General features: G+C 44.7%; 1 protein-coding gene and 2 pseudogenes across 1 annotated transcript; all 3 read right to left on the reverse strand.

The window, feature by feature from the left end:
* Positions 1-59,926: 59,926 nt before the first annotated feature.
* On the reverse strand, positions 59,927-65,324 carry LOC116901005 (annotated as a pseudogene).
* A 19,701-nt stretch (positions 65,325-85,025) lies between these two features.
* Positions 85,026-85,734, reverse strand: LOC116900642 (proteasome subunit beta type-3-like). The gene has a single exon (XM_032902352.1). The coding sequence runs from the start codon at positions 85,732-85,734 to the stop codon at positions 85,117-85,119; it is 618 nt and encodes a 205-aa protein (XP_032758243.1). The 3' UTR covers positions 85,026-85,116.
* A 3,814-nt stretch (positions 85,735-89,548) lies between these two features.
* LOC116900643 lies at positions 89,549-90,355 on the reverse strand (annotated as a pseudogene).
* Between the last annotated feature and the right edge of the window lie 29,518 nt (positions 90,356-119,873).

Here is a 119,873-nt window from a genome sequence, read left to right on the forward strand (position 1 = left end):
AAACTCCAAACTCTGCACCTCCATTCTGATGTCAAAGCAGTCTTCATATTTACAACTCCCTTCATCTTTGTTGACTGAAACAACTTCTTTCTCTTGGGCTGGTTCCACTTCCAGCAGATAGCCCAATCTTTTTTTTTTTTTTTTTTTTTCCCAGCAGACCCAGGGCCCATGGCTCTGGTCACCATCTTTTTTTTTTTTTTTTTTAAAAGATTTGTTTATTATATATAAGTACACTGTAGCTGTCTTCACACACACCAGAAGAGGGATCAGATCTCATTACAGATGGCTGTGAGCCACCATGTGGTTGCTGGGAATTGAACTCAGGACCTCTGGAAGAGCAGTCAGTGCTCTTAACCACTGAGCCATCTCTCCAGCCTGGCTCTGATATCTTGAACATTTTGGGGTCTCCAAGTCAACTTCAACTTTAGCTTCTTTTTTTTTTTTTTTTTTTTTTTTTCAGAGCTGGGGACCGAACCCAGGGCCTTGTGCTTGCTAGGCAAGTGCTCTACCACTGAGCTAAATCCCCAACCCCCAACTTTAGCTTCTTGTTCCACTGTCTAGGAATGATCTTCTGTGCTCCTCCAAAGGGCTTAGGTCACTTCTCCAGCCCTGCCCTCTGTAGCACTCTAGGCTCTGACTCCACTCTGCTGCTGCTGCTGTTCTTGGTGGTCATCCCATGGTACTGGCATCTCCAATATGCTGGGGCCTTCTGCTGCAACTAGGCTCTTTTCATGGTGCCAAGCCTCTTGGCCTGACCCCTTCAGTCCTGAGCCATCAACTGCAACTGAGGCTGCACCTTTACCAGTGGTCTTTCCTGACCTCTCCATGACCCCTTCATACCTTCAAAACCAGTACACATGAGTGATTCTTACACATCACTAAGCCTGGTGACAGCACGTGATCCCAGAAAAACAGTTTCTTTGTGCTCTTAGAAAACACTTCTTAGAAAAGTATACCTTGATCCCGCTGGTCTCTTCTTAATCGCCACTAATTTCTTAGCTCCAGTTAACCAGCATCAATTGTCCCAGTAACCCCTTCTGTTCTTGACTCAAAAGTCAAAACCATACAGCTGAAGCTGCTGAGTTCTGCTGCTTACTGGGGCTAAAACATGGCCCCCTTGTTCTATTACATTATCACCAGCTTTCTGTTTTCCAACTCCTTCACTACCTATGCTTGCTGTCCTGGAACTTGCTTTGTAGACGGACCTTGAACTCAGAGATCTTCATGGCTCTGTCTCCTGATTAAAGGTGAGTAGCACCATGCTTGGACCTAAGCTTTTATTGGTGACTATGCCTCAAGATCCAGATCAAAAGTTTGTGTCATCCCATGACAATTTGACACATAATCATATCTCCTTGTGTTAAATGAAAGCAAAAACCAGGTCATAATAATATAACTATGTGTTGTTCAACTGCAAACACATAAACAATAAGCTTAGCTGGGTGGGATCTTGCCCCAAAGTCACCACCCCCTTAATCTGTTTATTTCCTTGAATACAATAGTTAGCTTCATTGTGCTTCTTGGTGCCTTTTAATAACTGAACCATACATTTTGCATTTTTCCTTTTTAAGCTTGCTACATTTGATTAAAACACTTCATGGGAGTAAACCAGAGGACAAAGTCTATGCTGGAATTTTTCAAGACTTCCTTTGTTAGTGCAGTTAATGTGAATCTCTTCACCTTAACCTCAGGTAGACTCTTCAGAAAACGGCAAAAGAGCAGCCACATTCTTCACCAGAACATCATAAGAATGATCTCCAGGCAACATACTAAAATTCCTCCCCTCTGAAACCTCTAGAGCAAGGGCTACACAGTTCAAACCACCCTTAGCACCAATGTCTTTCCTATGTCTACCAGGATGGTCCACTAAGCCCCATGTAAAGCATTCTGCTGCTTTCCAAATCCACATTCCTCCAAACAAAAACATGGTCAGGCATACAGCAATACCCTAGTCCCTGGTACCAATCTCTGACTTAGTTAGGATTTCCATTGCTGTGAAGAAACGCCATGACCAAGGCAACTTTTATAGAGGACATCATTTAACAGTTTCAGAGGTTTAGCCCAGTATCGTCATGGTGGGGAGCATGGCAGCTTTCAGGCAGACAGGTGCTGGAGAAGGAGCTGCGAGTTCTTCATCTTGATCCTAAGGCAGGCAGAAGGTGACTGTTCTCCAGGCAGCTAGGAGAAGGGTCTCAAAGCCCACCCCTACAATGACACTCTTATTCCAACAAGGCCACACCTCCTAATAGTGCCACCTCTGGGCCAAGCATGTTCCAACCATCACATGGGGTTTGGGAGAAAGCCTCCTGTGAGACAGGGCAACCTCACAGTTCCCACAACATATGTTAGGGTCGTACTTTTTTGTGTGCAGTAATGAGTGGTCTTTTATTTATCTTGGAGGAGAATTGGAGATTTTGGCCTCCTTGCATGTCTGCTGAGAAAGTCACTTGCTCATTTGTGATTCTCTTTGCACAGTGTTACTACATAGGATCTTCTTATTTACCCACCAGTCCCAAGTGTCCCCACTCATTGAGGCTATCTGGCTTTCTTGGTCCACAGGGGAGAGGTAGGGAAGACTTTACTGTTTAGGGCTACAGCGATTTCTATTGCTTGTTATGGTTTAAATATGTCTCCTGAAGTTCCCAAGCTGGCTGTAGTAGCTAATACAGCAGTTTGGAGATGGTGTTGCTGGAGGTAGTAGGTCACTGTGTGTGTTTTTAGAGTGTAGAGTCTCACCCCATTTCCAGTTTGCTCTCTGTGCTTTGTGCTTGAAGTAAGCATTGTGATCTCTCAGCTCCCTTCTCCCACTGTTATACCTCCCTGCCATAGTGGACTCTCAGCCCTCTGGAACTCTACACCTCAATACACACTTCTGTCTCTCAATTGCCTAGTCATGGTCACTTGACCACATAATTATCCAGAGCTCTTAATGATCCCTTCAAGGGTCAATTATGCAATGCTTTAACCTCTTAGACTGCACCAGCTAAATGAACCCATCCTTTCAGTGAGAGCCAGGTAGTATCTTTCTGGATTCCCCAAGTCCTTACATTCTAAGAATTCAAAACAATAAATCCCTCCTGAGGGTGCTCCTCTTCTTGAAGGCCATGTGGACTTCTTGCTGGTTGTGACTCTTGTGTCTAGAGAGATTAATTGCTTCTCAGTGTAAGGTATGTGTACATGACTGAGGCGTTAGCACTGGGGAGGAATCCTAGGCACACATGTGCATGATGTCTTTGGTCCAGGCTATGCACCGCACCACCACCACTACTACCACCACCACCACCACTACCTTACCACCACCAACACCACCATTTCTTCCTCCCTGATTTTTCCACCCAACTGCCATGGCCTTTTCTTCCTACTTGGTTGTTGGGTTGAGTTCAAATGGAAGAGGAGGACAGAGACAGGAAGTCTGTTTTCCCAGCCATCAACAAGCCACCTTGCTTTCTTGGTATACACACAGATCCAATCATCTAAAAAGCACTCATAATTCCTGAATCATAACATGGTCAGGGTCATATTTGGGAGCTTCCTAATTCAGACTAGCTATAAATGCAGAAAACTGATGAGATAATCTTCCAAGAGTGTCTTACTTGGTATTTTACTGCTGTAAACAGACACCATGACCAAGGCAAGTCTTATAAAGGACAACATTTAATTAATTGAAACTGGCTTACAGGTTTAGCGATCCAGTCCCTTATCATCAAGGCAGGAACATGGCGGCATCCAGGCAGGCCTGGTGCAGGAGGAGCTAAGAATTCTACATCTTCATCTGATGGCTGCTAGGAGAATACTGACTTCCAGGCAGCTAGGGTGAGGGTCTTAAGCCCATGCCCACAGTGACACACCCACTCCAACAAGGCCACACCTCCTAATAGTGCCACTCCCTGGGCCAAGCATAGACAAACCATCACAAGGAATGACACAACTGCTTAGATTCACCTTTGAAATAGACACTTGTCTTCTCATGGATTCTCCAAAGAACTGACCCTGAAATGGGGACATAGATGCAGAGAATTTATTTGGTAAATGATCTCAGGATACAGGCATGAAGAAACCAGGAGAGGGAGATATGGAAGGGAATAAAGACAGTAAAGAAAGAGTACAGTCATGGTCCAGTTACTGTGGGGACCAACTGGGACTCAGTCCTTCTGGGAACTTACTAAGTAACTTTGTGGAACAGCCCTCAGCATCATTTTCCAGGATGATGATGAGGCAAAGTGTAGCCTCTGTTGACTTCTATCTCTCCTTTGAGTGCCAATGACTACCCGTGGAAGCCAAGCAAGCTGTCTACCTCAACTCTTCGAGCCATGCTGCTCCTCCAACTGACATCACCCTTATACCACTATCGCCACCATTTCTTCCTCCCTGATTTTCCTACCCAACTGTCATGCCTTTTCTTCTTATTTGGTTCTTGTGTGGAGTTCAAATGGAAGGAAATGGAGTGGGAGGTACCTATCACCCACAGCTTACGCCAGGAAAAGGAACTATGTGGTAGGTTTCTTCTTCCTCCAATTCAGTCTGTCTAACCTGCTCACGTAACTCCCAGTCACTGCAGCTCATTCGAAAGCAAGGGAAAGGAGAAACAGGAAGAAAGCAGACAGCTATCTGACCATTCTCCAACCTTTGCAGGTTGCCATCATTCCTGGATGTTAGCTCTTCCATCGCATATAATTGAAATTGAAAGGTAGCCCTCTCTGTCTTCAGGAGTTGACTTACACAATGACCAAGAGAAAGAAGACTGGAAGGGAACAGGATCTCCAGGAAGACACAGCTCTCATGTCAAGTCTTAGGCTTTAATGCTAGGCATTTCTTACTTGCCTGCTTGTCATCCCAAGAGCTCACGAGAAGGGAGGTCCTGAGCATTTATGTCTTTGAAATAGCACTGAGTTTTGTCCCCTCCCCAGTATCCCAGGCTAAGGTAATAAAATAGTCCAGGTATCTACTTTTTGTTCCCTCCTTGATCTTACACAACTGCTAGAATGGGTTTGGAATTAGAAGTGGAGGGGAATGTGAGCTCAAGAGGACAGAGAAAACAGGAGGGCCAGTTGAGAAGCATTTTAGAGGCTGGGATACAGGAATCGGTGATAATTAACTTAGAAACGCCAAGAAAGCTGAGACCCAAGGAAAATTCAGAACAGCCTCGTGTGCATGGAAAAAGGAGTGAGGTGGGGATAGAAGATTTGAATTAAGTTTTAGATGCCTTTGGAATTGAGCAAACTGAAATCAGGAGAATTAGGGAGAGGTGACTGAGGCATGGTTAAAGTATTATTTATCATGGTAGTTTGAAGGAGGCAACCCTACACCCCGCCCCGGCCGCCTTAGTCTCTGGCTTTTGAACATTTGTTCCCCAGTTGGTGGCACTATTTGGGAAGCTTAAAAGATGTGGCCTTGTTGAAGGAGGTCTGTCTCTGGAGGTGGATTTCGAGAGTTCCAAGAGGTACAGTCTTCTCTGCTTCATGCTTACCATGAAGGGAGTGAGCGCTCAGCATCCCACTCCCGCTTCAGTACCTGCTGCGTGTTGAGCACTCTTCCCTCCTGTGATGGACTCTTGTCCTCTGAAAGCCTAAGCCAAATCAAAATCTCCATTTAGTTGCCTTGATCGTGGTGCTTTATCACAGCAACAGAACAGAAACTAAGACAATGACATGTCCTCCACCTAACACTGCACACCCTTCCCCACACTCCTACCATTCTACCCTCCAGCCCAGGGCAGAGCTGAACGTTTAGCCCCTGCAAAGGATAAAGTCTAAAGGATTCCTGGACTAGGGCACCAAGCACAGTTTAGGATGAAGGTGCTCTGTTGAGAATAGGGACATGAAATAGAATGGTTTCTCATTGCTTCCCAAGTGGGGCTCCTCCACCTCTGCACTCTAGAAATTCTGATCAGCCAAGTAAAAACTAATGATATGATCAAAATGCTATATATATATACATGTATATATATATACATGTATGTATATATATCAAAGATTGACTAAAAGTTTTTTTTTTTTGAGACAAGGTTTTGTGTAGCCCAGGCTGGCCCAGCGCTCCCTATGAAGACAGAGGATGGCCTTGAACTTTGGATCCTTCAGTCTCTGCCTCCCAAGTGCTGGCATGGCAGGCCTACAGCACTAGGCCTGTTTTACACAGTGCTGGGGATTGAACTCAGGGCTTCTTGCATCTAGGCAAATGCTCTACCCACTGAGCTACATCTTCATCCAAGAGTAAAAGTTTTTCTTAAAGAACTAGTGATATAAATATTAGAGATCTCAATAAGCAACCCCTGTCTTCTCCATGACATTCAGCATGGAGGAATTTAACTCTTGTTTTCAAAACTTTTCAAGATGTTACCCACCCAGTCCTGTCTTCCTTCCTTCCATTCCTCTCCTTCCTTTCTTCCTTTTTATTTACTTTAGTAGAGCTTGGGTCAAATGCTACCATTGATCTACATCCCTACTCTTGGCCTGTCCATTTATTTTTAAGCAGGATCTTACTAGGTAGCCCAGACTGGCCTCAAATTTATGATTGTGTCTCTGCCTCCCAAGTGCTATGATTGTATGTGTATAGAGTGTGCCCCGACAGACTCATGCTCTTAATCAAAAGGAGACTGCCAAAGATGGTTATATTACTTTTCTGATTGATGTAATAAAATTCTTTCCAAGTGCTACTTTTTTAAAATTTATTTATTATGTATACAGAGTTCTGCCTGCATGTATGCCTACAGCCAGAAGAGGACAACAGATCTCATTACAGATGGTTGTGAGCCACCATGTGCTTGCTGGGATTTGAACTCAGGACCTCTGGAAGAGCAGCCAGTGCTCTTAACCACTGAGCCATCTCTCCAGCCCCCAAGTGCCACCTTAATGGAAGGACTTATTTCGACTCAGCTAAATGAAATATAGTCCATTTCCAAACTCAGTCATATGAGAGTGAATGGACATGTTTGCCCCTTTGGCATTCCAAGCCCAGTTATATTGGGGGTTTTAAGTGAATGGTGGCCCAGTCATATGGGAGAAAGACAGTTAAGGATACTTTGGCCCCATACTTTTCAGAGTCTGATCATATCAGGAGTGTATGTTAGCCACTATGATCTTTCTGAGCCCTTCTGTCCACCACCCCCATGCCATTTCCAAGTATGGAATAGGGTGATGTGGGAGGATTGTGTGGGCACATTGGCTCCTATGTCATATGCCAGTCATTTGGGAGGGTATATGCACATGTTGACTCCATAGTGTTCCAAAGCCCTGTCATGTTAAAGGGTATTAGTTCACTTGTGATTTATGAACACAAGGACCATTATATGAGATGGCTAGTCTTGGTTGTCAATTTGATTCCATCTGGAATTAACTAAAACCCGTGAGGGATTTTTCTTAATTAAGTCACTTGAAGCAGGTAGATCCATCTTTAAGCCAGATCTTTTGAGGAGGGAAGATCCATCTGTAATCTGGACTGCACTTTCTGCTGGCAACCTATAAAAAGGACATGGAAGACAGAAGATTCTTCTCTTTGCCTATTTGTCCTCATTCTTGCTGGCAAGTCCATTCCTTCATTGGCATTAGCACCTACTTCTTTGGGATTCCAGTACATGCTGAAGACCAGCCGAGACATGTAGTGTCGTAGGCTGAACAACGGCCAGATTCTCGCACGCTCTGTTGGTAGATAGCCATTGTTGGACTAGCTGCACCACAGCCTGTAAGGCTCTCTGTAAGTTCTGTTCCTCCTGAGAATCTTAACCAATACACACATGTTGGCCTGTATGTCATTTCTGAACTCAGTTAGACAGAGGTGTCTGGCCTGTTGTCCCCCAGGCCATTCCCAAGCCTGGTCATATAAAGAGGTGTCTTAGAGTTCGTATTGCTGTGATGAAACACCATGACCGAAAGCAATTTTGAGAGGAAAGGGTTTATTTGGTTTACAGTTCTGCAATGTAGTGCATCATTGAAGGAATTCAGGACAGGAACTCAAAGAGGGCAGGAATGTGAGGCAGGAGCTAATATAGAGGCCATGGAGGAGTGCTGCTTACTAGTTTTCTCATCAGGCTTACTCAGCCTGCTTTCTTATACCTCCTAGTACCACAAGCCCAGGGATAGCACTGCCCACAATGGACCGGTCTACCCCCCATTAATCACTAATTAAGAATATACCCTACAGCCAGGTTTTATGAGGATGTTTCCTCAGTTAAGGTTCCCTCCTCACTGATGACTCTAGCCTGTGTCAAATTGACATAAAACGATCCATCACAGAAAGTGTATGATCAGCTTGACCCCATTTCTCAGCCTAGTCATACTGAGGGGTGCATGTTGACCCACAAGCCATTTTTGAGTGTGGTCATATGGGGAAAGGTTATGGCTCTGTTGGCCCCTATGCTATTTGTGTTCTCAGTTTTATGGGGATACAGTGTATGGGCATTTTGTCCCCTGTGCCATTTCCAAGCCTGATCATACGGGCTGGGGGACACTTGCCATATGGGGGACTGTTGAGTACTTTGTCCCCTATGCCATTTCCACACCTGGTCATGTATGTGTGGTAGGAGGCATGTTTGCCCCATGCTATTTCCAAGCAAAGACATAGGGAGGTGTATGGTCCTGTGGGTTCCCATGCCATTTCCAAACCTGATATGGGGGCGAGGATAAATGGGTATATCGGCCCCGTTAGCCTTTCTGAGCACAGTCCTTTAAATGTATGTTTACCCCCATTAGGTTTCCAGGAGTGGTCCTATGTGGGAGTGAAGGGCATGTTTACCCACTTGGCACTCCTGCCCAGTCATATTGTGTGTGTGTGTGGGTGGGGGTGTTATATGTGTGTTGACCCCCTTGCCATTTACCCATCTTGCCATCAACTTCAGACTTGCTCACACTCCTTTCCCTTCCAAGCTGCCCTCCCAGCCCCACCCCACCCCCCGCTACCACTATCTTTCTGCTTTCAATCCTCACTGTGAACTGTGAATAAGTGCATGCATCAGTAACAGTGCATCTGGCTTCTCACATAGCCTGACTGTTTGTCCTCTTAAGATTTCCTCTGCCAAATAACTTAGTTCAGGGGCAACAGATATTGGTTAAGAGCACTGGCCACTCTTCCAAAGGACCCAGGTTCAATTCCCAGCACCCACATAACAGCTCACAACCATTTGTAACTCCAGTTCCAGGACTTCTGAGGACACCAGGCACATATGTACTGCACAGACATACATGAAGACAAAACACACATTCATATTTTTTTAAACAATAGCTTAGTCCATTACTTCTTAACTCATGCTCACTCCTGTTTTTGGGATAGGGAAGAATACAGTCAGATTCTTTGTCACAACGTAACAGTAATGCTCTCTAGTTCAGGTCCCAATGGGATCCCCAAATTAAAACAAATTTGAGATTTTTATCACACAGTTCCCTCTGTGACCTCCTGAACTGAGACTTTACTTTGCCTTTCTATCTGCATTCTGCTCTGCCTCAGAGTACACTACAGCTTTTCTAGTTAATAGGTCTAAATTCATTTTTTCTTTTTTTTTTTTTTTGGAGCTGGGGACTGAACCCAGGGCCTTGCGCTTGCTAGGCAAGAGCTCTACCACTGACCTAAATCCCCAACCCCCTAAATTCATTTTTAATTAAAATTTTAAATTAAAATACAACTACATTACTTCCTCTCTTACTCTGTCCAATCCCTCGTTTCCCCCTCATTCCTTCCCAAATTAATGGCCTCTTTTTGATTATTGTTAACACACACACATGTACACACACATAAATTAATCAGTTTAGTGTTGTTTGTGTGTATATGACTTCAGGACTGACCCCTTTGGGTTGGATTACCAATTAGGGGCCTCATCCCATACAGGCTACTTCTTTTCTCAGCATTCATTAGCTGTAGTCTTTGTCTAGAGATGGGATTCCAGGATACTTCCCCCTTCTACATTAGCATGTCTTGTAGATATTATCATTGTTCCTGTCTTCTTTAGGCCACTGTATTGTTAAGGTATCTCGAAAAAAATTCTCTGTCAGTTACAGAAAACACAATCTCCCAGAAGACTGCCTGGTCCTCTTTCTGCCCTCTCTTCCATGATGTTCCCTGAACCTTCGGTGTGAATGTTGCACTGTAGGATTACCCACTGGGGTTGGGCTCCACAGTATCCATCGATCTCTGCATCATGACCTGCTGTGGTTTTCTGCAATGCTATAAAGTGAAGCTTCTTTGATGAAGAAGAAAAGCTACCTTTATCTATGAATATAAGCACATATTTTAGAATGTAGTTAGTTCAAATCTCTGAAGAAAGACATCTAGGAAGAAAAAAATGAAAAAAAAAAAAAAAACATGGTCAAGGATCAGTAGAATTAATATTGTAAAAAGAACTATTCTACCAAAATCTGTCAATGGCATGGATTTTTGAAACCTTAGAGTTTACTCCCCGTGGCACACCTCCTCCAGCCAGGGCACACTTCCTTCCCAAATTCTTTTCCAAGTGGGAGCCAAGTGTTCAAATTTATGAGCCTTTGAGGGTCATTCTCATTCAAACTTCCACAGGACTTCATAAAACTGAAAAGTTTCTGAACAGCTAAGGAAACAATCAGTTGAATGAATAAGATACCCAAAGAGAATCTTTGCCAGATTACATCTATACGTACATCTGCATCTATATATCTATATGTCATCTGTATATGGCAGAAGATTAAATCCAGAATATATAAAGAACTCAAAAATCAAGTCAAAACAAATGAACCAATTAAAGGGGAAGGGCCGTGAATCTAAATAGAGAATTCTCAATAGAAGAAATAAAAATGGCTAAGAACATATCAGAAAGTGTTCATTATCCTTATCAATTAGGGAATGCAAATTAAAACAAATTTGAGATTTTTATCACACTCCGGAGAGAAAGACCAAGATAAACAGAGCAACTGACAACAGATGCTGGAAGGGTGTGGGGAAAGGGAGGATTTCAAACAGGTATAGTGGCTCTGGAAATCAATATGGAGAATGTTCAAAAGTTAAAAAACAAATCAACCGTATGACCTAGTTATTCTCCTTGGCAAATGCCCAAGCAAGTTGACATCATACTTCAGACACTCGCTCAGCCGTGTTCATTGCTGCTCTATTCACAATAGTTAGGAAATGGAAAAAACCTAAATGTAACTCTAGCCTATGAACGGGTAATGAAAATGTGGCACACACACACAATTGAATACTAGTCACCTCTAAAGAAAAAAGGAAATCATGAAACTTCCAGGTAAATGGGTATATTAACTGACATAACCCAGACCCAGAAAGCCAAATGCCACATGCTCTTTCTCTCATCTGTATTTCCTAGAGATTTTGAGATGCAAATGTACAACATGGAGTAACCGCAAACCAGGAAGGTAAGAAGGGACCATAGAGTCTGGTGGAGAAGGTAGTAGCAGGATACAGGTAGTATGAGTTATGAAACATAAAAACAAGGAGGAATTTCTATCTGGGGAGCCGGAGGGGGACAATAAAGTAAGAGAGAGTTGGAGGAGGGACACATAACACCGATGATGTTTGACATTCTCAAGAAATGATATTATTTTATATTAATTTACTTAATATACTATACATATATTTTATGTGCGTGCGTGCACATACACACACACACACACACACACACACACACACACACACACACACACACACACACCATAAAGTCTCTTGGGCTTACAATGTTCACCACAAGAAAAGAGCCATCAACTGAAAGCCACAGTACCAAGCATGAGAAGGCTCTGTTCAAGTTGTTTGTCAGGGGAGCCCAAGTGACTGTCTCTCAGAAGTCGAAAAATAAGTTCCTTTTGCTGAAGACAGCACACACTTTGGACACAGGACTCAGAGAATTCATGCTAGTTCTAACGTGAAAGCCTTTTTCTGTGGTCCAATTTTCATAGTGCCAGAAAATATCACATAAACTGCCAAGGGAGGAAAACTACCAAGCTGTGATGGCAAGACATCTCTAAAGGTGCAGTAGTGGCACTCACATCTTGGAGGTAACCAACAGCCGTCTAGTAGAACGTAAGGCCCTCTCAGTAGGAGGGAAGTCATACCTGGCACCAGAAACCTGAGAAACTGCTTGGGTCTAATGAGGTCCTGGATCTTAGGAGACAACCCATTACCACCCCTTTACTAGACCCGCATAATTCCTGTTTCCAAATTCTTACAAATTCCTTCTGCAAATCAGTCAAAGGCCTATAAACTATATGCTAAGTTATTACAACAGTGTTTGGAATCAATTTTCTTTATCACTTGCTTTTATTGTTTCTTTGAGAAAATACCTGATGAGGACTAATATAATATGTGACCAATTCATTTTGGCTCACAGTCGAAGAGGATAAAGTCCACCATGTAGGGAGAGCAGGGAAGTGGGAGTGGAAGGCAACTAACTAACTAGTTACACTGTGTTCACAGTCAGAGAGCAGCAAGAAATGAATGACAGTGCTCAGTGTATTTTCTTTCACTTTTTACTTAGCCTGAGACCCAGCCATGGAATGGTGCTGTCCATGTTCAAGGCGAATTTTTCTTGGAAGTGCCCTCCCAAACATGTGGGAATGAGCCCCGTAATTCCAAAACCAATCATGGCAGCGGTGAAGATGAATCACATGAGGTGCCCTGTGCAAGTGATTCACAGAGGGCAGGGACTCAGAAGAAGCTCTCCATTTTCACTGTCAGAAGCCCTAGAGACAAGAGACTGAGGAGGTAGCCTTGGCTGAAATTTGGACTCAGACTGACCCACAGGGAATTCTGAAATGGAAATTATATCAAAGTTGATCTCATCTTGGAGCAACAGAATGACGGATTTCTTTTCTTTTCTTTTTTAAGATTTATTTATTTAATGTGAGTACACTGTAGCTGTCTTCAGACACAACAGAAGTGGTTATCAGATCCCATTACAGATGGTTGTGAGCCACCATGTGGTTGCTGGGAATTGAACTCAGGACCTCTGGAAGAGCAGCCAGTGCTCTTAACCATTGAGCCATTTCTCCAGCCGGAGGACTGATTGCTTATATACAGATGTTAATAGACCATTGGCCACTGACTGTAAAGAGAGAGTTCACAAAGTAGGAAAAACAGTTTCTGGTCAAGGATAACTCTCTATAGAAAGGAGAACAGCATCCAGACACACACGGCAGTTGGGCATGGGTAGGCACCGATAATATCTAGTATAGATTATTAGATTACCAGATATCTAAGGAAATCTGGTAGCATAGAAGAGAACAAGGAACAATAAAACAAATTATAGTAATAGAAAAGAAGCAACTTAGAAAACATCAAGATGTATTTCATGGATGATCAACTGTAACCATAAAACAGGAATAAGACACTATCTTAAGACAGGAAATAAAGGCAGCGTTACAATAAATGTACATTCATGCTCAGTACCAGAAATGGAAAAGTCAATAGAAAATGTGTAGGCAAAGTCAGAGATACTTCATAGGAAGCAAATGCAAAACACACGTGGGAGGAATAGTCCAAAATCGTAGGCCTTCCAGAAGGGGAGAGAAGGTAATAATGAATGAGATAATTCAAGACAGATTTCTCAAAGTGGGAAATAAATGTTAGCCAGTGGTGAGGCGTCAATAGATAAAACAGCCTCAACTAAGACATAGGAACTGTGAAATTTCAGACCCTGGCACAAAAAGATTCCACAGATTTTAATGGAGAAAATTAAGTCATATAGCAATTCTCAAGAATCAGAACAGCTCCAGACTTCTTTCCACCAGACAGCTGGCAAAAGCTGGAAACTCCTGGCGTTTCTCAGTGTACTGAGGAGTCCCATTCAGGGTCTTGGGGGACCTTGACTCAGTTGTACCTCGATCCTTGATATCCACCACAGGAGAGATCTTCAGGACAAGTCAGAGTAAAGCAAAGTGGGCAGACCTACTAATTAAGCAAGAAGACAAGACACATTTGAAGGGAGTCTGTGTGAACACTAAGAGAGAAACACAGAAGTGCCTCAGTAGAAGCAACATTTGTGACTTTGGAACTCTGAACTAATTTTAAATCTGTCAGGGAAAGTAGTGTGCTGTACTTTCTCATTCACAGAATTTTGTCCTTCAAGAAGAGTGTTTTCAGGTGCAGCGTTTTCTCCCTGCAGCCTGAGGGAGAAGGGCTGGAAAACTAGAATACCAAGTAGACTTTGACACATGTCCAGGTCCCCAAAGGTCGCTCAAAAGGCCTCAATCGTTAGCATCTTTAGCCACCTCATTTGCAATGTTTCTCACAGAAGGCAGTACATTGCTCTCTGCAAGTGGTCTGGCCAGTCAAACATGAAAACAAAACAAAATGAGGACAGGAAGCCCTCCTAGGGTAGTAATGGCTCCTGGTGACAATTGGTCTGGCGACAATTGATTGCTACTCTTTCATGAGGGCTAGAGTCTAGATCCAAGTCTAGATCCAAGGGATCTGTTCCAAGGGACCTGACACCCTCATTTGGCCTCTGCACAGACACCTGTGGTATCCCCCCCCCCCTCACACACACACACACACACACACACACACACACACACACACACACACACACACACATTTTAGAAAAATCTCTTAAAAACAATTATAGTGCAAAGGACTGAAAGTAATGTGGCTATTAGCCAGTGGGAAAGAGGAAAAAAGAACAAAGTTGGAACCAGGAGAATTAGGGATAGGGGATGCATTCCTCTCCCATGGCCTATTTCCTAACAAGCTATTATGCCTCCGAACTATTTTAGCAACACTGGAAGAATATTAGAGAATATCTGCAGAGTTCTAAAGGGAAATTGTTTTAATCTGGAATTCTTTACCTAGTAAAACTACCAGTCAAGTATTGCATAGCATGAAGGTGATTTCAAATATGTACAAACTCCTGTTTCCTTTTCTAGAAGTAATTGAAAGTTGTACTTGCCGAAGCAAAAACAAAAAACCAAACAAACAAAACAGAGCAAGACTGAAGACATAGGAATTGGGATATCCAGCATGGGGGAAAGTACAGGGAGTCTCCATGAGGCTCTCTAGGGTCAGCCCAGGAAGACTTCAGAAACTAGTTAAATATTTGCATGGAGCCCCCAGGAAGTTTAGAGGTCTGGTGGGGTCATCCTTGCGGAGACTGGGGGTTGGGGGTATGAGGTATAGAACAGTCGGGGGTGGGGTGTGAACCAGGAGGGGAATAAAATCTGGAGTGTAAAAATAAACAAATAAAAAAATTAGCAAAAAATTGCATCACCAAGAGTACTACTATATTTAGACCATTGTCATAAACATACTTTTAAAAACAGATTTATTTTTATTTTAAAATTATGCGGATATGTCTGTGTGCCCATAGATGTCAATAGAGAGCATCAGATTCCCTGGAGTTGGCGTTACAGGCGGTTAAGGATTGTGGGCTGCCATGTGAATGCTGGGAACTGAACCTGGTTCCTCTGAAAAAGGAACAAGAGCTCCTAACTGATGCCCCACCTTTCCAGCCCCATAATCAGGCGTTCGTAGAGGCACAGACCTTCAAGCACTACTTTGTCTAAGAGAAAAAGTGGTCCTCGGTGGGTGTTGGAAAGAGCTCTATATTGTACGACTGAGGCTTGGTTCCAGTTTTAACTCTGTCTTGAAATAGATGTCAGGCTTGGCTAGGCCACTTGCTTTCAGGACCGTCTCTGTAAATGTTCAGATGGGTTTAGTGACTGCACATGTCCTTAAGGCTGTCTGTTCCTCTTTAAAATTTACTCAATATGGTATTCAGTTCTATGAGTTTTGATGTGATGTTTTTGTCTATCCTGCTCCTAAACTTTTGTTTATATCCACCATATATTATTGGTTTTGTTGGCCTTGGAAAATTCTTTCTGCCCTAGTTGGTGTTTACTGCAGATTCATAACTGGTCACAATAATGACAGTAAGTGGTATCACTGTGATATAGTGGCCCAATGATCAACCCTAAATGGGAGAAAAACAATCATACACATATATTGTCCCCTCCAAGGCGCAATAAAATTGCAGAAAATAGGGGGAAGGGCATGTAAAAAGCAGAGGAAGTGGTGGAAAGCAGGGAACTGAATCTTTCAGGCAAGTGTGCACGTCACCATCTTGAAGTCACAGCAGTTTAGGTGACCTGCATGAGACTTTTAGAAGACCAGCCATATTGATTCGAGGGGCTGAGGTTATAGCTTCTCCATTCATCCTGCTTTCTCGTAGCTAACCATGGCCTCAGGGGGTGCTAGAGTATAGTGGGGTTGAAGGTTAACTGCCCTGGAGGGAGGACTTCACCAATCAGCCTTTGAGAAGCTGTCATTCACAGTGGGTGGGACTTTTCAGTGTACAGCTATTTGGGGATTATCCACAATCCTGTAAGTGAGCCCAGTAAAGTGGTTGGTTCACCAAGCTGGAGGTGGGGGCAATAATTTCTTTGGTCTTCCTTTGATGTCCTATCTGGGGTGAATGGTATTTATCTGTGTCTCCCCAGGAAGTCATGCAAAGGCCTGGTTGAATGTTTGCTCTGAGGTACTTTCCCTCAAACCATCCATCCACACCTATACTCCATTAGCTTTCTTTCTAATGAAGTTCCTTTGAACCACTGTTTTAATTTTGAGATAGATTCACCTGAAGTTGTAAGAGATAAAACAATTCTGTATATTCTTCATCTAATTTCTCCCAGGTATGGTAACATATAGTATGATATTACAGCCAGGAAACTGACACTGCCACAGTGTACACATGTTATCTAATGGTCCCCTACGTGTGCACTTAGCTCTCTGCAGCTTCTCAGTAGTGTAGGTCTATGTAATCACATCACAGTGGAGTTACGGAATACGGGGTGCACATGCTGCCCTTTATCCTGACTCTTGTTTCCTTTCTTCTCAGCTCCAAGTCCTAATGTCCTGGCAGCTACCTAATAGGTTCTTTTTTTTTTTTAATTGGATATTTTTTTATTTACATTTCAAATGTTAGCCCCTTTCCAGGTTTCCCATCTATAAACCCCCTATCCCGTCCCCCATCCCCCTGCTTCTATGAAGGTGTTCTGGCACCTAACCACCCACCCCTTCCTGCCTCCCTGTCCTAATATTCCCCTACACCAGGGCATTGAGCCTTCACAGGATCAAGGGCTTCTCCTCCCATTGGTGCCAAACAAGGCCATCGTCTGCTACATATGCAACTGGAGCCATGGATCTGTTACCCAACAAGCTCTTAATGAGTATAATTGTATCATTTCAAAGTGGTCCTATGAATGAAACCGCCCAGTGTGTAACCTATGACTAGCTTTATTTTCTCACTATACTTTCCTGAAGCTTTGTCTGTACTGTGGCATGAGTCAATGGTTTGTTTCTTTTTATTGCTGAGTTGTGTGCCATTGTGTGAATGTTACATTTTTTTCTTAAGCGTTTATTTACCTGATGAAGGACATCTGACTTGTTTTCAATTTGAACATTATAGTCTGTGTACTATAAGAGAAACATCTCTATATAGGGTTTTTATGTGTTTATAATTTCTCTTGGGTAAATGCCCAGGAGTTCAATTGATGATTGACATGAAAATTTGCATATTTAGTTTCATAAGAAATTGCCAATTGTTTTCTAGAATAGCTGTACCACTGCCCACAGGTGATGTGATCTGGTTTTTCCAACTTCTCATTTTGTGTTCTTAGGAAGTGTCTTAATTGGTTTTCTGTAACAACACACCGTGATCAAGGAAACGAGGGGGAGAATGCATTTAATGGAGGCTCACAATTTCAGAGGGTGAGTCCGTGAGCATCATAGCGAGGAACTTGGCTGCAGACAGGCAGGCAGGACTCAGGAGCAGTAGCTTAGAGCCTCTAGCTGATCCTCCAGCATGAGGCAGAGAGAAGAGAGAGCTGACTGCTGGTGTAGACACCTACATGCTCTTTCAGAGTATGATTTCTGGGAACAGTTGCTCTCATCTGAGTGTTTCCCTGTTATTCCCAAAGCCTGTTGTAGATAAGTATAGAATTCTAGGTTGAAATTCTCTTATCACTTAAAAATGTCATGCTACTTCCTTCCAGTGACTGGAAGCATATGATGGGGAACTTGCTGTGACCCCAGTGGTTTCTCCCATATAGATGGTGCATCATTCTCTGTGTCTGCTTTAAAAATGTTTACATTTTTAGTGTTTGGGCCCTTATCTGTGACATCTTGATGTCCATTACTTTGGATTTAGTAATCTTGGAAATTGTTTAGCTTTTTGAATATGAAGGTTTATAGGGCTTTCATTGCTAATTTGAATACTCTTTTCTTTTAAATTAAAATATAATTGTATTGGGGTTGGGGATTTAGCTCAGTGGTAGAGCGCTTGCCTAGCAACCGCAAGGCCCTGGGTTCGGTCCCCAGCTCCGAAAAAAAAAAATTGTATTAATTTCCCCTTTCCTTTTCTTCTTTGTTATAATCTCATGAAAACAGCATGTCTGTCCTCTCCTCCCTCCTTCTCTCTCCTAAATACATAAACACATTTTCACCATGATTCTTGATTTTTTTGCTTCCCTATTTGTGTGTGTGTGTGTGTGTGTGTGTGCTTGCTGTAGTGTAAATAAAGATTTCCTCAAATGCTAAAATGTTAAAGGCTTGTTGTTTGCCAGCATGTGGAACCTTTAAGAGGTGGGCCTGATGGTGCACATCTTTGATCCTAGGGATAGCCAGGCAGAACTCTGTGAGTTCAAAACCAGTCTGGTCTACATAACAAGTTCCAGGCTAGCCAGGACTGAATAGTGAGACCCTGTATTTAAAAAAATAAAAGGTAGACATAATGGAACAAATTTATGTCCCCCTGAAGGGTATATTAGGACTTTCTGTCTCTCTCTTTCCTGGATGCCATGAAGTAAGTAGCCGCCTTCCATCACATGCCATCTCATGATACACTGTGTCATCAACCTTCCTCCAACCAATAACAATGCCAAGTGATCAGTGACTGAAGCCACCAAACTAGTAAACCAAAAAAAGCATTTTCAATATAAATTTATTATCTTTTATATTTCATCACACTAACAGAAACCCCATTAATACATGGGTATAAACCCCTATAATACAAGATAAACTTCTAAAGATCTTCAATCTCATCATGTTACCAAGTTTCACAAGGAAGCCATGAAAGGTAGTATATCTACAGGTTCTAGGGATATGGATAGGATGTCTTGAGGGGTCATTATTCTATTTCCCTCAGAGAAAGGGAGAATGGTGGCATAGCGGAGGTAGAATACGAAACAGAGAAATACACAGAAGAAGAAAAATATAAAATTCATTGGTTATTCGGTGTGTAGGCATGTGGATGAAGAGACCATAGGTCTGGAAGGAAGGAGACACAAGAAGTGAGAAGTCTTACTTTCTGTTGCTGTGAAGAGACACCATGACCAAGGCAACTTATAAAAGAAAGAGTCTGTTGGGGGTTTGTTTACATGACCACCATGACAGGAAGCAGGGCATCAGGTAAGCAGGCCTGGCCACAGAGAAGTCGATGAGAGCTTATATCCGATCAATAAGCCTCAGGCAGAGAGGAGAGAGAGCTAACTGAGGAAAGGCATGGGCTTTGAAACCTCAAGACCTAGCCCCAGTGACACATCTCTTTCAAAGCCATAACTCTTGATTCTTCTCAAAAAGTTCATCAACTGAGGGCTAAGTATTCAAATATATGTGCCTATAGGAGCCATTCTCATTCAAACCAAATGAGGATTGAGCCTGGGAAGAACATAGGTCCTGATGTAGTGGCCCTACTTCTGAAGAAGTGACCCCAGATGGACAGAAGAAGGCACAGGTGTAGTCCATGATGCTTTTGTTTTTAGACCAGGTTTCACGTATCCTAGTTTGGCCTTGAAGCATGGCCTTGAACTTCTGATCCTCCTGTCGCATTGCTAGGATATTAGGGACACGTCGCCACCCCCAGTGTATGTAGCACTGGAAATTGAACCCAGGGCTCTGTGAATGCTAAAGAAACACTCTGTCAACTGAGCTACATTCCCAGGCCCCACAGAGAAGAGTCTCAAAGGTTGCTAAGAGTGTGTTCACAAAGTAAAGCGAGAAAGGAATTCAGCCTAGACTGGAGAGTGGGCAGTACCAGCCTACAGTGTGATCAATGCAGAAACAGAGGACCAGCCAGGGCTCTGAGTCAGGAGGGAAAGAGAGAGGAAGGAGATTTGTCCTAGAAATGTGAATCTGGTTTTACACTTGGCATCGTGTATGGTGTGTGATAGGCCGGAGAGGAATCGGTAAACAGTCCTCTTAAAGTCTCCTGTGTCTTTTAAGTTTTTAATAAAATTAAATTTATTATTATTATTAGTGTGTGTGTGTGTGTGTGTGTGTGTGTGTGTGAGAGAGAGAGAGAGAGAGAGAGAGAGAGAGAGAGAGAGAGAGAGAGAGAGAGAGAGAGAGAGTAATGTATTTGGGCATTAATGTGGTGGTCAGAGGAAAACTTTTAATGTTGATTGATCCTCCTTCCCTGTGGGTTCTGGGGACCAAACTCAGGATGTCAGGTTTGCTTGTCAAGCTTTCCCCACTGAGTCATTTTCATTGGCTCCCTTTTGTCTTATTTATAAAAATGTTGTGTATATAAATGAGATTCATGGATTAACTTAATAAATAATAAGTTGATATTATACATTGGACAGTGTTCTTTGCACAGGGACACATTTAACCACATGTGTTTAAGTGTGCGACTACAACTGGGAATTAGACAAGAGAAAAATAGACAAAGCTATGAAGGACCCAGTTGGTGGGCGGATGCTGGAAGCAGAGGGAGTTTTCCCAGCAGGGGAACATTCAAGCTGTTCAATATTCTTCTCACATAGAGAGAGAGACTGGCCTGGCTTCCACCCTCTAGAAAGCTTTCCCTGGAGAGAAGCTTTGAGGTAAATCTTTCTTTCCTTCCTTCCTCTTCTTCCTCCCTCCAAATCTCTCTTTGCACATAAGTTTAGTGGGGTCAAGGCTAAAGAAGGTGGCTTCCACAAGGACTGTGACTTCTTGACTTTGCCTTCATCTTTTTCTTTCTAGCATTTGGAACCAAGACAAAATATCAATGATGAACAGAGACCTATGTAAGCCTGGACTCATGGATGGAGCAGGACCGCCTCACTGGGGGCTGAGGGTAGTCCACCTTTAGTAAGACAGGGTTTGGGAACATTAGCAACCAATACACATAGCAACTGGGCCAGACTGTACCGGCTTGGAAGGTTTGTATGAGGCATTGACATCATTCACTATAGCAAGGATATCAACTAGCAAATAACCTCATATCCTGCTGGTAATTTTCCATACCTTGCTGGTTAATCACACACCCTGTCTTCAAATCTCAGGGCTCTGTTACACAAAGAAGCCATGTCTTGAAAACAACTATAAAAAAAATCTCATACCCAGATGCAAATTGGTATAAAATTCTGTAAAGGAGCTAAGGATACAGCTCAGTGGTAGAAAACCTGTTTATCATGTCTGAGTTGAATTCCCAGCACCCAAAAGAAAAAGATAGAGGCTTTAGAAAGCAACGTCATAATACAGAGTGGAAGTTATGCATGTCCTATTATCCAGCAATTCTACTTTCATATATATTCCCTAGAGAAACTTGATATCCAAGAGGAGACAAGCACAGGAACACTCACTCTTGCCATTTGTGATGGCGAACAGTGGAAAAAGCTGGAGTGTTCATCCTGTTGGAATGTAGACACATTTACCAGGTAAAAGAAATCAAGGTTGATTTATCAGACACATCTGTCTCCGTTCGGCATCTATTGCTGTGATAAACACCGTGAGCACAAGCAACTTGGGAAGGAAAGGATTTCAGCTTACAGCTTGTACTTCATGAAGGGAAGTCAGGGCAGGACCTGGAAGAAGGAACTGAAACAGAGGCTATGGAAGAGTGATGCTTATTGGCTTGCCACTCCCTACAGAGTAAGTTCCAGGGCAGCCAGGGCTACACAAAGAACCCTCCTTGTCTCAAAAAACAAAAACAAAAACAAAACAAAAAACCCAAAAAAACAAAAGAACCCCACCAAGCTCCAACAACAATGACAACCATGTACTTGAGCTCAGAGGTAGCACGTTGGGCACATTGTTCTCACACACACAGTCCATGGCGGAGCAAGTCAGCAGGGCTGGGGAAGAATCCCCACCAATGGTGAAGCAGGATAAGAGCAAGAGGAGAAAGGAGAACCTTGAGGAGACAGCAGTGTGGTAATGTCCACCTTCTAGTGCTGCTGGAGAGAGTCAGCCGATGAATGTGTGTCAGGACTTAGAGCAGATCCCGGCGTATGGCAGGTTCTGCGTTGCTGTTCGGGAGCACGATGAACTCCAACAGGAAGTTAGAAGATCGATCTCATGTGCTAAGCTTCCCCTTCCCCCTTAAAAGTCATAAAAAGAAACATCGGGAAGACAATGTATTTGTTTTCAGGAGATGACGTTTGCAATAGGTAGGAACTGGGTTATCGCAGAGGCAGTGGGGTGCTGGGGGAGAAGCAGACACAACATCTTAGAAACATGGAACTATGGTGGGAGAACTGGAGGTGCAGCTACGTGTCAGAGCACTTGTCTGTCCAGAGCTGGGGGGGGGGGCTCTGCCCAGGAGGCCAAGTGCAACGGAAGAGTCTCTGAACCCCAAAAGGCAGGCGTGAGGCATCACTGTCTCCCAGCACCAGGTCACATAAGAAATGTTTCTAAAGGATGCGGGCAGGGAAGAAGGAAGAAACGTCGATGGGAACAAGGGTCTGAGAGAATTAGAGAACGATGAGAAATGCTCACTCTAAAAGGCAGTGAGATTGTTAAAGGGGTGTACTGATCATGGGGGGTACAGTCTCACCATAGACTGGGTGTCAGCCTTGCTATCTGGGTCAGGTGTCCTAGGGTGGAAGGGACAGATTTCCTGTTTTCTATGAGTTTTGTTTAAACCCAATATCTTGGCAGTGAGGTGAATATTACTGTCCTGGTCTGTCTCTATCCCACCCCTTACTGTTTCTTTTCCTTTTATTTGAAAATGTGCAGAGGCCAAAACGGGTGACCAGGGCTCTCTCGGATTAGGAGGGATGGTGGAGGCTCTCTTTGGCCTAAGCCAAAGGCCAGGAAGATTGACTCACTTCCTCATGCGTGATACGATTAGGGCAGAGGAGATGGCTCAGACGGTGAGGCACATCTTTAATCCCAGCACTGTGAAAACAGAAGCAAGCAGATTTCTGAGTTAGAGACCAGCCTGATCTACATAACTAGTTGTAAGACAGCCAAGGCTAAGACCCTATCTAAAAAACAAGAAACCTAAATTTTGGCCCCATTACTCACACGAAAAGCTAGGTGTTTGGTGTGCTCATACTTCTGGGAAGAAGTTACAGGAGTTCCTGGAACTTGCCACTCTAGTCCACTGGTGAGGCCCAGGGCCCAGTGAGACACCCTTTTCAGAATAACCAAAGTGGATGGGTCCTGAGGATCAGGCCTCAAGGCTGATCTTTGTCTCCATAATCACATGCACATGAGGGAAGGCACCAGTGCACAGGTGGATTAAAAAGTATTATGAAAGGATGGACAGGAATTTCCCATGTGTCATTTTGGTATCATCAGGTTATTGGATACATGGTCCTTTAGAAAGCTCAAAGTCTGGCTTCTGACTCATAGCAGGAACAGAAACAAGGTGAGTCAGTCACCAGGGAAGTAGCTCCATAGAGGTATCTGTAGCAGTCTGACTAAGTGCTGTCAGGTGGGGATGCTCTTTGGGGTTCATCTGTTACAAAAGTCAGTGTTTGTGTTCAGTCTTGGCCCCACCACTTGCTAGCTGTGTGACCTTTGGCTGGCTGCCCTCCCCAAGCCTTCGTTCCCATCCTCAGACTAGAAGTGATGGCGGAGGAGGATTTGTCTGGAAATGACCTGACTGTTCAACAGCTGTCCTGAGGAGAACAGTGTGGGGATGTGTTCACCAGCTTCCAGAGTCAACTCCTTCGATTTCCCTCAGGAATATCTTACATGGCACCCTGGGAAGCTGCAGGGCAAGTAGCTACTTCTATCACAGCATTCGTTTCTTAGGCTTATGAAGTACAGTGGCCATCAATCACAGAATATTTACCTTCATCCACCCTGGAGGCTCAAAGTCCAATATTCACAGTGTTGGTGGTGCTGCTGTCTCCTGGCTCCGAGAGGGAACCCATCCCAGGGCCCTTTCTGAGTTCCTCATGCCACCAGCAGTCCTCAGCACTGGTTCTGGCAGCTGTGTCACTCCAGTCTCTTCCTTGAAGCATTTGACTGGGTGACTCTCTTCCTATGGTTCCTTGTGTGTAGACACGACAGAGTTTCCCTTTGAGAAGGAAAGGGGTCATATTGGATTAGAACCCACTACAATGGCTACTCTTAATTTGATGGGATTGAAACTGTAGGATTTCTTTTGGGAACACAATTTAGGTCATGATGCTTTGCCTATGACTCAGTAATTCTACTATTAGGACTACAACAACAACAACAACAACAACAACAACAACAGCAGCAGTAGCAACAACAACAAAATTTTTGGTCCCCGCAGAAGTATGTAACAGAACTTTCTCAGTAGTTTCAATTTTTACAGTCCCAAACTGAACACAAGTCAAAGGTTCATCGACAAGTTCATGATTTGCTGGATTTTTATTCACACACAGACTAGCACTCAGCAATAAAAAGACAATTGTTGGTATTAGCTGAAACATGAATGAGTGCACACCATAATTCTATTTGTGTGACGTTCAAGAGGAGATGAACTAGGCTAATAGGCCAACAAAGGCAGTAAAGGGGCAAGTGGAAGCGTTTGGGGGTGCTTTGGGGTGCTACATCTGAGGGGACATAAGCTGAGGTACTAGAAACTATAGAAGCTATCGAAGCACTAGACAATATAATGGCACTTAATGTTAGGAATGGGGTCAGATGGTGACCTGGTGGGTAAGGGCAAACACAAGGAGCTGAGTTCAGATCCTTATATAAAAAGTCAGTCATGGCTGGACATGCCTGCAACCCCAGTGCTGGGGTGAGGAGGACAGATCCTGAGAGCTCACTGGCCACATTGGTAAAACTGAAAGCTTGTGGTTCACTGAGCGGCCCTGTCTCAAGGTGAGAAGGAGGAAAGCTGTTGAGGAAGGCACATAAGGTCCTGGTCACAAACATACACACCACTGTACTTACCCACACATACCACATACCACACACACATCAATCATATAACATAAATACACACCACATGCCACATACACATACATATATGTGTGATACACACACACTACAAAACACACACATATATACTATACATACATACCACATACACACATCACATAATACACATACACATAACATGCACACACACCATATGCCACATACATACATACACACGCATGCTACATAACACACACATATACAATATACTCACATACCACATAACACACACATATACACACACACCATATACCAACATACTACAGACACACACACACACACACACACACACACACACACACACACACGAAAACCAACAGATTTCTACAGCTTGTTTTCCATTTGCCAATCATTGGATCTTGATGTGTAAGAATCGGTAAGCTCTCACAAGAATTCTACTGAGTTAGAGGCTCAGCACCTAAATGGCATGGATAGTGCTAGAAACAAACTGTCCCATGAGGTCCTTAGGACACTCCTCTGCCGTGCTTTCCTCAGACAGGACTTCACACAATCAAGTGATTCAAACTCCACTCCAGTGCTCTGGGTCCTGTAGAAATCCCTGAGTGTTTTGTGTTCTCATTTCGTCATCTCTAACATGGATATGCACACTGCAAGAGTAGTGTGAAAAGCCGGCAGTGTGACAGTGCATACCGTTCATCTCAGCACTCTGGAGGCAGAGGCAAGCGGATCTCTGTGAAGTTGAGACCAGCCTGGGTCTACCTAGCTAGTTCCTGAACAGCTGGGGCTATGCAAAGAAACACTGTCTCAAAAAGAAAAAAATAAATAAATAAAAAGAGTAGCGAGAAAAGCAGCAGAGGATACATTGTGTCAGTCCTGGTGGTGGGTGGGAGGCTGGGAGGCCTCAGAGTTGGAAGAAAGTAAATAGCAGATGGGAGATTACTGGGGTCTGGATATCCTGTTGAGATGGCCCCTGCTCTCAGCATCTCCTCAGGATCATTCTAACTGTGCAGGAGCTGTGTGCTCTGACAATCACTGCCCATTTGGGGATCTCCCTTTGTTCTGTGAACTTACATCCTCAGCCCATGTTCACACCCTTTGGGTGGAAAGGGGAGGGGAGGGCGGATCTGATGCTGCGGAAATGGTAGCATCTCATGACCTCAGCCCTATCGGGAGGTCTTATGTATCCCTTAAGCATAATTTTGGGGTACACAGGAACAAGCTCTTGGTCCAGTTGAGCCCTAGGTCACACCCTTACTCTCCTTTCCTTCAATATTGACCAGAGTTCTTCAGAGAAGCAGGAGTAAGACAGTCAATACATTGAAACACGGGTTTTGAAAAGACGCAGATCTCTCTGTCTCTGTCAGCATCTGTCTCTGTCTCTCCTCTTGCTAGAGATCAGTCTTGTGCTATTCAGGCCGTTAGCTGATAGGATAGCATCCAAAGAATGTGCATTAGTAAGTTTGAGGACTTGTTTGTTTTTGTTTTTTATAAAATTCGTAACAGAGACAACTTAAGAGGAGAAAAGATAGAGCTTGGCTCACAGTTTCCGACACCCAGTCTGTGGTCATTTCTCTCCCTTGCTCCTCGACAGTGGTAAGGCAGCAGATCTCACAGCACAGAGGATATGGTAGGGCAAGCAGCTATCACTTTACCACAGACAGGAGGCAAAAAAACAATGGAGAGGAAAGGTTAGGGACAAGATACAGTCAAGTTCAAAATGACCCACTTTCTCCAGCTACGTCCTACCTCCCAGTGTTCCCGCCACTTCCTAACAATGCCATAATGATCGAATTATTCCTCAGTGATTAGATCTAACAGCTGGAGACCAAGTTTTAAACATATGAGCATTGGGTAAAGGCAGGGCACTTTACATCCAAACTATAAAGGAAGTTTTACTCAAACTCTACTGACTTAAACATTAATCTAAAAAAAAAGGGGGGCTGGGGATTTAGCTCAGTGGTAGAGCGCTTACCTAGGAAGAGCAAGGCCCTGGGTTCGGTCCCCAGCTCTGAAAAAAAAAAAAAGAACAACAAAAAAATTTTTTTTTTCACAGAACCATCCGGAATACTGATTGATTGATTATCTCGGTACTGTGACATCACCAAGTTGACACATAAAGTTAACCTAATTAAAAGGACTACTTCATGATTCAGAAAGAGTAGGCAGATACAGTCGTTGAGACCCTCTTCTGTCAGAGCACTGTTCTTACTGCAGTGACCTAATCAGGATGTTCCAGTACCACCCCAGCATAGCTCCACTCCAGCATAGCTCCGCCCCAGCATAGCTCCGCCCCAGCATAGCTCCACCCCAGCATAGCTGCACCCCAGCAAGTTTTTTGCTCATTTAGCAGAAAGGGTGACTGGATCTTGTCCCGTGTAATCGGTAATGAATGGCGGTGCCTCACTTATGCCTTTTTCTGACCATCATGTCTTTTCTCAGTTGCTGCCAGGGCTGTGGCTGCAGATTGTTTGAGACCATCCATGAAGGTCTCCCCTAGTGGTGGAGAGTCTTCATTCTGAACCCGGGGACCTATGTCTCCTTCCATCCTTACCTCCCCCGTTCTCCTGAGACCAACAGTGACTGACTAGCACAAGTGTACAGATTCCCCGTCTGGCCTCGAAGGCAGCCTGTTCATCACTGGGTGGCAAAGATGTGCACCTTTTTGGAGGAGGGAGCTCTTGGCTGAGGGGAGAGCTCGTGGTCAGGAAGGCTTTTGTGGGTCTGTCATGTCCTCTTTTGGATTCTTTTTTTTTTTTTCTTGATTTTTTTTTTTTGGAGCTGGGGAGGGAGCCTTCCTGGCTGAGGGCTCTACCACTGGCTAAATCCCCAACCCCAAGAACATTTTTTTTTTTCTTTTCTTTTTTTTTTTTTTTTCGGAGGGGACCGGAAGGGCCTTGTGTTTGCTAGGGGTCTGTACCACTGCTAAATCCCCAACCCCCTCTTTTGGATTCTTGACTCTCATTCCTGCTTCATTTTCCCCACCTCCCCCACCTCCGAAAGAACATTTCTAGCTCTATCTGGTCCTGGAGGTGGAAGTTGAGGGCTACACTTGTCGGAAAGAGAGACTCCAGACTGATCTATGGGTCCCACCCTGTGATGGTTTAAATATGCTTGACCCAGGGAGTGGCACTATTAGGAGGTATGGCCTTGGAGTAGGTATGTCACTGTGGCTGTGGACTTTAATACCCTTGTCCTATCTGTCTGGAGGCGAGCCTTCTCCTAGCAGCCTTCAGATGAAGATGTAGAACTCTCAGCTCCTTCTGCCCCATGCCTACGTAGATGCTGCCATGCTCCCACTTTGCTGATTATAGACTGAACCTCTGAGCCTGTAAGCCAGCCCCAATCAAATGCTGTCCTTATAAGAGTTGCCTTGGTCATGGTGTCTGTTCAAGGCAGTAAAACCCTAAGACACGCCCCAAGGCTCATCAGAATAGGAAATTGCCACTTTCTGAAGCCAAATGAGAATAGAATGTATTGTAAGTCCTGAGCTGTCCCTGAGAGAGTGCAAGAACCAAACTGAAAGCAAGCAGGCTGCCTGGTCAACAGGCACCAGGCCTAGGCTGTGGTCTGGAGTTCCCACTGCAGCAGGGCCTGTGGAGTGCTGAGTCACACTACTCTGGAAGACCTCAGTGGGGTTTTTCCATAACTTTGAGGTTTGGAAGTGCCCCAGTCTCTCTTGCTCTAGTTGGAGTTTCATCTTCTGCTTTCCCAGAGGCTTTTGGCCCTCTCTGAGAAACAGCTGCACAAAGGCAAAAAAAAAAAAAAAAAAAAAAAGTGAAAGCCGAGGACCCAGGTGGAGTGGGTGGAGTGAGGGGTTAGGGAGAGGGCCTAGCAGAGGAGCTATGGACTGGAGAATAGCTAGCTCCTTGCTGCTCTCAAAGAGCATTCTATTTCACCTGACTGGAGAGGATAGCAAATTGTGTGGAGCACTGGTTAACAAAAATTTCTCTTTTCTTTTTCTTTCTTTCTTTCTTTCTTTCTTTCTTTCTTTCTTTCTTTCTTTCTTTCTTCCTTTCTTTCTTTCTTCCTTGCTTGCTTTCCTTCCTTCCTTTCCTTTCCTTTCTTTCCTTTTCTTTTCTTTCTTCCTTGTTTTGTTTTGTTTTGTTTTTGTATGTTTCATTTTGTTTTTGTGACAGAGTTTCTATGTGGCCCTGCTGTCCTGGCACTTGCTCTGTAGACCAGGCTAGCCTCAAAGTCAGAGATCCACCTGCCTCTGCCTCCTGAGTGCTGGGGTTAAAGGTAAGTGCCACCACCCAACCAATAAAGGTCTCTTTAACAGTGAGACGGTGATGACAGGGTGTTGAGTTGCTGCCTTAGGAGAACTGCTCACGACTTCTTCTCTATGGACTTAGGATGGGGTTTCAGTGTCAGAGGGCCCTGACTGAAAACCTAGCTCTTAAGCAGTCCGTAACAGTGCTGGGGTAGCTACTCCCAGCTTAGAACCCATTTCTCCATCTGGGGATAATCATGCCCACTGCACAGGTTTGCTTTCTGGAAGTGAGCAAGGAGGAAACCAGGGGCAGAAAAAGTCTCAGCAGGACACTGAGGGAAAACAACCTCACCCACATTGGTCAGGTTTGCTACTGGAGCCTCGGTGACAGACTGGGTCCATTGCAACTCACTCTCATGCTCAAGACAGATGTCACCCTCTACACCCCCACGCCCTAAGTCTGGATGGGAACTCCAGCTAGCCTTACTAAGTGATCAGAGATAGTGCGTGAAACGGACTGACTATATGTCAACCAAAAGGTCTTGACAGGGATTGCACAAGAGTCCTTAGGCATGCGAGGAGGATTTCCAAGAAAGAAAGCGCTTTTTAGTCTTGTCTAGCTTAAGTGGCTGGGGAGCTGGGGATGGGGTGTTTTTCTGAGAGCGCAACCCAAAGGCTCTGTGGTGGTGTGGCTACTCGAAACACTGAACAGAGAGCAGGTTTGCCTTGCAAGTGCCTTTGGGAGATAGCCATTAGCTTGGCGGGAGCAGGCTGGAGATGGGGATTACAGTGCAAGTCGCTTAAGTTTAAACAGATCTTAGGACCTTCAGTAGGAACACAAGGAAATGAACCATGTTAGAAAGCAGTCAGTGGGGCTGGAGAGATGCTAGGCTCACAACCAAAAACATAAGAAAGCAGCCAGTGTGCTGGCTTACTGTCTGTTGTTGTTATTGTTGTTGTTATTTTTGTTGTTGTTTGGCTTTCAGTCCATAGTCACTTGGATACATTGCCTTGGGCCTACACAGGGGATGAACATCATGGCAGAAGCGTGTGGTAGGGCCTACAGGCTCACTTCATGGTGGCTGGGAATTAGAAAGGAGAGAGACCATATCCCATGGTCCTCCTCCAGGGCTCAGTAACTCAAAGTTCTTATTAAGCCTCTGTGCTTAAAGGCTATGTTATGGTATCATGGAACCCTTGTGAGGAGCAAACTTTTAACACATGGGCCATTGAAGCCATTTTACACATTGTGACAATTATCAGCTGAACAGGCTACTGGGGTAGGATGTTAACTCCTGACTACAGAGGGACGGAATGAGGTCAAGAGTCTGGAGGAAGTGTATGGGCAAAGACTCATGAGTGCTGTAGTTGGAAGTCGTAAGAGCCAAGGTAGTATTTCCTATTCAAGTGGTCATGAAGGCCTCAGGGGAAGGAGGGAAGGCATTTTCCTTGGAGATTTGGGCCATAGGCTGTCTTCTAAGAAACAAGTGAGTGGTTTAATGGTGTTCTTGAAGTCCCAGGGTTTGGCAGTGTCAAGCTCATCAGTGTCATGTAGCAGGATGATTATAAAGTGATCCCCACTGGCTGCTCCCCTTTGAACTGACCCCCCACCCCGTACTTTTATACCTGTACCTGACTTTTATACCTTTTTTCCAATGAGAGGTGGGATCTGGTCTGAGCTTGCTCTGGTCAATGGGAAGTGCTGGGAGTAACACTGAGTCATTTTTGAGTTTAGGCCTTAGTGCCCTGCCTGCTTTTGTATGGTCTCTTAGACATTGCCATGTGAACAAGTAAGTCTGAGGGAGGGTAAGAGACCCCAGAGAGCTAGAGACAGGTTTCCTTGCCCAGGCCCTGATTAGCTCACCCAGTCACTAGTGGGTGATAAAAATGCTCACCTCATAGAGACCACAAACACGTGCATGACCCCAGACAATAAAAGGTTGCTTAGCTGATCTAAACACATAAATTCCAAGCATCTTTATTTTGAAAGGATTTGGTTTTTGTTTTTGTTTTTTAAACTGTACTAGATAACCAATATGTTTAAACCTTCTTCCTTTACACTAAGCTGGACACTTAGTTTGGTCCAACACCGAAAGCATCTTCCAGCCTAGTCAGGGCTTCTACAAAAGACTCTCTTGTGACCTCTGCCCGCTTGCATTTTGGCTTCTTCCTTATTGATGAGGCTTGCCGGGAATTCTCCCATTTCTGTCCCTTATTCTTCTTTAAGTAGATGTCTGTCTGTCTGTTTGTCTGTACATTTACTCATATGCCCATGACCTCTAAAGTGTTCTTCCCTGTGAGCATTCACTCACTCGTCCCTGTTTTTTATTTTGTGCTTTATGCAGTGCTGGGAATGAAGCCCCGGGCCTCACTCATGCTAGACAAGTGCTCTCTATTGAGCCACATCCGCAGCTTGTATCTCACATCTCAAGGTCAGTCTGCTCTCGTTAAGGACAGCCGGAAGCCCAGATTGCACTTTGCTGCCTCTCCCCTCTCCTTTGAAAACAGTCCCTAATGTTCTTCTTAGGTTATGAGAATCCAGCTCTGTGCATTTTGTTAAATGGGATAGCCCTGCCTTACTTCTCAATATAGCAAGAATGGTGACACCCAGCCCCCACATTCACAGCTAAAATTAGTATCCTAGCTGGGTCGGTTTTTCTGCCATTTTAGGGCCCTTGCCTACTCAATGGCCCTCCCTTGTGACTGGAGCTGGTCATGGGACCACTTCCTCTCACTATCTGGAACCCGATGAACTGGAATGGCTTAGGACACCACCCAGATCTCTGGTCTCTTCAAGACAGCATTTACTGACAGGGCATTTGGTCTTGGTCAGACACTGACTCTGGCCTCAGTGGAGGGGAGTTTATTAATTGATTACAAGGTACCTTCTGGGATCCATCAGAAGGACTGGGCATGAGAGGAATGTGCTCGTGAGTTACCATCGGCACCGCTGTCGATGCGGCTGTGTTCTTGGCTGTCCCTTCCTTTCTGCGATGCCAGACTCTGAGCTCTGTGAAGCGTGACTGAGCTTGGCTCTGAGCCGAAGCCCTCATCATCCGAGAAGACAAATCGGTGTGCTGGGTTCCTCCGAATGACGGGAGGGGTTTGAGGTGTTCGGAAAAAGAAGGGATGGCGGTCCCTCTTCCTCCTGCCACCACAGTATTACACATTTAGACTCTGTTATGAGCAGCTGTGTGGTCCAAGAAGAATCTACCCCCCCCCAGCTATCTTTTTCTGTTCAGTTGAAAAAATTAAAATACTTTTCCTACAGAATATATTGTGATCGTGTTTTCCCTCCTCCAATCCCTTCCAGATCCTCCCACCTCCCTACCTACCCTTTATGTTCTTTCTCGTTCTTAAAAAAGAAAAAAAAAAAAAAACTAAAACAAGACATGCAAAAACTCCACAAAAACATAAACCACAATGAAAAAGCAAAAGACCAACAAGACAAAAAATGCCCAAAGAAAAATGAGAGAAAAAACTCCGCAGACCACCGCGTTTTTCCCAATAGCTGTTTACATTGTGCCTTTTTAAAAGATTGTATTTTAGTCCATGTATTGTAAAATATTCGCTTCTGAATGATTTGGGTTAGTGATTTTTTTCCTTGCCCATTTATGCATTTGTGTAACAACCATCTAGACCGATGTACAGCATGCATATGTCCAGCATCCCCAGAGAGTCTCTTCTATCCTCCTTGCTAGTTTTATCTGTCCCTTCCGAGGAAATGCTTCTTCTGATCATAGCCTTTTTTTCTTTTCTTTTTTACAGACTCTAAAACATCATGGCTGTCCTGGAACTTGCTGTGCAGATCAGGTTGGTCTGGAACTCACCTCTGCTTTCTGGGAGCTAGGATTAAAGCCATATGCCATGACCTAGCCAGTTTTGCCTTGTTTTTGCCTGAAGTTCACATAAAGAGAACGAAACACTAGGGGGGCAGGCTCCTCCATAGTCATTGCTGAAGCAGAGGCCATGGGGAGGGGTGCTGCTTGCTGACTTGCTCCTCTTGGCTTGCTTAGCCTGCTCTCTTATAGAACCCAGGGCCACGGCTCAGGGGCGGAAACACCCACAGAGACTTGGATCCTTTTACATCAAGCATTAAGTGAGAAAATGCCTCACAAACGTGCCTAAAGGCCATTTTCTCACATGAGGTTCCCTCTTCCCAGATGACTGTCGCTTGTGTCAAGTCAATAAATAGCTGGTGTTCCACTCGGAGCCTGACCTCTGGCTAGGATGGGGCTTGCTCTTTCTTCTTCCTTGGCTGTGTTCTGACTCTTGACTTAGAGTTCAAAGTTAACTGTGTCAGGCAGGGGATGAGGCCAGTGTCAGTCATTAGCAGCTTTAAAAAGTCAACTCAGGATTGTGTCAATGTTAAGAACTGTAGAAACTAGATTAACAGCAGCCTACATGTCTACCAAAAGAAAAGTGACTAACGTATGGTCTGTCCACATTCTATATACTGCATGGGGTGTAAAAGAAAGCGCCCGGACAAAATGATAAAGGAAAATGCGTATTGTAGAAGACACTTCTAGAGCATGAGCTCCTGTATACAAGACAATCCCCAATGTGGCTCTAACTCCATAGAAAAGGTCACTGCCTCAGAGGAAATAGAAACACAGACAAAGGGATTGGAGCCTGAGCTGTAATATTCTTACAACCTCCTCCTCCTCCTTCTCCTCCTCCTTTCTCCTTTTTTGAGACAAAGTCTCTTTACACAATGTGGCTGTCCAGGTACTTACTTTGTAGACCAGGCTGGCCTTGAACTCAGAGATCTGCCTGCCTTTGCCACCCAAGTGTTTTAATTAAAGATGTGTGCCATCATGCCTGGCTACATAACTTGGATCATTAAAAATAAAAATATGAGGCTGGAGAGGTGGCTCAGTGGTTAAGAGCACTGACTGCTCTTCCAGTGGTCCCAGATCCAATCCCCAGAATCCACATGGCCTTGCACAACTCTGTAACTCCAGTTCCAGGGGAGCCAATGTCTGACTTCTGTGGGCACCGTACACACACACCAGGTGCACATACCTACATGTAGGTATAACGCTCCTACACATAAAATAAAATAAATCTAAAATTTTAATCTGATTTATGTATGCATATTCTGTTTATGTTCTCAGACTCATGCTGGGAGAGGCATTAATCAACTAATCAAGCAATATTGGCCACGCATATGTGTCTTAATCAGACTTTTCTGGTTTGGCCACTTACAAATGGTGTCATCATTTTCTCCGTTTTAGTCATATGACTGCACGTGATCGATGATGACTGTCATATCCTAAGTGATCACAGCTCTGTATGGACTCTCACCTTCTGTTAGTATAATTGGAATATGTCCAAGCTGTGTGATGTTGAGCAAATGACTTAACTTCTCTGACATCTGGCTGTTATCTTGGCCTAGGTCTCCTGAAGGAGAGCTTGAGAAAAAGATTTATGAAGAAGCAATTTGTTTGAGAATGTGACTGTAGGAGGCAGGACAGATGGACAGAGGACTGAATCTGAGAAGAAAGCCCATATGAGATGGGTCACCAAGCTGGTTAATGCTGTGGGTGTTCAGGGCTCCAGGCCACCATGGCCTTCCTCAGGAAGCCTTCTGAAATGGTTCAGAATGTTTTTCTGGCTAGAAGCATTTACCCACTGGCTCCTATTGATCAAGAGAGGCCCACAGACTCTGAGTTCCCCATACTTATGAGATAATATGCCCCTTGGTTATCCCACCTATTTGTATCTGAGAAATGTGTTTGCTAGGTTTTTGTCAACTTAACACAATCTAGAGTCACCAGAGAAGAAGGAACCACAGTTGAGAAAATGTCTCCATACAAAAGGCCTGTGGGCAAGCCTGTGGGACATTTTCTTGATTAGTGGTTAATATGGGAGAACCCAGCCCATTGCGAGCGGTGTCATCCCTGAGTAGTGGTCCTGGAGAGTGTAAGAAAGCAGGCTGAGCAAAGCACAGAGAGCAAGGTAGTAAGCAGCATCCCTCCATGACCCCTGCATCAGCTCCTGTCTCTACATTCCTGCTCTGCTTGAGCTCCTGAAACTCCTGGATGATGACATCTGTAAGATGAAATACACTCTTCTTCAAGAGCTTTTGGTCATGGTGTTTAATCACAGCAATAGAAACTTAACTAAGACAGCAAGTGCCTGGCCAGACTGAAGCCTGCCCAGAAAAACTCACCTCAGCTCTAGGCGGAGGGTCAGTTGTGACCTAGGGGTTTTATGTCCAAAGAGTGCATGCCGAGTTCGTGCTGTCTTCCCCCATGAAGAGGGAAGCCTCCACCTCCAAGGCATGCTGCCTGGACTGGGGTGAGCTCTGTACCTGGGTGGTAAGGGTGAGGCTCTCCAGCCCAGGAGCTAAAACAACAACAGCAACCACCACCACCACCACCACCACCACCACCACCACCACCACCACCACCACCACCACCACCACCACCACCACCACCCCAGGCCACTGTAGAGTGAGGTAGATCTGAAATTGAAGGACGTTTTAAGAGATGGGATAAAGAGGGTAAATTAGGGTGGGGCTAGAGGGTGGGGCTCTGGGCCAGGCGTGGAGGAGACACTGAATGAAGAGAGGATGGGATTTGTTCCCACCAGAGCTATGCCAGGGACGCTCTGGGATTAGGTTTTCAGAACTGTGGGAAATGATCTTTGTTAGGAAAACCTGTTACCTGCAGTGTAGGCTTTGCTCTGGGAAGTCCCTGACAGTCAGTGTGGGGGCAAAAGGCTTATTAATTTGTTTTTGCTGTGAAACAAACCATCTGAGAATGTGTGTGTGTGTGTGTGTGTGTGTGTGTGTGTGTGTGTTGCACAAGCAGGAACACATGTGTACATACCTGTGGAGGCCAGAGGTTGATCTCAGGTATTATTCTGGATTATTCTGGAGGAACAGATCCCCCCTTATCTATCTATCTATCTATCTATCTATCTATCTATCTATCTATCTATCTATCTATCTATCTATCTATGTGTATGTATGTAGATGCACACACACCATGATATGTGTATGGATGTAAAGGACCATCTGTCCTCTTAACGTGCGGATCCTGGGGATTGAACTTAGATTCTTAGGCTTGACAATGATAGAAATAAGTTCAGGGTCACAAAGAAGGAGACCACCATTCTAGCTGAAGTGTCTGGGCAGGCAAACTTTACTCTTGTTCAAAAGGGTGTGGTCAGAAGAGCAAACACATGGACACGAGAAGTACATTTGGTTTTTATTCTAACTCAGTGACTGTGTCTTTTCCCCATTGGCTGGGAGCTCTGACCTCATAGTCTTAATTTAATTGGCAAGTCCGAAATATGTTGGCACACCAGAAATGAAGGAAGGGGGAAAGGTCAGTCCACCAAGGAGAAAGAAGTCATTGCTCTTGGCAATCATATTCAAGGGAGACATATGAGGACCATTCTGTAAACAAAGGTTTTACTAGGTAGGAATTAAAACATTTGCATCAATCTTACAAGGTGGGGGTGGTGTAAAAAGATTTGAATTCCTTGTGCTAAGCACAAGTCTTAAAGTGTATGATAGGAAAGAGTCATATTTTATGTTTCTTACAGTGGCTAAGCCATCCTACCTGCACCTACTTTATTTGTCTATTATTTATTTGAGCCGGTTTCACTGTGTAGCCTTGGCTGACTTGGAACTTGCTATGTAGACCAGGCTGGCTTTAACTATGGAGATCTATCCACCTCTGCCTTCTGAGTGCTGAGATGAAAAGTCAGTGCCACTCCAGACCCTGCTTTGTTTTTTGCTACAGGAACTGGGACCCCAGACCAGACTCACTGACTAGGCTGGACTGGCTGGCTTGCAAGATCCAGACATCTGTCCAGCTCCAGCTCCCAGCACCACGAGCACGAGCACGAGCTCCCAGCACCATGATCACGAGCATGAGCCTCCACACCCAGCTATGTCACAATTTCAGTCACTCAGGTCCTCACGCAGTAACCTGATCTACCTCCCCAGCCCTACAGAATTTATTGGCTTAAAAACCCTAATGATCTATTATTTCTCAGTGACGTCTGGCTCTTCTGCATGCTTCTTCTGTCTAGGGTGGTAATCCGATCTTAGTAGCTCTCTCACACCTTTATGGGCAGCTGGCTGGGGGCTGGTTCAGATGGGTGGCATCTGGCTGATCCTTGCCTGGGTCAGTGGGGTCCCTGGGTAACACGATTTCTCATGGTTCAGAAGGCTATTGAGGGCTTACACAGATTTCCCAAAAAAGTAGAAATTCACACAGATTTGTGTCAGGTTGTAGTAGCCAAAGCAACCCACAGGGAGAATCAAAATCAAGGATATTTCTTAATGGGGGATGATAACACAGTTATATGTGCAGAGGGCATGAGGAATAACTGGTCACTTTTGCAATCCATCTATCAAAAAAGTTCAAGGGAAGTCGGTGGAAGAGAGACTAGAAGAGTCCAAGAGATTGGAGGACCTGTTTGGGAGTCGATCAGTAGTGACTAGGAAGACAGGGATAGGATTTGCCTGCATTCCAAGATGGGTAGGTGTGTGTGGGTGTGGGGGAGGATGCTTTAAGGGATAGGAGGAAGGAAACAGGTCTCTGAATTTGAAGCCTCTGAGTCAGTGAAGGTCTATAACCAGTAACAGAGCTTGGGATGTCAGCAGGTGACTGCTGGATAAAAGACCCGTGTGATGGTCTCTGTGATTTGGAAGCCGGTACTGGGAAGATGTGAGACTAAAATAAATGGCAGTTCAGGGGAGATTTTGGGCCCTGAGGCCCAGGATGCCCCAGGCTGGAAGCTCTCATTGTTCAGCTCTTTCTTAGGCTTGTTGAGGGCTGCAGAACAACTGTAGGAATTCTAAGCTTGCAGTGGTAGAGGCTCACTGTGGGGAAGCATCTTGTAAATCTTTTGGACTGCACATTTATTCATTAGTTTATGGTTTGGTTTTTAATTTAAGAGACATTGGCTACTCGGAGGAGGAACCTAGGAGGGAATGGGAAAGGAGAAGGGATCTGTTTGGGAGAGGGCTGATGTCAGGGAGGGAAGGATCCACAGAGGGAGGGTGTGTCAGCTTCAATAGAGTCCCTGTAGCTTAGGGTAGAAGAGGGCTCAAGATGGCATCAGTGTCGGGTGCTGGGCTGTAGCTGGCTCTGTCCTCATCAGGTGTTGGAGTCAGGGTTGGAGTGGGGACAGGACTATGGTGGAGAAATTAGTCTTCCTGCTTAATGCTCTGGCTAAGGCTCCTGGGTGGTCTGTACTGACGTCAGCACAGCCCCCACCCCCCTTCCTCTTTGCTGCTCTGAAAAGTCCAGCAACATCATGGCTTCCAGATGTGATTTCCAGATGTGGCCTGGAACATTTCCAGAAGGACCAAGGATACAGAGGCAGCAACAGTTAAGCTCCTGGCTTTCCTCTAACCCTTTCTCCTACGGCTGCCCCTCCCTGACTTCTCTCAGTAGGCAGTGTATCAGGTACCCACAAGCCCTGGGGGATGGGTAGGTAAATACCAATTCCAAAGAAACCTGAGCTGGACAGACAAGTCTTTACTTATGTTGGAAAGAATTTACTTCTGGGGCAGCCGAGAGCTCTGGGATGTTTCTGTTGTGAGCAGTTCCAGCAGCCCCAGGAGGAGGAAGTGAGCTATCTATGGTGCAGAGGACCTGCAAGGGCACTGAGCTAGTGAACAGCTGCTGAAAGCCTTCCCTGATGGCAACAGCTTGGTGTCTTACAGGGATGAAGCCTCCAGTACGAACAAAGGCCACAGGCCACCAAAACCAGGTGGGACTGCTGGGTGGCCGTTCTCTGATGCCTGAGCCACACGTCTCAAGCAGACCTGTACCTCACTTTTCTGGTGCTCTCACGAAAATGTAGACACTGACTGGGTACATCTGGGATGGGGCCTTGAATTCTGCATTTAAAAAAAAATGTTTTTTCATTACATTAAAAAGTTGTATGTGTGCATGACTCAGTAAGCGCATGCTACAGTGAATACGTGGAGGTCAGAGGACAGTTTGTGCAACTTGGGTCTCTCTTTCCACCATGTTTGGGTTTGAAAACAGGTGGAGAGGGATAGCATGTGGATGCCTTGGGTTTGATCTACAAACACACACACACACCACACACACACACACACACACACACACACAAACACACACACTCACAATCAAGGAAAGAAAAATGGCTACTATTCATTGCTGGGAAAAATTAAAACAGAAAGCAGCCAGACGGTATGTAAATGAATGGGTGTGGCTATGTTCCAAAGCCGGGAGGGAGGCAGTGAGCTGGGTTTAATTGTAGTTTGTTGACCCTTGGCCTTGAATGAACAACACAGATATCCAATCATCTTCTGAAGTCATGAGTAAAAACATGTTATTTGAGTAAAAATGTCAAAGGCAGAGCACTGAGCAAACTCTGAGTGCGTGGATGCGCGGGAGGACGATGTGTCAGAGCCCTAGCAGGAAAACAAAAACCATTTAAACGGAGGCAATTAAGCACAAGGAGTTGGTCCTACGGGTGGTACAGAGCTGAAAAGGAAGTTAGCAATGGCACAGAAGTTGTTACTGATCCTTTGAAGAGGGAAAGGGCCAAGGAAACCACTAGAAGCAGGGACCATGTAGCCATGGGGTGCCTGTAGCCCATGTTGCCCTCCCCTCTGTCACTCATTGGTCACCAAGCTGTGATTTGGTATGAGCGTGTGGCAGCTGCCCCCTGCTGTATAGGCTGAGCAGGGAAAGGTGAGCAGCTTTGGGCTGGGCTGAGGGACATCATCTGGAGTGAGGTCTGGAATGTTAGGTCATTGACTGGCATGGGGGGGGTGAGATTCTGGGTGCAGGCTTAAGCTATCAGGTCTGAGAGGTATCAGGCATCGGGAGGATGTTCCCTTAAGCCAGATGTGATATAGACTTTATAGCAGGCTTTGGTGAATATGTGTCACATAGTCTTGTTTTGTCTAAAAATAAAATGTAAAAACCATTCTTAGCTCACGAATGACACAAAAACAAGTCACAGGCAGCCACAGCTGATCCATGAGCTCTAGTCTGCCAACCTGATTTTGGAAGATGTATTTGTTTGAGACAGAGTCTCACTATGTTGCCCAGACTGGTCTTGAACTACCAAGGTAAGCAATCCCCCTGCCTCAGCTTCCCACATACCTGGAGCTACAGTTATATGCCACTCTTTCTCAATGTTTTGGGTGTGCTAGGGATCAAATCCACTGCTTTGTGCAGGCCAGGCAAGCACTCTGCCACAAGGCCATACCCCTAGTCAGAAGCCTGCTTTAGGACTGGAGTGGACAGGAGCCTGAGAGAGGAGACACGGAGGCCGGAATGGAGGCTGCTGATCCTCCTGGAGAGTAAGGGATGAGTCAGAGATATAGAATGGGTGGGACAAAGATAACCACTATGTCATGCTGCCTAAAATAATAGGTATGCAGGGATTTCCAAACAAACACATTAAATAGTTCCCCAGTTAACTTGGACTTCCTAAGCAGTCCCTTGCTTCAGAAAGCCAAAGGGAAGTCCTGTCACTCCGGGTGACATCCTCATTACAGCCTTTCTCACTCCACCTCTGACCTTTGTTCAGGCAGAACGTGTGGAAGAGCAGGTCTCCACACTTTCAGGAAGTCAGGAGTCAGGCTACCGGGCTGCCAGTGACTCACTTACTGCTCACTCTAGAATTCGGGGACCTCTTACCTCTTGTCCCAATTTTTAAGCCTTGGCTGCTGTTCTGGGACAACAGGGGAGTCCTGCCAGCACCCTCTCATGCTTTCTTATGGGATTTGGGTCCAGAATAGAAACAAGACAGGCAAGCCTCTCACCTAGCCCTGGGTTCTGATGCCTGCTACTAGCCCTTGCAGCATTCTGATCACAGGCTGCTTGTGTCTGGCAGGCTGGGTAGTATCTTTATGGTGCACTAGAAGCAGACAAACAGGGCTGTAAATGCTAGTTTGGTAAGATGAGGAAGACAGAGGCCATACAGGGTGCCTTGCCAAGCAGGCTCCTATTGTGGATGACTTGAGAAACTGGAGTTTCATGCAGCTGGGACTCATGAAGTTATGTGGCACCAAAAAGATAGAGAGGCCTTTATAGAATCTCTTCTAGATCTTTCTCATAAGACAGACAAACTGAGAAGCAAAATTGACCTAAGTCACGTGGGGTGGGTTTGTGACAGATGGAGAGCTGAACCTTGGAGTCTGTGGGTCTCAGGTCCCCCACTGTGTTTTCTGGAATCTGTTCTTGCTGTCTCATAGATTGACGATACTCTTGCCCTGGGTTCCTGAGGTACTACTAACCACCATCCATTCACTGCAGCTCCTCAGAGGACCACAGGCAGAAAAGGGGAAGGAACCAGTGCAAGGCCAACTGGTCCTGTCCGACCCAGGCAGAAGGGTAAACAGGAACCCAAGTAGAGCTAGAATCTTGGAGGTAGCCAACTGGTCAAACAATTGTAGGATGGCGTGTTTGGCTAATAGAACAGAGGAAGCATGGAGGGTACACAGGGGCTATGCCAGGCTGAGTGGTTGCCCCTTGTCTTGCTTATTTGGGACCAGGACCCACACTGTACAGCTGGATGTAAGCATTGCAGGTCTCAGCATCGAAGATTCTGTGTGTTCTAAATCAGGCATGAGCCTTTCCACCGTTTGTTCATTCAGGGCTGGCTCCTGGGAGGCTCAGTATGTCCCGGCCATTTTGCCAACTATTTTGGGGATTCGTGGGGGATCAAACTAAAGCTCTTCCAGAATGCATAATAATTTTCAGGCGGATTAGTGCAGCTTTTAAAATTCTCCCCGGGGGATTTGAGATAAGTGGTGGAAGATACTGGAGGTCTCAGGAATCTAAAGAGGTTGGGGATAGGAGTATAGGAGAGACCCATAGTCACAAATCCGGGAGTAGAGTCCCTTCCTTTTCACAGAAGCTTGGGAACACAATGGAGCACAGGGATTGTTAAAAGTTCCCTTGATTGGACAGTGAAGTGTCAGTGCTAAAAGTCAGATGCCAAAGGTTGCAAGTTCCAAACTCTGCTCATGCCCACTCCATTCTCCAGCTTGTGTTGGTTCACTCAGTGGCAAAGGTGCTTGGGCTAGGCCCCTCCCATGCCCGCCTCTTATCACATGGCTTAGCTATCCATCTCATCAAAGGCATAGACTCTGTTTCCACCCCTTGAATCTGGGCTAGGACATTAGTCAGAGTTCTCTGGAGAAACAGAATCAAGAGGATATGCAGGTGAATGAGAGAACTATTTTAATTAACTCACTCACAGAACCACAAAAGTTTGCAAAATAAGCTGGCAGGTTGGAGACTAAGAAAAGAGCTTTGGGTTCTGTCTGAAGGCCTTCATTGTACTGCAGAAGTCCCTGATGCTGGGGGAGAGGTGAGTCTCTGTTCTGTTTGGGCTGCCAACTGATTAGATGAGGCCCAAGTGCATCATGGAAGCAAGTCCTTAGGCTTTAGTTGAAGTCTTCTAATTTAAATTAAAATAAAGCCATCATGGAAATAACCAAAGTAATATCTGACCAATAACTGCATACTGTACCCAGACACAGTGCATATAAAATTAATCATAATATTTGGGCTATCACTTGTTTTGTGCCATTGAATGTGGTTTAAAAAAAAATGCTGTGTAAGTGCTGAGATCCTTAGAGACTGTGGTCAGTTGTACTTGCTGTCATGGAATTCTGCCAGTCATTGTATATACACTCAGGCTTCACTGGAGGATGAATGCCTGCATGGGACAGAGATAAGATATGCCACTTGACTGCAGGTCCCAGCCAGCCTGGCATCTGACTGCATATGTATGAGAAGATCGAACTGAGACAAACTGCCCAGCCCTGACTGCTGGCCTGCATGACTGGGACCCTAAATAGGCTTCTGTTGACTGATACAAGTTCAACCTCCATGGTGCCCTACGGTGCCCATGGTGCCCATAGTGCCCTGCCGTGTTAGATGTTTAAGAGAACACAGGAAGACAGGCAGTGGTGCTGCATGCCCTTTAATCCCAGCACTTGGGAGGCAGAGGCAAAGAGATCTCTGAGTTCAAGGCCAGCCTGGTCTACAGAGCGACTTTCAAGACAGGCAGAGCTGCACAGAAAGACCCTGTATCGTAAAACAAAACAACACAACAACAACAAAGAAGACACAGGCCAACAGGTCCTAATATGACTCTGTGTGTATATCCAGTGATGACTCGTATGTAGGTACCACTGAGATTTAAATATAGCTTTGTCCAAGCACATTCTGAACTGGCAAGATCCCACAATCATGAGCCAGAGCACAGGGAGGAGCCAATGGCTGGCAGCCAGGAAAGTTGTGTGAGGCAGGTTTGAGGACAAAAGGGCTGGGTCCTGGAGCCTACCTCTGTGGGCCTAGGGGAGTTTCCAGGAGGGTCATAGGATGTAGCTTTGGCAAAGAATTTGGGAAACAGCAAAGGCAGGCGGCATCCTGCTTCTGTTACCACCAGGCCTGTGTCCTGGGCAAATTGTCTTCCCATTCAGAGCCACAGTTTTTCCAAGGGCAGAGTTGGGTTCTGTGAGGCATGAGTTGATGTTGATTGGGAACTCTCTTCAGAATAAAAACTATGATTGAGGCTGATGGATGTGGTGTATCCCTTAATCCCACCCAGTACCTGGGAGGCAGAGGCAGGTGGAACTCTGTGAGTCTGAAGCCAGGCTGGTTTTATATAGCCATTTCCAGGCTAGCTAAGGCTACAAAGTTAAGATTCTGTTTCAAATAAACTAACAAAGAAACAGAACAAAACAACCCGTGGTTACAAAATTGCAGGAATATGCAAGGGGCCCAGAAAGCAGCATTAGCTTCAGTAGCTTGGGTAAATTGTTTCTGGCTTTCTCCCAAGAGCAGGGATACTGAGGCAATGGAACAGGGGTACTGATACAGTGGGACAGGGGCACTGATGCACTGGACAGGGGCATTGTTGCAATGGGACAGGGGCACTGATGCAGTGGGATAGGAGCACTGATGCAGTGGGATGGGGCACTGATGCAATGGGATAGGGGCACTGATGCAATGGGATAGGGGCACTGATGCAGTGGGACAGGGGTACTGATGCACTGGGACAGGAGCACTGATGCTTGGGACAGGGGCACTGATGCAGTGGGACAGGGGCACTGATGCAACAGGACAGGAGCACTGAGGTATCAAGACTTTTTCAAAGGCCAGGTGAATCCACCATACTCCATATGATTTCAGTAGGAAAGCAGCTCTGCATGGGGGGATATGATCACCGGGGGTTTGGGGGACGGGCACTCCTCGGATAGATGCAGTGGGACAAGGAGAGTAGAGAAGGGTTAGGAGTGTGCATGCAGGTACCAACCTGGTCCTATGGACCTCCTAGCACCTCAAGCTTCCAGAAAGGCCTATAGGTAGGAGCCAATTTTATGGGGTCTGTATGATCTTCTAGGGCTAAAGCAAGGTTGACATAGGGTTTGAGGAGCAAAGTAGGAAGATATGCTTTTTTCCAGAGTAAGAGGCTGTGAAGGGGATTCTGGAGTAAGTGACTTACCAATGTAGTGTTTAGGGGAGCACAGAGGGGGAAAATGGACCAGGGTAGGATCGGGACTCAACAGGGATGGGATCCAAGCTGATTTCTAACTTTATCCCAATATCATTGGGAGCTTTAAAGTGAGAATGGGCCACATTGCTGTCCTCACTATACCCTTGTGTCAACCAGTTGTTAGGGACAAGTCAGGAAGGATAACCTCCCAGTGTCATCTGTCAACCCAGGTAAGTCTCAGGAGAAAGGGAAGGCATTTGTAACAACTCTACAGACTCTAACAGAGCCCCACCCCCATTTATGTATGATAAACAGATTTACTGTGGTCTGAGGTTAGCAAGTTCAAGAGGATAAGTGGTTGTAAATTGGAGGCTTAGGCTAGACTGCCAGGGTCCATGGTATGGTGCCACCCCTGTGTGCCTTGTAAGACCTTGGTTTTCTAGGAGAGAACCAGTGCTGAGCTAAAGTGAGACAATTTGGGGACTTGTGAAAATAACTGGGACATATTCAGTGGCACTGGATCACCTGCAATCTGCAGAGGGAGTAGATTCTTATGAAGTGTGTGTGTTTCCCTGGTAATACAAATTTATGAACATGTGTTGTCTTAGTTAGGGTTTTACTGTAGTGAACAGACACCATGACCAAGGCAAGTCTTAGAAGGACAACATTTAATTGGGGTTGGCTTACAGGTTCAGAGGATCAGTCAGTCCATTATCATCAAGGTGGGAACATAGCAGCATCCAGGCAAGCATGGTACAAGAGGATCTGAGAGTTCTACATCTTCATCTGAAAGCTGCTAGCAGAATACTGACCTCCAGGAAGCTAGGACTAGGGTATTAAAGCCCACTCTCACAGTGACACACGTACTCCAACAAGGCTATACCTCCAAATATTGCCATTCCCTAGGCCAAGCATATGCAAACCATAACATGTGTTGGTGGGGCCTTGAGGGGACACAGCCAGGCACGGGAAAGGAAAGAACTTCATCAGGTCTGGAATGCAGGACCAGAATCCTAGGACAGCTCTGCATGTGATCAGCCTAGAAACAGCTGTACTGTGGAAGGACTAACGACTTATCCCAGTTAGGACTATGGTGCATAAAGAAGAGGAGGCCAGCCATTTATGCCACATACCTGTAATTCAATCCCAGCACTTATGAGGCTGAGGAAGTTCAAGGCCAGCTTGAGATGTGTAGCCAGACTGTTTCAAAAATGAGAGGAGTGGGAGAGGAGAGAGAAGTCAGCCAGGAAAGAATGAAAGTTCAGTGCGGCCAGGGTCCTGCATCTTATACCCAATGCCAGATAGTCAAGGAAATGTTATTTGTCTTTGGTGAGACTACAGTTAGAAAGACAGTGATTGCATTTACATATGGTAGATAGAAATAGAAAATGGAACAACCACTTTGGAAGGCTCTTTGGCAGCTTTATATAGTGTTAAACTTGCTAAATTAAGTTGATTTCATGGGAGGGGTGTCTTTATGATCGTCTGGGGCTAAAGCAAGGTTGACACAGGGTTTGGGAGCAAAGTTGGAAGGTATAGATTTTTCTGGTGAGTGACAAGGCTTCCAGAGCAAGTGACTTACCAAAGGAGTGTGATCTAACTATGGAGAGCCAGCCTGTCTCTATCTTAGGCTTAAACGCCAACTTATAGTAAGGACGAACTAGGTTTATTCCTGTTTATGGCTAAACCTCTGTTTCTCAATGCCCATCTTTGTTTTAGGAGGTGATTAGGAATAACTTGTGTTTGTATTCTACTCCTGTAACCTCATTTATTCTGCCTACCCCGAGCTATAAAAACTTTGTCTTCCTCACATCCAATGCTGACCTCTTAAGCTCCACTTTAGGGGGAGGCAGCCTTTGTGCAGACTGGAAAAGCTTACTCTAATTAAGTGCTTGCTTTAATTAATTTGACCATGATGATATGGGTCAACGGTCTTTCTCCTCCCATCTTTGGGATTACCATTTACCGCCTTAGGGGTTTCCCCTACCACATCAACCCCTTTCTAGTCTGAGAGGTTTATAGGATGGAAGTGTGGTCTCCCTCCTTCCCACAGAGCAGGGAAGCAAGGCATGTTCTTCAGCCCCTGAAAGCAGCCTGTGATTCCGTAAAGGAGTTTGGGCCCCTCCGTAAAGGAGTTCTGAATGATGTTAAAACTTAGACCTACTTCTCACCACCAAAGCGCATATTTCCGAGGGACATGAATGAAGAAAGAACTTTACAAGGGAATCCAGGGCTTGCTGAGCAATGCAAATGAATCTATAAAAGTGAACTTGGGACTCAGGGCCAGTGGGTTTGGACAAACCAAAGGGTTTTTGTGCCAGTTTGCCCAGCCCTAGATCATGGCTCCCTGTGGGAAGTAAGCAGAGGTGCTCTGGAGTGTCTATGAAGAAGGAGCTAAGAGGACATGGCACTGTGGAGCACCTCCAAGCTGAACCTGGCAGCTGCACACTGTGTGGTCATTGAAAGATGGCCTCAACAGTTTTCTAACTAATCTATCAGCGTGACTGCAGGAACTGTCACTTTAACCCCTGCTGCCCAGTTATTTGACTGTGTCTTCTGACTCTATCATCTTCTAGCAGGCCCAGCTGTCCTTTTTGTGTCTGGGGTGCGGGGGGATCTTGATTCTTTCCCATGGGCCTGCCTGGCTTAAAGGTTATTCCAAAGCCTAATGCAGACCTCATTCTGGTAAGTTCCAGATCTATGTAGTGCAGAATCTGCAAAACAAGTCCCCTGATTTCAAGGCTGAGCAGATCATACACAGAATACATGGTCCGCCTGTTTTAGGGTTTCTATTGCTGCAACAAAAACACCATGACCAAAAGGCAAGTTGGGGAGGTTATCAAAGGACGCCAGGACAGGACTCAAGCAGGGCAAGAACCTGGAAGCAGGAGCTCATGTAGAGGCCATGGAGGGGTGCTGCTTACTGCTTGCTCCCATGCTTGCTCAGTGTCTTAGGGCTTTACTGCTATGAACAGACACCATGACCAAGACAACTCTTATACAGACAACATTTAATTGGGGCTGGCTTACAGGTTCAGAGGGTCAGTCCATTATTATCAAGGTGGGAGCATGGCAGTGTCCAGGCAGGCATGATGCAGGAGGAGCTGAGAGTTCTATCTCTTTATCTGAAAGCAGCTAGAAGACTGGCTTCCAGGCAGCTAGCCCTTAATACCCACAGTGACACACCTATTCCAACAAGGCCACACCTACTCCAATAAGGCCACACCTCCTAATAGTGCCACTCCCTGGGCCAAGCATACACAAAGCATCACCTTCAGCCTGTTTTCTTATAGAACACAGGGCCACCAGCCCGGGGATGGTACTGCCCTACCCACAATGGGCTGGGCTATCCCCCATCAATCACTAATTAAGAAAATGCCTTACAGCTGGTATGTGTCAAGACCTGCCAGCACACCTCCAAACCTAGTCCTTGCCACTATCCCCATCAGCGTAAACAGATGGCCGCATCCAGCTAGAAAAAACTAGAAGGCTGAGGCTCTTGGATAACATGCATTTGTTTGACATTTTGTCTATTTTAGTAACCCAGGGTGCTCTCCCACACCCTGCATGTTCCAGGGTGCTCTCCCACACCCTGCATGTCCCAGGGTGCTCTCCCACACCCTGCATGTCCCAGGGCGCTCTCCCACACCCTGCATGTTCCAGGGCGCTCTCCCACACCCTGCACGCTCCATCTTCCAACTCTCAGAATCCAGGGCTATTCATGTCCCTACTTTAATGTAGAAACATAGATGTGTAGCACTTGGGAAGTTGTTTCCTCTAAGTCTTAGGGTCAGCAGAGACGTTTGTGGGGAAACTTGTCAAGGACTCATATAGACTGGCTTCTTGAGGCTCTAGAAGAAATATTCACAGTGGGGTAGAGAACTGGACCTGGGCCCAGGAATTGCAGGGTAAGCAGTTCCTCCAAGCTCTGAAGCTTCCCATGCCACTTCCTGCCGACTCTCATGCAGTAGTGCTGGTCCCTCTTTGCCTCATAACAAAGCAAATGCTCATTCCTTTCCCATTCCAGAGCTGCAAAACCAACTAAGTCCCCTCACTCTTGCTAGCAGAGATTACATAATAGCTTATTTTATTCTTTTTGTTTGTTTGTTATTTGTTCGATCGTTTGTTTTGGAGATGGGGCTTCCCTGTGTAGCTCTGGTTGTTCTAGAACTTACTCTGTAGACCAGGCTGGCCTTGAACACAGACACCCACCTGCCTCTGCCTCCCCAATGCTGGAACTAAAGGTGCGGGTTACCACTGCCTGGGTTATTTATTCTTTTTAAAGGTAGAGTTTTATTATGTAGCCAAATGGGCCTCAAACTTGCTACGTAGTCAGGCTGGCCTTAAGACCATGGTCTTCCTTTGGGGCTGGAGCTATCGTTCCAATGGTTAAGAGCACTTGGTCTTCCAGAGGACCCAGGTTTGAGTCTCAACAGAGCAGCTGACTACTGTCTGTAACTCAGGTTCTAGTGGACCTGACACCCTATTCTGGTCTGTGTAGGTACTGCATGTATGTGACATACAGAGATACATGCAGTCAAAACACCCATATACATAAAATAAAAATGACAAACTGGGGGGCAGTGTCAAGACAGGGTTTCTCTGTGTAGCCTTAGATGTCCTGGAAGTCACTCTATAGTCCAGGCTGGGCCTTGAACTCACAGAGATCTGCCTGTCTCTGCCTCCAGAGTGCTGAGGTTAAAGGCAAGGGATATCACTGCCTATCTAAACTAAATCAAAATTTAAAAATCATGACCTTCCTTCTCATCTCCTCACAGTCCTGAGATTATAGGTGTGTGTTGTTGTGCCTGGCTTCATTTTTTGTTTGTTTGTTTTTAAATAAAAACGTTAAGAGTATTCAGAAGAGTATTCTGAACTGGGTTATGAGACCTTCCTGAGCCTCACCTCAACTACTGAACTTGCTGGTGGCCGTGCATTAGCTCTAAGCTCCAGTGTGGGCTATGTTCCCTGTGCCCAAGGTCTCTCCTGCCCAGTCTGCCCACTTCCTCTCGAAGCCTAGCTCTCTGGAACCTTAGCTCCCTACTCTAAAAGTGCCCCTAGTAGGGCCACTCAAGAGCCCTATCTCAGACCTTCCCGGGGGCTGGGAGCGAAAAGTGTTCTGCAGGGCCTGCTGACAAGCTTCCCTCACCCTTCAGATGGATGAAATTCAGTTCATTTAAAAATGATTATAGGTTCACAGAGAGTTGCAAGGATGGTAAGGAGTGGTCTCACAGAACCTCTGCCAGTGTCCTTCAGTGGTGACATCTTGGGTAATTATTTAGTCGTCTCAAAACCTGGAACTGGATATTGATACAGTATGGGCATCTATCACTGGTACACATTCGTGCAGTCACCACACCTGCCAAGATACCCCCTGCCCACCCATCTTACTCTGCCACCCCTAAACCTGGCAACCACTAATGTGTTGTATTCTCTCTCCGTGTCCATTACTTTTATCATGGATATGTCTGGACATATGAAAAAAGTTAAGGGTTGGGGATTTAGCTCAGTGGTAGAGCGCTTGCTTAGCAAGCGCAAGGCCCTGGGTTCGGTCCCCAGCTCCGAAAAAAAGAAAAGAAAAAAAAAAAAGAAAGAAAAAAGTTAATGTAAGGCAGGAAGGCTATATTTTTGGGTTTTAGTTCAGAGGGATGCGGTCCATCAGGGTGGGGAAGGCATGATGGCTAGAATTTAAGGCGTGTGCTCATGTTGTATTCTCAGCCAGGAAGCAGAGAGAGAGGAGTGTTGGTGCTCAGCTCATGTGGTCTGTCTAGAACTCCAGCTCTTGGGACGATGCCACCCACATTCAGGGTGGGTCTTCCTTTGGGAATGCAGACTACCCCCTGCTGAACCTGCTACCCAAGCACGATCTTAGCTGGAGATTGACCACACTTTCAGCTAGTGCCAGGATCACTGGTTTCTCTAGCCGATTGGGCACAGCATGATGGTGCCAAGCACATCAGGGGGACACAGAGGCCATGTGCTTGGCAGTGGTTGGTGACCATCTTGTGCCAGACGTAGGTGATTCTACTTGTCCAGGTGCTCAGAGACCACGCAGTGGTTTATATCAGTGCTTTATTAGCGGCTGAAGCTGGGCCAGCCTCGTGCTTATACCAGCTCTTTTGCTACCAGTATCTCTAGAGCCTTTGCAGTCTTGTAGTGAGTAGGACCATTTCAGATGGTTCTATTGGCGTTCTTGGAGAAGCAATTGTCTTCCTCCTTGAAGACATAAGGAACAGAGCCAGATACTCTAGCTGACTGATCTCCAGCTAGACATCTGGTTATGGCAGGTGCTCTGTAAGCCCTGCATGAGGAATAGCTATGGTGGGCTAAGTAGGGCAGTCCCGGGCCATGGTTAGGGGAACGTGATGGTCAGGTTTTTAGAGCACAAGCTGCCACTTGGTTGACTTAGGGAAAGGCACTGTGACCCCTCTCAACCCAAGGAACCCTCACCGAAAAGAGAGAACAGTCCTTGGTTGAGATTCTGCAGAGCAAAATCTTTGAAGGGGAAGAGCGTGCAGGTGCCTGGTTCTAGGCTCAAAGATGCCTCCTTGTGGCAACTGCAGCCTCTGCAGGTCACTATTGAGACAATGTAGACTCACCAGGTGCAAAGGGAACAGGTCCGAGGGCTCACATCACTCTAGACCTTGTCCTCCTTTTAGCCATGTCTTCGTCAAGGAAGACCTTTGGGGAGGAGGAGATGAGCTGTGTGTCTCTCCACTTTGCATGAAGATTTGCCAGTCCCCATCTCTGGTCTCCAGGGCTACTTCCTCTGTACAGGGCAGATTCTGAAACCATCAGTCATAGGCTAATCTCCCTGGGCTGCCTTGGTTTTACTCGACTCTCTTGCCTCCTCTATCCTAGATGGTCTTCACCAGACTGTGGGTTCTTTCATGGGGATTGGCTACCTGCTAGATTCAGTCGGGCACTCATGTGACTCTCTCGGGCCCCATACCTGGAGTTCCGCATTTCCAGGCAGGACCTTGAGGAGGAAGAGATCTCTGTCACTACACCACCACCACTTCTGTGCTTCCACTAGGTCCTAGGCTCCTCAGCTAGGCTTTCTCAGGGTCTCTCTTTAAACCCTGTCTCTCAGGGCAGTTTTAGGTGGTGCACGACATCCCCACAGATAGATGTCATGAACAGAAGCGGCACAAGCTCTGGATACAGGTATTAGATCGAGATTGAGAGAGACAACAAGGAAAGAGAAGAAAGGAGATGGACTTCTCTAGAAAAAGAGATGGGAAGGCTGCAGTCTCCGTGGAAGGAGACTGAGTGCGAATGGTGGGGGGGTATTGTGGTCTTGTAGGGAAGGAGGGAAGAGGACTCCTCGAGGGTGGAAGATTCCACCTGCAGATCAGCTCCCCTCAACCTGGAAGTGTTGATTGCAGCAGGCTTGGGATGTCCATCTCCTGATGGGAAGCCCCCCACAGCTATTATCAGTCAGGTCATTTCCTGTCCAGAGTTTCTCAGTCTACCTGAGGCTTTTGGGTGATTGACCCTTCCACAGGTGCTTCAGATTGTAGGTCATTGACGAGGATTTCTTGCCAACATGAAGCCCGTGTCATTGTCATTCCCTCCCTCTTGTGCCCATGTGGTCCATGTGCACGTCTTGCTCTGGGAAAGAAAGTTTTCCCCCTAACATAATGTTTTTATTAATTATTTGGGAACTTCATACACTGCACCCCACCACACTCACTTCCCATTCCTCCAGGTCCACTCTTCTCCCACCCTCAAAAAAATAAAACAAAGCAAAACAATTCACCAAATTCAATTTGTGTTGTCCATGTATGAATTGGAACGTGGTCCAACTCTCAGTGGCAAACCCCTTTAAAAGAGTGTGTCCTTCCCCACCCCGCCCCTCTGCCAGAGGCCATCAACTTCAGTGAACTACACTTCAGCATCTTCATCACGGTTTTTAAGGACTCTCTTCAATGACTTCCTGTCTGGACTATTTCTTTTTGAGGGAGGCTGGGAGAGGTTGTCAGAGAAGCCTTTCCTGTCTCTCATTCTCAGTTCAGTCTGCAGTCATCAATGCCCCTGCAGAAGAAGCATCCTTGCCCGTAGCAGAAGCAGCCTTGCAGATCATGAACATCAACACGGCCTCCTGTGGCAGCTTACCTCATTAACATCAGCATGACTCCGTGGATAGCACTGATCAGAGATATCAACATGGCCTCCTGCAGTAACACTGACCACAGGCATCAACACAGCCTGAGGCAGCAGCACAGATTACAGACATCAGCGTTGCCCTCAGTGGCAGCATGGACCACAGAAGTCTTTTGAGGAGACTTGATCCAGAAGATGAACAGGTTTTCATCTCAGGTACCTTTTTGTTGTTCAGAGTCCAGACGATTTGTGCAGTGGGGCACCATGTCTGGGAGCAGGAGCTCTAGGCATCTGTTTATCTCCCTGCCCTCGGCACCGGCCTCCCTGAATGCATCCTGGACATGACTTGGGTGTCCTGGAGTGCACTCTGTAGACCAGGCTGGCCTCAAACTTACAGGACTCTGCCTGACTCTGCCTCCTGAGGGCTGGAGGCACCACCACCACCCTTTGAAAGGAGGCTCTTCACAGAAAGAGAAAAATGATATCTTTATCTTATACAGCTGTGAGAGTTGTCTGTCAGAGGATAGCATTTCACTGTCTCCTGCGCTAACTTTATTTATAGTGGGAAAACAGAGATCCTTGGTCAGTCCTTAACCTGGAATCTTTGGCCTTCATTGCCTGGGAATCTTTGGCTTGGTGGGAAGAGATGATTTCTGCTTTGGGGGACTCATATGAGCTGAGACTGACTGTAGAGGCTGGCACTCCGCAAGGTCCAGCACTGGGTATGGATGGTGTACTATTTACCTTTACACAGCTGTGACCAAAATGCCTGGGAGAAGGACGTAAAGGAGGAAGGAAGGATAACCTTGGCTCACTGTTTCAGAGGGTTTGGGCAGACCATCACGGCAGTGGGAACATGTAGCAGATGGGATTCTTCACCTTTCAGTGTTCCAGAAGCAGAGAGAGAGAAGATGGGAAGGGAGGGCCGGAGCAAGACCCAGACATGCCCCCAGTTAGGTCTCACCTACTAAAGCTTCCAGAAACTTCCAAACAGCACCACCAACTGGGGGCCAAGTGAACACATGAATTTGGGGGTGGGGAGGTATTCCACATTCAAACCTAACAGATGGAGAGGAGAGGGGAGACTGAGGACCTATGAGTCACAGGGTTCCCAAGGTATACCAGTAAGGCCATGAGAGTGGGAGCAAAGGAGTATGGGACCTCTCCAATGCTCTGTGCTGGGACCTGGTCTCTTTCTAGACTGGGTGCTCAGGCACTGTGAGGCAAGCAGAGCTAATTCCGAAGACCAGGAATAGAGGCTGATGCTGGGTCTAGGACTCAAATAAAAGCAGGTTCCTGAGACATAAGAAGGTCAGAAGAAGCTAGCTTCAGGGACAGCTGTAATGCCCAGGAGAAAGCATTAAGCAGACAGAAGAAGGGAACTGCAGCCGATCCTCCCAGAGGGAAGGACTATCTTCTTGTCAGAGAATAGCGAGGTATCTTCAAAGTTGGCTAGTGTGATCCTGTTGCTGAACTCTGTGGATCCACTACCAGCCACTCAGCAAGACAAATGGAGGAAAACCCTTAGGCTGACCATTTGGAACTTGGTCTGTGTGAAAGAGAAAGAGCTCCTGGAGAAAGAAATTTGCATTTATTTATTTATTTATTTATTTATTTATTTATTTATTTACATTTGAAATGCTGCCCCTTTTCCTTCCTCCCCTCCCCTTCACAACTGAGAGGGCAGCCCCTCCCCACCCCTCCCCCCATCCCCTGACCCTGTTGAATCAAGTCTCTGCTGGATTAGGTGCTGTATGTGCCGCAGGACTCAGATCAGTCAGTGTATGCTCTTTGTTTGGTATTTGAAGTCTCTGGGCGTTCCCAGGGGTCCAAGTTAGTTGATACTGCTGGTCTCCCTGTGGGGGCTGGCATCTCCTTAAAGGCCTTTGGTTCTTCCCCTGCTGGGGTTCAGAAATTGCCACTCAAACCCATCACTGATCTCAGTTAAGCAAGAATAGTTTATTGAATACACATCATAATACTGGATGTCCAGGACCTCAAAAAGCACTGCAGTAGTAGTCTTCTCTCAGGGTAGGTTTTTTATAGGAAAAGCCAGGTTCAAAAGTTTAAAGTACAAGGAGGAAAGAGTTGGCTCACTAGGTAAAGTGTTATCAGCTAACCATTGGCTGATTGGTCCTGAGTAAGGTGGGGGGGTGGATGGGTGGTGAATGGGGAATTTCAGAACATTGAGATAATGGAGCATGAGCATTTTAATCATAACGTTTTGGATTATTAGCATTCTTCAGTGTCAGCCACAGAAACCACAGGGAGTTCATATCTAAGTGCAGGAAGGGCTGCCTGGTGGTCAGCTCTGACTTAAGATATTTTAGACATCTTAACTGACCTTTGATTTGGTGGGTCCAACCCTGTCTAAAACACACACACACACACACACACACACACACACAAACACACACACACACACATACACACACACACCTCCAATATCTCCTACATCATCAAGTCAAGTTGATTTCACCTGAAAAATGCTCTCCCCACCACTGCTAGCACCTACGGTCCTGGACTAGAGGAAACACTCCATTGCCCCTGCTTCCTTCTATAACTCAGTAGAGATTTAAACATCCAAACGGGAGCATCTGCCTGACTAAGCCCCTAGTTTGGAAAATTTAAAATTAAAAAAAAAAAATTTCATTTACTTTTTGTGCTGGCTGGATCAGAGGGTGATTCCTTGGAGGGAGGACATGCTGCTTAGAAGTCCCCAACCTTGCCTGTGGCTGCTGTGCCTGTGCGTGGGGCGTGGATTCTCTTTTAGAATACTAGGGCCTCCTGCATGCTAGGCAAGCACTCCACCACCGAGCTATGTCCCTCTCTTTTGGATTTTTGATTTTGAGACTTACTAAGTTGCCCAGGTGGCCTCACACGTGCTATTCTGGCTTCTCTGGCTGGTGGAGATTGTAGCTGGAAGGACACCCCTGGTGTAATAATGTTCTTTAAGTTAATGCAAATCTAAGCAATGAGAGGTCGGCTCACCTTGGAACAGCTATTACCAAGAAAGCAAAGGTCAGCAAAAGTTGGGAATGGCAGGAGTCGGGGAAGTGATCCTTGGATACAGTTGCTGGGACTGCACATAGACCCCGTATATAGAAATTAGAGGTTCCTCAAAACAAACAGAACAACCGGACTACTGTATGATCCCGTTCTATCATTTCTAAGTGTGTACCCAAAAGAAACAAACTCAGTTTGCCATGTAGACACCTGCATACTAATGCTTGGGAGGTATTAGTCACAATGCAAGGTTATGGCATCAACCTGGGAAATGTGGTGTATATACACCGTAAGTTCTACTCAGCCATAAAGAGGAACAAGACAGGGCCAGTGAGATGGCTCAGCAGGTAAAAGCCCTTGCTGGGAAACCTAAGAAATGGAATTCTATGCCTGGATCGCATGGTGGAAGGACAGAAGACATTAAAGTCATCTTCTGACTTCCAAATCACAACTCTCTCTCTCTCTCTCTCTCTCTCTCTCTCTCTCTCTCTCTCTCTCTCCCCCTCTCTCTCTCTCACACACACACAGAGTAATAATAATATTACATAAAAGGACAAAAATAATGCCCTTTTCAAGAAAATGGTTGGGGCTGGAGAGATGGCTCAGTGGTTAAGAGCACTGACTGCTCTTCCAGAGGTCCTGAGTTCAATTTCCAGCAACCACATGGTGGCTCACAGCCATCTGTAATAGGATCTGATGCCCACTTCTGGTGTGTTTGAAGACATCTACAGTGTACTTATACATAATAAACAAATAAATCTTTAGAAAAAGAAAATGGATGGACATGGTTCTTTATATTATGTGAAAACCAGACTCAGAAAGATACATTGCATGCTTGCTCTCAAACAGGAGACTTAGCAGGGGAAAGGAAGAAAGAAGTGGGACCATCAAGGAGGTGAGTGTGGGGGAGAATCGATAAGAAAAGATAAGAGAGCCTTGTTCAAGTGGTGTGTGTGTGTGTGTGTGTGTGTGTGTGTGTGTGTGTGTGTGTGTGTGTAAAAAAGTCACATAAGGGGGCTGGAGAGATGGCTCAGCGGTTAAGAGCCCCGACTGCTCTTCCAGAGGTCCTGAGTTCAATTCCCAGCAACCACATGGTGGCTGACAACCATCTGTAATGGGATCTGATGCCCTCTTCTGGTGTATCTGAAGACAGCTACAGTGTACTTATATATAATAAATGAATAAATCTTAAAAAAAAAAGTCACATAAAATCTATCACTTTGTACAATTAATATCCATTAATTTAAAAACGGAGAAATCACAACCCCTTTTTGGTTGAAGTAATAAGGTGGTGAGACTGTGACTTTTGGTCCTTCAAAAAGCCATAAAAAGAAAGTCTAAAAAAAGAAAAAAGCCTAGGTCCCTGGGGGAAAAGAAATCGGTCAATACCAAAGTATGGCAGTGCCAAAACACTTGTTAGGTCAGCATTCAGGATGCTGAGGTGAGAGGACTGTGAGTTCTAGGCTACATAGCAAGCCTGGGCTATTGGGATACATAGTGGAGTTACCTTCCATGTGTCTCTGTATTCTATTAATGCTGCAGGGGCAGAGAGCTAATACTAGCGGCATTGTGGTGTTATCATTTCTATGGCTCATCACCGGTTTCATATTTTGTAATAGTTGTTATTCCTCACAATAGGAAGGAATCAATCTAGAATTGTATCTAGATTGGCTGTAATAAAGATCTGACAGCTCATAAATGGGTAGGAAGTGGAGGGTGGGTCTTCTGGGCAGAGAGAGGGATGCTGGGAGAAGAAATGAGACTCCGGAGATGTCCGGTAAACCCGGAGGTGGATGCATGGACCACAGCAGAACAGCGGCCATGTGACAGGATACAGTGCCTGGATTAGTCGGGATAGAGTAGTCAGGAGACTGCCTAGCTAAGGCCTTAGCTTTAAAATATTAATAGGCCTCCGTGTCATTATTTATATCGCTGGTGGGTCTGAGAGAGTCCCACTATACTAGGCTACATCTCAAAACACAAACCAAACTAGGCAAAGAGCCACTAACACTGAAGATCCCCTGGGCCTGCAGAGGAGTGGGTAAGGGAATCGCTGTTGCAGGAGCTTCCTTCCCGGACTGTCCCAGCCACAGGGACAATCCTCTCCAGGGTCTGGGCTCCTGAGTGTGGGCACTCACACAGGAAGAGCAGGAGGGGATACCCTGTATACCTGAGGACCTGGCACGCCTCTGGTGTCTGGCCCAGACACCTGCCGCTCAGTCTTCCTTGTTCAGAAAATCACTCTTCACTCCGTGAGAACTTGTTAACCTAATGGGGCTATGCTCCGTGCCAAACGCCTGCAGCCAGTGGACTGACTGTGAGTTAAGCCCGCCAGGTGGATCTGGTAGGAGTGGCTGTGCCCGGTGTCTGTGGGGTCAGACTGAGACTATATTCTCCTGGAATCACACTTAGCATCAAGGGCCAGGGGTTTTGCTCCACAGAGGAGAAAGGCACCGGAGCAGCTAGCATGCACCAGGTCTCCTTTTCCTTCACCCACCCAAGCCGCGAGTACTGGCTCAGATTAGCTCGGCTCGGTCTACATTTAGAAACCAGAGATCACCACGTTGGTTCTGATGCAGAGAACAGCTCGGGAGACGGCTCTTCTGCCCCTAGTGGTTCTGTGGACAAGTTCATTGAGTCGCCCACAATTTCTTCCTCCAAATAAAGGAACTCGGGAAAGGTGGGAGAAGGCGTCAGGCTAATAATCCAAAATTGACAAATTGAAGGTAGTTTTTCTAAGCGAAGTTTTGGTGCACTGAGTTGAGGAACACCGCAGTAGGTTTTGAGGGCCAGGTTGGTAAACTGGGGCGACAGAGCTGGTTGTTCTGTGGTGCTAGGTCAGTGCCACATTTTTTTTTTTCTTTTTCCGGAGCTGAGGACCGAACCCAGGGCTTGCGCTTGCTAGGCATGCGCTCTACCATTGAGCTAAATCCCCAACCCTCAATGCCACATCTTTGTCAGGAGAGATTAGCATCAGAGCAGACCTTATAATCATAATCATTCTCAGTAGGTCCACTAGGAGGCAGCAGAGCCTCCTCTGGTTATTCTCACTTGGGTTCCCAAATGTGGGCGGGGCTGAAAGACGAAGGTGACCGTGGAGAAGGGGAGCCCTGGAATATGTCAAGGGCTCCTGACTTAACTCTAGGGGTCTAACTGCAGTAGAATTACAGTTTGGAGAGAACTCTGGTATCTCAGGCCGCATGGGTCTTTTTGCCTACTGCATTGTCAACCATATAACACATTTTATTTTTATAATTAATTTTTGGATTAGCATAAATAGTAGAAGATTTCGTTGTGGCATTTTACATTGTGTTTTACATTACAGCCTCATAAATCCTTCCTCTCTTCTGTTCCCTGACCTCACTGGCTGGTTTCCTTTTTTCAGATGGGCCATCCTCTTATCATTCACATGCACTACTGTTTCCCACCCTCTCCTGACCACCTTTGTAGTTCTCTCTCTCTCTCTCTCTCTCTCTCTCTCTCTCTCTCTCTCTCTCTCTCTCTCTCTCTCTCTTCTCTCTCTCTCTAATTAAGTTCTGCATACAGAACATGCCGTATTTGTCTAAATTTAGATTATTTCTTTAACTTAGTACATGAATATATCTTTTTTCTCCCTCTCTTTCTCTCAGCACAGTCCATCTATTTTCTTTTAGATGTCATAATTTCCATTTTTATCTATTTTAGTACATAATTTAGTTTTTTTCATTAGACACCTCCTCTATTTTGTAAAATAGAATTAACACTATAGGACAGATCCCCGGGAATACAAACGACTCGAGTCTAGATTCCTTTCTGTTACTGGCAGGTGTCACATGTGTTTCAACCCTGAACAAAATACCAGCTTACAGTCTAAATTCAAACATGACAATAAAATACATTCCATTTTCCAAGTTGCTGGTAATAAATATTTACATTTAAAAAATAGGTTTTGTTTTTTCTTTTAAAAAAGAAACAGCATGCTTTAGTATACAGAATATGGAAAAAAAATCATGTTGCAGGATCATCACCTGGTATATAAAATGGCCTTTTGTATTCAGGAATACCTTCCTCGGGGGCACTAATATGACCTACTCAGGGTGTTGTTCAAGTATGTTCCTCAGAACACTACATCTACTGCATCTAGTAAGAAGCAGTGTTCTCTAGCATCTGCAGGTATCAGTATCGTCTATACCCACCCCCACCACCTCCTCCTCCATACAGATCTCCATAACCTCTCCCACCATAACCCCCTCTCCCACCATAGCTTCCACCTCTCCCCTCCCACCATAATCTCCCCTGCCTTGGAAACCTCCTCGGCCACCCCCTCCCCACCTGCTTCCTCCACCCCCTCCCCACCCTCCTCCTCCACCCCTCCCCACCTTCCTCTTCCACCCCCACCCCACCCACCTCCTCCACCACCCCATACACCCCTTCCTCCCCACACCACCTCCTCTACCACCACCTCCTCTACCACCCCAGCCACCCCTCCCTCCGCCTTCTTGTCTCTTCTGCCAAGGGGGCATTTTAGGAGGTGGTGGTTCAATTTCATTTGACCGTCCTTCCCTGTGTGGAACCCTTCCCATAAGCACCCTATTAATGGCGCATGCCGTCTTCTCCCGGCTGATACCACTGCTTGTCCTGATGATCTTAGACAGATCCTCACGGGCAGCAAGCAGATGTGTCAATGTGACTGTTGTCCTAGGTGACAAAGCATAGCGCTTGGGCCGGTAAATTCTTGCTATGTTGTCTGTTTTTGCCTTTGCTCTATCGGACCATCCAAAGGACTGCACTGTCATATCCAATTGTTTTATTAACATCCGCCGGCGGCACTCGTATTCAAGGAAAGAGCATCATTAATTCTTTCCAGCTTTTCTGCCTGTTCAGAACTTAAATCAACCTTTAGCAATGGTTTTTCCCACATGACTTTTCTGGACTTTAGAGAGAATATCCTTCACCTTTGATTCCACGTGGCTCAGCAGAAGTGGAATGTCTGAAGTGTCTGACTTGGGGACCCCAAGGGCATCACATATAGCTTGAACTTCCTGGCAAATTTCGCTATTTTTATCTAACTGAGAATGTTTATGTTTCTTCTTCTGTAATATTTGTAAAGCTTGAAGTTCTGTACTTAAAAACAACAGAAGTTTCAAGCAGTCATCCTTCCTCGTGAGGCGCTCTTTAATGTCTCCTGACACGAGCACTGAGTATGGGCAGGCCATCTCTTTAAAAAAATAAAACAGGGGCTGGGGATTTAGCTCAGTGGTAGAGCGCTTACCTAGGAAGCGCAAGGCCCTGGGTTCGGTCCCCAGCTCCGAAAAAAAAGAACCAAAAAATAAAAAAATAAAAATAAAATAAAACAAAACTACTTATCGCAAGTTGGAAGCTCTCTAGGTCATCTCTCCCAGATGAAGTGATGCTTTCTTCCAGGTTGCATAATGACTTTATCTTGGAGCCTAACCAAATGCAAAGCTCCGAAAACTCAGAAGACAGTCCACCCTCTGCTGCCTTGGAAGTGCCTGCTCCTCTAACAGTGGACCCTTATAACCCAGAGCCTCCAAGGTGTCCAGAACGTCCCCCTCCATGCTAGTTTCGGGCCGAGCTCTGGCCTTCTCATGGTCTCTTGGCCCAAAGCTGTTCGTCACTCTCCATAATTTAGTTTTTTATTGCCTTTCCTGTACGTACCGTAGCCCTTTCCTGTGGACTTTCTGCTTCCAAGTTGCATCTTGCAACTAGAAGTCTTTGACCCAATAGTATTTGGCCCTGATACTGAATAAAACGGGAATGTGCGCTCTGCACTTAAGGTCCAAGCCCCGCCCCTCCAACCCGCCACTGTCTGCTGCCTTCCTGCTCCTCTAGCCTCACCCGGTTGCCTCTCCCTTCACTCTCTCTTTCTCTGTTGCACGTTCCTTTTGGTTCCTTGAGCCGTCAAACCCTTGCTTGCAAAGATGAGGGTTTTAGGAGGCTTTGACATATTCCAGGGCCCCCCCTTTCTCCTCAATCACCTTAGTCTTTCAGCCCCGCCCACATTTGGGAGCCCGAGTGAGCCTAACCAGAGGGGAGGCTCTACTGCCTCCTAGTGGACGTACTGAAAGCATTTGTGATTTTGCATTTTTTACCTCGCCCCCCACCCCTCATTATTTCACAGCTGAGGCTAATTGTGATGACCTGTTTTCCTTTGTTTATGTTTTTCTCACTTTCCACAACTTTAAATTATATGTTCCCTCTATATCTCCCTGCAATATGTTCTTTCTTCATATAGTTCCGTCTGAAATGTCTTCCAAAAGTTCTTGAGTTAAACGCCTGGTTCTTAAAGCATTGAACCTTTGGGAGGTTGGACCTAGGTGAAGGCAATTAGGTTACTGGGGACGTGCCCTTGTAGGGGGTTATTAAGACTCAGAACTTCCCTTTCTATTTCCTGGATGCCATGTAATAAGCAGTCTCCTTTATGACAGTCTCCTGCCGCGATAAAAGGAACCGACTCGCCCACCCCAACAGAGTTAAGCAACCATGGTCTGGAATTGCTGGAGTCATGAAACAAACAAACAAGCCCACTTTCTTCCTTTGGAGTGATTTATCCCAGGTATTGGTTATTGAAACAGAGAGCGGACTGACAAATTGCTAAAGGCAATATTCATAGCTAGAATCCCTGGCGTCTAAAGAGTTATTCTTCTAAACGGTGTGTGTCACTTAGGAGAATGGTTAGCTGCAAACAACAAAAGCACCTGATGGGATGGCACTGAAAAACGTAAGGTTTCTTTTTGCTACCCGAAGAAACCCAGCTGTTAAAAATCGCCAGCCTGGTGTGGTCTCACGGCGTTGGAACCATTGGTACCCAGTTTATCTGCATTTCTGCTTCCTTATCCTGCCGTGTAGATGCTCTCCCTCCGTTGTTACCTCCTGGCTGTAGCATCACTGGTCCAGAGCATCATGTCCAAGGGGAAACTGGAGAAATGAAGAAGGGTGATGTCACTCAGGTCTTCTACAGTGGAAAGCAGTGTCTCAGGGGCTGCTGCACATGCTTTTCCTGTGCCTCATCTGGAATTGTGTCTGTGGTTTTGGCTTCAAAGGAAGTTGGAAAAAGTTCCTTGTTTAACATGGAAAACCAAACATGAGTTGGTTTACTTTTTATTTTACGTATATGAGTGTGTATTTTTGCCAGTATTTGGTAAGCACCCTGAATATGTGCCTGATGCCCTTAGAAGCCAGAAGAGGGCGCTGGAGTTCTGAGCTGCCACGTGGATGCAAAGAACTCAACCTGGTCTTCCAAGAACAGCCGCTGCGCTTAACCACCGAACCCCATCTCCAAGAGCAGTACCTTACTTCCTTTATCTTAAAGCCTTTTTCTTTTTGTAAATGAGCTTGTAAGGTGGTTTTATGAAATGTGTTGTTTAGATACAGGATAAGTAATGAGAAAACTTAAGGTCACCGCATTCTGGCCCCACATAAGCACTGCCCTTGTTAATTTCCTTTTTTCCTCATGTCTTTGGAGGTGGGGGTGGGGTGGGAGGAGAAGCATTATTTATGTGGGCAGTTTTGATTCCATAGAGGAGCTCAAGTTCGTTGAGTCTTTCATCAGGAAAGGTAAACTCGATTCAAAGGTGTAGGTCGGTTTCTTTTTCCTTCCTGGATCCCCCTTGTTTTCTGTCTTATATCCTGCCTCAGTTCCTCTCTTTAAGACTTTGATTTCTTTTATCTAAGGGATGGTGAGAGCCCAGGACCGTCCTTCCACTACTTTTTCTTGGTGCTTAAACAGGGGAAATCAGGCCCACATGAGGAACCAAAAGTTTTGACCTCTGAGAGATTGGAGCTAAAAAAGATCAGGTTCATCATTTGGTAGGAATCTGGAAGAGGGTGTCACACAGAGCACCTAGGGTCCTGCCCAGCGTGAGCTGCATGAGAACCCTGATGTTAGCTCATCACTGATGCTTAAAAGGCGCAGACAGACAGATTTGAGTCTGTGAATCTTGGAGGACTGTGAATGCCAGCAAGCACTTTTGCTTTAGTAATGACACAGGTGTCACAGGCTATAGACAGATAGACAATAATGTGCTATTGCCAGGCTATAAAGAGCCATCCAGTCTTGACTACAGCTGTCGTCATCATATCAACTCTGAGTTTAGGGTGAGATCACTTGGAAAAAAAAAAGGGGTGGGGGCATCAGTAGTTAGATACTTAGAATGTAACATCAACACACACACACACACACACACACACACACACACACACTCTTTTAGGAAGGAATTCAGTGGTAGAAAATTAAAAGGAAAACAGAATGATGTAATTGTTGAGTATATGGTATTTCAGCCGTGGAAAAAAGAATTTAGAAACTAAAACTAGAACTTAAGTTTCCACCCACAGGTTGGAATGAGGATATAAATGGACTTACAAATGGGGCTGTCTTTGTATTTATGAGGAAGACATTCTTTTGTGCTTATTTTCTTAAAGACAATGTTTACATTAAGTGGTTCTTGAATGTAAATGCTATTGTGTCTTAGTTTGATTCTCTGTAATAAAACACTGACCAAGAGCATTGTGGGGGTTGAAGGATTTATTTGACTCCCACATCCTGATGGCAGCCAAAACAGAGAGAAGTCAGGGCAGGAACTCAGGCAGAGGCTGGAACCATAAAGAAACGACACATACGGGCTTGCTCTTCCCGGCTTGCTCAACTGCTTCCTTGTATCAACCAGGACCCAGTGGCAGCACCTTCCACCATAAATCTGGGCCCTCCCACATCAAGCATTAATTAGGAAAATTCTGGGTGGTGGTGGCACGTGCCTTTAATCCTAGCACTCAAGAGGCAGAAGCAGGCAGATATCTGGTTTGTGGCCAGCCTGGCCTACAGAGAGAGTTCTAGGACAGCTAGGGCTATGTAAAGAAATCTTGTTGAGAGAGAGAGAGAGAGAGAGAGAGAGAGAGAGAGAGAGAGAGAGAGAGAGAGAGAGAGGAGAGAGGAGGGAGGGAGAGAAAGAGAAAGGGAAGAAAGAAAGGGTGTGTTCATGGAGTCCTTGTCTGAGGTAACAGAACCTTTTATTTCCCACAAATTCACTAGCCATGCTTATGTAGTTTCTTGGATGGCCTATTTTTCTTTTCTTGTTTTTTTCTTTCTTTTCTTTTCTTCTTTACATGTTGGGAAAGTGGTTTTAGAGTCTCACAGTCTGTAAACTTCCTGGCTATCTTACTTTCAGAGTTTATCTGAGACTTTTTTTTAGTTTTCTATTGATTCTTTGTGAATTTCACGCCGTGCACACAATCCCACCCATCTCCATGTTCTTCCATATCAGTCCTCAACCTCCCCCACCAAAACAAAACAAAACCCAAAATGTGTCACCGTGGAAGTTGCAGTGTGGCATGGAGTGTTGTCATGTGTCTCAGTGTGTCATACCGGATGCCCTTTTGCCCACTTTTACTTGCAAATGTTCATTGCAATGAGTCATTGGTCTGGTTCAAGGTCTCTGGCTTCTGCTCCACGATCAATACTGGATCCTCACCTGGACTCCTCTCCGATATTGTTGCCCTGTGTCATGGAGATCCTGCAGTTTGGATGTATAAGACCATCCCCACTCCCTTCACATGCTCCAGCAGTTCATAGATGGGGTAGATGTTGGGGTGAGCCAACTCAAAGCCCTGGATCTGGGCCTCGGTGGTGGCTGAGCTGGTGAGCCTGCCAGCTCTCCTGCACCTGTGGTACCAGGTCTGGCTCTCCTGCCTCCCCGCAGCCAGCAATAGAAGGAGCCAGCTCTTCTGAGCTCATGCTGTGGGGGCCAGCTCTCCAGCACTGCTCTGGTGAGGGGTGGGGCCTTAGCTGAGGCTTTGAGCTCATGCTGTGGGGGCCAGCTCTCCAGCACTGCTCTGGTCAGGGGTGGGGCCTTAGCTGAGACTTTTAGATGAGGACTCCTAGTGTTGTGCTGTATCTTTCTGTTTATATATAGGGCAAATCCTGAGGCAGGAGCCGGCAGTGATAACTCTTTGTCTTCTGGACCTTTCTACCAATGCTGGTTACTATACAAACCTATTTAGAAAGCTTACACTGCTTAAGGCAGAGGAGAAATCTCCCACACTGAAAAGAAAACTAACCTTCTTCTTGCTATGCCAAGACTTCCCCGGGGTACCTGGTGGTCACCTGGAGTGATGGAGCTTTTGGGCCTCAGTGGAGCAGAGGCCCATCCTGTCTTCAGAGGGCGGGGACATGATCTCTAGTCCTGCTTTTCCTTCCCTTTCTTTCCATCCCTCCTTCCCCTCCCCTCTTCTTTCTCCTATGGTGAGAAGTTACTTTTCACTGCCTTGGTTCCTCATAGCTCCCCCCTCCCCCCGGCATGCATTTCCCCTTTATAGTCCTACCTTTAGGCCGCCATGTCATTGAGGAGGCCGTCGTTATTCACCTGGGGGAATATATGATTTGCCAGGGCAAATGTCATCAGTTAGGTTTGTTCTTGTCTCTGTAATCATTTCCTCTGGTGCTCTTGGACTGTCTTTATTTTATTCTTGTTGATGAGAAAACAAAAACAAAGACCTCCAGAACCCAAATAATAAAAGTTAATTTGTAGTGTCTGGAGTTTGGCTGTCTGGTGTAGTTTTCTTCTAACATCTGGAGTCCTAACTTGAGAAGTTTAAATAACCTTCAGTAAGTTTAGTCACGTATATAAAATCTATTTAAAAAGGCGTTTTTGTTTTGTTCTGTTTTTTTTTTCTTCTGTTTTTACCACGGCCTCATGTAGCCAAGGTTAGCCTAGAATTCACTATATAGCTAAGGCTGTCCTTGAACTTCTGATCCCCCCTGCCTTTATCTTCTAAGCACTGGGATTACAAACATAGATCATCCCTTCTTATCTTTTTGTAATTCACTTCAACATAAACCTTTTGTAATTTACCTGGATTGTGTGATTAATCATCTTTACTGATTAAATTTCATACATGTACAAGATGAGGTTTGTTTTCTCTCAGCTCACCCCTCCCCGTTTGTCTCTCTCCCGCCTCTGCCTTTCTCCAGTATGGAGGGAGATACACCTCTAGGCAAGTCTGCAAGGACAGTTCTAGAAGGAGCAACTACGAGGAGATTTCCTCTTCAGGGCGGGTAGCCCCTTCTCACTGGGGCTTGGACATCAGAAGGCGTGAGAAAAAGCACCTGGGCCTGCCTGCCCTCACTGTCAGGGAGATTGCTTCTTTCTCTGTTGTGACATCAGAATTGAGCTCCTTGGGGTCTAATGTGGCCCCAGGACCAGGGAGTGGGTGAGTAGGAATCAGAAGTGCTGAGGTACACAGCTCTGTGTGAGGAACACCTTCCGGCTTCTCAGTCTTTCTGGCATGCAGGCACTTGTTGATTGGATAGCCCACGCCTACTGGTTGTAAGCTGTTGTAGTAAATCCTTTACAACACACACACCTACACTTTCTGTCAACTTGTTTTCTTGCAGTGGCATCAGTCTTCTGTCCTATCATGTGTCCCATGCTGCTAAGCTTCTATGTGGCAGCCCCAAAGTGAGATGAGGCACTAGGACCAACTTCCTAAATGACAACCTTATAGCCTGTCTAGTTCCTTCACTAGCCTGCTAAGCCCAGGACCCTTCTTTGCCAAGTAAAGAGCATTGCTTGTTCTAAGGGGAGCTGTCTGGTCTCTTGTCCCAGCTTCTATCCGTTAGTGGCTGGCCTTACTCAAGATAGTTTCTTTAAAACACACGTTGTGGCTCTCCGGGGACTTGAGAGATAGCTGACATGGATGTCTTTGTGTGTGTGTGTGTGTGTGTGTGTGTGTGTGTGTGTGTGTGGGTATGTATGTGTGTGGTGTGTGTGTGTGTGTGTGTGTGTGTGGTATATGTGTGGTGTGGTGTGGTGTGTGTATGTGTGTGTGTGTGTGTGTGGTGTGTGTGTATGTGTGTGTATATGTATGTGTGTGTGTGGTGTGTGTGTGTGTATGTGTGTGTGGTATATGTGTGTGTGTGTGTGTGTGTATTTGTGTGTGTATAGCCACTCAGCAACCCCCAACACATTAAATTTATTAATTTATTTACTCTGTGAGTTTGTTCGTTAAAGGACAACTTTTGGGTTTTGACTTTCTTCTTCTATCAAACACATGAGTATGGGTGCTGGAGTTTGAAGATCATCAAGCTTAAGGGCAAGTGTGTTTCCCTATTGAGCCACCCTGACAGCTTCCCCCTACCCCCGCCCCCACCCTCCCCCACCCCACCCCACCCTCTGCTTTTTCCCCAGGTACTGGAGGCCTCTTTCTCTTTCTTGCTCTTGGTCCTCCTCTAGGTTTGAGCATCTTCTTTCTGAGGTCCTGTCCTTACCAGAACTTTTGTTACTCCTATGCCCAAAGTTTCTGGGTTCTTGAAGACCCCCCACGCACTGTAAACTGCCCAATTCCACCGCTCTGTTAGAGGCTTTCTACAGGGTTTAGATCCGAGTCTTTTGCTCTGATCCACTGACTTCCCAAGACAGTAGGATCTCAGTGGTGCACACTGAGTTCATCCAGATCCAGAATGGGAACTGAGCATCACAAAGATGTTTATCTATTCTCCTTTTCCAGACCCTCTTGACTTAACAAACACTCCCTCTCCAATGGACACCACTCAGACTTACTTCCCTAGGGGTCCTCTCCTTGGCTGTCTAGTTCAAAAACATAAACTTATCTGTCTGGAGGATGAGAGAAAACAGAAGAAAATTTATTCTTTTTGGTAATTCTGTTTTGGCCACAATAAACTTGTGGACAGCCTATATCCTGAGAATGATACTTTTGACTTTAAAAACCTTAAAGAAAATTTACGCAATGCTGTGACAAATGCTCTTGTGTAAGAGGATTTCTACACAAACTGGAAGTGCCCCTTTCTTTCCATGTTCTGAGTAACGATCTCCATTCTCGTCCCCCCATGTGCTCTGGAAACTGCTGTGTGGGTGCACTGCGCACTGTCTCATCCTTCCCGGCTGTTTCATGGGCTCCTGCCCCATCAACAGCTTTGAGAACCGAGGACCAAGGGATCCAAGGGAAGAGGAAAGGAGATCCAGGTGACAACTTTAGGGGTTCCTAGTTAGAGTAGGATTTCCTTCATCATCCTGTGGTAAGACATGAATGAGTTCCCCTGCCCTGGATTGAAATCATAAAATTCTCTACTCCTTGCTTTCTACAACGTCCCTTGTGTACACACTTTTGTGTCTGGCTGCAGAGTGTTCCTTATTTCCTGGACTATGAACCTGATGTCACTGCTCATGTCACTGCTTCTTCTCTACACACATTTTCACCTCTTACTACATCAGTGCCAACCTAACTCAGGTGCTTTTTGTCAAAAAGGGGGTTGCTCCCACTCAAAGCCCCTCTCCGGGGATTTTTCTTCCTTTCCCTGAGGGCTCGATCTTGCTTCAGTTGTTAGAATGACAGACAATTGAAGCTTTAATACCATCTCATGACTTTATGAGTGTTAACCGACCAAACGTAGCCAATATTCTGCCCTCTGCTTCTAACCAGCTAGGTCCTAAGAGAATGACAGGACAACTCTCGAAGCGTTCTGTAGTTCTGGGAAGTCATCTATAGTCTTGATCAGAGAGATCTGGAGACCCAGAGATTGGACTATAAACGTTGTAGTCTGCGAAGAGCAGAGAGGAGGCCTAGAGGAAGTGCCTCATGCTTACAAAGGAATCTATGTGGTCAGCAAGACCTTGACTCATGTCAGCAGATGACCCAACCTAGCGAGGAAAGACTAAAAGAACCTAGTCCCAAAGACATTAAAGTCCAGAGCCTTATCTGACCTTGACAATATCTAGTTAACGTTTTTGCCTTCTTCATGGTCTAAAACTCCCAACAGGGAAGCACAGTGGTAGAGTAAAATAATACAAAACAACAAGCCCTTCTAAGTTTTAAGAAAAGATGAATAAGGGGTGTTACTACGTTCCCCACCACATTCCAGCTTCTTCCACTTTGCATCATTAAAGGGCCTGATTTCCTGAAATCCATCTCAGCGTATCTCTTCACCAAACATGGATAGAATCTTTAATACTTCAAAACATGGTGCTGAATCCTTGCACTCAAGAGACCCCTTTCTAGTTCATTCATCCAGTCTAGAATGCCACATGAACTCATAGGACATCATTATGAACTCCCTTGACATCATCATAGGTTGAAGAAGGAGGGGACCTTGACCTAAGACTCCAAGATTCTCCAATTCTGCAAGGAAAGATCCAGAACTAAATTCTATCATATGCCACTCTCCTTTAATCCCTGTTCTATACATCCATCCTTTTCCTGCCTGCCTTTCCACCTGCCTGCCTGCCTTCCTTCCTTTAACACAATCAAAACAGTTGGAATGTTTGATCACACGTGATGCCCTGTAGAGAGGGATCAGTCACTCTGTATATGATATCTAGTACAATGGTTCTCAACCTGTGGGTCGCAATCCCTTTGGCAAACCTCTATCTCCAAAAGTATTTACATTATGATTCATAACAATAGCAACATCGTAACAGTAGCAGCAAAACTAATTGTAATGGTCTTAGGCAGGGCTGCTCCATGGGATCAGCTTCCTAAGTGATGGCTTTACATCCCATTGAGTACCTCCAAGGACCACTAATCCACGAAGCTCAGAGACTCCCATCCTCTAGTCTGTGTAAGCCCTTTCCATTGCTCTGTAGTGGGTGTTGGCTCTCCTATCCCGGCTTCGCCCACAGTTAGTGGCTGCTGTTACTACAGGATGTTTTACCTGAAATCCATCTCTTCGTGTCTCTACTGTATCTGGAAAGACTCTATTGCTTACAACACAATCTATTCCTTTTGTTCCTCTAGAGAATCCTGACTAATACACAAACCTTTTGTGACGATTTTTGGTTTTGTCTTTGGTCTTAGTTTTATTTTGAAGTAATCCTTAGAACAAAATTACTATTTGAAAGTCTTTTTAAATCTAGAATTGTTTGCTTTGATTTCACTTTGATGAAAGATATATTTGATATCTATAACTATCTATATCTTTCTGTTCCTTTAAACATTTTATTACAGTGTGTGTGTGTGTGTGTGTGTGTGTGTGTGTGTGTGTATGTGTGTATACACCCATGTATAAGTGCCTTTATTGGATTAACCATTTTGTTGGCCTTCCACTTTTTCCCCCCTGTATTTATTTTCTTTTTAAACACATTTAGAAAGGATTTTCCTCCCCTTACTAAAATAATGTGCTCCACTTAAAACCCAAGGAGCTATTTCTGAACCAGGCAAAAGATCAACAGTCCTGTAGATAGTTTTATTTATTTTTGAATTTTTTTTTTTTTGGTTCTTTTTTTCGGAGCTGGAGACCGAACCCAGGGCCTTGCACTTCCTAGGCAAGCGCTCTACCACTGAGCTAAATCCCCAACCCCTTATTTTTGAATTTTATGTATATTAGTATTTAAGGTAAATGGAGAGAGAGAGAGAGAGAGACAAAGATGGGGAATTAGATAACACAAACAGTCTCCTGGGGGTTGGGGATTTGGCTCAGTGGTAGAGCGCTTGCCTAGGAAGCGCAAGGTCCTGGGTTCAGTCCCCAGCCCCAGAAAAAAAAAAAAAAAGGAAAAAACAAACAAAAAAAAAAAAAAAACAGTCTCCTGTCTCAAGAGATTGAGACAACAGAGACTCTGCAAGCCAGGCCAAACTCTGTTTGAAACAAGAGTATAGAGAAATGAAAAAGACAAAGAGAAACTCATCAAGGCAAGACAGTAGGAGGCTGGGGCCATCTTGCTAAATGACAGTGTTATAGAAAGAAGGAAGACTAGTACAGGAGGTGGAGCGCCACACAGGATATCGGAAGCAATTGGTCAGCAGGTGGGATCTCGTGTAGCTGCTTGGTTCCTTCCTTCTCCAGTCCCTCTCTGGATTATATTGTTTTTCACTAGTACAGTTCTTCCCTTAGAAGTATCCAGTGATGTACCTGTTCAAGGTTCCCTTCGAGATAATCGACCAAGAGTCCCAGCTAAACTCCAAGATAGCTTAGGATGTTTACAGACGATGAGGCTCTGGAAACTTTCCCCCCAAATTAAGTGTAATCTTACTCAAAAACAAGAAATAAATAGACCATCCAATAGGACATAAACCAAGCATGGCTAGTGCATTCATGGGAAATAGAAGATTCTGTTATCCCAAACCGGGACTCCATGAGCACACTTCCCTTTACACCCTGTCCAGAATTGTATTGATCGTTTTAGCTTCAAAAGAGGTTGGGAAAATGGAACCTGTGTGAAAACCTTTGAGTTGACTGGAGCTGGCTGACCTGGTGGCTGTGAAGGGCCATTGCTTGAGCTGGGCCAGGCAGGTGATCCAGCTGTGGCCATAATACTGTTGGGGTCAGTGCATTGTTTTCAGGTGTTCTCGTCTGGGGTTTCTAGGAAAGTCCTAGGGTTGTATCCTTTCTACAGGATTCCTAGTGGTAGGGCTTCTGTAGATTTCCTGGAAGGGACTGGTCAGCAGCTAGCGTCTCCATTTCTTTGCGAATGGCAGCAGCATATAGGGACACAAGGAGTCTAATGGCGGGGAGGTGGATACAGGAGATGACCAACAACTGGTCTGGTGATGTAATATTCTCTTCCCCTTGCCACTCTATTATGACCAACTACTCTCATACATACCTCCTAAGCGACCATCTTACTCAGAAGTCCTTTCTCTCTGCTCTTATTCAATAGAGTGATGTCTTAGCTAAAAATATGGATGGACTAATGGCTAGTGAGAGAAACCCATGGCTAGTGAGAGAGATCAAAGGGAAAGGAGTCAAATTATTCCAAACTGCAGGTGGTAGGATTCTATACTTAAGAAGTCTAAAGACTCCAGCAGAAAATGCTTAAAATTAATAAACATTTTCCATAAAGTGTCAGGATATAAAGTCACATATCTATACACTAGCTTTTCTAATATACTCACATGCCTATGCATAATTAGTTCTCCTATATACCCTAGAGTTCCTATATACTGATATACCTGTATAGTGATTGTTAGGGTCCAGGAATTGCCTCACAAAACACAGGGACACTGATCAGAGTCAGACAGGGGTAGTTTATTGAGCATATGCCCCAGGACTGGTCAACTAGAACTGTGACCCAGATTTGGGAACTGAACCATGACCGGGAATTAAGATCTTACATGGTTTTTAAGTCCTGAATCCACAAACATCAGTACCAAGTTACTTCACCAATCAGGATTTAGGGATAGGTGATTTCTTTAGGAACATGTCTTTGTTGTACACTTATCCTGCTCCCATTGGTTGGGGGTATTCAATTGTGGCAAGAGACTTGCCTTGTTTAAAATTCATGTCCTAACTTGCCAACCAGGATGTCATTTACCCACACACATGTCTCTTTATACCAAGTAGGATGTCAGTTCCCAGAGAGGTCTTGGGAACTTAAACTTTACTAGACCACTACTCAAAATGGAAGTCTTGTGTTAGTGTCTATCCCAGAGGTAGCTTATAGGTCCAGGTTATTGGATGGTTGGTTTGGGTCCAAGCTTATTGTGGGTAACTACACAAAACAGTTCTATTAACTTCTGTCATGATTGGTTTCCAAGGGCACAGAACATAACAGAATATGTAATCAATCATGGCACTAGAAAGTTTCCTAGTAACAGCAGAAACATATGAGAAAGTTTTCTTATAATGTCAGGCTAGCCAGGTAACAATTACCTAGGCCTTAACATTCCATTTAGGTCTTAATATTTTATCTAGGTCTTAACAGTGATAGGAAATAAATAATAACAAACATAGTATGAAATCAAGAAAGCAATATATTCACAACAGCTTCAAAATAATACCTAAGGGGCTGGAGAGATGGCTTAGTGGCTAAGAACATGGACTGCTCTTACAGAGGACCTGGATTTAGTTCCTAGCTTACATGTGCTGGGTGCCTTACAGTTGTCCAAACTCCAGCTTCAGGGATCTGATGGCTTCTACTGGACTCTGTGGGCACCTACACTTACAAATTTACATACCAACCCTGACTACACACATGCACATAATTAAAAGTCAAGTGAATCTTTCAAGACATGATTAACATGGAAGTTTTACCACATTTAATTTTCTGTAGGCCAAGTTTGAATGACATTTATTTCACCAGTGGCTGGTAAGAGATGCCAATGGCTAGAGAGAAGGACTAATTTTAGTGAGTGAGCTCAATTGCTTTCGAGAGAGGCCGTGGGCTAGCAAGCACATGATAAGATACTCAGCATCGTTTGGGGTCATGGAAACGAAAATGAAAGCAGGTGAGTAATCATATTCACAATGAAAAGTTAGGAAGTGACAAGCATTGCTGAAGATGAACAGAAATTGGAGCCCTCATACACTGCTGAGCAGCCATTTTGGACAATAACTAGTAGTTCCCTACATAGTTACACCATGGATAACATTAACATAGGATCCCACAATTCCACTCTGGGCATAAGCAAGAAAAACGAAAAAACATGTTCAGGCAGTGATCTGTACCTGGGAATGTTTGGGGTGGGGTGGGGTGGGGATGACAGGGGGTGACGTGGGGTGGGGATTTTCTTTCCGTTGCTCTGATGAATCACTGACCAAATGCAACGCAGGGAACAATTTACTTGACTTCCAGGTTACAGTTTGTCATTGAGGGAAGTCAAGGTAGGACTGAAGCAGGAACTTGAAACAGAAACCATAGAGGGGCGTGCTTAATGGCCCATCCACAGACCCATGCTCAGCTAGCTTCCTCATACAGTTCAGGAGTACCTGCCCAGGCAGTGGTGTGGCTCACTGTGGGCTGCACTCTCTTCCATCTATTAATAAACAGGGTGCTCCCCCACAATCATATCCACAAGCCAATCTTATCTGGGCAATCTCTCAATTGACACTCCTTTCCCAGGTGACTCTAGGCTGTGCCAAGTTTACAGTTAAAGCTAACTAGGGCAGATGGAGGGAGGCTTCTGTAGCCGTGGGAGCTGTCAATCAGTCCAGGCTGCCTTAGGTCCTTCCTCTGCTGCTCCAAGTGGTAGCCATCAGAATTGAGCCCCTCAACCACAGGTCTCAGCCACCAGTAGGGTTGATTACACCTGAGCCTGACACTGTAGGTCTGTAGTGGCCTGAGAAGGCCCCTTTCTCTGAGTCTGGAGACTATACTTGGAGGGCCTCATCAGGTACCTGTGGTTTCCAAAAGATCCTGGACTTTGAGAGCTGAGTACACAGATACGTGTGAGAGTGGGCAGGGACTCTGGGGTCCTAAAAACGTTAAGGACTCAAAGAAGCACCCTTCTAGAAGAGACAGGGCTTTGGGACATCAATGTGACAGTTGCCTTCATGTTGCTTCTGCATCTTCCCGCCCCCCAACCCCGCTTCTGCATCTTTAATAATAGAAAGTATTTTGTACCACTGATCTAAGCCCTCCCAACTTAGTTCAGTTGCTTCTCTCGTAGACCCGAAGAAATAAATCCTGGTGGCTTTTCCTCTTAGGGGCTGGCTCTATACCCCAAAATCCTAACCCCAATTACTCAGAATATGAAGTGTTTGGGAGACAGGGTTTTAGAAGTAAGCCCTCCCCGAGACAGTATGGTTGGTGTCCGTGTAAGAAATCTGGATGTGGACATGCAGCGGGACCATGTGATGTCACAGGAGGGAGGAAAGTGGTCATCCAAAACCAAAACACAGCTCCAGACATGCCAACTCTATGGCAATTACCTTTGACTTCAGAATTTCAAGAAAGCAAACTTCGGCTGCCTGTGCTGACTGGCCTGTCGTCAAACTGACACAGCTGATGCTCTCCTTGTCACGTAGTTAATGTGGCTAATAGGCCGCAGAGCAAGGCCTTCAGGACCGAAACCATCATGGAAGGTTTATTTAAGAAGGGGATGACAGGCTTTCTGAGAGGAGATGTCAGTTGAGGAACTGCCTCTATCAGATCGGCCTGTAGGCAAGTCTGCAGGGCCTTTTCTTAAGTCATGATCAATGCAGCAGGGCCTAGCCTACTGTAGTTAATGCCACCCCTGAACAGGTAGTCCTGGATAAGAAAGAAGGGAGGACAGGCCAGTAAACAGCACCCCTCTATGGCCTCTGCATCAACTCCTGCCTCCAGGTTCCTGCCTTGACTTCCCTCAGTGATGGGCTGTGACTTGTAACTCTCCTTCTCAGGCTGCTTTTGGCTGTGGTATTTACCACAGCATTGGAAAGCAAATTAAGATGTCACCCATTTGTGGTACTTTGTTATGGTCACCCTAGTGAACTAACCTAACATCACAGATGACGTAGAGAAACTTGGGTGTGGCCAGGCTCTTGCTTGCAGAGGTGCTGACAAACTGTGAGGAAGGCGGTAGTTGTAGATTGCAGCTCTCCACAGGAGCTGGAAGGCTGACTAAGCAGCAGTTGAGACCGGGCAGAGCAGGTGCACCAGCCCTGTATAAAACAGCAAAACATGTCCCAGGCTTCACAGACTATAATTTCAATGGTATTGGATTTGGGGGGCCTTTATGAGCAAGACCACAACTCAGTTGGTTCAGTCTACTGAGAGGCACTGTTCACTCTTTTTGGGTGGTCTAAGAGATCATCGATGCAGGAGTAGTGTCGCCCCCTTCTTAAATAAATCCTCTAAGACAGTTTCAATCCACGAAGGCCTTGTTCTGCTGCCTATTACCCACATTAACTATGTTGCAAGGAGAGTAAGAAGGTCTGTAGGGTCCCATTGGTGAATCTGGCTGTTAAACCACAAAAGACTTAATTTATCACCCACTGGATTAAAGACCTACACCCTCTCTGGGATGTTTTAAAGACCACAGGGGCCACTACAGCTGGGAACTTAGCAGTCAGTGGTTTGGACGGTTAAGGTGAGATATACCTGTTTCCCTCTGATTTAGAAGTTCCATAAGATTCTAAGGGGTGCTGCTTTTTGCTGTTTGGTTTTGTTTCCTGGAGACGAGTTTTCATCATAGCTCATTATGTAGCCCAGGATGGCTTTAAACTCATCATCTTCTGGGATTTGCCTCTCCAGGGCTGCAATTACAACTGTGCACTATGTCTGGCTTGGGTACAGTCCTGGCTAGTTTTATGTCAACTTGACACAATCTAGAGTCATCTAAAAGGAGGCATCCTCAACTCAGAAAATGTTTCCATAAGATCCAGCTGTAGGACATTTTCTTAATTAGTGATTGATGGGGAAGGGCCCAGTCCACTGTGGGTGGCGCTATCCCTGGGCTGGTGGTCCTCGGTTCTACAAGCAAGCAGCCTGAGTGTCTTAGGGCTTCCATTGCTGTGGAGTCACCATGACCACAGGAACTCTTATAAAGGAAAACATTTAATTGGGGCTGGCTTACAGCTTCAGAGGCTCGATCCATTATTGTCATGGTGGGAAGCGTGGCAGTGTGCATGCAGATATGTAGCGTGCGTGCTGGAGGAGCTGAGAGTTCTGCATCTGGATCCACAGGCAGCAGGAAGAGACTGCTACACTGGGTGTGGCTTGAGCATCTGAAACCTCAAAGCCCAACCCCTAATGACACACTTCCTCCAACAAAGCCACTCCTACTCCAGCAAGGCCACACCCCTAATAGTACCATGCCTTTGGAGCCTATGGTGGGGGGTTGGGGGACTGTTTTCTTTCAAACCATCACACTGAGCAAGCCAGTAAGCAGCACCTCTTCATGGCCACTGCATCAGCTCCTGTCTCCCGGTCCCTGTTGAAGGGCTCTAGCAGGCCCAAGCATGGCATATATGGGGCCTGCAGACAGGTTTTACCTTTTACCCTCTCTCCTTTGCTAACCCATTAGATTACGTTCCTATAGCTAGCCCCAATTTTGGTCCCTTCTCTTATCTGGGCATAGACTCATTCATCGGATATAAAACACTAAGATCTGGCAATCAAAATTTATTATTTGGCTGATATGTCCAATCAGGATTTACCAACTCACTGTAGCATAGATTACCTTTTTTTCCCCTTAAAAACCCACTCCTGCCAAAAACAAAACAAAACAAAAAACAAAAGGGGATCGGTGGTACACACCCTCAATCCCAGCACTCAAGAATCAGAGGAAGGTGAATCTCTGAGTTCAAGGCCAACCTGATCTGTAGAGTGAAATCCAGGACAACCAGGGCTACACAGAGAAACCCTGTCTTGAAAAATTAAAATCCAAAAACCAAACCAAGCCAAGTCAAACAACTACCACCCACTCACTCAGAAACACTTGGTCTCTTGCTTACTGTTCTTGCTGTCGCTGCTGCCTTTGCAGCCTTCCCACCTACCCTCCACTCCCACTCACCTCTCCAGGATAATAAATCTCTCCTGTGCTAAGTTCTTGGTGTCCAGGTATGTCCTGTGCCAACTCCAAGGGGGCCGACCTCCCCTAGACCTGCCCTAGTTGACTTCTGGCCCATGGCTTCCTTAGATGATGAACAGTGATTTGGAAGTGAAACCCTTACCTCCTCAAGTTGCTTTGGTCATGGTGTTTCATCATAGCAATAGAAGCCCTAAGTAGGACGGGTATTTTGGTTTTATTTAGTGGGGTCACTGATAATAACTGTAATTTGAACCTCAGCCTTAAAAAAATATGTATGATATTTTGGAGGGCACTTGTGTGCCATGGTGTGTGTGTGTGTGTGTGTGTGTGTGTGTGTGTGTGTGTGTGTGTGTGTGTGTGTGTGTCTGAGGGCAATTTTGTGTGGTCAGTTTGGGGATAAGACTCAGGATGTCAAACTTACATGGCATATGCTTTACTCACTGAACCACCTTGCTGGCCCTCACCCCTATCAGAAAGGCTTAGCGTGCGTACGTTTCCACAGGCATTAAAATGAACTCAGAATCTTTTCTACAGAGGGAAAAACTGCCGACTGACGATACTGATGGTTGGTGAAGCACTCATTAAGTTTTGTATTTTCACTTGGAATTCCCAGTTAGGCCTCTGTTCTGTTTTCTCTTCCTCTGACTTAGGGGCCTGAGGTTACTGAGGTTACTCTGGGGTGTGTCCCTCTGCTCATCCTACAGAAAGGATACACAGGGTAGGGACCTCCATAACGGCTGTCACCCTCTCAGCTCTAGGTAACAGCTCCTAGGCAGGACCCTGATAAATGGCGGCATGTGTGTGTGCTGTTGTCCCTGAAGGGACGCTAGCCGAAGCGTGGCAAACACAACAGACCCTATCCTTCTCTCGTATTTCCTTTGCCTGCCTAAAAACCATTAGATTGCATTCCTAAAGCTGGCCCCCAAGTCCATTCCCTTATTTGTCTACTTCCTCCTCCTGAGGCTGACCACCACAGTCCAGCTATCAAAGTATTGAAGTCTTTCTATATAGCCTAGTCCAGCCTCATTCTTGCTTTCCTCTGCTTCAGCATCTTTAGGTAGGGGCCGTGCTACCTGGCTTGAATGGCCATTTTGCTCAGAACTTTACAGGCATGCAGCAGGTCTTCAACAGCTTTCTTTGCTAATGTTTTATGATAGTCATGCTTTTGTATGTAAGGGACTATGCTTAACTCTGAGGCCACATGCAGTAGCAGGCAGCATGGCAGGCTACTTAGGAGTGAGACAAAAGTTCAGGGGGATCTCATGTTAGAAGCTTTTATTAAGCTTTTTGAATTGCATGTCTCCTTCTGGGATCTGTGGTGGTTTAAATAAAAATGGCCCCCCCTAGGCTCATATATTTGAATGCTTAGTCACCAGGGAGTGGTGCTATTCAAAAGGATTAGAAGGATTAGAAGGTATGGCCTTGTTGGAGTAAGTGTGTCACTGGGATTGTACTTCTTGGTTTCAAAAGCCCATGCTAGGTCCAGTCCTCTTTCTCTGCCTGTGGATAAGGATATGACCCTCATTTACTGTCCCAGTGTCTGTCTGCACGCCAACATGCTTCCTATTATGATGAAAATGGACTAAACCTCTGAAACTGTAAGCCAGCCCCAGTGAAAGGCTTCCTTGTACAAGATTTGCACGGTTGTTGTGTCTCCTCACAGCAATAGAACCCTGACTAAGACAGCCCATGACTGAGCCCAGGTTCTCTGTTTTCTGCTGTAGCACCATATCTCTCAGAGTCTCAGTCCCCAGGGATAGCCGGAAAATGGAAGCAGAACTTTCTGGTTTCTTCAACAAACTCAGTTGTGTCATTTGATGTTTTTCTGGAAGCTGTCTTGTGAGAAGGCATGCAATGTTTTGCTGCAAACAGGCATGTTAGAGGGCACATGGTAGTTAGTAAGGACATAAATGGAATCCCACGAATAGTGAGAGAGTGCTCTTGCATTGTTACACCACGTAACTCTTCACTGGTCTTTACTGGTCTTCGCTGGTCTTCACTGGTCTTCACTTTGTAGAGAGAAACTCACCAAAGAACTTCTTGTGGTATTCCAACTGATTCTGGTCACTTCCGCTGACTCGTGCTGATTTAGCAGAGCCTTGCTGTTTCTACTGGATCACGCAGTGGGCACTGATTTGTGTTTGGTGTATGCTATTAAACTGGACTGCTGCTATCCTGACAACAAAGAGCAGAATTGCCCCAAGGAACTACTTCTAAACAGATCTACAACATTCTTCCTATTAACCTTCTTTCCCCCCTACCTCTGGTCAGTGGGTTAGAAGGGAGGTTGAAGTGTTTAAGAACCCTAAATAAAATAGGTTTTGAAAAAAAATCTAAGCCTACAAGAAACTTAGGACAGGACCTACTCCCTGGTTCCTTAGAGACCACCCACAGGAGAAATAGGAATCGTTCTCTGTTTCCTCAACTGTATCTACCAGACTTTTAAAATTAGTTAATTGAGATCAAAGACTGAGAAATTCAATCTTTTCCTCCTTTAGCTTCAAGGACTGATAGAAGTAAATGCACCTCAGAATTGGAGTCCCACCCCGAGGTGGGTCCTCTCTGATGAGGTTGCCAGGTACACAGACAACTAGATAATTAGAGAGCTAGGCAGCCCGAAAGCCAGACAACAGGCCACCGAATAGCTTGGCAGTCAGACAGGGGCATAGCTCTGTCTGAGGGGGTGTTCGCTGACTCAGAGTTTCTATCTCCATCCACCCTGTTCTTAGGCCTGAGCTAATCAACCAAGCAGACTTATGCAAAACTGCTCCTGAGACTTGAGTAACTATGAAGGGGCCTCTCTGCAGGACTTGCTGTGAGGAGGTCAGGTCTGAAGTTGCTACAGCCCTTTAAACACGGGAAGGGAGTCAACCCAGAAGAAGGCCGGAAAGAAACAAACATTGCTTGAGCCCCGAGCAAGCCATTCCTGAATCCATAACCACATTCAATTACAGAAACCAGGGGCTTCTCTTCTTACAGAAGCCAGTTCACTGTCTGTTTACTTCTTCTCACGGGGAACACTCTCATTGGTAACTTTGCCCCCCTCCCTGCCTGCTCTGAGAGGCTGAGGCTTTTCCTAGCCTAGGAATGTCTTCTTGGAAAACTGCTCATTTGGGATGCTGGGCTTAAACCAGAGTTTATTTTAAAGGAGTTGGGCCCACAAATGTATCCTCTAGGCTGCTCGGGCTGTGGCTCTCTCAAAGATAACCTTTCCACCCTGCTCTGTTGACAAATGGTGCTGAAAGTTTGCACCGTTCCCTAGAGGCCCTTGTGGGGTGTGAGCAAAAACACAGCTCCCGGCAAGCTGGCTCTGGGTGTCTAAGAAATTCTTGCTTCCGAAGCGGTGCAGGCTGGTCCACTGCCCTTTCTCCATTTGGTAACGTGTAGCCCGGGACACCACCCAAACTCTCGGCTCTGCCTTCCTTCTTCTCCCGGCTTCTCCCTACACCTGTTCCTGACGTGCGTGCAACAGGACCTAAGCAGCTGATTTTGTCAGAAAATCCTGTCTATGCCCCAAACTCAACCTGCAGTGACCAGCAGCTGCCGGTATGGCTGCAGACCGGCAGTACCCGCATCTGCCTAGAGACTGGCGAGAAAGCCTCATTCCTGGCTTACAGCTGTAGGAGTGGGTGTGTTGGAAGGGGCCCCTACGGATTCTGACACAGAACCACCGCTTGAACCCAGCGCTGCTCAGAGGGCACCAAGAGGATGAACTGGTGCCATCCTGTGTCCCCTGCAGCAGGTGTCTCGCCCCGGTCCCTAGCTGCAGTGGATGAGCGAGCGCTGGCAGTTTTGCTTCCCGCCATCCTTTCTCCCCATGCCCAGAAATGCCCACTTGACTGTTTGGGTCCCAGCCAATGACTGACGGACACGGGTACACAGGGCGGGTTTCCTGGTCTCCTGATGGGACACTGGTGTGACTTACTTGGTAGAGAGCCCTTTCATAAATTAGGCACCTACCGGACTTCAGTCTTTTGCTGTTCTCCGATGCCTGGAACCCGCTGTTGGTAGCAACAGGTATGAATTACCACACAATACCCTGCTGTAAAAGTTAAACAGTCCCTTGGCTCAGCTTTGCAAAACTGAAATAACCCTGGTTGCAAGGCTCGGGCTGCCAGGCTGTCAGCTGTCTAGGCTGATTACACCCCACTCAGGCTGCCTGGAGAGTCAGCCAGGAGAGGTTCCTGCAGTCAGTCACCCAGGCTGGTGTGTCATATGCCCTGTGGCCAACAGCCAAACCTGGCTCATTTTCCTCTTGGCCTCAAAAGTCAGGACGCCACATCTGGCCCACATCTCACAGGGACACACACTTCACGGGGAGTGGCTGTGTTCCTTTTTTCCTGACCTCAGACCACATCAATGTCACACGATGAGTTTGTTGGGTTCACTTGCAGAAGCCTGGGTGAGGTGCTTTAGGAGCAAAGGGAGGCAGTCGTTTACAGGAATGTGGGTGAGGTTTACTCAATGAACGTGGGTGCCTCAAATTAGTGCAACACAGCTGAGATGACAACTTCCCCACAGCTTACTAGATACGTCCTCCCTTCAGATGTCCTTCCTCTCTCTAGACATTATGATGTGTGCTTCTAACCGGGAGTGTGCGGGCCACATGTGTTGTGTTTTATAAAGAGAAAAAGAAGCCAGGGGTAGGTGTGGTGGAGGCATGATATGGAGTGGGGGAGGCCTCTGAGGTATCCCTTCCCCCTGAGGTACCAACCACATAGTGTAGTGTAGTGTAGTATAGTATAGTATAGTAGGGTGGGGAGGGAGTTGAGGAGGAGACAGAGAAATGGAAGGAGAGAGAGAGAGAGAGAGAGAGAGAGAGAGAGAGAGAGAGAGAGAGAGAGAGAGAGAGGGCTGGCCATGAGCACATGGAGAGGTGGAGGAGAGAGGGGGAGGGGAGAAGGCACAGAGGGAGAAGAGGGTAAAAGAGCAAGAGACGAGGAGAAGAGAGTGAGAAGGGGTCAGGCACACCTGGTTGTTGCCAGGTAACCAGGGGGCGGAGCCTAGATGAAATGCCAACAACATGTGCAGAGGGAATAGCAGTGGATGTGCCCAATATAAACTCATACATTAAATAAATAAACTCAATTTAAAACATCATCTCAATCAAAAAAAACCTCATACATTTACCAAAAACATCCTGAGATGTCCTGATTTTTCTTTTGTACCTTGTATTAGTTATTTTCTTTTCTGTTACTGTGACAAAACGCCGCGACCAAGGTAACTTACAAAAGAAAGCATTCCCGGCCACAGAGCTAAAGCATGCAGCAGAAGCAGCTAAGACCTCACACCCTGAACTACCAGCAAGAGGCAGAGTGAGGGGCATGGCACGGCAGAAGTCTTTTGAAACCTCAGAGTGCCCCTACTCCTCCCAATCCATCACAAACAAACTGGGGACCAGGTCTTCAGACATATGAACCTACGGGGGCCCCTCCAATCCATAATGCAAAATGCATTTAGTCCAACCTCAAAAGTCCCCAGTCTTTCACATTCCCAACACTGTTTAAAAGTTCAAAGTATATTCTGAGACTCAAGGCAACCTCTTAACTATAGGCTCCTGTAAGATAAAAGAACAACTTACCCATTTCCAACTCACCATGGCACAGAATATATGTTACTGTTCCAAAAGGGAAGAATAGAACACAGGGAGGAATTATTGGACTGAAATAAGACAGAAGCCCAGCAGGGCAAACTCCACGTCCTGCAGTCCTCCAAGTCCATGTCTGATGTCAAATAATGTCAAAGGTTTAGATGGTTCTGTCCTTCCAGCTGTCTGCATCATCATCATCATCATCTCTCTCTCTCTCTCTCTCTCTCTCTCTCTCTCTCTCTCTCTCTCTGGCTCTGTGTGTCTCTGGCTCTGGCTCTCTGTCTCTGTCTCTGTCTCTGTCTCTGTCTCTGTCTCTCTGGTTTGTTCCTCACCCCTGTCTGTAACTCTTGTGGTAGACGTTTCCCAGTTCTGACATTTCCCAACATCTTGGGGTTCCAAATGCCCCAGCGACTCACAAAGATGCATAACCTCTTTCCTCATTTATCCTTCCTGACTCTAAAGCAGAACCAAGTGGATGACATTGCTAAACTCGGCTCCCACTTAGGATGGTCCCCGCCCCCTTGGACCACATTTGTAGCCACTTTGTTTCTTGCTCCTGTGTAGGAGCAGAAAAGTCCTTTTCCACTCACAAGTTGGAAGCTTAGCTGGGTAGAGTCTTGCCCTAAGAACACTCCTCCCTGTATTACAGCACAGATTGGGACCCTCCTTGATGGCACTAATGTAAGAATATTAGTTGAAGTCTCTCTTCCAGCACAAAGCTTGGCTTTAGTATAACAGTGTCCCTTCCTTCTCCAAATTGTGCATTTACTCTTCCTTTCTTTCTTTCTTTCTTTCTTTCTTTCTTTCTTTCTTTCTTTCTTTCTTTCTTTCTTTCTTTCTTTCTGTTTGTTTGAGACAGGGTTTCTCTGTGTAGCCCTGGCTGTCCTGAAACTCATACTGTAGACCAGGCTGGTCTTGAACTCAGAGATCCGCCTGCCTCTGTCTCTAGAGTGCTGGGAGTAAAGGTGTGCCCCTACCCACGTGTGCCCCTACCCACCTGGTTCATTTTGTTTATTTTTGGTCCACTTGCATTTTTCACTGTAGACCTACAGGACCAAGTCAATATGAGGGGTCTAGATGTCTCTTTTTTTTTTTTTTTTTTTTTATTATATATGAGTACACTGTAGCTGCCTTCAGACACACCAGAAGAGGGCATCAGATATCGTTACAGATGGTTGTGAGCCACCATGTGGTTGCTGGGATTTGAACTCAGGACCTCTGGAAGAGCAGTCGGTGCTCTTAACCACTGAGCCATATCTCAGCCCAAAACTTTGTGGAATTTCTTTTTTTTTTTTTTTTTTTTGGGGGTGGGGACCAAACCCAGGGCCTTGCGCTTGCTGAGACAAGCGCTCTACCACTGAGCTAAATCCCCAACCCTAGATGTCTCTTTCACACACATACAAAGTTCATTTTACTTTCTTTCTTTCTTTCTTTTTTTTTTTTTTGAAAGAAAGGAGATTTTATTAAAAAGAAAAACAACAAAAGGGAGATGGGGCCATAGCACAGGTTAGTTCATCTAGAGCACAGGTTAGTCCATCTGGGCCTTCAGTGTCCTGGTGGTGATCTTGTCTTTTTCTATGATGTGGACAATGATGCCCATACCGGACATGGCATCCCGGTCCACAGCATTCAGCATGGCCTGAGAAATGGTTTCAGACAGGTGCTCTGGATCCATGTTGGGCTCCCAGAGAGACTCGCACATCCCATACATTTGTTCAGAGCAGGTGCCACTGACTACGAAGTCATCAGTCACCATGGAACAGCCAATGAGGTCCAGAGAGCAAATGAAGGGCTTAAAGGTCTTCGGGTCCAAGCCAGCAATGACAGGTTCTGTGTAGTAGGGACCAAACTGTTTCTCATACAAGAGGTTGGCCACCATGCTCATGAGGGTGTAAGGCTTGATCTGCCATCCTTTCTTCAGCTTGTACAGGTTCAGTCGGAACTTGAGACGCTGGACAACTGTCTGGGCATCAGTGGCCAGGCCAGCCAGGCCTATGTAGAGCCTGTCACCCATGGGAAAGATCTTCTGGAAGTCCGTGGTCACCATTTGGGCCTGGATTCCGAAACGCCTGTCTGCAGCGATGGCCACACAGTTCTTTCCCTTCATGGCCGTGATGGCCCTTCCATTATAGCACATAATAGACATGATTGCGTGGTAGTAGGGGCCCGCTCTCCACTGCGTTGCCTTCAAACCGGCTCTGGCTTTCTCCCATTTTACTTTCAGTTTAGCCTCAGATGATTTCTTAAGACAAGAGTAGAGCTCGGTTGCTAATATTCTCTTCTGAAGCCTCTTGAGCAGGGTCTCCACCGCCCGCATGGCTCTAGGCACTGCTGCCTGCCAAGCTCCTACTACGACGGCTCATTAAGCTCTGCTTACAGTGTTCAACTCCAAGGTCCCAAGGTTTTCCATATTCATCAAAAACAAGCAAAACAAAACAAAACCAACCCACCAAAACCACACAGCTGGGTCCGTCACGGCAACACACTACTTCCTGGTACCAAATTCTGTATTAGGTCTTTCTCTATTGCTACCATAAAACACCCTCCAAAAACACTATCAAAAAGCTGGGCCTGGTGGCACATGCCTTTAATCCCAGCACTTGGGAGGCGGAGGCAGGCGATCTCTGTGAGTCTGAGGCCAGTCTAGTGTACAGAGTGAGTTCTAGGACAGCTGGGGCTGCACAGAGAAACTCTGTCTTGAAAAGAAAAACAAAAGAAAACAACAACAAACAAACAAACAAGGTAAAACACCATAACCAAAGCAACTGAGAAAGAAAAGCATAATTGGGCTTTCAATTCTGGAAGATTAGAGTCCGTCTGTGATGGAGTGAAGGCCAGAGTTTGATGTTGGTCTCTTCCCACCTAATATGAGTTAGGGCCTTGCGGTTGAACACAGAGCTTGCCAACTCGGCTAATCCAGCTAAGGGGAATCCTACGTCTGCGCTCCTGAGTGTTGGGATTTCAGCCAGGCCCCCAGGCTTATGTGTCACGTACATAGGTGCTGAGGATCCAAACCCCAGGGTTGTCCTTATATGGCAAGAGCATCTCCCAGCCAGGAATTGATTTTTATATTATGAAAACCCCTCTTCCCATATGCTCAAGGGTATCGTTGATATGCAGTATTGGGTAAAAAATGGGTTGCAGGAGGACCCAAGTGGAGGCGTGGGGGCTGTGTAGGAGTATTGGAGATGCCCAGGACATTACTGCAGCCTGGACCGTGTAGGTAGACAGGAGGGCTATCAGGGAGGTACAGTTGACTTGGTTTGGTCACGAAATAGGCATGGCTTAAGCAATATGATTGACACTGGTGCCTTCACTGGGTCAGGAAATTGAAGGGGAAAAAAAAAAAAACCATTAAAGAAAAACTCAGACCGTATTTTACAAATGGATGGAGAAATGAGTTTCTTTTTCTCATGTTCTATTTGAATTCTAAGTTCATTGGGCATCTAGTTGGGGTATGTATGAAAGGTATGGATGCCTTATTTAGACTACAGATCCTTGGGTGATTAGCGTACGGATGTCAAACTAAGCCACACGTAGGAGACTGTGTGTGTACAGCTGGAGAGACCACTAAGCCCCAAACCCTGAGGAACTGCTGCGTAGATGAGCTGGAAGACGGAATCCAGATGACTGGAACAGTGAGAGGAAAGCCAGGGACTCCAGCCAAAGAAAACAGGTACGCTTCTAAGAAAGGAGGAAATGGTAAGTCAGTCAGGACATTCCCAGGGGCGAAATTCAGGGCGGATATACGAAGGTCTGCTCAGGGCAGGGTCATTAAGGACTCTCCGCCCCATTCCAGGGGACCATGCAGATCTCCTACAACCTTCCTTGCCCACCCCATCCCTTTTTTTCTCAGCCACCAACTCATACGTGCCAACCAGGGAACCAGGTAGGTGATCTTCCTCTCTTCCTCTAATTCCGATCACCCAGTCTTATTCCTACTTCTGCAGCAGACTACCTGAAGCTGCCTCCTTTGTCTCTCTTTCTCCCATTCATGGCGGTTTGCTAAATCTCCTACAGACTTCTTCTCCACCCTCTCCCTCTGTCTTAGCTGCCAACTCCAGGAGACACTTCCTGGAAACCTGCAGGATGACACTGACCCTGGAATCATGTAGGTAGGCAATCTTCCCTCACCCTCCTCTCCCCGAGTCTTACCCACTGCCCTGCAGCACACTGTGGCCTCTCCTTCCTCTGTCCCCATTCCCAGGCTTCAACTCAGATCCTGGCAGCACACTCAATTTTCCTCTCGCCTGGGGACTCTCTCAGTCCCCTTCCCCCATTCTAATCATTCTCCATTTTTTTTTTTTTTTTAAATATTTATTTATTTATTATACACTGTAGCTGTCTTCAGACACACCAGAATAGGTCATCTGATCACAGATGGCTGTGAGCCACCATGTGGTTGCTGGGATTTGAACTCAGGACCTTTGGAAGAGCAGTCAGTGCTCTTAACCACTGAGCCATCGCTCCAGCCCCATTCTCCATTTCTTATTGTTAGCTCCCAACACCTAGAAAGAGTCTATCTAAGACCACACCTGGCAGGATCTTGGAAGCATTCCCTACCAGGAAACTCACAGCCACCACACTCCCCTAAGAACCAGGGAAGGCAACAAAAAACCGAAGAATGAAACACCCACTCAATAAAGACAGCACCAAATACCAGCACCCAGAATTACAGTCACCCAAAGCCAGATTCCAAGGTGCCATCATAAAAATACAATAGAAACCAGGGCAATATGTCTCCACTAGAGCCCAGCAACCCTACTGCAGTAGGCCCAAAGACACAATTATAGCTAAAACATAAGACACAAACTTTAAAATAGCTATGATGTATGTGTACAGGTCTTCAAAGAAGGTGTGAATAAATCCATTAGTGAAATGTATGAAGACACAAACAGCAGAGAGATATGACAAGAACAGTACACGACATGAAAACAGAAATATAATTACTAAAGAAAACCCAAACTGAGGGAAAATTGGAAATGAAAAATTTAGGAACTCAAACAAAGACTTCAGTGGCAAGCCCCACCAACAGTGTACAAAGCAGGGAAGAGAGAATCTGAGGCATTGAAGACAAGGCAGAAGAGACAGACACCTCAGCCAAAGAAGAAGATGAATTAAAAGAAAGAAAAGAAAAATCCAGGCACAAAGCATTCAGGAAATCTGGGACACTAAAAAGATCATATCTATAAATAACAGGAATAGAGGAAGAAGAAACCTGGGTCAAAGGCACAGAAAAGGTCTTGCACAAAGTCATAGAAGAAAACCTCCCTAACCCAAAGAAGGAGATACCTATCAAGGCACAAGAAGTATACAGACCACCACAATAGACTGGGTGAGAGAATAAATTCCCCACAACACACAACAATAAAAACACTGGCTTGCTCCTGTGGCAGTGCCACTTTCTGAGGAGCTGGGATTCACAACCAGGTTGCCCAAGGGTCTGCTGCAGTCTGTGCAGGTCCTCAGTTCCTTAGCCAGCCACAGCATGATAAACTGTGAGAGGGGAAAGGGCCTCATTAAGGTAAACATTCTCTGAAGACAATCAAGCCACTCGTACTGCAGTTCAAGTTACTTGACCCTGTTCTGCTTCTGGACAAGGCATGACTTCCTGGCGTGATGTCCGGGTCCCTGTGAAGGGCTGTGATCACGTGGTCCAACTTTATGCTTTCTAACAGTCCATCTCCAAAGGCCTGGTGGCTTCTTACCATGTACTCGTGGGTGAGGCTAGAAGGAAGGAGATAAGAGATAGCCTCATCTAGTATGATCGGACTCTGCTGGTAGCTGGCCCCCAACAATGCAAGTAGATAATTTCAGAGATACTGGTGCCTATGCTTGACACCAGAAATCCTACCAACTAGGTGATCTCAAGGACCAGGGCTTGCCTTGTTTTGTTTTGTTTTATTTTATTTTCTATCACAAATAGGACTTTTTATTTATCACTATTGAAAGTCTGGATTTTAAATTGATTCTTGCACCGGTGGTTCATGCCATCAGCGTGTTCAACTTTCGCTCCTGTCTTGTCACCAGTTGTTTTGCCAGAACTACACCTTCACCATAGAGCTCCATAGTTTTCCCAACTCAAACTTGGGTTTCCTCACCATTTTGACTTTCCTAACAAAGATGTCATGGGAAGGATAGATGGACTGGCAAGCCTTCTCTATGTCTTTCTCAATGCTGTCTGGAATGAGTTTATTAGCTGCTTCCTTCAAGTCGTTTGTCTGCACTTCTCGGGTCATGATTTCCATCATCTTCTCCCGGATCTGGCGGACCTGCTGGTGCTGTGCATAGGATGTCTTTTTAATCTGGTTGTTGTGTTTTTTAGTGAAACCAACACAGAAAAGTTGGAGCAAATACCCATCGGTCGTCTTGACATCAGCATGAGCTTCAATCATGGTGGCCTGCCACTTTTTGACCGTGGAGCACATTTTGTCCCGGGTAAGATCCATGCCATGGAAGTTAGTCAGACAATTTTTGCCCTGAGCGTCCTTAGTAATTAGCTTGAATCTTCTAAATGCAACTTCCTCATTCTGTAGATCGGCAAGGTTCACTTCAAGCGGCAAGGCTCACACACGACCCTCGAGGCCATCAGATGCAATTGTGGTTTCTTGAGTCCTTGTGACTGGTGTTTCCCCGATGTTCCTAATACTGAACATTGCTGGAGCTTTCACATCATTCCAGTCTTCTGTAGAAAATGGATCAACCACTTTCTTCTTAGCTCCCTTCTTGCTACCTTTTGTCAGGCACTTGTTCTTCCCGACCACCATGGTGCCACTCGGAGAGCCAAAAGGGTGGAGGTACAACTCTTGTGAGAACTTAACCCAGGGTTTACCTTGTAATAAACATCCTAGGACTGTAATATTCTGGAAAACAAAAACAAAACAAAAACCCAACAGCAACAAAACCCCCCAAACGAACAAAAAGCAAAAAACAAAACACTAAATGTATATAGAACAAAGAAAGAATATTTAAATTTACAAGGGAAAAAGACCAAGTAACACATAAAAGCAGGCTCACTGAGAAGTTCCTGATTTTTCAATGGAGACTCTAAAAGACTTCAATGGATGCCCTACAAATGCTTAAGAGACAACAGATGCTAGCCCAGACTATTATGCTCAGCAAAACTATCAATCACAATTTTGCTGGCTACTTGTATATCAAGCTGACACAAGACAGAGTTATCCAAAAGGAGGGAAGGAACTTCAGTTGAGAGAATGCCTTCATAAGATCCAGCCGTATGGTATTTTCTTAATTAGTGATTGATGAGGGAAGGGCAAGCCCGTTGTGGGTGATGCTGTTCCTGGGCTGGTGGTCTTGGGTTCTGTAAGAAAGCAGGCCGAGCTAGCTAGGAGAAGTAAGCCAGCAGCATCCCCTCGTGGCTTCTGCATCAGCTCCTGCCTTCAGGTTCCTGCCCTGTTTGAGTTCCTGACTTCCTCAGTGATAATGTGGAAATGTAAGGAAAATAAATCTTTTCCTTCCCAAGCTATTCTTGGTCATGGTGTTTCATTACAGTAATATTAACCCTAATTAAGACAACAATACATACAAAGAGAAAAATATTCCATGTTAAAGATACAGAAGGTACCTTTAGTTAAACTAAAAGGTTAATCAAACCCGAGAAAACACAAGGAATAAATAACCGCAGACCAACAAATTAAAGGTAGAAAGGCACAGCATAATAACAAAATAACAGAAATTAATAAGTGCTGCTCATTAATACCTCTCAGCATTAATGGCCTCAATTTCTCAATAAAAAGACACAGGTTAAGAGATTAGTTTGGAAAATAGGATCCATCCCTCTGCTGTATTCAAGAAACACACTTTAACATCAAGGATAGACATTACCTCAGAGTAAAAGAACGAAAAAAGGATATTCCAAACAAATGGACCCAAAAAGCAAGCTGAGAGTAGTTATTTTAATATCTGAAAAAGTAGACTTCAACTAAAACGAATCAGAAGAGATAGGGAAGGATGCTAGATATTCATTGTGGAGGTTTGGATCGGTATGACCCACAATGACTTATGTGTTTCAATACTTGGCCCATAGTGAGTGTCACTTAGTGAGTGAGGTGTGGCCTTATTAGAGAAGGTATGGCCTTGTTGGAGGAAGTGTGTCACTGTGGAGGCAGGCTCTGAGGTTTTACATATTCTCAGTAGCCTTCCTATATATAAAGGACAAAGTGAGAAAGAAAATCAGGGAAACTATACTTTTCACAATAGCTTTGAGCAAACAAACAAAGACTTTGAGGTAACTTTAACCAAGCAAGTGAAAGACTTGTATGATAACAATGTTAAGTCACTGAGAAAAAAAATTGAAGAAGATATCAGAAGTTGGAAATATCTCCTATGTTCATGGATCAGCAGGGTTAACATAATAAAAACGGCCATCCTATCAAAAGCAATCCACAGATTCAATGCAATACCTATTAAAGGTTTGACACACACACACAGACACCCCCCCACACACCCCAAGATATCTAAAACAATACTGAGTACCAAAAGAACTGCTGGAAATATTACCATCTCCGATCTCAGTTCACACTACAGAGCTATGGAAATAAAAACAACATGGTATTAACACAGAAATAGATACACTAATAGATGGAATTGAATTGAAGACCCAGATAGAGTCTACGTATCTATGGATACCTGCTTTTTAAATAAAGAAGCCAAAAGTACATACTGGAAAAAGACAGCACCTTAAACAAACCTTGCTAGTCAGACTGGAGGCTGCATGTGGAAGAACAAAAATAAACCACACCTACCACCTCGACATAAAGCCATGTACACTGAATGCGATAGGAGAGAAAGTGGAGAACACCCTGGAACTCGTCAGCACAGAAAAGACTTTCTGAGCAGAGCATCAATAATTAGCACAGGCATTAATAGATAGGATCACATTAAACTGAAAAGCTTCTATATGGCAGAGAACATGCGGCATACACATTGTCATTCAGACAACTCGGCAGGGAAAAGATTTTTACCAACTATATATCTGGCAGAGGGCTAATATCTAAAATATATAAAGAACTCAAAAAACTGAACATCAAGAAAATAACTCATTTAAAAAGGGGTAGGGTTCTAAACAGAATTCTCAAAACAGGAAATAGAAATGAGTCAACATCCTTAGTCATCGAGGAGCTGTAAATCAAAACTACTTTGAAATTTTACCTTACACCCATCAGATTGGCTAAGATTAATAAAAACAAATAATAGAAAACAAAATACTGATGTGGAGGGTGTGGGGTAAGGGGAACACTCACCTATTGCTGGAGGGAGTGCAAACTTAGACAGCCACTGTGGAAATCAGCATGGTGGTTCCTTGGGAAGCTGGGAATGGATTTACTTCAAGATACAGCCATGCCACTCCTGGGCATGACCCAAAGGATGCTTTATCCTGTTATAGAGGTGCTTGCTTAGCTATGGGCACTGTTTCTCTATTCATAATGGCCAGAAGTTAGAAAGGGCATAGATGCCATCAGTGGATGAGTGGTTAAAGAGAACATGATACGTTACATATGGAACATTACTCATCTAGTTAAAAATGAAAACATAAAATTCATAAGCAAATGGGTAGAGCTGTAAAAATCATCCCAAGTGAGGTAACGAGACCCGGAAAGACAAATACAGCATGCAGGTGCGTATATGTGGAAGCTAGCTGTTAAGTCTTCAAACGGCAAACTTCAGTCCATATAACAGCAGAGTTTATATACAGAATAAGAGAGCAGGGAAGAGGGGTGGATCTCTCCAGAAAGGTACATAGAATTGATAGTTAAGGTTAAGCAAAGGTAGGATGGGGCAGGACCAAATGGAAAAGGGCAGGGAAGAAGGGAAGGAGGGAGGGAGGGAGGGAATACAGGGAGGGCCAGCTAATATGAAGGGCCATTTGAAGGGTCATCTGGAAACCTAGCACCATAGAAATTTCCTCAAATGCATACATATATAAAGGTAATCTAAATGAAATAATCAAATAATGGGGGAGAGTAAGCCCAAACCACACATCTGTCACTACATGAAGCTCCCTGTTCCAGGAATAGTTTACATCTAATTGAGCTTTTTGATAAAAACGTAGTTTCCATGGAAACCCCAAACAACACAGGCTATTGCCAAGTCCACTGGCTGTTCTCCAAAAACTGACTGCAAAGGCCCATTGCTGAAGACAACATCGACACAATTCACTGAACCTGGAGAAGTCGAGCTGGTGACTACATAGAGCCTTTATCAGTAAGGACTAGTGCTTGTGGCTCAGGGAGATACTCTGCACACTAGTAGAGGAGAAAGGTAAACACCGAAAACCTAAAAACCCTTTGATTTACAATGATGACCTATCTGCATGATACCCTGGTTGGTGCAATAGTGGTACACATGTTATGAGAGTAGCCAACCACTGTTGTACTGGATTGAAGGCTCATTCAATGAGATGGAACCCATTGCTCACGCTGTTTGGGTGGCCAAGAATCTGAAACCAGGTAGTCCATGGACCCAGTGGAAAGCCAAATACTTTTGTTCTGCTGAAGAAACATAGCAATAAAATGACTAACTGATGGCACTCAGCTATTCTCATAGATCAGTGCCTTCCTCGGCCATCATCGGAGAGACTTCCTCTTCCACAGGATGCAAACTAGCACAGAGACTGAGAACTGAACAATGTGTAGAGAGTGAGAGACATTAGAATACTCAGTCTTAAATTGGATAGCTTCATCAAATCTTGTAAAGAGGATCTTCTGTTTGCTGCCAATAAAAAAGCTGTTGGCCTCTTAGTTTCTTCAGGAAATAGGAAGCAGGAGTTCCGGCAGGGAGAGGGTTCTGGCATAGGATTGGGCATGGCAGGAGATTGCCTGAACACTGATGGGGACGGTCATATGAACCTGAGGACAGGTAACTAGTCATGCGGCAGGATTTAGAATAGAATAAATGGGATAATCGAGTTATAAGCCAGTGGGAATGAGCCAAAGCTTTTGGCCTAAACATTTATTCATAAATATTCAATCTCAGAGTCCTTATTTCAGGAACTTGGCTTGGATGGAAAAGCCCTTGGTTACAAAATCCCCACCTTCAGGGCTCAGGAAACCGTACAGAAGAGGCAAACAGATTCTAAGAGCCAGTAGGGGTGGAAGATCAAGGACAGAAGGCTTGACTAAATGAGGACTGACATATGAACTCACAAGAGACGGTAGCTGCAGGAACAAAGCTTGCACAGGTTCAAGCCAGATGGGGTCCCAATGTTGAGAGGGGAAGTAGATAAAAGCTCTCATTCCTAACCCAGAAACTGAGAAGGCTAGGCTGATTCCATGACAGCCTTCAAACTGGTAGGGGACTAGGCCTAAGAACTGGGCAAGTCCAGGTAAGCCTAGGCAGGTTAGTTACTAGGAAAAAAAAAAAAAAACAACACAAAAAACAACAACAAAACCAAACCCTGGGATTCCCCAGCAACAGTTTCCAGCCACCGTGCCCAGTGATGGTTCTGGAATGCCTAAAGATAGAATAAGACATAGCCCACCTACCCCAGATTTCCCCTAATGTGCTTTAAATGAGGCATGCAAGCTTTCTTGGTTGTCTCTCTACATTGGTAATGGGAGACCCCAGCATGCTGGACTTCTGCATAATAAAACACTCTTTGTCTTTGCATACCATTTGAGTCCAGGGTAACATTCTTCAGTGAATCATGAATCCTTAAAAGCTATCTCAAATTAATAACCACTTTCAAATGAAAATTAAGTTCCCTCCAATGTAGTTTCATTGGGTACTCAACCACACAGAAGAACAGGCTTTATACCCAGCAACAGATGGCTAACAGAAAACAAAGGCAATGGACTCTTTGGAGGTTCTTGGTCTCATAATGTTTAGTCAGGGCATTAAAATTTTTTTCCTTCTTATTTTTATTTAAAAATTTTACCTTACAGGTCCTTTGTGTATATGCTTCCAGTTTTTGTGGTTTTATGGGATTCTGTGTATGAGTCTCTGCATCTATTTATTGTGAGGGTCCAAAAATCCCTGGAGGAAGACCCCAGACTCAGATAGTGTGCAAAAACAAAGAACGTTTAATCTGCAGAAACAATCAGCATGTGGGGGGTCAACCATTCTTTGAAATGGTGACCCCAGACAAAGGCACACAGGCCTTCTTATAGGGAACCAGGAGAACTCTCTAGAAGGATTAAGTAATCTAAAATTTCATTGGTGGGTTCTAGGGGGTCACAGGTGATCAGTGGTCTACATTCCTATGTCATGAGCATTTAATCATGTGATGAAATAGGGCTGCCCAGCGCCGATGCCGATGGCCCACTCTGAGATAAGATATTTCTCCGTTTTTTTTTGTTTGTTTGTTTTTTTGTTTGTTTGTTTTTTGTTTTTTGGGGTTTTTTTTTTTGTGGTTATCCCCAGGCTGTTCTTTGGGAGGAGGGGGTGGAGTTATGATCTTGTTCTGAATTTTCTGGTCTGTTCCTAGAATTGGTGTCTTATGACCTGGTTTCTGGGACTTATAGTCTATTCCTGAACCTGATGTCTTATGGCCTTTTTTGAAATCAAACCTGATCTTCTACATAGAGACAAACGGGGTTTATATTACTCTTCACAATATTGTCTCTTAAGCCTTTTCTTTGGCTCTTTCTTCTGTTTGCTTTTGTCATACTCTGATTTGTTTGTTTTAAATCTCTCTTCTTCCTCTTCCTCTTCTTCCTCCTCCACCTCTTCTTCCTCTTCTTCCTCCTCCACCTCTTCCTCCTCTTCCTCCTCTTCCTCCTCCTCCCTCCTCCTCCTCCTCTTCTTCTTCTTCTTCTTCTTCTTCCTCTTCTTCTCCTTCTTCTTCCTCCTCTTCCTCCTCTTCCTCCTCTTCCTCCTTCTCCTCCTCCTCCTCCTCCTCCTTCTCCTCCTCCTCCTCCTCCTCCTCCTCCCTCCTCCTCCTCCCTCCTCCTCCTCCTCCTCCTCCTCCTCCTCTTCTTCTTCTTCTTCTTCTTCTTCTTCTTCTTCTTCTTCTTCTTCTTCTTCTTCTTCTTCTTCTTCTTCTTCCTTCTCTTCTTCAGATGTCTGTTTCCTAAGGAGGGACAGAAAAGCTGCAAATTCAGATGGGAGGGAAGATGGATAGGATCTCAGAGAAGTTAGGGGAGAAAAACTATAATCAGAATATTCTGTATGAGAAAACTCCATTTTCAATAAAAGAAGAAAAAGAAAAGAAGTGTTGGGGCTGGGTCTAAGCTCAGGGGTGGAGAACTTGCCTAGAATGCACAAGGCCCTGGGCTCTCTCTCTAACTGTACCATAAATGAATGAATAGCTAGGTGTCCTGGTATACACTTGTAATCCCAGGAAGTAGGAGTAGGAGCCTCGTTAGGCTTCGTCCCAAGACCCTGTCTCAAAATTAGAAACAAAACCAAAAGAACAGTTTTAGTGAGCGGTAAGAGCATAAGGATTCTGAGAGCTTCAGAGATGAGACGTGTCCAGGACAGGAGGATGAGCACCAGCCCTTGCTCTGTAAGCAGCAGGGAGGGATGAAGCACAGAGGAAGGGAAAGTCCTTTGAAAGGGGCTACCATTTTCCACCCCTCAGCCTGCAGATAGCTTGCCACGGGACATGGAGTGGAGAAGGAATGTGGCAATGGCCAAACAAACACACCATCCAGGGAAGCCAGCCAAGGCTGGGCCCAGAATATCTGGATGGGAACCCATCTTCCTTCTGCAGCAGGAAGTAGAGTTGGGAGCTGAACTAACTGGAATTTCCGATTTTGGAGGATGTTGGTGGCAAAACTTTATTTATTTATTTTTTTCATTCATGAAAAAAAAAACCATTGGACTTAAGTGATCTCTCTAAACATTCCCTCCCACAGAGGAAACGCTTATTTTAGCCTTGTTTGCAGTTAAGAAATGTATCCAGGAGGCTGGAAGGCTCCTGCTGGGCTGTTTTCCACCTTCTAACACGGCAGGATGTTAAAATCCGGTTGTATCTTGATTTCAGCTTAGGATCTAAGAAAGTAGGTAGGTGAGGAAGTCCTTTGGAACAGGGGTGGGGGATGTTCAGGGAACTTAAGATGACCCAGTCCTCTGGCCTGTAAAATTGGTTGTTGAGGCAAAGACAAGGTTGAGAATTAAGAGTTCTTCTGACCCTGTAGATTCTTGTGTTATGGGTCTGTCTTTGAATGGGCAAAGGTGCATGTCTTTCTCGTGTAGAGTCGAGAGAGAGAGAGAGATGTCCATGCTGCTCTATATGAACAACTGTCTCTCATTCTCCAAGTGAGACGACCCTTAAGTCCTATCCAATTAGTAAGCTCAACTAATTGTTGAACTAAGTAAGATCTCCAGGTCTTAGGAGAGTATATGGCTTTGCCCAGCCAGGCTGATTAATCCTCTCTGTAATATATTGAGAAAGTTATCTAGACTAGATCACACCTGGGGCTGTATGCTGTGCTTGAGAGGGGACAAAATAACCAATGAAAACCTCTTATTTAACAAATAGGAGCTGGGACAGCTGCACATAGTCAGTGGCCATAGCTGTGTCCACTTCCCCCTCATACCCCATCACACCAAGAGCATCAGTGAGATTCTTCGCCTCACAAAGGAGGATGCTTCATGGCCACTTGGTCTTGCTCAGTTCTTTGTTGGCCTTGGCTTTGCTAATTAGTTATTGGATTAAGGAGAGCTTTGGAGTATGAACCCTTCCTGGGTTCTGCACAGCTCTCACAACTGGCATATGTTTTGAGGACCAGGCTTGGAGTTTTTTTTTTTGCCCCTTCAGCCCCTTAGAACTCTGCAGATGCATGTATTCGTTTCTATGCAATTTGATACTTAAGTCATCTTACCTAAAGAGTATCTCTCCTTTCAAATAACATCTGAGTGTATTTATTTATCTATTTACTTTTAGACAGAGTCTTACTATGTAGCTATTTTAGAACTTACTTCGTAGGTCAGGCTGGCCTTGAGTTAATGGAGCTCCACCTGCCTTTGCCTCTCAAGGGCTGGAATCAAAGGCGAGTACCACCATGCCTGTTACAATATTTGATGACTTAACTTTCATCCATTGTTCTCTGTAGACCTTCAGTGCTACTCAGTTGTCCACGGCATCAAGACCTCTCCAGGAAGTGTTGAGAAGATCATGGTGTCCCAGGCTCACCTCTTACTCGGGATGTATTTTCAGAGCTAGTTCTTAGAGATGCCTAGCTATCTAGTGTGATGGCTAAAGCGGTGGAGTATTAGAAAGATTGTGAAATCACACCGCATCTGTGATTATTCGTCTTCACTGTCAGCTGGATTTTAGAATCACCGAAGAAGCTGGTGAGATGGGTCAGTAGGGAAAAGTGCTTGCTATACAAGCATGACTATATGAGTTTAATCTGTGGAACCCACTGAGTAAACATGCCTGGGTGTGTCTATAAGGATGCTTCTAGCTAGGTTTAAATGAGGAAGGAAGACCTGGTTAAACCTTTCTCTGTTCAATGACCTGTAACATAAAAGGCGAGTTATCTGGCCCACACAACATGTGGAATCGTATACAATGCAGGGGTGGAGACAAAGTAACCAATGAAAACCTCTCGCCTGACAAAATAGGAGCTTAGAGCACAAAGGCAGTGGTTCACAGCTATGGTCAAGTCCCTTGAATACATCATGAATGAGATTCTTTGTCTATGAATGTTGTGGCATCATCCCAGGGGATGGGGTTCTGGACTGGCTAAGAGGGAAAACAGTGGCTCTGCTCATAGCTTAGTTGTTAAGTGTTCTTGCCTGGCATGCATAAAGAGTGCTAGGGTCCATCCCTACAATGACACAGACCAGGTGCGATACACTGACTCCTGTAATAAGGGGACAGGAGGATCAGAAGTTCAAATCATCCTGGGCTAACATAATGAGATCCAGGCCAGCCTGTGTCTCAAAAACATAAATAAGAAGGAAATCCAGCCACACACCAGCATTCACCTCTCTTTGTGTCCTGACTACATATGCAGTTTGACCAGCCACTCAGTGGTCCCATTACCAGGGTGTTGCCACCATGGTAAGGCAAAAGGACCTTCCTTAAGATGCTTTCATTCTGGCACTGGGAGAGTGTGTGGTCTACTGTTGTTTTTATTTCCTTTTATTTCTAGAGCAATCCAGTCAGTAGTTGTTTTGGTCATGACTCGTTGTCCAATTTTCTAATTCTTTTAGCTCATTTTGGGGGCAGTGGGTGACTTTTTAAAGCTTGTTTAGTGGGTGACACTTTTCAGTCTGTGTATATTGGCTCCTCACTCTTTCCTTCCTTCTTTCCTCCCCCTTTTTTTATACAGGGTCTCTCTATGTAGTCCTGGCTATACACATAAAGCTGGTCTCAAACTCACGAAGATCCTCCTGCTGAGTGACAAGACTAAAGGACAGAACACCATACCCAGCTGCTTTTTTTTCCTTTTAAAATGCATCAAAATAAAATTTCTTTATTTGCGAGTTCATGGCAATAAGCTGATTTTTAACAATAAAAGAGAAGGAGCTTCCTAGTCTAAGCCTTTGTCTACTTTTATCTTATAAAATTCATCTCCATGAGCAAACATCCTATATTACCACCAGCTCCTATTAGCAAGTGGGAAAAAAAAAACCCCATTGTTTTCATCATTGTATGTGGTGTTGAGTTTCACCAGGACATTCTTATATAAATATATAATATGCTTTTTAAATTGAAAATAACTTTTTCCCTACATTGTATTCTGATTATGGTTTCCGCTGCTCCTTTAATCTCCTCCCATATCTTCCCCACGTATACAACTCCATGCCTTTCCCCGCCTTTAGAAAACAAACAGGCCAATTTAAAAAACAACAGCAGGAAAAAAACTGCATGAAATCAAAACAAATAGACAGAGGAAAAGCAAAACAACAAAGAAAAAGCATGAGAAATGTGTGTGTGTGTGTGTGTGTGTGTGTGTGTGTGTGTGTGTGTGTCTCCACAAATACACCCAGTTCCTTTATGTTGGCCATTGGCTGCTGGGCATGGCGCCTCCCTTAAGTGTAGTTTGTAGATCTAGTGGGACTCTATAGGAGAAAACTAATCTTTCATTTGCAAATGGTTGGCAATTGGAGATAACTTCAGGGCTACATTCCTTTAGCAGAACAAAATAATTTGGTTTTTCTCCAAAGTGTGTATCCTATCTAGTCTCAGGCTCTTGGTCAGCCAAGCAGTGTTGGCAGTGGGTTCCATCTTATGGGGTAGGCGTTAAAGCCAAACAGAGGGCATTTGTTACTCTCATAACTCTTGTAGCATTATTATATAGTCTATTATGAAGATGGGTCACCATTGTATGTTGAGAATGATGCCCTTGAAACCCTCCATTATTGATGTTAATATTATGGTTAGAGTTAAGTGTGACTGGGTTCATGGAAAATCCCCAGCCAGCTGCAGAAGACTAATACAGATCTGGTGGTCAGGATGAATAATGATATGATAAAGCTGTGACCTTGCTGAGAAATACATCTGACGTCAAGATGCCCGATGATGTGACCTGTAACCTTTCTGAGAAACCAGCATCCTGCTGACTAATGGTATGACAAACCTGTAACCTTTCTGAAAAACCAACATCCTGTTGACATCAGCTGACCACACGAGTACTGTGTCCTTGGCCTGAGTAAATGTTTCACACTTCCCCCTCTCTCTGTTACCCCTGTTATGTATAAATTCAGCCTTGGGAAAAATAAAATTGTCACCTTGATCAGACTCTTGTCTTGGCGTCCTTCTTCGTGTCTCTTGTCCCCATTCTCTTCCAGGTACCCTCTGCACCCTCATTGACAATTGTAGACTGAACGTTTTCTAGGTTGGTGCTTACCTCTCTCCTTTGTTAGTGTTCAGAGTGCACTAGCATGCTGCATACAGAGCACACTAACATAACATACAGAGCCATACAGAACATACTAACACACAGAGCCACAGAGCACACTAATATACTCCGGAACCACGAACTTGCCAGTAGTGGTAAAGGCTGTAGGTAGGCATCAGCTCGATTTCTCTGTGTTCAGTGAATTAGTTAGGCGCTGTCTTCAGCAATACGGCCTTACCATCAGTTTGTGGGGAGCAACCGATGAACTTGGCAATAGCCTGTGTTCTTTGGGGTTTCCATATTTCCCCTTTGGCCAGTAATTCAATTAGATATAAACCATTCCTGGTACTGGAGGTTTCACAGAGAGGTGAGAGAGGTCTAGATGAGGATGTCTTCCCCTTGATTATTTGGTGACTCCATTTAGATTTCTTTCGTGCATGTATATATTCTAAGAGGCATTTACTGTAGTAAGTTTCCACATGACCTTTAACGTCCCTTAGTGTCAGCCTCTCCTCCTTGTAGTCCCTTCTCAACCTCCTCTTTCCTTCCAATTTCCATGTAATCCTTCTGTTCCAGCCTCTCCCACATATCTCCATAACTATTTACTCCTGTTTTCCCTACCTCAGGAAATTCTCCCCTCCCCCTACAGTCCCTTATTCTTTACCTAGTTCTGTGGTTAGACAGATAATAGCATGCCTATCAAAGGCTTAAAAACTAATATATAAGAGAACACATACCATTCTCATATTTGTCCCTTTGTCTGGGTTACGTCAGGATGGTTTTTTTATAGCTCCTGTTGGGGTTTTGATTTGTGCTTACATGGGAATTCGCACGTCCACTACAGGTCCCTGCCAACAGTTGGCTTTTTGACAGGTTAATAAAGAACTAGTGGCCAATAGCTGGGCAAGAGAAAAGAGGTGGGACTTTTATAATTCCGTGGCAAGAAATGCAGGAGAGAAGAGGGGATTCTGCTGTGAGAGGGGTGTAGGACTGACCACACTGTGAAGTAGCAGGAAAGTGAGACAGCTAAAATGTAGGTGCAAGGGGAAAGCAGTCCTATAGGAGGGTTGCCCAGAAGGAAACAGAGCAGCAAAGATAAAATATAGATTCAGAAAGTGTTAACTCAGGAATACCAGAAGGGAGTGTGTGCTAGCCATAGGAGGTTTGGAAATACCCAGCTATTGAGCAAGTTAAGGCTTATTAAAAATGAAGGGTCGGGTTGGGGATTTAGCTCAGTGGTAGAGCGCTTGCCTAGCAAGCGCAAGGCCCTGGGTTCAGTCCTCAGCTCCAGAAAAACAAAAACAAAACAAAAAAAAAAATGAAGGGTGTGTGTGTGTGTGTGTGAGTGTGTGTGTGTGTGTGTGTGTGTGTGTGTGTGTTTTCATTTATGAATCCAGAGAACTCTGGCAGGTGGCAAGAAGTACTATCATCTGCCAGGAGCTTAGAGCAGCTTTTAAATAGTTACTGCAACAGCTCCTATGAACTTCATGATTTCAGAGTTTTGTTTGAGACAGAGTCTCATTATGTAGCTCTGGCTGTTCTGGAACTCTCTCTGTAGACCAGGCTGGCCTCGATCTTATAGAGACACACCTGCCTCTGCTTCCAAGAACTAGGATTAAAGTCGTGTGCCACTGTGCTTGTCTTATTTCCCCCTTTTCTTTGTGACAGCTGACTAATATTCCATTGTGGAAATATACCACATTTTCTTTATCCATTCACCTGTTGAGGGACATCTGGACAGTTTCCTGTTTCCGGCTACTATGACTGATTAGAGCAACAATGAACATGGAAAAGCAAGTGTGTCTCTCAGGATGTAGACGTTTTTGGGGTGTAATGACTAAAAGTATGTAGGTAGTTCTTGAGGTAGAACCATTCCACGCTTCCTGAGAAACTACATACTGGTTTGTAGAGTAGCTGTATAATTTTGCACTCTTACCAGCAATGGCTGAGTGTTCAACTTACTCCACATATTCACCAAAATGAGCTTCATTCACTTTGTTGTTCTTGGCCATTCTTATTGGTGTAAAATGAAACCTCAGTCTTAATTTATATTTCTTTGTCCCTCAACCATTTGTGTTTTATCCTTGGAGAACCCTCTATTTTCTCACTTATTTTTTATTTTTTTTTAAAGATTTATTCATTTATTATATATAAGTACACTGTAGCTGTCTTCAGACACACCAGAAGAGGGCATCGGATCTCTTTACAGATGGTTGTGAGCCACCATGTGGTTGCTGGGAATTGAACTCAGGACCTCTGGAAGAGCAGGCAGTGCTCGTAACCGCTGAGCCATCTCTCCAGCCCCCCTCACTTATTTTTTAAATAGGGTTATTTGTTTTACTGATTTTAGGTTTTCTTGTTTAATATATATTTGAAAATCTTTTCTCATTTGTTAGGCTGACACTTTGTCCAAATGATGGTGTCCTTTTTTATACAAAGGCTTTTCAGTTTCATGAGGTTCCACCTATTGCTGTACACAGTGTCTGCTATTGGTGTTCTGTTCAGAAAGTCTTTTCCCAAGCCAATGAGCTCAAGGCTATTTCCCACTTTCTCTATCTGGTCTTATTTTGATTCTTGCTCCATTTAGAGTTGAGTTTTGAGCGGTGATAAACAGGAATCTATTTGTGCTCTTCTATGCAGCTCCATGTGTTGAGGATCATGTCTCTTTTCCAGTGTGTGTTTCTGGCTTCTTTGTCAAACTCACACATGAATAGGTGTGTGGACTTACTCTTGGGTCTTTAATTCAATTCCATTGATCAATGTGTCTGTTTCCGTACCAATACAATGTTGCTCTTATTACTATAGCTCTGTAGTACAAAGAGATTGGGGATGGTGATTCCTCTTTTACTATACAGAATTGTTTTAATAGCTAGGTATGGTGAGGCGTGCCTTTAATCCCAGCACTCAGGAGGCAGAGGCAGGCAGATCTCTGAACTCTGTGTCCTAGAACACACTCTGTTCTAGGACAGTCAGGACACACAGAGAAATCTTGTCTCAAAAACTAAAACAAAAATGCCAGAACTGTTTTAGTTATCCTAGCTTTTGTGTGTGTGTGTGTGTGTGTGTGTGTGTGTGTGTGTGTGTGTGTGTGTATGTTTCCGTATAAAGCTGGAAATTGCCCTTTTAATTTCTTTAATTTCTGTGAACATTTTTTTCTTAGAGTTTTGATGGTGGTTGTGTTGAATCTGAGGATTATTTTGTTGTGGTTTGAGTAATAATGGCCCCTGTAGTCTTGTTGAATGCTTGGTCTTCAAGGAGTGGCCCTATTTGAGAAGGATTAGAAGAATTAGGTGTGGTCTTGTTGGAGGAAATGTGTCCTGTGGAGTGAGCTTTGAGGTTTCAAAAGCCCATGCCAGGGATTTTTATATAGCCCTGGCCGATGGACCTAGAACTCTCTATGTAGACCACATTGGCCTTTAAGTCAGAGTTCAGTCTGTTGCTTCTGCCTCTTGAGTGCTGCTGGGATTCAAGGTAGGCACCATCATAGCCAGCATAATAAGAGGATTTTATTACTTATTTATTCTTTAGGGCAACAGTGCCTTTCTTGATTATTAGTGGGGGAACTAGGGTGCTAGAAAATCAGTGGTCCCAAAGCCACCCTAAGCCAATAGTTTCTGAATTTATTTCTTTCTCTGCTGCCTGTGGGATCAGGATGTAAACTCTCAGTTCCAAGACCATGACTTCCTGCTTTGGTCACCATGCTCCCTGCTATGATGATAATGAACTAACCCTCTAAAACTATAAGGAAGCCCTTAATTAAATGCTTTCATTTATAAGAGCTGCTGTCGTCATGGTGTCTTCTGATAGCAATAGAACAGTGACTAAGACAATTAATTTCACAATATTAATTCTACTGATCCACAAGCGAGGGAGGCCTTTCCATTTTCTGGTATCTTCTTCAGTTTCTTTCTTCAGTGTCATAATGTTTTGATCATATAAGTCTTTCATTTGCTTGGTTAGAGTTACTCTACATCCTTACATCTTTTTTGTTTGTTTGTTTGTTTTTTGAGGCCATTGTGAAAGGTCTTGTTTTCCTGATTTCTTTCTCAGTCCATTTGTCATTCGTATACAGGAAGGCTATTTCTTTTTATTTATTTATTTATTTAATTTTTTAAATAAACCATACAGGTGTTTTACCTATTTATTTGTCTGTGTATCACATATGTTCAGTGACCATGGAGGTCAGAAAAGGGTGTTGAATTCCCAGGAACTAGAGTTATGGATGGACCTGGGTGCTATGAAAGAGTAGTTAGGACACATACCCACTGAGCCATCATATCCATTGAGCCATCATACCCACTGGGCCATCTCCCCAGCTCACCGCTACTGATTTTTGTGTGTTACTTTTGTATCCTGATACTTTGTATCCTGACTTTGGAAGTGTTTATCAGCTGTAGGCATTTTCAGGTAGAGCTTTTAGGGTAATTATGTATACAATCATATCATCTGCAAGTAATGATACTTTGAATTCTTCCCTTTCTGTTTGTATCTTCTTGATCTCCTTCAGTTGTCAAATTACTCTAGCTAACACTTCAAGTACTATTTTGAATATGGAGACAATGGACAACCTTGTCTTGTTCCTAATTTTCGTGAAAATGCTTTGAGTTTCTCTCCATTTAGGTTGATACTAGCTATAGGCTTGCTATAAATTGCCTCTATTGTTTTGAGGTTTGTTCCTTCTATCCCAAATCTCTCCATGAAAGGATGTTGGGTTTTGTTAAATACCCTTTCTGTATCTAATAAGATGATCATGTGGTTTTTGTCTTTCAGCATGTTTATATGGTAGATTATATTTACTAATTTACATATATTGAACCATCCCTTACTCTCTGGGATGAAGCTAACTTGATCATGTTAGAATCTCTTTTTGATATGGTTTTAGATTCCATTTGCAAGTATTTTATTAAGAATTTTTACATTTATGTTCATAAGGGAGATTGGTCTGCAATTTCTTTGTTGAGTCTTTGTGTGGTTTAGGTATTAAGGTAACTGTACCTCTGTTTTAGGGTAACTGTATATTTATTTGTTTGTATTAGGGTAACTGTAGAACCAGGCGATGTTCCTTCTGTTTTATTTGCAGAATAATTTGAGGAGTATTGGCATTAATTCTTCTTTAAAGGACTGGTAGAATTCTGCACTTAATCCCTCTGGCCCGGGGTGTTGTTTGTTTTTAGATTTTGTTTTTGTTTTTTATTTATTTGTTTTGTTTTTTGACTTGGAGACTTTTCTTTTCTTTTCTTTTTTTTCGGAGCTGGGGGCTGAACCCAGGGCCTTGCGCCTGCTAGGCAAGTGCTCTACCACTGAGCTAAATCCCCAACACCGACTGGGAGACTTTTTTTTTTTTTTTGGAGCTGGGGACCGAACCCAGGGCCTTGCGCTCGCTAGGCAGGCGCTCTACCGCTGAGCTAAATCCCCAACCCCTGAGACTTTTCTATTTCACTGTAGATTGCATAACTGTTTAAATTGCACCTACTCTTGATTTAACTTCGATAGTTGGTATATATCAAGAAATCTATTTTTTTTTTTTTAGATTTTCCAATTTGATGGAGCACAGATTTTCAAAGAATATCTTTATGATTCTCTGGATTTCCTCAGTGTCTGTTGCGATGTTCTTTTCATCTCTAATTTTATTAATTTGGCTAAAGGTTTACCAATCATTTGATTTTTCTCAAAGATTCAACTCTTTGTTTTATTGATTTTTTTTGTGTGGGTCTGCTTTATTAATTTCAATCCTAAATTTAATTATTTTTTTGCTGTCTATCCCTTTTGGGTGTTACTTCTTTTTGTTCTAGAGCTTTCAGGTGTGCCTTTAAGTTGCTATTATGAGATTTTCTCAGTGGTTTTGTAGGCATTTATTGCTATGAACTTACATCTTGGAATTTCATTGTGTCCCATAGGGTAGGGTGTATATTCATTTTCATTCAATTCTGAAAAGTTTTAAATACCCGCCTTAATTTCTATCCTGACCCATTTTTCATTCAGTAATGAGTTGTTCAGTTTTAGTGAGTTTCTAAATTTTGTGTTATTTCTATCATTGTTGATATCTAACTTTAAGCCATGGTGGTCAGATATGGTATCTCAAAGGAGATAAGGTAAATTATGGTGTTGATCACCATGATGGTAGATTTAACTGTCAACCAGGAAGGGAGTCTCAATAAAGATTATCTAGATTAGGTTGGCCTGTGAGATTGTCCATGGGAGATTATCTTGATTACATTAATGGAAGAGGAAAGATTCTCCTTACTGAAGGTGACACCACTCCCTATGTGGAGGATCCTGGGCTGTAGATAAGTGGCAAATGTAAGTTGAGCCCTTGCCTGAATGCATTCATTGCTCTCTGTTCTCAATTCTGGGTGTGATATAATCTGTTATCTTTTTTTTTTTTTTTTTTTTTTTTTTTTTTTTTTTTTTTTTTTTTTTATTTTTTACTTGAGTATTTCTTATGTACATTTGGCTGTCCTTTCCCCCCCCTTCTTATGGGTGTTCCCCTCCCACCCTCCCCCATTGGACAGTTTAGTTCACTGGGGGTTCAGTCTAGGACCCAGGGCTTCCCCTTCCACTGGTGCTCTTACTAGGATATTCATTGCTACCTATGAGGTCAGAGTCCAGGGTCAGTCCACGAATAGTCTTTAGGTAGTGGCTTAGTCCCTGGAAGCTCTGGTTGCTTGGCATTTTTGTACATATGGAGTCTCAAGCCCCTTCAAGCTCTTCCAGTTCATTCTCTGATTCCTTCAACGGGGGTCCCGTTCTCAGTTCAGTGGTTTGCTGCTGGCATTCGCCTCTGTATTTGCTGTATTCTGGCTGTGTCTCTCAGGTTCGATCTACATCCGGCTCCTGTCGGTCTGCACTTCTTTGCTTCATCCATCTTGTCTAATTGGGTGGCTCTATATGTATGGGCCACATGTGGGGCAGGCTCTGAATGGGTGTTCCTTCAGTCTCTGGTTTAATCTTTGCCTCTCTCTTCCCTGCCAAGGGTATTCTTGTCCCCTTTTAAAGAAGGTGAAGCCTTCACATTTTTGATCATCCGTCTTGAGTTTCATTTGTTCTGGGCCTAAGGTAATTCAAGCATTTGGGCTAATAGCTTATCAGTGAGTGCATACCATGTATGTCTTTCTGTGATTGGGTTAGCTCACTCAGAATGATATTTTCCAGTTCAACCCCTCAATTTCATAAAAGTCGTTCCTGATTGTGTAGATTCCCACATTTCTGTATCCATTCCTCTGTTGAAGGGCATCTGGGTTCTTTCAGCTTCTGGCTATTATAAATAAGGCTGCGATGAAAACATAGTGAAGCGTGTCTTTTTTTTTATATGTTAGCATCTTTTGGGTATATGCCTAGGATAGCTGGATCCTCAGGCAGTTCAATGTCCAATTTTTAAAAACCTCCAGAGATTTGGAGCATGGTTGTACCAGTCTGCAACCCACCAACAATGGAGGGACCAGCATTTGCTGTCACCTGAGTTTTTGATCTTAGCCATTTCTCACTGGTGTGGTGAAATCTCAGGTTGTTTTGATTGCATTTCCCTGATGATAAAGATGTTGAACATTTCTTTAAATTCGGCATTCCTAAGAATTCTTTGTTTAGCTCTGAACCCCATTTTTAATAGGGTTCGGTCTAACTTTTTGAGTTCTTTGTATATTTTGGATATAAGGCCTCTATCTGTTGTAGGATTGGTAAGAGCTTATGCTCTAAGATCAGAAATCGACAAATGGGATCTCATAAACTACAAAGCTGACACTGTCAGGACAAAACGGCAATAATCTATTATCTTAAACTGCTTGCTTGCTTGCTGTGATTTCTCTGCTATTGACTTTAACATGGGATTAGAATAAACCATTCCTTTATTAAATTGCTTTTGTCAGGGTATTTTGTGATCACAACAGAAAAACTGAGACAATCCTATACAGGGCAAAGATAAGTAATAGAATAAATAATAACCACCCAACCAGTGTGCCTCATGGGCAGAGATTCATTGAATTATTGGGCCAGAGGCCCCTCAACCCCATCTCCTGGTTGAACTTGGTCTGTCATTATAATGTGAAAATAGTTGACTAGGAAGTTATTAACCCATTTAAAAAAATAGATTTGGAGCAGGGAGAAACCTAAAAGGGACCAGCTATAAAACCTGCCAGCTATAAGTCAAAATTCCAAGTAGAGGTTACCAACATTTTTCTCTCTTGAGTTGGTATTGGCCCTACAGAGTCATACCTCCTGTTGTGTGACAGTTTCTTGAGATTGAAACATTCCATCATAGAGGAAGCTCCTTAAGCAGGAAGGTAAACAACTCATAATAGTTTCAGGAAGTCCCTGAATCTGACCAGATTCTCTAAGTCCCTTCTTGCCAGAGTAAACAAAGAAAAAGATGAAGGGGTTGGGGATTTAGCTCAGTGGTAGAGCACTTGCCTAGTAAGCACAAGGCCCGGGGTTCAGTCCCCAGCTCAGAAAAAAAAAAAAAAAAAAAAAAAAAAAAGAAAGAAAGAAAGAAAAGAAAAAGCTGAGCTGCACAAAAGATTCTGAGACCAGATCTGGAAGAAACAGACACCAGCCAGCTGTGGGCAAGAGGTTTAGACCAACCGAGGTACCTGGAAATGACACTCCTCAACCAGTTGAGCTACCTGCAGGCTCTGAAGTGTGTTCCAGGTTCCTAGCTTTGTAACTTGTCACTTATACTGGGGTGGGCTTTGGTGATGCTGCTGCCTTTGCATCATTTCTGCTCCTGTTAGTAACTCTTAATCCTGCTAAGGAACTGCAATAAAAGTCACTGGTTCACTAAATTGCACTTCGGTGGTATCTTTACTTTGGTCTGTCATGGGCTCCCCAATTGAGACGATTTTTTTTCTCTGTCTCCCCAGGAAAAGTTTTGTCACATAACAGCATCTAAGATGTAACAGGTGAGTCTGTGAAGAAACATGGGTAACAGTGTGGGTCTGGGGTCATTCAGAGATCTACATGTCTGACAATGAATAAATTGTAACAAAGTCAAGGCTTTTACTCCTACATGGGCACCTGGGACTTAGTAAGAGTGTTACAGCTCTGAGGGGAAGGTTTCCCCAGTGGAAGTGTAGCTCTGAAAGGAAAGGTATCCTGACAGGTGAGAGCCAAGGAACAGCACAAAGTCACACTGCACAACAAACCTCACATAAGATACTTATTTGAGGAAGACACAAGAGAATGACTGCCTCTGCTTGACCAAGAACTAAGTGGGAGACAGGCTTATACAGGGTTTCTTGGGGGTAGGGTTTTCCAGAGTGGAGATTTCCAGGTTGGGGTTGCTGGGATTTCAAGTCCTGAGATTTGGATGAGCCTAAGGATTGGTGGGTCTTTAAAACACAGAACTGAGCTTGGACTTTTAACCCTACACTCTGAATTTCCAAAATGCAGAGCCAAGCCACCTCAGTCAGAGGTTTATAAAGAATACAAAGTTACATTCTGTTCTCAAGCAATCAGAATGTCCTCTTATGCTAAACAAGCTTTTGTTTACAGGAGCAGAAACAGCAGTAAAAAAATTAACTCTTAACAGCTCTTAACATTTTTAATCCCCCCCCCCCCAGCTGGGGACCGAACCCAGGGCCTTGTGCTTGCTAGGCAAGTGCTCTACCACTGAGCTAAATCCCCAAACCCAACATTTTGAATTCTCAATTTTGCTTTACAGTTCCCTTAAGCTCAGAGATTTTTAAACTTTTAAACCAAAAGATATCTATTTACATAATATTAGCCATCATATTTCTCTCTTGAGTGATACCCTGAATTAAATCCTCAACTCTGTGGTGGGTACCTGTCTTAGGGTTTTAGTGCTGTGAACAGACACCATGACCATAAGGACAGCACGTAACTAGGGGCTGGCTTAAGGTTCAGAGGTTCAGTCCATAATCATTGAGGCAGGAGCTTGGCGGCATCCAGGCAGGTATGGTGCAGGAGGGCTGAGAGTTCGACATCTTCATCTGAAGGCTGCTGCTATGAGGAGACTAATTTCCAGGCAGCTAGGATGAAGGTCTTAAGCTCATGCCCACAATGACACACCTACTCCAACAAGGCCACACCTCCTAATAGTGCCACTCCCGGGGCCAAGCTTATATAAACCATCACAGTACCTGTTCATATTTGGACTTGATTGCCATCAGCTGAATAGCTCCAAGGAAGTGCAAAGATCTTCTTCAAGCAGTTTTATCAGGAACCTTAATACAATCTCCTTCTTCTGGTTGCCACCTTAAAAAGCACTAATGATGGGCAGGGTAGGCTTGACCAGGCCAAGCAGGAACCCAAATAATCAAACAGGAGCAGGGACTTGTTTTTTCAGGGAGTAAGCGCCCTAGCCAGGAAGAGCCTCTACAGTTCCCCCTTTTGTTTTAAAGAGAATGGGGGAACCAATGACCCCCGGGTTGATTGATTTTTTTGTTTGTTTGCCCGTCACTTTCATTTCCTTTCCTTTTTTTTCCTTTTCTGGCCTTTCCTGCCTTTCTGCAAGTTCCACCCCTCATCCCACAAACACCACAGGCCTAGGGAGACCAGCAGCAAAGAGCATAGCTAAGTTATCACTGACAAGTGATTCCTTAATGGTTTGCTTTAAAAAATAGAATAACAATTCTCTTCTAAAGTTGTACAGTAACCTCCTTGCTCTTCATAGAGCAGGTCAAGTGCTCTCCCATGCTGTAGAACCACCTCAGCTGATGCATCCACCTGTTCTTCTAGCTTGGCAATAGATTTTTTTTCTAATATAGACAGATCCTGATTTATTTGGCATCCTAGGTTTTTGAAGTTAATGTCAGCCATTATTGTACCAGTGGTTAATGTCAGTCATTACTATACCAGTGGTGGCAACTTCTGACTGTATCCATGGTCCCACAGTGACAACTGTCAACTGAGATATAGGCCACTCCTGCTGTTTCTAATGCCAAAAGCCTGTATATATGGGAGGAGGTATTACAAGGAACAATCCATGTTGAATTGGTCAGTAGGATAGGACCTGGAAGAACAATTGAGAATCTCTCCCTTTTTTCTCTTGAACATGGAGGGGGTGCCAACCCTGGGAGATTTTTTCTTTTCTTAGTGGTCTCAAATTTTTGCATGAATATTTTTTCTCCAAAAATTTACTAGACTATCATAAATATACTTCAAAGGGGTATGAAGCAGTGGGATAGAAAAATTTTACATAATGTAGGGCCAAAAAAAAAAAAGTGATTACATAATTTTGGGGATTGATACAAACAAACTCACTATCTGCCAAATCACCAGGTAAAAAAAAGTTGCAAACCATAAAATTTTCAACCAGGCAGTTTGTAAACAAATAGTGTCTATGTTCAACCTTTGTAAAAGTTGGGGCCAGGATTTCTGAGACATTTATGAGTTAGAATTTGTGTTTACTCTTAAAGGGGGATCTAGACATACATCCAATGAAAGAGCAAAAGGGAACATGGTTACAACAAACAAGGTTATTAGTCTACAATCTGCATCTGTCATATCTTTAGTCTATCTTCTCAGGCCTTGGTGATGATCCATTTTCTGCAGCTGGGTATTATACACTTAAAACCAATCAGAAACGTGCTACATATCTTTAATATTTAAACCAATCACCATTTTTTCATCTGAGTTTTAAGTGATGTCATCTGTTGCAGATAATCCCTCAAAATTCTTTGAAAAACAGTTCCAGTAGGGGTGGTCAGGATGATGAGGTAAACATTTGCCAGTTCCTTCCAGTGGCCAGGTCCAGATGCAGGCTCCCCTTTAGATCTAATATTCAGGCATTTTTTCTTGAGGATCAAGGGGGTGACATACTCGACTGCTGTAACTGACAACTTCTCAACTAAAATTAGGGCCTTGATATCAGGACCCGTGAAGACTGAAATGCCAGCCAAAGGCTAAGAGTTGGAAGTTCAGGCAGTGGGGAGGAGTTCACTCAAGCATCTTGGTTTGTTGACCCAGTCTGACTAAAAGCATCTATGAGGGACAATTAGCATGACTGGACTATAAAAACATTTACCATTACATCAGCTTTCACCCAACCCCAAAGTCTTTGGGCTTGATCCTTCCATTTTGGAGAACTTTAAACCAAGGACTAACTTGTTCTATTAATTCCTGTAACTCATCCTCAGTATCCAGTTTGTATCTGTCTTTCCGTATCTGGCTTTTGATTTCTGAATAGTATCCTGTCAGCCAAGTGTAAATCTACTGAGAAAGATATAGACTGGGGACAGAAGTTAAAGTTTAGGAACTTAAAGGAAGATCTTCCATTTAGAACTTCTCCCTTTAGGAATTAGCAGTAGGAGGGGGAAGCTTAGGCTGTTGATTGACTGGAATAGTTACTGGGACCCATTTGTCCTGTAACAGGTGACTCCTAGTCACAATTCCCTGACGTTTACATGAACTGAAAGCTTAGAAAAAGAGATAAATTTTTTAGATATATTAGCATTACCACATTTTGTGATAAGAGTAGAAGTCCATTTGTAGAAAAAGCAGTAGTCCCACACCTTGAGAAACGCCTTTTATTCTCTACTTAGAAAATGACTAAAGGAAATTTAAAATTTTTCTTGTGACCATTGTAGTAGTCAGTGTTTTCCAGAGTCAGATTAGCCATTTATCAAAACTCCATTGATTACTATGTTAAAATTCTGAACCTTTAAAGTCTTAACACCATATATAGTCTCTATGTTTTATCATTATTATTTTTAATTATTTTCTCAGACCCTTACAATTTTCATAAACCTCAGATTTTTTTCCCTCAATTTACCATGAAACACAATGATTACTCCTTGATCATTTCAAAGCAAGTTTCTTTAAAATAGGAGAATAGATCCTGATTTTTTAAAAAAAAAAAAAAAAAAAAAAAAAAAAATTACACTGAAAGCTGTTTTGTGACTTGGCCTTACAGGAGACATAATAGGCAAGGCCTGATTCTCACAAATAAAATGCACTGACCAGGCAACTGCTGCAAACTGATAAATCTACAGTTAGCGATTAACACTACTAGAAATCTGGGAAGGATAAATTGGAGCAGGAAGTATAAGACAAAGGACCTCTGTAACAATAAAATGACAAAGACTTACCTGCTACCTTTGGCTCCTCCTTAGCCATCTCAGCAGAGGCAGAAAGGCTTCAGGCTCCAGTGATCACACAGGACAGTATTAACCCTTTGACTGCCACACAGGGCAGTGTCAGCCATCAGCTGCTAGGCCCAAAAGATCCAAGAGACTTTCTTGTGATAGAGGAGCTTGAGAGACTGGCTTACCTCGCAAGGCAAAGAGAGGTGATCAGTTCTCCAGTGTCCTGCTTGTGCACAGTCTCGACAGGGTCTTGGAGGTGGGTCAGGTATGAGGCAGCTCTTCCCATCGATTGGCATTACCACTAGAAAATTCAGGAAATTTAAAATTTTTCTTGTGGAGAGTCAGTGTTTTCAGGGATTAGCCATTTTATCAAAAACTCCATTGATTACTATGGGTAGACTCTATGATCATTATTTTTTTTTTTTTTTTTTTTTTTTTTTTTTACCTATGAAACACAATGATTTTTCATTTTTTTTGGTTCTTTTTTTTTTGGCCTTTAGGAGACATAATGGGGCCTTTTTTCTTTTTTTTTTTTTAACCACTAGAAATCTATCCCTCCTTAGCCATCTCAGATAGGCCTTTTTCATTAAACACTTAAATGCCACATTCAGCAGATCTCCAACAAGTTTTTAAAGGGCATTTATTAAGTATATCTGACTTTAAATAAAACATTCCTGTCAATGAATTACACCTGTTCATAGCATGTCGAGGAATTTGTTCATTTATAAGGTTACTGACTATTAAAGTCTATATCCTAATTATATCCTTTAAAGTTATAATTCTAGAATTGAAGCTCTTTTAGTATCAAAATAAAAATTCAAATTATAAATGCAGCCCATGGAGAGACCGAGAATCTTTTTTTTTTTATTTTATTGTTTTGTTTTATTTTTTTTAAAGGCAGGGTTTCCCTTGTGTTGCCCTGGCTGTTCTGGAACTTGCTTTGATGACCAGCCTGACCTGGAACTCACAGAGATCCACCTGCCTCTGTCTCCTGAGTGCTGGGATCAAAGGTGTGCGGCACCACTGCCTGGCTATTTGTTCCTTTTATAATGCATCACTTGATTCTTTTTTTTTTTTTTTTTTTTTCGGAGCTGGGGACCCGAACCCAGGGCCTTGCGTTTGCTAGGCAAGCGCTCTACCACTGAGCTAAATCCCCAACCCCGCATCACTTGATTCTGTGGGCTGTGTTCTTGTGGTGTCCTTGATCTCTCTGGCTCCTCCAATCCCTCCTCCCCCACCTCCACAGGACTCCCTAGCCCTGCCTAATATTTGGCTATGGGACTCTGGGACTCTGCATTTGCTCCCATTGGTTGCTGGCTGCAGTCTCTTTGGTCTCTCTGATGATGATTATGCTAGGCTCCAGTTCCCAGCACATCATACAGACCTACTAAGTGTAGGGCAGAGGCTCTGTGGCTGGGTGGGGGTCCCAACCTCTCCACTTGAGGCCTTTTCTGGGTACAGAGGATGGCCAGTTCAGACTCTGTGTCCCCCATTACCAGGAGTCTTTTGAAGAGGAATTTTAATACTGTGATGGATATAGGACATGTTTAAATGACAGTTCTGTTGGCTGGCCGCATATCTCTGTGTCTTGGACCCACTGTCTTAATATCAGGTCCAAAGGATGAATTTGAGGCACCTAGAACTTGTTGGCCACTGGGATGCATATTCTTGGTTGTCAACTTAACTATATCTGGAATTGACCAAAACTCAAAAATGTCTGGGCACATCTGTGAGGGATTTTTGCTTAATCATCTGAAGTGGGGAGATTCACTTCTAATCTAGATCTTTGATGTGGGAAGACCGACCTCTAATCTGGGCCATACCATATGCTAGAAGCTTCCATATAAATACGGAAGAAGGAAGTTGCTCTCTTTTTGTCTGCTTGCTCTCACATTGCTACTAAGTCCACTCTTTCACTGGCTTTAGAGTCAACGTCTTCAGGATTTCAGTGTATACCAAAGACCAGCTGAGACAGCCAACCTCATGGACTAAACAACTACTGGATACTTTGTGTTATGAAGTCTGTGACCCCTGGGAAAAGATTATAGATGCGATCCAAATATAATGAGAAGATTTATTGAGTAGCTGCTAGTGGGATGGACAATCTCTGAGCCAAATTTGAGATTGCTGTGAGAAGGGCGGCCAGGGAAGGATCTTTACAGGGTAAAACCATAAGATGACCTATGGTGGGGTGGAGAGATGGCACAGTGGTTAAGAGCAACTGACTGCTCTCCCAGAGGTCCTGAGTTCAATTCCCCGCAACCACATGTGGCTCACAACCATCTGTAATGATATCTGAAGCCCTATTCTGGTGTGTCTGAACATATCTATGTAAACTAAATAAATAATTAAAAATAAAATGAAGACCTATGGTGTCAATGCAAGCAAGCAAAAACTGGTTGGTCCTGTCAAGTTAAGCGACCCCAATCAATCTTAGGGTATCTGTATAAGTAAGTTATAGAAGCCAAAACAGAAATTAATTCCTGGGTGGGAGTGATTGAGCCAGGGTCACTGGGAACTTATCTTCCAGGGACTGGATGGAATCAGAGAGAGATGGCTAGTGGGTACCAAGATGGATGCCTAGCATAAAGATGGAGAATTTTTTTAGTCATCACATTTGTTCATGGGCAGCTACTGTTGGATTAGCTGGACCACAGCCTACAAGTCATTCTTTTTAAATTTATTTACTTATTTTATGTATATGAGTACACTGTAGCTGTCTTGAGACATCAGAAGGGGGCATCAGATCCCATTACAGATGGCTGTGCACCACCATGTGGTTGCTGGGAATTGAACTCAGGACCTTTGGAAGAGCAGTTGGGTGCTCTTAACCGCTGAGCCATCTCTCCAGCCCCCTCTTTCTGTTTTAAGATAAGTTTATACCTAATTTTAGAAAAGAGATTTCAGAGCTGTGTCCATAGAATCAGAAAAATAGTTATTTCAGCAACTTAGCTGCGGGACCCTCCTCTTCCCTTTAAATGCTTAGGTTCTTGGCTGGTGTCTAGAAGTTATGGTTGTAGTTAGATCTCAGAGAGGCGGGCTTAAGAGTGAAGATTCTTTAAGCAACTGCAGTGAGGGAGCATGTCCTAGATACTTGACACAGCCTAGAATCACTTGGAAAAAAAAAAAAACAAACTGTCTCAATAAATAATTATCTTTATCAGGTTAGTCTGTGGACAGTCTGTGAGGGATTATCTTTTACAAGAGATTTATTTATTTCAGTTTTACTTGTGTGTTTTGCCTGTGTGTAAAGGAGCACTCCATGCATACCAGGCACCCTGAGAGGCCAGAAGAGGGTGTTGCCTTCCCTGGAAGTAATGTCACTGATGGTGTAAAGCTGATATGCGGGTGCTCAGAACCAAACCTGGGTTCTCAAGAAAAGCATTAAGTGCTCTTAACTGCTGAACCGTCTCTCCAGTCCCTGCGAAGGATTATCTTGACTGTCCTAATTGATGTAGGTGGGTAGCACCATTTTCTAGGCAGATGGCCCTTGGTTATACAAGAAGGCTAGTTAAGGGATTGGCAAATGGCTCCGTGTGTAAAGGCACTGGCCACCTGAGGGCTGGAGTTTAATCCTTGGGACCCACGGTAGAAGGAGAGAACCAGATCTCTGCAGCTGTCTTCTGATTTCCACATGTTCACAGTGGACACATGTGCTCCCTCCAAGATAAAAACATAAAGTATAATTTAAAACAAAGGAGAAAAGCCACTAGGCACAAGACAGTCGTGTTCTTATATGGTTTCTGCTTCAAGTTCCTGTCCTAACTTCCCTCAGTGATAGACTATGGCTTGGAATGTAGCCAGATAAACCCCTTTCTTTCCTAAGTTGCTTTGGTCACAGCAATGGAAAAGAAACTAGAATAGAAGGGCTTCTGGGAGGTATCTCATGAAGGGGACGATTATTTCTCTCATTGCCTTAGCCTGTCTTTTCCTGAGAGGTGTTCTCTGTCCAGATGATTGACAGGCCTAGCTGGGTTAACTCTTATGGGAGGGGAAAATAGTCAAAATGTTTTGGACAGTGCCAGAGGGCAGAACCAAGATTCTATCCTTTTGACCCGGAGGAAGTAATGTTCCTTAATGGGCCTCTTAACAAAGGCCTTTTCCCTTCTCCCTTTCATATGAAATTTAAGTCTGAAGAGGTAACAAAGTTCATGTTTCCCTTCCTAGTATTGCCAGGGGCACAGAGGTGGAGCCAAAATTATGGTGGGGGATGGGAGAGTGGGATGGGGAATGGGAGGGGTGGGAAGGAGTTCCATTCCTCAATGGCCTCTAAGCCAGACACTATCCCTAACCCCACTGCCAGGAACTAGGAAGAAAACCTACATCTCAAGTACAGAGGTTAACCTGATCTAACCTGATAGTATAAAAGTCAAATGTGAAGTCAGTTTCAAACCTGGGACAAAAGGCTGAGGTGCCCATTTAACCTACCAGAGTGGATCTGGCTGTCAGGTTCTCCCAGCATCCCCCAGTCCCTACCAGTTACAGGGTACGGCTGGGCTGCCCTTCCCCCACAGGTTCTTCCCTATATAATTCAGACACTTTGGTTACCTGCCCCTTTTTTGTACATTTGACCTCCAGGCTGCTATACCTCGTTCCCCTCTCCCCTCCCCCCCCCCTCACCTGGCTCTGGATGCTCCCTGATGCCTTTGTCTCTGGCTGTGCTCTCCCTTTAATCTACAGTGAAGCTTCTCCACCACACCTAGGAACAGTCATGTCCGTCTTTTTTATTTCCCTTTTTTCATTTGTTCCTACATACCTGAAGCCATGCCCCTTCCCAGGGCTAAATTCCAGAGGAGGAGTTGACCTCCAGGTGAGATGCCCATCTCTAGGCCACATTACCTCAAAGCTCTTTACTCTAATGTTTAGTGAAGCTGATGCACTGCTTGTGCTGTTTATACGTCAAAAAGAAGAATGGGGAGCGACAACAGCATCATAGCACAGACCTGATAGACTCACTGTGATTTTGAGTTCCCAGCCTAGACGAGGCAATGTCTGGCAATGTCTACCTGTCTCTTCCCCTGGGCCAGACGTCCCTGTCCTGAAATCCTCCTGTAGCCTTCCCTCCAGCTTTGGGTAACCCAGTAGCTCTCAAGGATATGTCCCTCTCACAGGTGTCTCTGAATTCCTCTGCTATGTACCACCGGGTCTCTGTGCTACAGGTTAAAGGTACCTAGGGTTTAACTCCTCAAACAGGCAGAGACAATGGAGTGACAGACTCCTTTAGATTTTAGGCTGAGAAAGAGAAGTGACATTTAAGAGAGTATAAAGACCGTGATGTGGCAGCATGCATTTAATCCCAGTACTCTGAAGGCAGAGGATCTCTGTGAGTTCACACACACACACACACACACACACACACACACACACACACACACACACACACAGTATACATATATGGAGGCAAGCACTCAAAGACATTGTGAGATATCTACCAGAGAAGATCAGTCAGACATGAGCTCGAGCCAATAGGAAGTCTTTATAGCCCCCGTGAC

Source organism: Rattus rattus, chromosome 5 (assembly GCF_011064425.1).
Source record: "Rattus rattus isolate New Zealand chromosome 5, Rrattus_CSIRO_v1, whole genome shotgun sequence".
Classification (NCBI taxonomy): Eukaryota; Metazoa; Chordata; class Mammalia; order Rodentia; family Muridae; genus Rattus; species Rattus rattus.

Coding starts and splice junctions, on each gene's coding strand:
- LOC116900642 (XM_032902352.1), bottom strand. CDS start 85,734: ATGTCTATTATGTGCTATAATGGAAGGGCCATCACGGCCATGAAGGGA.